Here is a 138,181-nt window from a genome sequence, read left to right as displayed (position 1 = left end):
CAATAATTGTATTCGTATGGAGCTCTGAATATTCCGCGCATTTTCCTGTTAAGTCAAATACTGATTTAACGGTTTTATAAATGAGGATGAAGACTCGACACCCGAGCTGAAAGGGGTGCACTTAAGGTTCGGGGGTATTGTGTGCAGGAGAAGATCAAGATGGGTCTGCTGGGTTCTTCTTCTTCTTCTTCTTTGGTAGCAATTATTTTGGTTTTGAATGTGGTGGTGGTGTGTAATGGAGGGAAGACGAGCACTTTTGTGAGAAAAGTTGAGAAGGCTCAGCATATGCCTCTGGATAGCGATGTCTTTCGAATCCCACCCGGCTATAATGCACCTCAACAGGTACTTAACTCCCCCTTTTAGTTATTTTCCTGTTTTTTCCTTAAAATCGAACCAGTGTTTATAGATTTTTCTTCGTAATTTTTTTAATATCTTGTGAACGTCTTGGGATGGTATTCGGTATGTAAGCGTTTTTGCATTGCTTTCTGTTTTTTTTTTTTTTTGGAGGTGGGGTTGATAGGAATCATAGGATTAATGTGTAATTGGTTTAAGTTTTGAGATTTTTAGTTTTCATATTAATTTCGTTGATCGATACGTGGGTGTTGTGAATTAAGGTCCACATAACACAAGGAGACCATGTGGGGAAGGCAGTGCTAGTGTCATGGGTGACTGTGAATGAACCAGGTTCGAATACCGTGATTTATTGGAATGAAAATAGCAAGGAAAAGAAACAGGCTGAAGGCAAAGTTACTACCTATAAGTTCTACAATTACACCTCTGGTTTCATTCATCACACGACAATCATAAACTTGAAGGTGACTGAAATTTTTCATACAATTCGTTCATTAGATTGCTCTCACATAATTCCCCTGTTTTTGTCCTGTTCCTGTTCTGCCTCTATATAAGAATACACGGGAATTCAAGATGAAACTTGAGAGTGATAATCCGTATATATGTATGTGTACACTGTTTTCTATATATTTTGCTTAATTATTATCTGGGCAGTTCAACACCAAATACTACTACGTGGTTGGGATTGGGCACACTCCACGGCAGTTCTGGTTTATAACTCCCCCTGAAGTTGGCCCTGATGTGCCTTATACATTTGGTCTCATAGGTATGTATTCTGTATGACCAAATGCTTTCTCTCAGATTAGAGTTTTAATCCGCATCGTAGTTCAAGCAGACCCATGCCGGGACTAGCATAGAAGTCACCTGGTAAAAAAGTGAAATTTCAAAAGCAGAGGAGAAAAGAATCTCATTTAGAATATACGAATCTGATATTGTATGTTCAACCGATAATTATCATTTGTTTTTATTTCCCTTTTTTTCTCATTTTCGGCTGGTTATTGACCCTTTTGCATTGGTCTAAGGGATACAGATGTTCTTATATTAGGACTACATGTGTTCATTCTTATATCTGTGTTGAGATATTTATAACATATTTTTTTACTTTGTTCAAACTAATGGGTATGGTTTGCAGGGGATCTTGGTCAGAGTTTTGATTCAAACAAGACTCTTACTCATTACGAGTTAAACCCGCAGAAAGGGAAAACGGTGTTGTTTGTTGGGGATCTTTCTTACGCAGATAATGACAATGTTAGATGGGATACATGGGGAAGGTTCGTTGAGAGAAGTGTTGCTTATCAACCATGGATATGGACTGCAGGGAATCACGAGTTAGATTTTAACCCGAAAATCGTAAGACTCTCAAGGAACATTTCTCTTTATGGTTGAAAGTAATGTCTATAGTAATGTTTGTGAATGTTTGACTCCTTTCTGTCTTGTGGTTTTTAATTTTAGTAATGTTTTTTTCCCTTTTTTTTTCCTTCTCTTTTTAGGTAAAAGTGAACGTAGTTTTCTATTATTGTATTTGTAAATGTGTATTTGTGTTGCAGGGGGAAACCGAACCTTTTAAGCCTTACACTAATCGTTACCATGTGCCTTACAAAGCTTCAAACAGTACTGCTCCCTTTTGGTATTCAATCAAGAGAGCTTCAGCTTACATCATAGTCTTGGCTTCATACTCGGCATATGGTAAGAGCATGTATTTGTCTTTGCATGTGACATTGGTATGAATGATGGTCATGAAGACAATGGCACAATGCTTTTTAACATGGGATGGAATAACCAACTCCCAATTTAAAAGTAGTTAAATTGAACAGAAAGGTTGCTACTACCATTTCATGTTTAGCTACTAGTATGGTGCTGTGATGATGGCACATGTTTATCATCATTTTTCATAACTCAACTCAATTGTATTATCCTAGCAAATGAAAAAAAATCACTTATTGCTAACTAACATATCTTTTTCAGGTAAATACACCCCTCAATACCAATGGCTTGAACAGGAATTGCCAAAAGTTAACAGGACTGAGACACCTTGGTTGATTGTTCTAATGCATTCCCCCTGGTATAATAGCTACAACTATCATTATATGGAGGGGGAAACCATGAGAGTAATGTATGAGGGATGGTTTGTGAAGTACAAAGTTGATGTGGTATTTGCAGGTCATGTTCACGCTTATGAACGATCCGTAAGTTGTCCTTTTTTACCTTCCATTATTTTGTCATTGAAGTATGAGTTTTGAGTGTTTAGTTATGGTAGTTTGTTTTGAATAAGCACACGTTTGAAATCTGCCTGTGACAGATTTAAAATACAGTTAAACCCTGATTCTCAAAGTTCAACAAATTTGGTTGCAATTCTAGAAATTGTTTTGAGGGTAGAAATAAAATATGCATGAATGATTCGATCTGCACATCATTTTTTCTTAATGACTCACCACAAACAGAGACACGTGTCTACACCTATACATATGTAGATTTCCATTTTCTTATGATCTGATATATATCACAGGAGCGTGTATCCAACGTTGCATACAATGTTGTAAATGGTATTTGTACTCCTGTAAAGGATCAATCAGCTCCTGTATACATAACCATTGGCGATGGAGGGAATCTTGAAGGCTTGGCAACCAAGTAAGACAAAAAATTATGGAATACTACTAGAGTTTTGATCTTGACTGATACATTGGTTTACTGCTTGTTAATATAAATGTCTCTGTTCTCTGGTGCAGCATGACAGAACCACAGCCTGCATATTCAGCTTATCGTGAGGCCAGTTTTGGTCATGCCACCTTTGATATCAAGAACCGAACCCATGCTTACTACAGTTGGCACCGTAATCAAGATGGATATGCGGTGGAAGCAGATTCTATGTGGTTTTTCAACAGATACTGGAATTCAGTTGATGATTCCACAAATGCCCAATCATGATATAATAATCATTTGTATGCTCTTTGGAATAAATGATCTCTCATATTCGTAATGTTGTATGAGCTTATTTAGCTTGACACTTCTTACTACGCATATGAGATCTTTTCTGCCTAATTTACGCTTGAAATAAACACGCACTTAAAATTACTTGGGAGTTAAGGGCTTAGCATCGAAATTTATAGTTGTTGGAGATATGTAAGGAGTGATAATTTGTACTTTGTAGAAACAAAGTGTCATTAATTTTCGACTCGAAGATTATAAATAAAAAATATCATTCATTATTTCTGACAATATTCCAAATGTCATGTCCATTGTCCAGAACGATGCACAACAATCTTGCATTGGCAATAGAATCATCAGTTGGATACCAGTATCTATTGGCGAGCCATACAGAATCTGCTGTCACTGCGTATCCATCTTGATTGCGGTGCCAAGCAAAGTAAGCATGGGTTCGGTTCTTGATATCCAAAACAAAATGCCATGACCGTATTTTGATTACAGCTGTAATGAGACATTGAGTTGAATTGAGTTAAGATGATAAAATATTATTTTTTAATATTATTATTATTTTAAGATTTATGATATGTTGAGTTGAGTTGAAATGATAAAATATTATTTTTTAATATTATTATTATTTTAAAATTTAAAAAATTTGAATTGTTTATTATATTTTATATTGAAATTTAAAAAAATTGTAATTATAAATTAAGATGAATTGAAATAAGTTTAAGAAACAAACGAAGCCTAAGAGTAGGCACGTACACCTAGCTAGAAAATTTACGCAACAGTCTTTATATTTGTTGATATTATATACTTGGCTATATAATATATGGACGCTGCGACTGATTTGCCTTCCAAAATGTACAACTCAAATTATTTATTCCTATTGCATTTGTGTGTTTTTTTAATAGGACATAATAGAGATTAATTCTGACGACTAATTCTAACAGAGGATCAACACAGAGAAAACAACTCTAAATAATATTGATTAATAGCAAAATTTGAAATTATTTTATGAAGCTGACAAGCTGGGCTTAAATTGTTAAATATTCTAACATAAATATTAATAATTAGATATTCGATATTCTATAATCTACGATAATAAAATAATAACAGTTAAAAAACATACATTTATCCATCACATATTGATTTCCAGTGCCTTGACTTCTCTCCTCATCCAAGCTAGAGCCAGCCATATTTGGGCAATCAAACACTAAACCAAGCCAATCTTTGCAAAATATTGGACCGCGACGATAAGATCTTTCTGTTAAAAGACGTACATTTATCCTGTGCTTTCGTCGTCTCGAAGAAACGTTGTCCAGACGGTCCAAGATTAATTATGATCCAAATGCTTTTCTATATGCCAGTAATGCAGTATAAGTGTTAAATATTTTAATATGAACATTAATAATTGGATTATCGATTTTCTACGATTCACGATAACAAATAATAACAATTAGAAAACGTACATTCCTGCATCTCAAATTGATAAGGAATCTGACCTAACTATGAGAGAATGATCACCCTAACACCTTTACCTCCGAGTGTCTCCCGATGGCTAGAGGCACGATGATATTGTAGGCGACAACACTTTAACCTCTCAATACTATTTATAGACTTCGGGCCATCATTGTTGGGGAAATCAATACAGCAGAATAAATAAAAGCGGAAATAAAAGAGTACAATCATGCACTCAGTGACACCAAGAATTTAACGTGGTTCGGCAACTACCTACATCCACAGAAAAGAGCTTCACTATTAAATAGTGAAACACAAGAAAATATTACAGAGGAGGAGGATCACACTCCACTCAACTCAACTCTCTTCTTTTCTTTTAGAGCTCTCCGGACTCTCTCTCTTTTTTCTTCTCTTTGGGTGTATCTAAAGCTCTCGCATGAAATTTCAATTTATAGGCGCCTTGCCTCACGTATAAATGCATTTATTTGCATTCAATGGGTAGCTGCTGGGCGCTGAGCGCTGAAGGTTGAGCAAGCAGTCAACAATGACTGCTTGCTTGGGCAGGGATTTCAACAATTCCCCCCCTCCATACCCATTTACTTATATGCTACCCATCCCAGCTATGTTTCTGCATAGCTCAAGCTTTTCACTTGAAACCACCTTCGTCAGCATGTCAGCTGGATTCTCTTTCGTATGGATCTTTACAAGCTTCAACAGTTGTTGTTCCATCGCTTCGCGTATCCAATGATAGCGGATATCAATATGCTTGGTGCAGGAATAGTACATTGAGTTCTTGCTCAAAGCTAGAGCACCTTGACTATCACAATGTACCTTGTAGTCTTCTTGACTAACCCTTAGTTCTTGGAGAAAACACTTCATCCACAACATCTCTTTTTCAACTTCAGCTGCGGTAATGTACTCTACCTCTGTTGTAGATAAAGCAACACACTTCTATAATTTAGACTGCTAAGAGACAACTCCTCCTACAAAAGTGAAGAGAAATCCTGAAGTAGATTTTTTGCTATCCAGATCTCCTGCCATATCTGAATCTGTATAGCCTTCCAAAACTGGTTTAGCTCTCTCAAAACACAAGCACATCTTCGATGTACCTTTTAGGTACCTGAGAATCCACTTGACTGCTTCCCAATGATCATTTCTAAGATTTGAAAGGAATCTGCTCACCATGCCTACAACATGAGCAATATCTGGTCTGGTACAAACAATTGCATACATCAGGCTTCCTACTGCTGAAGAGTAGGAGACTGCTTCCATTTCTTCAATCTCTTTCTTTGAAAAAGGACACGAGGTCTTGCTCAACTTGAAGTGGTTAGCAAGTGGAGTATTGGCTGGCTTAGCATCTCCTATGTTGAAAAGTCTGATGACCCGTTCAACATATTTTTGTTGTGATAGTCACACTCTTTTGGCTTTCCTATCACGAACAATCTTCATGCCCAAGATTTGCTGTGCCGGGCCTAAGTCTTTCATGTCAAAGGACTTGGATAGTTCCTTCTTTAGTTTGTTAATCTTGGACCTATCTCACCAATGATTAACATATCATCAACGTAAAGAAGGAGTATGACAAAGTTGTCATCATGGAACCTTCGAACATAGACACACTGATCTGCAACAAGTCTCTTATAACCATGACTCATCATGAATGAGTCAAACTTCTTGTACCATTGCCTCGACGCTTTCTTAAGGCCATAGAGACTCTTCTTTAACTTGCAGACTAAGTGATCTTTCCCTGGAGCTTCAAACCCTTATGATTGCTCCATATAGATTTCCTCCTCCAATTCTCCATGGAGAAAGGTTGTCTTCACATCCATTTGTTCGAATTCCAAATTTAAGCTGGCTACCAATACGAGTATATAACTCGGATTGACATCATTTTTACCACCGGAAAAAATATCTCGTCAAAGTCGATTCCCTTCTTCTGCTGGAATCCTTTGACAACCAATCTGGCCTTGTGCTTTATCAGCTTTCCTTGACCATCTTTCTTCAGCTTGAACACTCATTTGTTCTTTAGGTCTTTCTTTCCTTCAAGAAGTTTCACCAACTCATAGATCTGATTTTTCTGCAAAGAACTCATCTCTTCTTGCATTGCCTACACCCATAGGCTTCTATCAGCATGAGTTTGAACTTCCTGGAAGCTCTCCGGCTCCCCCTCATTATTAAGCAGAATATAGTCTGATTCCGGATATCTCATCGATGAAATCAGTAGACGGCCTCTTGCCGATTTTCTTGGTTGAGCTTCATCAACCAAATGAGGTTCATCACCATCTAACCCTTGTGGTGGTACACCAGCTACTGGTGGAGAGGGTTCTTGCTCCCCCTACTCGACACCATGAGCTTCTTCTTCTGCTTCTGGATCTCGATCATGCATATCCTCATTATCTGTGGCGAACTGTAATGGTGCAGGATGTGGAGTATATGAACTAAGCTCTACTGTCATTGAGGAAGCTTCAGTTCCTATATGCTGGTTTTCATGGAACACAACGTCCCTACTTCTGACAATTCTCTTTGTCACTGGATCTCATAACTTGTATCAGAATTCTTCATCTCCATATCTAACAAAGATACATGGAGTTGACTTGAAATCGAGCTTCTGTCTCAACTTCTTAGATACGTGTGCAAAGGCTTTGCACCCAAACACTCTCAGGTGAGAGTAAGAGACATCTTTTTCAGACCAAACCTTCTCAGGAATTTCAAATTCCAGTGGTGCAAAAGGTGATCTGTTGATCAGGTAACATGCAGCACAAACAACTTTATCTGTTACCTCCCAATGACTCTTCTTCCATGGGACCACATACATCAGAGTGTACCAGACTCAACAACTTTGATCTTCTCTTCGTAGAGGAATTAAACGAGACTCTGCATTGTTTGCCAAACAAACAGTACTCACAAGGGTTTAACGTTGTTCCTTTGGCAACTTTGATGAGTGCTTTCTTCACAAGCGTATCCAACCATTTCTCACCCATGTGTCCGAGTCTCTTGTACCACAGATTCGATGATGCCTTGTCTTCCATTGCATTGAGGCTATCAGAACCAATTTTTACATGGGTCTTGTACAACGTACCACAAATATGTCATCGGGCGACAACCATGGCACCTTGTGACAGCTTCCAAGTACCATTGCTGAAGTAGCTGTCATAGCCCAGTCGATCAAGGGCTGTTCTCGAAATTAGGTTGAGCTGAAGGTCAGGGTGTCGAACATCTTTCAACACCATGGTGCAACCAACGTTGGTTTTTATCTGCACTTCGCCAACTCCCACGATCTTCGAGGAACTGATGTTCCCCATTCTTATCGTACCAAAGTCTCCTGCTTTATACATAGTGAAAAAATCACTATGGGAAGTGGCGTGGTATGATGTTGTTATGTCTACCACCCACTTAACATCATGGCTTGCAATGTGCAAACACGTCTCGTCACTGGTGGAGAGTATTGCCACATCTCCCGAAAGAGTGACAAGGGTTTCACCATCTTTTTTCTTCAGCTTACTGCTTTGACCTTACTCCCTTAAAAACTTGCGGCAATTTTTCCTCATGTGGCATTCTTTGCCACAATGGTAACACTTCATGTTACCTGTCTCCTAGTTCTTGCTACTGCTGGACCTTCCACGTGGTTGAGATTTTCCTCTGTTTCTGCCTCCACTTCTCCCTCTGTCATTACCTTGAGACCTTTCTCTACTCTTGGTGACAAGCGCATGAGATTGATTCATGCTCGTCTCCTTTCGTCTGACCTCCTCATTAAACAGGGCATCCTTAACCATCGTCATGGTAAGTTTGCTATCTGGAGTAGAGTTATTTAGGGAGACCACCAGTGTCTCCCAACTATCTGGTAATGAACTGAGAAGTAGTAGGGTTTGTTCTTTATTGCCAAGATTCAATTTGACGGACCCGAGCTGGTTAACTAGGTTTTGAAACTCGCTAATGTGCTCAGCAACAGAGGTGTTACTCTTCAACTTTAAGTTAACAAGCCGTCTCATCAAGAGGGCCTTATTTCGAGTAGTCTTAGCCTGATACATATCCTCCAACTTTTTCCAGAGGTTATATGCATCTGTCTCCTAGGCCACGTGGTGAAGGACACTATGGTCAATCCATTGCCTGATCTGACCGATAGTCTTCTTGTGCATCTTTTTCCACACTTGATTTGTAACATCATCTAGCTTCTTTCCTTAATCTTCCAAGGGTTCAGACAGATCTTTACAGTTCAAGAGATCCTCCATTCGAGGTCTCCAAAGACTGTAGTTCGAGGCAGTTAGTTTTATTATGGCGCTTGATGCTGAATCCTCCATAGATTTAGACTGATTCTAAATATAAAATGTAAGTACAGGATCTTTGAGGTTGAATATCGCAAAACGTACAGCACCGTTGTGTCCGGAATGCCTGATTTTTGTTGGAAACGAGTCTTGTTTCGTCAAAATCGAACTCAAATAGCACAAGAAATAGCAAAGAATCACAACAAGAACTCTGTCGCGCGTGCAGCGCGTGGCACGACAAACAACGTGTAAGCGCATGTACCTCACGCCCTCTCTAGAGTTAGGGCGCGTGTAAGTCACGCGCAAGGACTCTCTCTGGAGCGCGTGCGGCTCGTGTAGAGAGTGGGGATCACGCGCTCGAGCCTCTCCGAGGCGTGTGTGGCGCATGTTAAGAGTGGTGATCACGCGCTTGAGCCTCTCCTGGGCGTGTGTGGCGTGTGTTGAGAGTGGGCTCACTCTCCGATCTTTAGAGGGTGCGTGGGGGAGCGTGCAACATACTTCCAATCTCTAGTTTTCACCGCTTTTCTTGTCTCGATGAGACGAACACAGTGGTATGCTCAAATTTGAAAACTGAGCTACGCACTAAAAACGAGTTTTCTTAAAAAAACTCCTCCCAACAATCGCTCTGATACCATTTATTGGAAAAATCAACACAAGGGAAGGAATAAAAGCGGATATAAAAGAGTACAATCATGCACTCAGTGACACCAAGAATTTAACGTGAGTCGGCAACTGCCTACATCTACAGAAAAGAGTTTCACTATTAAATAGTGAAACACAAGAAAATATTACAGAGGAGGAGGATTACACTCTACTCAACTCAACTCTCTTCTTTTCTTTCAGAGCTCTCCGAGCTCTCTCACTTTTCTCTTCTCTTTGGGAGTATTTGAAGTTTTCGCATGAAGCTTTAATTTATAGGCGTCTCGCCTCATGTATGAATGCATTTATTTGCATTCAACGGGTAGCTGCTGGGCGCTGAGCACTGAGCGCTGAAGGTTGAGTAAGCAGTCAACAATGACTGCTTGCTTGGGCATGGATTTCAACAATCATGAAATCTAAGACTTTGTGTTTGACTGTGATTAGAGAAATGAATTTAATCTTATTTCTTAGGAGTTTTCTTATCCCGTTATAACTCATATATTAACTGTTAAGTTTTGAGCTATTTCAAACTTTATCAAAATGGGTGTGTGGGACATAGAGTTTAAATAAAACTCTTACAATAATTAGTTAGACAATATATATTCTGGGTCTTGTTTTTACCTTCCTCATGAATTGGGTCCTTGTGATTCGTAAGTGAGCACTTTTGTATAAGTATTTGGGGAAGAAGATCTAAGGACTATACACATATGTGTATGACAGATTTTGTATTAATTCCAGATTTTCTGGCATTTTTCATTTGTTCACCAAGAACTACTGGAGCTAATATTAATTAAATGCCCAGCTATATATATATATATATATATATATGCATTACTTTTTCTCGGTGCTTGTCTCGTAGCTATAAGATTTAGGCATAATGTATAATACTCTTATATTATATTATAGAACGTTTGTGATACGTCCCAAAACTCATTTATCATGCATCTAAAATACATATATAATAATGTGATATCCGCAGATAAACTGATCATCATTGATCTCATGTAGGAATGCCGGATGTTAATTTGAAGCTGCCGATCGATTGCTTGGAAATAGTTAGCCTGTCCAGGATATAATGCTGTGATCAGTTTAGTGGATATGATGATGCAGGGTTAATTAACCCATGCATGCAATGGCTGGCTTATTATATATAATAATGTTGGTTAATTTGTCTCAAATCATCTGAATGCAGCTGGTTAATTCATTTCCAGTAGTACTCGTACTAGTACTACTACTGTATTTTCCTAATATTATTTATTTTTCTCATTTCTTTGTTTTGTTTGATTCTGTGAGTACTTGGCGTTTCTCATATATAGGAGTACCTAGTACGTACCACTATTCGGTTCCGAACTCAGTTTCCCACCCCGGCCAGAACTCGAGTCTTCACGTAATTCTTCAGATAGAACATCTTAAGATTTAATTTGATTTCAAAACCAATGCATGCTGCATGCGCGCAGTTGATAAAAATAATTGAAGTCTATACGTATATATATTGTACGTGGATGGAGCTGATCTATATTCTATATATACCGTCTATGGACTATATAATATGAAGCCATTCATTATAAAAAGTACTAGTAATCATTTAGACTAATTTATCTCTAATTATTGATAATGTGATCCTATCAAACAATTAGTGACTTCTTGTTTTTCCTCTTTCTTTGAAATATAATTAATGAAGTAGCTGTTTTTCCAATTTAATACACACACACACACATATATATATTAGTTAATATATATATATATATATCGTATTTCATTTTTATTATTTTATGATTTAGAGTATCATAATTCCTCTTATATATTATTTGGTTCCCCCGGCCCGTACGTTAGAGTACTCACAATTCATGATTTTCTCGTTTTACAATGGTTAATAAAAATAATCAATATATGCAATATCTCAATATAGGAACCTAATTAATTTTATTGCATGCAAACAAAATGCATGTGCACCGCTAAGTTTTTCTTTTTGTACAATGGGTGTGCTTGTAACAACCTTAATTAATTTTGTTTGTCATTATATCATTGACATTTGAGCTTTGTTATTCATCATCCTTACATATGACCACATATCACATTTATTTTTATTTTTTTAAAATTTTTAAATTTTATTATTCTTAAACTAATTGAATTTTTTTTACTCATCATCTAAATATCATATATTTATTAAGAGAAAAAATAAAAATAATAAAAAAAATATAATGTGTGAAGATGATCGTGAATAGATTTTTTCTTATAAATATATTTCAATTATAAAGGATGTAGCTAGCCTAAGAAATTAATTAGGAGGATTTTCATAGATCCTACTGCTTTGTATCGTAATTAATTCTTACATAGATTAGATCTCAAATGTTCTCATCAAAGTTTGGCTACTAATTATACTTTAGAATGATCATTCCATGTATAGATATATATAATACGCATGTACAATTTTCCCGACAGATCTTTGATTAAAAGTTAATAGGTCGTTTTTTTTATGGTAAATGTCGTTGAGCAATAACAAAAACACTTTTGTACTATATGCTGATTTCCTTTCGTACCCTTCTTGAAATTGATTAATTATTTATCTGTCCCGTCTTTTTTAGCATCGATGTAAGAATTCACACACCCAACCTACAATCATTTCTTAAAAAAAAAAAAAAAAAAAAAACCTACAATCATTTCTAGATAGGAAATGGACCGTCGCGCGGTCGAATTGTAATTTGCGATGCCATGCTACGTACAATCGTTTCTTTGGTTACAATTCATCATGCCATTAGACATGAATAAATTATAATCCATCTTCCTAAGTGAGATTAATAATGTGGGATAAAAAAATTTCCGCGCCCATAAATCGGTATTTCGTACGGATCCGAGACGTATTAAACTGTCGCCGGTTGGCGGTTAAAAGGCATCAGAGACTGGCTGCCTACGATCTGGCGCTGTCCTTCAGATCCGAGCAGTCTTTAAAATTAAAATTGCGTACCGTAACACCGTTCTTTCTAGCAAAAGTCGTCGCAATTTTTCACTTCAACTCCGCGCGCGTTCTCTCTCTCTCTCTCTCAGGTCCTCACGAAGACAAACTGATGACCCTCCGATTTGCCGAGAAAGAGAAAGAAAAATCCTTGTAGCGAACACTCACCAATGAAGGATCCGCAGGAAGCTTTATAGAATGGCGGAGCAGACGAGCGAGGAGGAGAAGAAGAAGAAGAATGAGCATGTAGATCCAGAGCTCTTCAGCTGCTTGCTTCAGCCTGTAACCGCCGATTCCGATCCCGTATACATAGGCATTCGTCGTCTCCTTCTTTACCGCAAGGCCGAGTCCGGGGTTTTTCGCCGCCGAGTACGCTCTTTCATCTTTGCCATTTTTGAGCTTATCTGGCAAGTATATGTATATGCGTGAGTTAGTATTTGGATATATGTGTAATTAGGGCTTATTAATTGGAGCCATGTTTAAAATTTGGTTGTGTGAAAGTGTAGGGTGTCGTTTGATCTTTTTTTTTTTTTTTTCCAAAGGAATTATTTGTGATTGGATCTGGTAAATAATTCAATGTCTAACGCGTTTGTCTAGTTGCATTCTTATTGATCGCAAAATCCAGGTTACGAGGACGTCGAAAATTTTCCTTTTAGTATAAATTTTGCTTCTTTTTGAGCAGTAGATTTACCTTTTGGATTCGTTCGTTGTCTTTTTCTTTTCTTTTCAAATTTTTGAAAGTTCACATAATGGCATTGGTATTTTGTTCCATGAAGGATTGGAGATACAATGGAAAAGGTTATGTGGCCTACCGTAATTACATCAGCAGGCCAAGAAATTGGGAAAGTTTGCAGTCACCAAGCCTCCAAGGCACTCCAGGAAACAGGTTACTAAAAATTCTTCTTGATCAGTTCAAGCATTGTGACTGGATCAATCAATATATACTGGATTATATTATGCCGTAAAACCTAGTTGTATTTTATTTTACCTTTTTGACCAACTTTTGTGGAAGCTTTACATATATTTATTTTGTAACATAATATTTTATTATAAACCTGAGACTTGTATGTCTAGGAGAATTTTTAGTTTTAAGTGCTATTTTAAAATTATGATTCATACAATTCTGACATCAGGATGATTTACTGGTTGATGCATCAGTGGCCGATGGGTTCTGCCTCCAAGTCCATATTCCCTTTTGTTTGAGGTGGACAGCTGGAGTTCTAGCAGGGTATGCTTGAATCTTTATGGACTCTTGTTTTTTTTTAATCTAAACTTATTTTTTCTCATTAATTCTTTCCTTTTCCTTTGGCTGCACTATGCTGATGGTAAAAACCAGTAACTGTGTCGTAGAATTTAGTTGGTGTGATACATCATGGTATTTGAAGAATTGTGGACTGGCCACAATGGAATGCCTCCTCCACATATTTGAAACTAATAATTCCTGATTTGTCACCTTACTTTTCTACTGAACTGTAGGAGATGCAGCAATACTTTTTTACATGTAGGTTTCTCACACATTCCTTGAAACTGGTATGTTTTCTTCACTAGAAGGTCACAGTGAGTGACCAAAGGAGCTCATTTTTACTTGAGAAAATAATTTCATGCATCTCTGGTTCATGAGAGAATTGTACACATCTTTTACCTTGTTGAAACGGACTGTCACTGTGTAGTCTATGAGACCTCGAGCGTTTGTCGCTTTCATTATCTATGAGACTTATATTGATTTGTAGACTGGTCTTTTGTTAAGTTGAAGGAGCTTCTTTGAGCAGCACTTGAGACAATGCAAGGGCCAATGTTGTTCTTACTAGTCTTATTTCATGTCATTCTAAAAGGTTTTATGCGAATTTTTTTTTACCTATCCAAAAAAAGAAAAAGAAAAAGGTTTTATGCGAATTTTTCCCTTTGCAGGACTTGCAAAGTGGCAATCCAGATTTAAGCCGCAGAACGAGTTTTAGTTCAAATGCAAGTGACAATGATCGCCCACGTAAACGAGGGGCTGAACTTGCATATTCTTTTGTGGGAATGCAGTGCATCTTTGATCAGTGCAAAGCTTCTGGTAATTTCTTTTTCAAGTACCAACGGAGACATGTTATATTGCTGCTTGTCATCATAAATTTGACTTGGGTCGAAGAATACCTTATTAGCTTAATGTGCAGTCACGGTTTTGAAGTTTGGGCACATGAGTTCTGATCTACTTGCATATGGGGCATCAGATGGAACCTTGACGGTATGCACTGTGTCAGGACCACCTTCAGTCATCAAGGAATTGAAAGGCCACTCCAAAGATGTCACAGGTTGGATTGACTGGTACTGTTTCTTTGGTCTTTTCTTAAATCTCATAGTGGCACAGTTGTGATAATGCTCATCTACAGGTTGGTCGAATATAAAATGTAGTTTGTGATAGACAAAGACTTGAGATCTGGCATAATTCTAGTATATTGGTAAAATGAGCTGAAGATAGGAGTGCTAGGCTTGGGCATTTTCCTTTCATCACCAAGTAACACTTGGGGTACGAGGGTACTATATTGCAGGCCCCAAAACTTGCCATGGCAATCTTAAAATAATTGAAGTTGAAATTATGGTCCATGGGCAGTTTCAAAATTTGTTGGACTAAAGGGCACTTTCATCACTAATAAGAATGGGATGGTGGGTGTGTCGGGGGTTCAAGTCCGTAATTATGTGTGAGTTGTGACATGATATTAATTACATCTTACTTATAACAAAAAAAATGATATTAATTACATCTTGGTGACAGTAATATGAAGTATGGAATTTTCAAATCTTTTGTGAACAAAGAGAAAGCTAATAAATTGTGCAGTATCTTTTGGGCGCAAATAAAATCTGCTGCTGATGTAGTATTATTTATGGAGCTTTACATACACTGTTCTAGAATTGGAACCATGCATTGCGTTTATTGTTGGCACCACTTGCTTCTAAAATACTAATATTTTCTCAGACTTTGATTTCTCCTCAAATAATCAGTACATTGCATCATCTTCAATGGATAAAACTGTGAGAGTATGGGAGATATCAAAAGGCCTGTGCATTCGAGTGATATATGGAGTTTCTTCACAAACATGTATTCGTTTTCACCCTGTAAGTATACACTAATTTCTATGTTTTTGGATGTTCAGAATAATGTTTAGCATGTTCTCAGTTGCACAAGCAAGCCTGGGTTATCTAAAGGAAGTGATTAAGTACCTTTGCTAAGATTTGAGTTATTTTGGTTCCATTTCTCTCAAATTTTGCATTAAGTTATTATGAACTTGGATTCCTTTCTGCATTTTTTTTTTTTTTTTTGCTCTTTTTCTTATATCAGCTTTAGAGACTTTTTGTTATCTCATCTTGGTGAGGAGAAGCTTTGGTGCATTTCATAACAAAAAGGCATTGTGTCTTTTTATATTTCTTCTTGTACTTTATTTTTCATTAAATGCCTGTTTTCTATCTCTTTTTCTTTTGATGCAGGTAAACAACAACTTCCTTTCAGTTGGCAATGCAAACAAAGAAATCACTGTAATTACTGGATACCATTTCTTTTGCCTCTTAAGAAAAAAAGGAAAAAAGTCACGTCCTGCTCTAGTATGATAGCTTCTGGATTGAGATCTTGCCTCTTCTTTTCGCCCCCTTTTGCTAGGAGAAAAAAAAAGTGTATTACATCTAAACGTTGGAATATCTTGGATGTTAAGAAATACACATATTGACTAATTTAGAAATTAGGTTTGCTTGTGAGTTTATACTACCGAGTTACATATATCGGATTCTTAACAATATAACATAAGCTTGACGTAAAACTAATAAGTGTTTTTATGTCAATGTTCTCCTATATACCCTGTCATGCTTCATAGATCCAGTCTAATCGCAGCCACTTCTACACTGGTATACCAGGTAATTAATTTCAGCACTGGAAGAATTATTAATAAAACAGTCTTTGACAGTGAGGTTACCTCCATGGACCAGGATCACACTGGTCAGCTCATCTTCTGTGGGGACGCACAGGTGTGATCTTCTGCATGCATCATATATCTTTATGATCTTCTGTACTCACATGTTCTGCCTTTGACATTGTTACGGGAACAATACGTGCAGGGATGTATCTACTCTGTTAGTATGAACTCTCACACAGGAGCATTATCTCGTTCTCATCGCCACCGAAGTTCCAGCAGGCACAAATCCGCAGTCACAACTGTGCAGTACAGAAGTTTCTCCTTGCTTGCACGTGGCCCTGTGCTGCTGTCATGTACTCAAGATGGAAGTTTATCTTTCTTCAGGTCTGATCAGCTGAATATGCCTTATACTTTCAAGGCCATGTTTGGTTGACAGGTGTGGCAATGAAGGAATGGGAATGGGATTCCTAATATCATATCAAGGGGTCGACATGGTATTCTGATTCCGCTACCCCTGGATATAAAAGTTTGATACTCTCTCAAAAATAAATGCACCCCAACTAAGGGATCAGAATACCAAGTCTAAGTGTACCCAAATGAAGCTTTTAGAATGAATTTGTTGGAATAAATGGAGAAATAGGTATCTCATTCCCGGATTTCATTTCCATCAACCAAATGGGCCTTATGTCTTTATCCTGAAATACTGAAAGTGATGTTGGCATGTTGCAGTGTCGCTTTGGAAATACAAGGTTACTTGACTCTTCGTTGCTCGCTTAAGTTAACTCCTCGAATACATAAAATTCAAGCTTCCTTCTGTCCTCTGCTTTCCCTTGAAAAAGGGGAGTATATAGGTTAGTATGTCACAATCAAGATACAATATTCTCCGCACTTACTCAATTTTCTCTAAAAATGTGTGACCACACTAAAGAAGAAACATGTTTAGATATCTGAAATACAATTTCACTTGCCACTCTTCTGTTTGGTGGTTTGTCCACAACGCACACTACCTGATAGCAACTACTCTGGGGTTATTGATAGACAGTATTACTGAATTTTGAGAATAGCTATATTTGATAAGAGCTTCTAATCTTATACCAGAGTCAAATGCGAAATAGTTCTGAACACATTTAGAAATAAAAATCCATGTAAAATTGCATCCTTTTTACTTGCAAACTTGTTTTAATTTGAACTTCTGGTTACATTTTTGTATAGGAAACTATAGGGAGATCCAGAAATGTCAAATGTGATTTTACTGAAGTAAATATGTTGATATCATAATATGAAACTCCAAACCAATGTGAAGATGATATGGAATCAAGAAAAAAAAAAAAAAAAAAATTCCCCAGATTCTTTGCTGATATTATGATTTTGTTGCAACATGCAGTTGCTGGAAGTGAGGATTCAAATGTATACTTCTATGATTTAACTCGACCGAGGCATACATGTGTAAACAAACTACAGGTCCATTTTATATGCCAATTAGGTTATAATGGTTTAACTATAGTTATGAATCAGCTTTCAAGCTGACCCAGGCTATTGTGAGTGCAGGGTCATCGTTTTCCGGTTATGGGTGTTGCTTGGAACCATGGAGAGAACTTGTTGGCTTCATCTGATTTTTATGGCACAGTTATTGTATGGAAGAGATCAAAGACAAGTTAAAATAAACGCACACCCATTTTTATACAAAGATAGGAGTTTCAAACACAAATACCCAAAAAGCCTGTAGCTGAACATTAGCTTTTTTTCACATTCTTTTATGAAATTTTTTGACCATTTGCTGTTGATCACTTACCAAGCATTGTATTGTATTGTAATCTTAATTGTATAAGCCTTATCAGTCAACTGAGTCGACAATGTATTCTTCAATTTGCCCGTTGATTATATAATCTGATAGTAATTTTTTAAGATCAACATACTTCAGCAAATACCTTATACAGTCTCCTCTGATTTGAAGCCAAAATATCTAAGGAAACCCTTTATAATATTTAGTTTTCATTGATATTACATATCATTTACGTGCTTTTCAAAGCTGAAAATTTCACATCAACTGGATGCAATTCGTTATATTGTCGGTTATCATCAGTCATGCTACTGCGCAAAAGAAATCATATACAGTGATTTTACTGTTCATATATCTATTTATGTACACGGGATTCTGTGTATCATTTCTATTATAAAAACTCATGGGCCTCAAACGGTGGATTTAATTTGCTTTGTGGGAACACTAAAATAATTTTATTTATATTTTATTTATCTAGATCAGCAATCCGTTGTAGTCTAGTTGGTTAGGATACTCGGCTCTCACCCGAGAGACCCGGGTTCAAGTCCCGGCAACGGAAGTTCTATCTCTTTTGTTGTTCTTCAAATTCTATATCATAGACCACTTGCTAAGCGGATGTGGTGGCTTAGGCTTCGTTCACTTTTACAAATTTCTTTTGCGCAAAATAAATTATTATAATAAAATAAAATTTCCAAATTCAACTTATATCTAATTATTATAAATTAGATATAGGGTTTATCTAATTAAAATAAATTATTATTTTATCTAATTATTATAATTTTTACAAATTTCCATACAAAATAAAATAAACAATTCAATTTTTTCAAATCTTAAAATAAAAATAATATTAAAAAAATATATCCTAACAATATTTTATATAACTTTTAAATTTTATTTCAACTCATCTCATCTTATTTACGAAAACAAACAAAACCTTAATAGACTTACCCTATTTGACGAATGAAAAAAGAGATTGTGCTGATTGTCTATAACTACCATAAAAGATTGAACATGTTTTTATTAATTCATGAGAAAAGAGTGACAAATGACAGACCACTTGCTAAGGGGATGTGACTTAGGCCTAGTTGACTTTTACAAAATTTCTTATCTCATCTCATTTTATCTAATTATTATAATTTTTTTAAATTTTCATATAAAATAAAATAAATAATTTAACTTTTTTAAATCTCAAAACCTTTTGTTATTCAAATTCTATATTATAGACCACTTCCTAAGCCCTCGTTTACTTTTACAAAAAATTTCATCTCATCTCATTTTATCTAATCATTACAATTTTCTCAAATTTTCACAAAATAAAATAAACAATTCAACTTTTTCAAATCTCAAAACAAAAATAATATTCTAACAATATATTCTAACAATATTTTATTCAACTTTTAATTTTTATTTCAACTCATCTCATCTACGAAAAAAAACAAAGCCTTAGTAAGCTCACCTTATTAACGCCTACTAATTAAAAAGAGATCGTGCTGATTGTCCGTAGCTACCATAAAAAGATTGAACATGTTTTTATGAATTCATAAGAAAAGAGTGACAAATGATCATTACTAGAGATGGAGAGAGAGAGAGAGAGAGAGAGAGAGAGAGATTACGTAGGGTATATAAATGACGATGTCATACATTTGCAGTTGGGAGTAGCAAGGTCCAAGACAGTATATACCACAGTAGATACATTAAAAACCCGTATCTATTGCTCTTAAGTTGAGAACACCCTCGTCTATACACATTTCTATTTTTTGAGGTAATTAGCAGACACATTCCTAATTCATGAACAAGAAACTGAAGGAAGAGAGATTATATTACATGATTACTGACAACCAAACACATCCTTGACCTTGACCTTTAAGGTAAAAGGGTGATTACCCCTTAAAACAACCAGACATGACAGACGTTTTTAAACCATTTCCCCTCTCCCATCAACTCGTGAATACCAGCCTGCGAGTGATAGAGCCTCCGTGTTTGCTTGAAGCCTACCCAACACTAGAAGATAAAGAAGATCCAGTTCCTCCGTGTTATAACTCTACCTTATGTTTATGTACCGAGTCACCTCCGACGTCGTTTTGTCTCCACCTGAAACATCATAATTGCACATGAACATTGATTATAGAGCAACAATTTCCTAAACTGTGTGATAATCCTGTCTTCTGCTACTTGGTTCCAACTATTTGGAAAGAACAGGTGTCAGGATTTAATGCAATTAATATTGGTTTTTCTTTTTCTTTTTGGCTTTGTTTTTTTTGGTGGGGGGGCGTAGATCAATTACAGAAACATCATCCTAGCCGCCATCCACATGCATTTAGGAACTTATATTCAAGTTCGTGACATCGTGTAGCATAACCCAAAGTAAAAAGACAAATAATAACGCCTCAAAGGGAAATAATTACCCTTGATGAGAAACATGACGATGACAATAGAAAGATCAATGCATAAACATATCCAACATCTCAATTTGGAAAGCACATTTTGAGTCTATATATACCTAACACAGGATGGAACGAAATGCTGTCAAACGGAGGGAACTTCAATGGATGCAAATACCTTCATATCCGAGTGTCTGGAAGCATGAGAACTCTGCAACTTCTTCTGACCTTCAGAGGAACAATTTTCACAAAAGAAATGATCTAGTCTTCTAGCTTCCTCCACAGTCATGTTTATACAAGCAGGATGAAACCTGAATTAAAAGTAACATGCTGGAGATTGTATGCATTTAAAATCTCAAACTTCTATTTGCAGAAAGCAACCACCAACCTCTCTTCTCCACCCCTCAGAGGGAGAGAGAGAGAGAGAGAGAGAGAGAGAGAGAGAGAGATAAAAGTAAATTCTATTTTAAGAGGCAGGTGAATTTCATACCTTTCTAGCCTTGCAACCAGGCTCAAGCAAATAACTCAAACCCTCAAACTTAAGAGGCTCTTTAAAGTAAGTGTATAGAAAGAAACAAAAAAAAAACTTATTCTTAAGACATGCCTCTCATACTCAATTCACTGTTATATTTTTTATATTTTTTTTATTTAAGAGGCAAACTTACTGGGGATTAATAGCCCTCCACCTTTTTTCTTTTATTTTTTTCTTTTGAAGAATTTATCAGACACTCCATTCAATGTTAAGAGCTTTACTACTCATCATCCCACACACTACATATATTTTTATTTTTTATTTATTTTTTATTTTTGTTTTATTTCTCTTAAACTAATTGAATTCTTCTACTCATCATCCATAAACCATACATTTGATAAGGAAAAAAAATAAAAAATAAAAAAATCATGTGTGGTGTGGGGATAATGAGTAAAATTTTTCTTATGTTTATAGTCATCGTTGCTGAAGCATAGCAACATGCCAAGTGATTACAAACACTTTGTAATCTTCCTAAAACATCTTTCAGATTTGTGAGCCATTGACTCCATCTGAGATTACATGTAACTCACATATAAACTCTAAATCGGCAACAATTGAGAATTACATGAACGAAGCAAATAGATACCCTTGGCCTTTGCAAGGCTGCATCAGAGACATGCATCTCATTTGAAATTAGCATAATCTTCGAAAGAAATGTACAAAAAGCAGGACAACAGGGTAATTTATATTCAACGATGAATTCCGAGTACTGCTTTTCATCACATTGTCATGGCAAGCTGTCACACTTAAATTGGTTTCATGTTGCTGATTACATGCAAATGAACGATCATGGCCCATAAGCCAAGGATTTTTTAAAAAGTTATATGAAATTTTAAACTGGTATTGAAGAATTCATATTATTAATAAAATATCTTTTCTTAGACAATTCATATTAACGACATACCTTTTACTCAGTTGTACAGTCGATAGATTTCTTCAACATAAATCCATGATATTTTTTAAGGAACTTCCTGAGTAAATAAATTTTCTACATAACTAATAATTTTTTCATTACTCATGAAAAAAAGCTTCAATCATATAGAAATTTAATCACTATATCTCGGAAATTAAGATGTCAATATCTTCAATGGTATACATCGACAGCATTCAACTTACCAGTCACTGCACCCTTCACACTGAACCATTAGATCATCAGGGTTGTAAGGCATCTCACACTTGCAATACCTGCAACAATATAACAAGCAATAGGCCATAAGAGCTCAAGCAAACTGAAATAAAATAAGAAATACTGAATCAGCTCTGAAATCTGATGACCCCATGTTGCAAAAGTGAAGCTTATAGTCCAAAACACATGCAACAAAAGTCTGCCATGGTGAAGATAAAATAAAATCATTAAGTTCACCAAAGAATGACAGCCCAAAGAGTAGAAAAACAATCCAAATTAATGTCTAGACGGTTGCTTATGCTGGAGATAAAATACAGTGCCACACAACTTCGGGTAAGAGCATAGGGACTGCAGGTACAAGTCCAAGTGTCAAGCTCATCATTTTGTTTAAATCCATCTGGTACCCATACCTTTACCATGTCATGTCATGCATGTTATACAAAGAGTGGTTCGCACGAAATCTTGATATATACACTAAAAAGAGTGCAGGTATATGCACTATATCAAACTCAGCCAGCAAGTAGACAGAGACATAAAAAGAGTGCTACAAATTTCAAATAGTGAAAGCAAATGAAATCTTCAAATAGAAGTTTCGTTATTTGATATAGCAGGGAGAAGGAGAAGAAACTTACCTGCGAATCATTAATGAAAGTAAGCAAAATACCAAATTTGGTTCACATTTCTTGCCAAATATTACTAAGAACGCAAATGAAGCAACTAAATGGACAATGAAAATATTCTCATTATCATTCTGAGGCCTTTTCTGAACTACCTAAAAAATGTTCTAACTAATACGCCCGATTCCACATTATGCTTATGTACAATATGAGTTGAATTGGCTATAAACAGAGCGTGAGGGATGAAAAAATAAAATAACAATATTTGTGGTATATACATTGATTAAAAAAATCTATTTCTTTAGCCCGAATGGTAGTATGTAATTCCTTCCATCCATTAAACTAAAAGAAAACTTTCTATAAAAAGCTACCGAGATGGCAATCCCATAAGTTTTCAGCAATAATTCATGTATACGAACAAGAAAATTCTATTCATAAACTGGTGTAGAGTACACACTGCATACCTCTGATGGTGTGACATGATTTAACATGTAAGAAAATTTTCTAAATTTGAACCTTATAAAATAAATCATTTCACATCAACGTTGTGGATGTTCTCCACGCCGGATAGTGAATAGAATGGTTGGCACGAACAAAGATATATATAAATATATATATATATATATATATATGTGTGTGTGTGTGTGTGTGAGATAAAAAAACAACCTGCGTACTCATCATTTTCACAAGCAACACAAATAAGATGTCAATAACTAGAAACTTAAAAAAAGAAACCAAAACAAACCAGACTCAACCGAATGATTCGCTTACATACACGGCGACTCTATCGGGATTGAAAGCTCCAGTAGAGGAATTGTACTCGAAACGGCAGAAGAAGTCTTCGTTCCCGACAGCATCGAGCTTGGTGTAGCTCTTGAATGTGTGGACCGTACACTTGCCCTCGATGGTATCGGCACTCTGGACGTCGAAGTGATCGGAGAGGAAAACCTCCTTGGAGCCGTGGAATTGCCGTCTGCCGCCGATCGACTCCTCGGGCCGGTAGTACCATCTGACGTGGACCTTCACGTTGGCCCCACGGCCGTCCGCTTCAATCCGATCGATCTTCGCCACGTACGACGGCTTCGATGGATCCGACGGCCGCATGAGGACACAGTCCCCGGCTGAGAACATTTGGTGAAGTCAAGTCAGATAGTTTTCTCACTCTTTGTTTTTTTTAGCACGGAGAGAGGGGATTGAGGAGTTGTTAGTTTCTAGGCAAAATTAAAAGGGGAAAGTGGCACAAGTGAGTCAGAGAGACAGAGAGAGTGCTTACCTCGGATGGTTTTGTTGATGTGTTTGACCGTGTAAGAGTCAAGGGTTCGTCTTGGAGCCTTGGGTTTGGCCATGGGAGCGCCGAGAAGAATACAAAGACATGCACAAGGACAAGCGAGACACACAGCAAAACCAGGAAAAAAAAAAATTAATATTCGTTCAACTCTTTTTCCAGGAAGTTTCGATTTGGTGCATCGCGGTTCATAGATTAGGCGGTGGCGTTGCGGCTTTTATCAGCGTCCGTTTTGGGTCAAGTTTGCGCTTCCGATTTAAGAGGAGGGGTAGGTTCGCAAATAACGGGAATATCATGGCCCGTTTTGTGGCACGTTGAGGAGGGAGTAGGGATCGATATGAAGCCACGTCGGCATCGATGTGGATTTGGGTTTATCCAGCGTGTTTCTTTCTAATAGTAGAATGTAGAAGACTTTTGTGTTAGTGTAGAATCTCGGCAATGTACTAAATGCGGAGTGCCGGACTCGAATCCGATGTGGTCGGCTGAAATGTGCTGTTTGAACGTAGACGGTCGACCCTTCTAAATTGTGTGAAATAAATAATTACGAAATTGATTAATCTTTTTAGCTAATATTTTTCATAAAAAAGTAATTGTCTATCAACTTTAATAACTGTATTAACTAATGAGAAATGTTATAAATCCTGATTAGACTCTCGTCTTAATGAGATTAATTGTCTATCAACTTTTTAATTTATTATTTAAAAAAAGGAAGAGCTTGATATATAACATCACTCTTAATTAAATAATTCAACTTATTTATTTTATCCTATAAGATTTTTAACTAAGTTAATTAAAAAATTGTTATTTAAGTTGGAACATTGATTGCATTATTCATCTTAGATTAAAAATAATATTCGTAAATATTTTTTTTTATCATCACCCATCAATCATCTTTCAATAAATAATTTCAAAATCATATAATATCGTAATGATTAAGAATCTTGTAAATAACATTTCTCTTTTGAATGATTAACCTAGGATGCACAGATTTGAAAGGAGATTTTCTTGGAAAATGCTTAAAAAATTAAGAATAATAAGGCCTTGTTTATTTTCATAATTATTCTCAACTCATCCCATTTTATTTTATATAATCATTATAATTTTTTTAAATTTCTATATAAAATAAAATAAATAATTTAATTTTTTTTAATTTTAAAACAAAAATAATATTAAAAAATATATTCTAATAATATTTTATTTTAATTTTAATTTTAATCTTATCTCATCTTATCTCATCTTAAAAATAATTAGTAACAATGGAATAGTGATGTATAAGTTTTGGTTTTTTTAGTGGATGAGCATCTATTATTGCATAGGGACATACCAGAGAATGATTTCCGGATGGGCAGAGTCCAGGACGGGCCTATCCATTTTTATTTGCTATTGCTATTGTGTATTTTCTTAAAGCTGAGCATTTAACCATTATAATTTTTTTAAATTTTTTTACAAAATTTAACAAATTATTTATTTTTTTTAAATTTTAAAAAAATAATCATATTAAAAAATAATATTTTTTTAATTTTTAATTTTTATCTCAATTTATATTATCTTAATTCATTATCTAAATCTCTCCTTATTAATTTATCTTATTATATGAGAATTTCTATATTGGTTAAGGGGGTTTTTGAAAGAACAGAGCTTTCAACCCTATCTAGTATCTAGTGCTGCATTAGTCCTCGTAGTCGTTTCTTACAAGCTTGGCCTAAGTCTAGGGTTTTTTAGCGTAACTTATTAAAATAAATTTAACTTTTTTTTAAATTAAGATAGATTTAATTTTTAAGTTAAAATGTATAAAATAAATTAAAATGAGTCTAATTTTTTAAAAAATAATAGATCATGGGTCCTAAGTGATTGTTTGCTTTGTGCTTGAACTCCAACCTCATCTACATTTATGCATCATTTGATTTTATAATTTTTCTCAATTCATCTCATTTAATTATTATAATTTTTTAAAATTTTTTTACAAAATAAAATAAAAAAATTTAATTTTTTTAAATTATAAAAAAAATTTAAAAATTTAAAATATTTTATTTAATTTAAAATTTTTAATTTTAATATCAATTCAATTTATTTTTATTTCTTCTTATATGTAAAAACAAATCAGAATAAATTAGATAAGAAGTAATGAGAATCCCATTAAAGTCCATTTTTAATTTATTGACATCAAATAAAAGGACAGCCCATCAGGTCTATTATCTGACATTTCAGCCCCATTTGTTGACTTTAGTGCACTGGTAAGGTACCTTCTCAATAGTTTTAAAAAGAGCACTGTGCTACTTTAATGAAGTTCCTTCTTGATCACGAGGGGGAGGAATCAGTGACAACATCATGAAGGGTCGGGTTCTTTAGGCATTATGATTGAGAAGCTTCTTTATTTTGGATTAAAATTGTATGGAAGTACCTCCAGCTTTAGAAACCAAACCTACAACTTACTTGAATTTGCAATACATATAAATGTGACACTTTCACAATCCTAACTAGAACTCAGTTCCCCATACTTGTTCGTTAAGACTCCATTGCCGATACTTCAAATGCTGCCAACGCACTTTGAAATGAATTAAATGGTTCCAATTTAGATATGGAGTTACAATTTATTTTCTTGTTCTCAGAACCTCTAATTGGGTCTGGCAGTTGTAGCATCCACAGGGGCACAAACAGCTTCCACCAATAATGTTTTTGATATGTTTGGACATGGGTCTGCACCAAAGTTACTGTTTGATACAGTCACCAAGCATTCCTGCTGACCTACGCATTTCTGGAAATAAGGACACGATAGATGTGAGTTTCGGATTGAACATAGATCTTGATTGGGTCTGAAATGATGTTAATTTGAAAACTGTATAGGCCCATGTTGAGCTGAATTAAAATAAGTTAAGTTTGTTATGAATAGTAGTGAGTTGAGATGGTAAAGTGAATTTTGTGAGGCCCACTTAAGATGAGTTTAGATATGTTTGAATGTTAATATGAGTTTAGATGTATTTATAAAAAGTTAAAAAAGATTGTTGATCTCGCATATAAAGAGGTGTTGAGTTGAAAAAAGTTGTGAGTCCCAAGTGTAAAAAGGTTTTGAGTTGAAAGTTAGGTGTTTGAATGTTAGACTCAGATTAAAATTAGACTGAACTGAGTTAATTTTGATTCAGTCTAAGTTTCAAACCGGGCCATCTGGTCTGAAGAAATTAAAGAGCAGTCTGAATACCTTCTCAAAGATAGCCAGAGAGCTTGGGGCGTGACAGCTCCCATGCTCAAAACTCCCACAAGTCCCAGATGGAGTTCCAAAACTTGCAAATTTAATTGCAGAAATGGATTGCCCACGTCCACAATGTAGGCTAACCTTTGGAATGTCTAGAACCTCTGATTTTCCATCTCTCTCGGTATGCCAATTCTCAATGTTTGGGTGATAATCAGATACCTCAGCACAGATACTTTTAACCGATCTTTTTACAAGTGCAATTCTGGAAGCATCCCCACCAATTTCCTCAAAAACTACCAAAAGATTTTTAGTTGGCTTCAACCATGACCGAGGAACATGGTACCTAACATCATAATATTAGATGGTGAGCAAGTAATATATATATATATATATATATATATATATATATATATATATATATATACCATCATTTAATCCTCAGTTTTATCTCAATCAGGGAGTTTTTAGAAATTCTGTACCATTTTTGAGTTGGATTGCCACAACCGAATTGGCACTTTATAGGCCGGAATGTGTCAGAATAACTGCATCCATTGCAATTACCATTAGCATAGACATTCCAATATCTCCCAATGCTCTCCCCATTTATCCACACTTGACCCTTCCCCATGCTACTCATGTCCAAAGCCAAGGCCTCCTCTCCTTCCGCTTTGTCAAAATGGGTCTACAGGTTCAAGTAAAATGTCAAACAGAATAAAGAGGAAACAAAAAAGGATTGTGTCAAGGACTCATTTCATTTTCCATACCTTATACCATGTCAGAGGCTTTTGTTTCTCTGCCGCTAAGAACTCTTGCATCCAATCAACTGATGAGATTGAGTTGGGAGAACCTAAATTCATGGCTTCTCCCTTAAGCCCAACCTGTATAAAGATGCACTTGTTAGAAGTTCATCAAACGATTGGAAGTCCTCAAAATATGCAGAAGTGAGATTTTTAGACCTTGTATGACCATTTATGCTGGGACAAGTCCCTTTTTCCCTGGTCTAACCCATGTATGACAACTGGTCCAAGGATTCCCGTTTTCCTCATCTCAAAATGTGGACCATTGTTCTTCAACACCAACAGTACCGAAATAAACTATCAGTTGAATTAATTATGAAGAATATTCCATGTCAAAAAGCAATTTATTTGTTTACAGAATTCAAATAGGTCAGATACCGAGCATTGGAAGTTACAAAAGCTACTGAAATTATAATCTCAAGTTTTTCTTGTAACATGTTTGCTTGACTTATGTTAAGCTGCTAGGACATACTTGGCCAAGCAATATAGTAACCTGTTGAAGTATTATGTGATACTGATAATCAGAGTCATAAAAGAAGTGGGGATTGAAGTATTAACTGGCAGTCCAACAGCTATACTGAGTAGTGAAATTTTGTTACTTCCTGGTCTCAGATCAACATTCCCTGTAAAAGTAAATCTCAAGCTCTCCTGAGTCCCAAAGGCCGAGCCTATCATCACATCACATAAAAATCAGCAACTGTTTAACATGTAATAAAACTTGAACCTCTCTTTTTATTTTTTAAGCCAACTGAATAACAAAGTTCAGTCCAGTTGTATTTGCTGGCTTTCTGTGAAATCAAGAGATTGAATTGAACAAGGTACCTGCAAGATGCCCATTAATGAATACATGCATGGCATGGCCAGTTGACTGCACAGTAAGAGTTGGAAGTTTGCCTTGACGCAGAAACGATTCTGATGAACTGATATCAACACTAGAAACATAATTTTTACTGGTAAGAATCGTAAGATTGTTATCACTGCATGTATGTGCTTAATATTAGAATAAAGAAAAAATATTAGAAGAATTCAATTTCACCTGGTTGTGTACCAGAGATACCAGCACTGCATGTATGTGCTTAATATTAGAATAAAGAAAAAATATTTGAAGAATTCAATTTCACCTGGTTGTGTACCAGAGATAGTCGCTGGTATCTCTGGTGACGTTCAACTGCTCCAAGAGACCAAATACACTGATTGTTGAACCATCATCAGCTGAAGATATGTCTTCATGAAATGTATCCCATGAAAGAAGCTCAACATTAGTGGGCAACATTTGCATTTGGGATGTCTGAACTCTGACCTGAAATTATGATGGCAGAAAGGTTATGCATCTCACCGTGTTATAAGCTTTGATTGCATGGAAATATGCAAACTGATAAAAATATTTCAAGCTATATAGTATTTGAAAGGGCCTGACTTGTTTGCATCAATAATTCATGTCAGCAAGAGTGTGTATTAAGGCTGTTGGACAAGTCACGTTTCATCATGGCGGAACGATCCGCATATTTTAAAGTAACTGTTGACTATTGTATATATAGACACTGGGCGTCACACAGAACATCAATGAAATCTTCTTTTTTTTTTGTTATAAGTAGAACATCAATGAAATCTAGCAACAGACCAAGATGGATTCAGTAGTTCCAACAGGCAATTCACTTACTTTGGCAGTGTTGAAGACAGCATTTTTGCAATCAGGAAGGATGCTTATGGACCAGGGTGGCAGCTTGTAATGCTTGCTATTGAAAGTCACTCTTGCAGCTGACTTTGGATTATAATTTGAGAGAAAAGCTGCACAGTCTCCTGACTCGGAAGAGAATACATGTGCCTGGGTAATGTCAAATGAAGTCAATCCAATTTCGAGAGAAGGAAAGGTGCATCATTTTGACAACTATCCTATAACCAGAAGCACCAAAGGGAATGCTAAGGTGAAGTGAGAGTCGAGAGATACTTTGACCATAGCTTTGGAAGGTCACTGAAAGGGGTTCTACAACCTGTCTCTAATGTTTCTTTATAAAGTGGATAAAAGGTGTAGCAAAGCATGACTTCAACAGAAAGTATGAAGCAGCATTGAATTTGCCGGTCCAAGATTACACTAAAATCTACTATAGAATGGGCATTCATCCTTTAAGTTTCTCTCCACTCCCCCTTAGACAACACACCTTTTCATAATTTCCCAAGGATGTGATGGTAGGATCAGCAGTTAGCAAAGCTCGCTCACATAACTTAATAGCCTTGTGGAGTTCCTTCAGATGGCCATACTTGGGCTGCCTGATCAAGCCTATCACATCAGGATGGTGAAAATATGAGTTACAAGTCTGACAAACTGACTAATTATTTTTTTACTAATAATGATTAATTACTTAATAAATTATGTCTAACACTACGAAAAAATCTGACAGTTTATAAATTGGGTTTCTAGTGATATTAAGGATACGGGCTCAAATTTCTCACCATATTCATCAATTGGAGCATCATAGTCATAGCTGGTAGTAATGAAAGGGCCTCCAGCAGTTCTTCCAAAGTTTGTTCCTCCATGGTACTGCAGAAAACAATAAGAATATTAGGTAAATCTTTTCCATATTGTCATTATTTATTAGAAGTAATGCATAAATGGAATGAATCAAGTCCTAGCAAGCATAAATTTTGAGTCCTAGCAAGCATAAATTTTGCTGCGTACTACTTTCAGAAGGTGCTGAATGCGGGGTGAGTATTACTAGTGACCCACCATGTAATAATTTACAAAGGAGCCCCCCTTCTGAATGAACCGAGCAACAGCAAATGCCAAATCTTGGACTGGTCGATGGTGAATTGGGCCACCAAATTTTGTAAACCTTCAAAAGGAGACAGAAGGAAAGGACATGAATTAATATATCTTCGACCATTGCTTTAAAAAAGATGGAGGATGTGAAGCTTACCAGCCACTCCAGGTCTCAGTCCATAGTGTGGGTTTGTAAGGTTTGTTTGGAGAAAAGTAGTCACAATAGAAACCATTGCACGTGTTTATCTGTTATCAAGGGTTAGAGAGACAGATTATCAATCTTTCACTTCTAGAGCAAAAAATACATTTTCATCAGTTTTTTGTGGCATGCCATATATTTTCATCATCTCTCACTAACTGAGTTACAGGTAAGAACAAATCTTCTTTGCAGGTGCCCAAACTAGTTAGAATATACCAATAGTAGAAGTGGAACAATTAATGGGATTATTGAATCCTTATAGAAAAATACTTTGATAGATTGTAAGAGACAATAGAGACCATTTTAGCTTATAAGAAGACACATAGAGCTAATTTATGAATCATGTTTAAGAAGTATAATTGTCAGTACCACTGGATCCGGGGCATCAGCTTCCTTGCACATTACCCACGGGACCCCAGTATCCATTCCAACAGCCATCTTTGCAGCCCAAGTCACGTATTCATGACCGGCAGCTCCGAATGCTTTGCTTACTCGTTCATATTCATTCTCAATCTGCACACAGAAAATAAGTGCAATGATATATAAATAATCAATAAAGTGGACATAATGAAGTTCCACAATATTTGCAGTTCGTTACTTCCTACTAGAGCTGAATATTTTATTTTGCTTTGTAACACAACCAAAAAAAGTTGCCAAAGCGTAAGAGACCGCAAATATTTGTATGTCAAAAAGACTTATATGCCAGATAATATAGTGCAAACTGCGGATTATAGGAGTCAATTTCCCCAAAACGATACCTGAGAGAGGATGATGGGACCACCTTGAGACTCGAACAGATTTTCATTCTTCATCATTTTAACAATTTTCTGGGTAAATTTTTGCGTTGCCAACTGCAATACTGAAAAATGTAAGGCACTCCGTAACAAAGCTTAGAATTTAGATGATGGATGACTTAGTTATAGACGCCAACATATTCGGAACAGACTTTCGCCTGTGCAGTTTCATCAATCACCTGTTTTTTATTCTAAATTCTAACACACACACACCCACACAGAGAGAGAGAGAGAGAGAGAGAGAGAGAGAGAGACCATGAAAGGCTCGTTATCTGTTCTAAAGCTAATGCCTGGAACATACTTCAACCAAACAGGAAACCCCCTGAGAAAAAAAAAAGTTAAAAGAACTGAATTTGAAGAGCAGAAACCACTAATCACCCGAAAAACGAGATTCTGATTACCCAAAATTCCACTCTGCACAAACATAAGGCCCAATGCGAAGATGCACGTATAGCCCAGCTTTCTGGATCATCTTGATGAACCGAACCAAATCATATCTCCCCTCAAAATTATACTTAACCCCAAAAATAGAAAACAAAAAATCACAACTGATCAGTCAATATTGACAAGAAAGTGTATGAAAATTAACACAAGAGAGTACATGTAAAGAAAATGAGTAAATCGAAGTACCATGCCAGGAGAAGGTTCGTGAACATTCCAAAACACATAGGTATCTATAGCATCCAAGCCACCATCTTTGGCTTTCTGTATTAGACTTCCCCACATCTGCATTATATGCATACTTTTCGTAATTGAGAAGTGCAACCGAAACTTCACATATCAACCTCATTTTCTTCGATAAATGTGGGATGGAATGGAGAAAGTATTGTTTAATAACTTAACCTGAGGGGTGCTTCTTGGGTAGTGTATAGAACCGGAAAAGAGAATTCTCCTCTGCCCATTAATGACAAGCGCCTTTCTATCATAGGTGACACTGCTCTGTGCCAGCTGAAGACTCAGAAACAGAACTATACGGAACAAAAACCACTTGGGAGCTGAGCAAGCTTCCATTTTCTCTCCAGACGCTCACACACACACCCCTAGTAATGAGCAGGATGAAATGTGGGAAGAAGAGGTTGCTATTCGGTCACCACTCTGCAACAAACAAAGCCTCCGAACCATTTTGCATTCTTACGTAAGAAATGTAGCATCCAGAATGTGTGCGTCTGTGTGTGTGTGTGTGTGAGAGAGAGAGAGAGAGAGAGAGATGCAACGTGGGAAGAAGAGATTCTGGTCGATATGCAATGTGGGAAGAAGAGATTATAATCTGATCACCATTCTGCAGCAAAACAGTCTATTTGTGTCGAAATCATTCACAACCACACTCACTATAGCCGGTCTGTTTCGCTACATCAGCATAGTGACAGTGACAATGTGGATGAAGGTAATGCGCGTGACACAACTGCAACGGATACATTAAGGCATCACAGAGTAAACTGGAAGAGTACGGATAGCGCATAAGCAAATATCATACCCAAAAAAGTATTGTTGATAAAGCTACTTTGCGAAAATAAAATAAAATATCTTTTGGTGCATTAACAATAAACGCTAAACTAAATTTAGACAAACTACATATTAATTCTATTTAGAACATCAGTGTAAAAATAATTTGATTTTTATTTCAATTCTATTTAGATAAGAACTGTATCAATTTTAGAGCCTGCCACCATTTCTCTGCAAAAGATCCGGAGAAGAAAACGGTTCCTTATTATTTAATCTTTTTGAAGTTACCGTTACCGGAAACAGATGAGAAATTTAAATATTTTCTTGTGGTATCAATCTCAAAATTACTGTGTTCGATAGTGAGAGGTATCGGTCAGCTCTATACAAACGATGTCAAAATGATTGATTCTGTGGCTATGGAAAATTATGGCACATAGGATGCCCCAATTGGCTGCTTTTCCGAAAAGAAAGTCTCTTTACGAGAACACCGACTTTTTTTATTTGACCCTCGCTATCATGCCATATGGGAAGCCATGCCCACATGCAAGAGTTTCTTTATACTTAATTTGTTTTAGGAAATTACACTATCTTTAAAATGAATTATCACTATCTTTTGAACTCAATGAAGAGATTATTAAAATTATCGTTTGTAACTCAATTTGAAGCCTAAGTTATAAATTACGTGTTTATTAAAATATGTCAGTTAAATATAAAACCAAAGAATTACAAGTTTTGCAACTCTTCTTTATATAGTAATTCGACCTATACACGATAAATAAGTTACTTGACGTATGTGTAACGAATCTTAAACGAAGAGATAAATTATAGAAAAAGTGATAGCGTAGTGTCAGCGTTACTACAGAGCAAAAGGAAGGGGTAGGGTCTTAAAAATCATCGAGAACAGCCAAAACAGTATAGGGCAACGAAAAATGAAGGAAAACCGCGTGGATTGTCTCCCGTCGCCGTATTTCTAAATAAAAAATAGTCCAACTATAAAATAATTTTATAAAATTAAACTCATAAATTATGTAAAATGTAACACCTTAAATTATAAAATTATTTTTATTATAAAACAAATCTAATAGATCACACTTGGTATTGTAGTTCAATTGGTCAAAATACTGTCCTGTCAAGCCAGAAGCGGGTCGAGCCCCTTCAACCCCGACGGATCCAAATCCAATTCTAATAAAATTAAAAAAATAAATCTGCATTTGTTATCCCAACGAATGGAATCATATACTTAAATCAATTAATAAAAGAAATGAAAAATCATATAAACTTATCAATTTATTTTTTTAAAATCTCTTTATACATGTAGTACTTCTATATTAAAAAATACTAAAAAAATGATATTATTAAAAATATATAGTCGTGGCACGATTAAACATGCCATTAGAATTAGATATGGCTCTGGAAGTTGCTAATATCTGCTTGAATACTTGAGCCGTGCGCGCGTATATTAGAATAAAGAGCGGTACTACTATGCCGTTCGAATAATGTTGTTTGGTGTTACGTTAGTTGTAAAATTAAATTTTTTTTTTTATTTTTTAATTAATATTTTTTTAATATATTTAAATAATTTTTTAAAATATATTTAAAATTACTTCTATCATCATTCAATAAAAATAAAAAATAAAATAACCGAGCAGTCAAACTAAATGGTATATTTGAGACGGCAGAGTAGTATTTTTCTATAATAAATTATCGCAAGCATTATTCGATGGAGAAAACTTTTAATGCAAGGAATTGTCATAGATTGTAACTACAGCAGAACCCCAACTTGTGATTTTCTTATTATTTAATATTTTCCATATTCCAACGTCATCGATTGCATAAGATACCCAGATAGAAAAGAAAACGGTCAACATCAAGTCAAGGGAAAGAGAAGAGAGGAGATATTACTTGATCCGACGGGAAAGGATGGCGGTGGCATCAGGCATGTAGCTTATGATTTCAACCAACAAGCTCTGAATGATTGTTTTTTGTGACCTAAGACAGATTCCTCCCTCGATTTCTCTATTCCTTTTAACTTGCAAGCTGTTTGCCATCATAACACAGCTATCTTGCATTTGGATTATCCGAACAACTTCGAAACTATAGCAACTAGCAAGCTATCTTGCATATACTTACCTCCCCACCCAGCTGGCGTGCCCAGACAATTCGCCCCTTATCTCTTTCCGGTGCAACATTGCAACTGAAGCACGTGCTGATGATTTAACACCGGTATAAAGGACAGCTGAAGCATCCATTTTACATCCATCTTGCACAAGACCTGGAGAAATGTAACATGTTTGAAAAATTCTATACATAAACCTCATACTCCTGTACACCACTTAAAAATATAAAAATTTATTATTTTACCCTCATGTTTCATGAAGTATAAAATATGAAACATGAGGATAAAAGAGTAAAATCACATATTTTTTAAGTGGTGTGCAGAGTGTGGAACTTATGCGTAGCACAACTCCACATATTTTGGCCAATTCAACATCCTAATCAGAACTAATTCAATGTCCAATTTTACATGGGTCCTTTTTTCTTTGGAAACTTCAACTGGAAAAGAAATTTGTTTGGCCGTGCAAATATGACCTATGAAGTCATCCAAACACGTATAAACTTAAAATTATTAGAAAAGATTAAGGTGTCGTTTGGATTCGAAGATGAGTTGAGATGAGTTGAAATGAGTTGTAAATAGTAATAAAATTTGTGAGTTAAAGTTGATAAATAGTAATGAATAGTAGTGAGATGAGTTGAAATGAGTTGAGATAAGTTGAAATTAAGTTTCCCACTCCTCCCCCCCCCCAACAAAAAAAAAAAAAAAAAAGCCTGGGAAAAATTTCCCACTCAGTGTCCCCACCTTAACTAGGTGTCCTCCTTTCTATACCTTTGGTATCCTTGGGTTACACCCTTGGTTCTCTTTTTATAAAATTCTTGGTATCTTTACTTATTAGAAACCCCATACATGTCGTTCAAGCTCTTTTTTTGGAAGAGGATAAGTTACAGAAAAAACAGGGCCAATCTCTTTGGCTCATCTATGAATATCTTCTGCCATATATCATCATCAAGAAGACCGCCCAATATGACAGTCCTAGCAACCCTTCACAACACAATAAAAATAGTAAATCATGGAAAAAAACTAGACAAGATATGGGAGAAGGTTTGAATACCTCTGCTTTTCTGAGCTAACCCCTTCAGACAAGATATGGGAGAAGGTTTGAATACCTCTGCTTTTCTGAGCTAACCCCTTAAGCAAACAGAACATTCGAAAGTGCAGTTGCTTTTCTGGCTTCCACATGTTCCTCTGGATTTTGTTCGAGAGAATCAATTACAAATATCAAAATTCAGTGACAAATTGAATAATAAAAAAACTAAAATGATAACTGAAAAGAAAATGCCATAATTACATTCTCCAATATTAAAAAAAAAAATGACAGCAAGGACGTAATCCATCTGTGAGGGGAGTTATCCCTTGGACCGGACCAGGAGAAGGGACCAAGTCGAATCCCAGACTTGGGGTCTAGGCTGGGCCGAGCATACCTCAGAAATCCAATTAGAAGATATGGGAGAAATTTAGGGAAGAAGACATGTCACATTCAATGCAACCCAGGAATATCAAGGCGGAGGGCACCCCCGCGTTAATGAGATAGGGAGACTTAGAGAAGAAGCATGCTGCATTCAATGCGACCCAGGGATCGAAATGCAGGTGGAGGACACCCAGCATTAATGAGACGGGGAGACTTAGAGAAGAAGGCACGCCACATTTAATGCGACCCGGGGCTCGGTACGCTCGACAAAAGATCCAATCGCCATCAGGCCTAAGTGTCCCGTGGCACAACAGGTTGGCAGCATGGATATCCAATCTCATACAGAGCGACACCCCACTACCATGAAGGTCAGACCAACGAGTATAAATAGGCATCACCCGCGATCAATAAAAGGTTAACCTCTACACACATTCCTAGGATAACTCTCTTGAAAATATACTCTCTTCATCTCCTACATTGAACGTTGGAGGTACCACGGACCCCGAGCTCCCCATTCTCCTCCTTACAAGGAAGAGTCCTAGTGCTTCCAGCGTGGAGTTGTCCAGGCCCACGAAACACGACATCAACACCATCAGTAAATAAGAATCGAAAACCTATTTCATCCATGTTTGAAGAAGGCTTTTCTGCCCCAGAGGCACTACCATCCTTTTCATTCTTTGACTTGGCAATCTCATCGGAACAAACCACTCATTTACAATATCAAAATATAGAAGAAAAACTTGAGCAATGATGAGAAGGTTTTGCATTGATTTGAGTTAATCAGATTATGTAACAAGAGCACGATATGTTTAAAATCCATAACTAAAGGGAGGCACATCAACCTTGATCTGCCTTTGATCTTCTCTGTTGAAGGGGAGCTCTACGCATGGCATGCTTGACAGCATTTTTCTGACTTCCAACTGATGAGCCATTCTTCAGCTCATAATACATGCTAAAGGTGCAAGGCTTCAAACAATGCAAGAGTATCTTTTAATTACCAAAAAAGGGACTAAAAATTAACAAAAAATAATGTAGGCAAAATGAAAATATTTTTCAAATTTCCGCATCACAACACAATAGGACACAATAGGCCATCAAGTCCAAATATAAGCTTGCCATAACTAGCTTTTCAGTTGGGGAAAAAAGGAACCGATTAATTACTAATTATTGAGTTTTAAATGTAACACAACTAGTCTAACTAATAAAAAGGTGGTAAAACTTAATTTGGGTGGGGACGATGCAATTGACTTACAATTGAACAAAACTAAAACCACGGTGCTCAGTTAACCCTACAAGCATTTAAAAAAATGTTTGGCATATTAACCAGTGCTTGATTAAAATTTTAAATCCAACCAACAAATTACCAGTGTGCAAATAGTAAACCACAAGCTGAAGCCTATGGCACATAAATCTCAACAATAAGCCACCAAGGCACTTCTCACTTGTTTGGCAATGTTCCGGCAACAAATTGTTGTAGCTAAACTACAAGCTACCAGTATGATCACCGTAGGTGGTGTCAAACTTATTATTCTAGCTGATATCAAAGCTTCTCTGTTGTCTGATACATTATCGATGTTTTGATAATATCTTTGTTTTTTAGTGTTTGATAATATCTATTTAAATGAGAAGAAGCAATCAATCAGATGCCAATGTCTATATCTATTTTTCTAAATAACATCTCTATTTCCAGCAATATATTTCATTCCCCATGCTAATGCCTACCGAGATTTCAATTTCAGGGAGAGAATTCTTTCTTACCCTTCCCCATAACCATGAAACACCGCGCGATAGGTCCAACACCGTTTGGTTGCACCAGTTGTTTAAGGTTACAACAATCTAATGACAGAGCGTTATGCTAAGATCAAGGAGTCTTTGGTTGATGCTACTATGCTGAAAATAGCCCGAATTCTCTCGGTTTAAACTTTCCGTTTTCGTATTCTTTCAATTATTGGCAAATGGCAACCAAACGAAGCGAGAGATATGAGCGAGTCCCTGAGATTGTTGGGAAATATGAGGGAGGCGAGTTCTCTCAGTCGGTTTCAGCTCTGTTTTCGCCTCCCTCTTTCGTTCACTTCCTCTTTCCATCTCCTTGTTTGGCCAACTGTGACTGCGAACTCGGAAAATATTTAGAAACGAATAAATATAGATAAAAGTCACTATTGAGAGCATCATTTTATACATATAATTTGGCATCATCTAGACTACACATCTCTTCAAATGAGTGTTAGAAACAATCAACTAGAAGTAGTCATATAGTGAATATAAAGTGTACACTATTACAATGGCTTCTCTCTAGTATTACTTATATGAAGAAAAAGTTATTATGCTAATTTAACCGTTGGTTAAAATTTTTTTTATTTTTTTATTTAGTGATTAAAAAAATGATTTTAATTATATTAATGTATTTTTTTATTTTTTAAAAATATGTAAATGTATTAAAAAAAAAAAAAAACCACCGGCAGCACGCCCAGCGTAGTAAGAGTGGAGCCGTATAATAACGTACTCTAATATGAAATAATAATTAACTTTTTCCCGCGAAGACGTAGTACATATAGTTTGTCATTTGAGGAGCTCGGTCCTGGCGCTTAGGGAGATTGGGCTATATAATTGGGCCGTAGTTTTTTGGGCCAAACTTAGAAAATGTAGACTGAACCCATGAGACGTCTTCCTTCTAGCTAACCCACAAAAAGTAGTCGAAAACGTCTTTTTAAAGTGTTTTTTTAGGCCTTTTCTATTTTCTGAATCCTAGCTAGCAATTTCATTTTCTAGACAGCCTAGTAACGGTATAGGAAATCCTGCAGGTACAATGACGTTCTAGGTGTTGGCACCGACAATAAAATCTTATAGACAAATTCTCAATCAGGATTCAACCACTGGGCGCTACCTATTAACAGTGACAACCTTGCATCTCTGATGCTATTAGGCTTAGTATATTTTCTAAAATTATTTCAACTTATTATTATAATTTTTTTAAATTTTAATATAAAATATAATAAATAATTTAATTTTTTTAAATCTTAAAATAATAATAATATTAAAAAATTATATTCTAATAATATTTTATCATCTCATCTCAACTCAACTCAACTGAATTCAATTCAATATCTAAACGCAGTTTTATTAGTTGACCACTTCAATATACTTGACCAGTAATACAACTTTGTCTGGTTTTCCTTCGGCCTTTGGTTCTTTGTTCTATTTTTCTCGCAGGTTTTGGTGTGATTTTGTTCTTTGTTTCTGAATTTATGGTTAATTTATATTTTTATTGGAATTCTAGGCTCTGGATTACCTGCTTATTTATACCAAATTGTAACACTCAAGTATTTGCTTGTAATCACAATTTTTCTTCATAAAAAATAGGACTATATCGATAAAATTTTGAGATTTCGTACTCTTCTTAAAAAATAAAAAAACTCTTCTTTGCTTGTTGAATTAATTAGTGCACTATATATATATATATATATATATATATATAGCTTGCTTAGAGCCTAATTCCCTAGTCGAGAATGTCGATGAACTTTCCAAGAAAAAGAACAAAATCATCGGTATTGAAAAATCCATCTACAAAGATGACGATTATATATATATATATATATATATAATATGAGAATTTATATATACACTCGAGAGAGTGCAGAAGAGGAGGAAACCACGAGTGACATTGACATTAAACATAGAAGGCAGGCTAGCTAGCTACGTAATGATGAACAAGATTAAGATGCGCTTATCGGAGAAGAAATGACATGCAAGGACCCCCCAGCTTCTTATCCTTATAATGCCATGGCCTTCCTGTACTTTGGTCCCCCAACCCCCAATATTAGAGTTTGGGGATTAACCACTTGGGTCATGAACATGATTATAATCATGATATTGTTGCATCGAGCGTGAGTGGCTTTCTTATAAATGGGGCCTCAAGTTGTCCCCCCGGATCATCCCTCATATGCATCGATTTCTCCATCCCAGTTAGCTAGCTACGTCCATCCTATCAATAATTTAATTTGGCCTAAGGACCCTAACACTGCCAAAATGTCCTTGGCATTTTGATCATGCATTTAGCTCTTAACTCATGCGTCATTTGAAACGGAAACGTGTTTTGCCCAAACATGAATTATTCCCCATTCCGTGCTGTTTTTCTTTTAACGTATAAATATTAAAGTAGTACTTCTTCCCTATATTCCAAGAATTGACCTAATTTGCATGCTTGCTCTTTATAAGCAGTGAGTTCTTGACCAGGCATTCGTTATGGGGCAGGACTTAAGTGCAAGTTGCATGGTACCTTTGCCGCTTAGGGCCAGGCAGATAACGTTGGGGGGTCCCATACATACCATTAATGCATGCAATCAGGCTCCCCCGCATTAAAACCCATTGACTTCGATCGATCCAAATTATTCAGAAAAGGGACCTGGATCTACATTTCTCAAATGCGGGTTAAGAAACACAAAAACAGCATTAATAGTACGTACGTTGCTGGCAACAAAATATTATTTATGAAACATTCTGGTTCGGTTACTAGTACTCTTAAATTTGTTGGTTTAATTTCAGCATTGATCTGCACGAACAAGAAAGAGAAGAAAAACCATTTTCTGTGTACGATTGTTTAGCAGCGTCGAAAATTATTTTATCTATCAATGGTTTAGATCTTTGCATGATGACCCATTCCTCCTATTTTTGAGCTCACGTGCATTATTCTTGTAACCCCAACTTGTTTGTGGCCACCGTGGATATATACTGAAGAAGAGTTTCAATTTTGTTTTAGCGATCGACTTTCAAAACTAGGTTTCGCCGTGACCTTGAACTATTACCGTACGCCAAGGGTACCATTCAGATCACTCGCTAACAAGTTCGCAGTTATCTTTTTTTTTTTTTTTTTTTGAAAAGAAGTTCGCAGTTATCTTAGATTCGAATACCACCAAACAAACAAAATAATAAGATAGTATTTCACGATACATTTATCATACAATATATATATATATATGGATAAATTAAAGTTATTTGTTAATGTTTCTTAATCTTGATGCCTTAAGAGCATCTTTATTACCTTGGCTAAATACATCTTCAAAATTTAGTCAATATCACGTTTTTTTACATTTATTTATTCTATTTAAATTCAATCCTCATATTGGATTAGCCATTCACATTCTATATAATAATAAAATATTATTAAATTAATAATTTTTTATTTAATTTATGTGCATCACATTTTATAATTCTACCAATTTAATATTAATAATAATTATATTATAATTAAATGAATATTAAAAAAATCATATTTTCAAAAGTAATTTAATGCTAATAACAAAAAATATTTGATTAAGCTCATATAAAATTTTATCTAAATTTCTTAATTACAAACCAAATAGTATTTTTACTTGGAGTGAGAAACTAATATTTTAATGTTTGTTTGGAATGAGAAATTAGTATTTTAATGTTTGTAAATCAATTGTAGTTCTCCATCGTTGGCCAACTACTATAGTAGAAGTCCATCTTATTTTAGATTTGGTCAATCTAATGTAGAGTGTTTTTTACATTAATTATATAAATTTTAGCTAACTTTACTATTTGACCAAGTCAATGTAAATGCTCTTAAAAAGTGGAAATTGTCTATTAGAACCTTAAGAATATAATATAAATATTTATATTTCTTTATCTGTTTAAATTTTTAAAAATAATTCCAGTGAAGGTATTAAAAAACATAGTGCATAGGCCTTGAAGTGGGCATCATTGATGGAACATTTTATAAAGGATCTAATTAACTTAACAACAATGAGAAGCTATATCCTTTTTCGATGACAAACTCTTCCGTACTAATTACTAAAGTTCCCATTGCATTAAGACTTAGAAATTTCTGCATTAATTGATATTGATATGAAAAGTTTTAAATATGTCTATTAATTTTACAAAAATCAATCTGTAAAACTTGTGTAATAAAATTTACAACATTACAATTTACTCCATTGATATCACGACGTCCTCGTTTATTTCTCTGATCAAAAGCAGATTTGAGAGTAGGTGGATGTGAGGGCAAGCGCTATTGGATCTTTATGTACTCATCATTTTTATATTATATATTATATATAATTTTTTATTAAATATATAATATATAGATGATGATTAGAAAATTTTAATTAATTTTAAGAAAATAAACTTTTATATAAAAAATAATAATTTTAACGAACGAAAAGCAAAACCTACGCCCAACAGAGGTGAAAAAAATGGCAGTGCGTCAAAAAGGAAAAAGAAAAAGAAAAAGTAGGGTTAGGTTAGGTTAAAAGACAACGTACCAGTATGTGCGTCCTCATCGTAAAACAAGACCAAAGTGCCAGAGCAAAGACAAAAAAGCCTCCTAGACTTTGCTTCCGGCATGGGACCCACGACGAGTCAATTATTTTAGAGGGTCCCATCCATGTCATAAATGACGTCACAAAGACCCATCCGGGAACGGATCCCCACGCGCGCTAGCTCGTACTCCATTGAGAACAGTTCTAAATTGTTTATTAGTTTGATTCTAAAGCTAAAATGGGGACCCACCTCTCATACCAGAAGTTGATTTACCGAAGACAAATCACTAATCATGTAATCATGACCAACCACGTGTCGAGTAGGTTTAAACCCTGGCCCACCTTCTTGCCCTACTTGTCCCAAAGTTTATGCCTAATCAACTATAAATATATTACTATATTGATTACCGACTAATCCCCGAATATATTAGATTAAAGTTGGCTTAGTTTAATTATTATTAAAAAAAGGAAATATATGATTAAAAAATAATTTGAATAAATGATCTAAATTCCATATGATATCAACTTTTTGGACTGTTGGTAGATTGTAGGTTGGTTTTACGCAGGTGTTGGTGCAGGCGGAGGGTTGCTTTTTTTGGCCCCATCTGATTTTTAATCAAGACTTTTTAGCGTACAAGACTCAACTAAATATCAAGAAGTGGAAGAATTCAAAAATAAATAAATAAATTATACTCTCGCCTCTCACATGATTGATGTGTAGACTTGATTTAGGTACACGGGGATTCATTTTGATTCGTTTTGATTAAGAAAATGATACAATCATTTTTAGAGTTTTTGGTTGTTTTATCGCTAAACAAACTTAAATTGTTAGGACATAATGAAGGGTCGTTAGGGATTTTTGGGAAAAAAAAGTTTTTAGCTGTATCTTAATTGAAAGACCACCACTTATTTTTATTTATAAAAGAATTATGTAAAAATAATTTTTTAAATTTATTTTATAATAAAAATAATTTGATGATTTAATAAATCATATGTAATGATATTAATTTATAAAATTATTTTTATATAATATTAAAATATTTATATTCCCTTCCTTTAACTCACCTATTATACAATTATTAAAGGTTGGAACTCCAAGAACAGAGGTATCTGCCTGGTCCGTGTCCAAGTTGAATCTAATTATGTTGGTTTTAAGCGAAGTACAGTGACAATTACTTGACATGGTTGGATCGGAAGGAGGATTTTATAATGTCAGAAAAGCGAACCCCAACTTCGGAATCATACGTCGGACTGAAAGTAGGTAGGGGGAGGCGAGCGAGCAATTTCTACTTCTCGGTTTTCACAGAGCTTGCGCTTTGGCCAATCGGATCCCTTTGTTGTATATATGACAATAGAATAGATTAGATTAGATTACAGATATGGCTTTTCGCGAATCCCAAGGTGGTCATGTCTGCCCCCTTCCTCACTTTCCCCCGTATTGATTAGGCCCTCTACACGTCACCCCTCCCTCCTCCCTACAAGTTCAGGGTTCTGTTCCATCTGGTCCTATGCAGCTTTTCTGACTTTTTGTTTCGGCATTCGAGTTCTGTGTTTATTACCGAACTGGCTCTTTTCTTCCCTCGAAGTTGTATCAAACGCTGCGAATTACTTGAATTCATTGGCCTTTTTGTCTCTCTCATTTATTTTTAGTTCTGACTGAAAATTAATTTACATTTCTAAGACAATTCGATTAAGAATACATTTGAATATTAAAGTAAATTAAGTCAAGTTGAATTGATATAATAAAATATTTTTAAAATATTTTTTTTAATATTATTATTATTTTAAAATTTAAAAAAATTGAATTATTTTTTATATTTTATGTTAAAATTTAAAAAAATTATAATAATGAATTGAGATGAGTTGAGAATAGTTAAACTGAATTGAGTTGAATTGAGATTATAAAATATTATTTTTTAATATTATTATTATTTTAAAATTTAAAAAAATTAAATTATTTATTATATTTTGTATTAAAATTTAAAAAAATTAAAATAATTTGAGGTGAGTTAAATAATTAAACGAAGCCTAAAAATAAAAAATAAAAAAAGTATATGGGATTGGAAACGCCAATATTAATGCTTGGAAATGTAAATTTATATTGGTAACTATGGTTTATAATCCTAAGGAAAAATAAACATTTCTTATGAAACAAATGAAAAAAACTAGGTGGGATAGAGGACTTTTGGATGCCTTTGTTAAAAACAAAAAAAAAAAAAAAAAAAAACACAAAAATCATGGCATCCATCGTCCATAATGCTTCACAACGCTTTAATGGGGTCCATAGACTATGACTGTTTTGCCATTTTGGACCATGTACGCAAATCGACGCGTTGATTTTAGGACCAGTACTTGTAAGAGATGTGATGTTCTACGATGTCCTAGAAAATTTAAAAACATGGGATCGATATGTGTTGGTCCATTAAATGCACTACAAAAAGCTTTTCTCAATCTTGTAGGTAACATTTATTATATATTATTTTTAGAAGTGAACATACGTAATTATTTATATAATAAAATAAAATGATATGAATTGAAATAAATTATTTAAAATAGTAATAAAATTATTAATTAAAATTAAATGAGATAAGATCTCATCTTTATATCTAAATAGGTTCTAAAATTATAACTATTTTGAGTTAACTAACTACTGGTCAGAAAGATATTATATAAAAATAATTTTATAAATTAATATAAATTTATTTGATCTATTTTATTTATTTTATAATAAAAATAATTTTATAATAAGATGCAATGCATAAATTTAAACCATTTGTGTGATTATTTTTACACTAAATAAAGTATTTCTGTAACTAACATACCCACCTCTCAGTAGGCGTATTTGTCCAACACGTCATGTTCTTCATGATCTTCTCCTCGATTGGATGAAAAAAATATAAAAAAAATAAAACAAAGTACATTTATCATAAAAAACAAATAAATATGCGCACAGACAGCCTTAAAAAAAGTAGTGATAGCTGCGTTATTATTATGTATCTACTTTCTAAATTTATTTTAAAATTTTTTATTATTTTCTTTTAAATATTTTTTTAATATTCTTAATCACTAAAATAAATTAAAAAAAATATAATTTTACTAATAATTAATTCTTTTATCAGTAAGTAAAATAAAAAAATATAAAAAAATAATAAATAGATAGTAAAAAAATAATAACCCTATTATTATTTTTTAAAAATACTGTTAACAGGTAAGTTGTATTTTTTTATTTCTTGCAGCACGCGGCATGCTTCAAGACTTTAATCTGTCTTTCATTCCTTTCTTTTAATTTTTGTCATGAATTATATTTTAGATCGCACGTAAAAGAACATCCTTAAAAAAAAAAAAAAAAAACTTAGAAATGTTGTTTCAAATATCCCGAATAAGAAAGGAAAAAGATGTTATTTCAAAAGCCCAAAAGAAACTTTAAATTATGTAACGCATAAGAGTACTACAGACTACCACTCCTCTTTATCTGCCTTTGCTCATTCCCTGCCCAACATGCCTTTTTCATTAGCAAAATCTATAAGATGCCAAAAGAGAGAAAGAGGGAAGAACATGTAAAAGATGTTAGATGAGTAGTGCCGATGCATTAGTGGGACGATAGGCATTTACAGCAGTTTGTTTTTGATGGAATATCCCGATCATCGCTGGGATGAAAAATTATCGACGTGATATTCCCTTTTTCTATTTCGAGCATGTGATAGTAACGTATCAAAAAGGTGAGCATATTGTTAAAAATTTCACCAACATAGGCTTTCATGTACTTTTAGATCTTTCTATTTATTTGCCAATTTTAAACATGAAAATGGGCTGTTTTGTTTTTAAGATTTCATGATCTTGGCTTAAAAATATTATATACCCAATACTTCATTGGGATTTTAAAAACACGATTTTTATAATTTTTAAAATTCACTACCAAAAAATGTTTATATGTGACTAGTTATTTATTATAAAAATAACTATTTTTTTATTAAAATGAGTCAGTTATATATATTTTTATCATAAACAACTTATCATAAATACTTTTTTTTTTTTTTTCCATATGCCAAGTCCTTTAATCTCTTGTATTTGGAATGTTAAAGTATAATTATAGGAAATGCACGCAAGCAATGGGCATCATGATTCTGAAAGGATGGTGCTGACTATAATTAAGGCTTTTTTTGGGAATATAACTTTTCTTGAATATGTTCAAAAATTATTATTATTATTTATAAATTATTTTACTAGAATTGACAAATATTTTAATATATTTTCAATATTCAAATGTCTTTAAGGGTAAATTTGGATCTCAAATTTATTTTAATTCATCATTATAATTTTTTCAAATCTCAATATAAAATATAATAAATAATTTAATTTTTTCAAATATAAAAATAATAATAATATTAAAAAATAATATTTTAATAATATTTTATCATCTCAACTCAATTTAATATTCAAATGCAGATTACTTGTTTATAATACCAGAACTATAGGGAAACCAAAAGGAATAACATCAAATGAGAGGACCCCACTGCAAATCATAATATTAGTTAGAATAAAAAAAGACGTATACAGTGAGTGATATGGGCACCTCTTTCATTTTGAAGTTCCAAACGAATATAAAAATAATCATATACATCACACAAACTATCAGAAAAACAAATAAAATCGTGTGGAAGCTTAAAAGAAGAGAGAGAGAGAGAAACAACGGAAGAGATTAGAATATGCTGTGTATGGTGGATACTGCAGCAAAGCCAGACCTTCCTGCATGCTCAAGGATGAGAGAGACAGCCCGAGGTTGAGAGAGAGAGGGATGGTGTTTGGGTTTAAGTAAGGGTTTACGTCTACCAACTGGTAGTTAGAGATTGAACTCCTTAACCAAACTCTTATATCACCCGCAAGAACGAGCTCACGAAAAAGAAGCAGCAGCAAATATCAAGTCAAGCACCACACCAAACTCCTCGAACCCGGGCTCAAGCAAAACCCATAAGAGTAGGAAAAAAAAAAAGCCCGAAAAGAGGAACTCTATTATACAAAAGGAGATAGAGATAGAAAGAGAAAGTTATCATTCTTTTGAGTTTCTCACAGAAGCTTTTAAAGAGAGAGAAGTGTTTATGTATGATTCTCACGTGAGGATTGATACGAATCATAGAAGGAGAATATATGATTATAAAAAAGAGCGAAAGTAAGAATTCATAGCTCTTTGTATTATCGCCCTTTTATTTTCCTGCAAAAACAGTAGTTTTTTCAATTCTCTGGGTCTTCTTTTTCCTGTTTTAAGAACGGGGATTGGTAATGATGCATATGTTTGTGCAAAATTTTCATTGACAAGTGAGGCTTTGTGTTGTAATATGTGGGGAGGTCTCGGGATCGGAAAGTATTTAGTTTGGAGAGGATCGTTTTCCTGCAGATCGGTTGGTGTTTCCAAGCTTTGCTGCTCCCCACAACACCACCAACTGCTACGGGTTTCCAGGTATTTTTTGTTCTCTGACATTTTTCTTTCTTCCCCATCCCCCCTTCGTCTTAGCTGGCTGAGCTATAAATTATTTGTAATCTGTCCCTCGCACTCTCTAGTGTTGGCTAGGATGACGATAGTGATGATAAGAAAATGAAGTTCATCCGGTTTTTGGTTTTTCAACATATAGTGGGTGTTTCGTATTGCTTGCTTCTTCTTCCTTTTTTCCAGTTCTTTTCATTTCTGTTTGTTGTTTTCTGTAATTGTTTTTCTTAATTTACGTCTCCCTTCTATCTTCTTCCAAAGCCTTTTTTTTTTTCATAATTTCCTCCTTATATTATTTCTTGTTCTTTGGATCATAGTTTTTGTTTCTGGAAGTTGTAATGCTTAAATTTGCTTTCTAGGTAGAGAGATGAGATTTTTGGAGCATCACTTTCAACGCAGATGGTACTGCTCACGTTGATGCTCGTATAATAATTATATTTAAATGAAAAAAGCCTCTATATATATATATCGTATTATAACCGCATGCAAATGGAGATTGCTCTTTTGATTATTGGTCCTTTTACGTCCGACCCTTAAATTTATCGCTTTTATTTGCTGTCGAGTGTTGTGACTATGACCTCGTTCTTCTGCCCATTATAACTTCGGTTTGTGACAATCGTATTCTATATCTGTGCTTATATGTAGATTGTATGAGATTTAATACGAGAAAAACTATATGAGACATCTGTAATACTGGTATTTTTTTAAGTAGGTAATTAAGCTTATGCCTGTTTGCTGCAAGACTAAAATTGATTACTAGTTATTTAAATCAAACTTGCCAGATCCATTGTTCTATATATAGAGAGAAGAAATTTTTTTAATGACACTAAGCTGCTTTGATTGGCAATTTTCAGTTCTGGGGTGACTTTGTAATCTAAATCGAATACCCAGGTGGGGAAATTTTGAGATTTGAGAAATATGCCAACTTTTTACACTAGTTCAAGTAATCAAAGAGATACTGCGCCAATACTCTACGTAAGGGAACATTTGCCTAGTTCGTTTGCAGAAGCTCCGGTTCAAGCTCCGGTTCTTCATGGTAATATGATGATGTATATGAACTCTGGTCCATACTCAGATTCTTTAGCTGAGAATTCTCAGCAGCAAAACAACTGCATGGACCCATCGTTGGGTGCTTCAAATTCTTCCCCACAGCAACGGGAAATCTTGTCAAATCTCGGTGGATCACGCCTCGTGGAGCATGATTTCAATGCATGGGGGGAAGGTAGAAATGGGATACTAGTTACGCACCCAATGGGTAGCGCTGCCAGCATTCTTCACAGTGGACAAAACTTGCAGGGCCAGGGATTGTCCCTCAGCCTCAGCACACAAATTCCATCAGAGTTCCACATGCCATCTATCCCATATCAAAATCCTAATTCAGGATTTGCTTCATTATTGAGTCCTAATTCGTCAGTTGCAGGTGATTGTGCGGATAGGAATGACTCTTCTAGAGATGAACCGCTGAGAAGTGCTGATTACTTGCCGGCTAGTTTTACTGGAGGCCAAGATTTAAATAAAGGGGATTTATCTCCGTTTGGAATGTCGAGCATTGTGAGAACCATTCCCAATTCCAAATATCTTAAGGCAGCACAACAACTGCTTGATGAAGTGGTTAATGTCCGAAAAGCTCTAAAGCAGCCTGATGTTGCAAAAAATGTTGGCATCCAGGAGCATCCGATAACGAGTCCGATGGAGAGTGATGGAGGAACAAAGAATGAAACTGCAATGCCACCCACGGGTGGAGGGCCTCCATACCCTCAAGAGTCAGCCTGTAATTCTCCGCATGATCTTTCTCATGCCGAAAAACAAGATCTACAAAACAAATTGACAAAGCTATTGTCCATGTCGGATGAGGTAATACCGATAAAAAAATTCTCTCTTTCTGAGATAAGTATGCAATCTGTCTCACTTATGCGGTCATTTGGCCATGAAGTGGACTATTTTTTATGATGCAAAAACTCATTGCGAATTTACTCTATTGGATCACTGTGTACCTCCTACAAATTTATGATTTAAGATCGCATATGCATGCATGGATAAATGTGAAAAACTTAAGATTAAAATTGCTGGGCACGGACTGTATAAGTGGAAGGTAGCTACTGTGCATATATGTAAAAATTAATGAAGATGGATGGTACCATGAAGAATGTTCAATGTTGAAATTTTTGGTATGTTTGGTGACGCTTCTTTTCCGAATTGAGGATATCTGAAGAACTATGGATATTGTAAATCCAGGAAAAAAAATTTATATTTGAGACTTAGCTAAGTGGATGATCTCATTTTCAGTATTACATGATGATTCGGCTAGAAGATGGTTGGTATTCATGTTTATTTTCTACCATTTTTGTCACAAGGTGTATTTAAGCCCAAATGAATATGGGGGATGTGTTGGTGTTGCATGGATAACTGTTTTCCAACTTGCTATCTAGCCTAGTTTTCATTGGTATTCCAACCTGTTTGATTCTAAACTTTCTAGGTAGGTTGGAAATGAAATTGTCCAGGAGGATGTAGAGTTCAGGAACCTTCCACATGGATAATTGGAGGATGAAGTTTTAAGCAAGTAGAAGTTACCAAACTTTTGTTGATATGTAAATGTCCAACTTTTATGTTGTGACAACTTACCTATGTACAGTACATATGTTATTAACTATAACACTGGCAATGTCAACTAACTTAAGGGCATGTTTGGCTAATGAGATGAGATGAGAATTCTGTGAATAGTAGTGCAATGGTTTGTAAATTGCAGTGAAATAGTTTAAGTTATGATATTTTATTGGGTCTTGAAAAATGAGAGAAAAAGTTGAATAAAAATATTATAAAGTTAAAAAATTGTTTGAATATTATTTTTGTTTTGAAATTTAAAAAAGCTGTATTGTTTTTTGTTTTTATTTAGAAATTTGTAAAAGTTGTAATTATTAGGTAATTGATTAAATGAAAATTTGAAATTGAAAAGTGTTTTGTATTTGAGTGATGTTTGGAAAGGAAATTATGAGAAGTTTTAATAAACATCTCATCTCATCTAACTTCCCAAACATCCCCTAGCTCTTCTTTTATGTTATTGCTGTTTGAATTTCATTCAAGAATTACATTCAAGAATTACAAATATGTAAATTGGGTAAGGCGACAATGTCAACCAACCTATAGGAGCCATTGAGTTGCTATACTTGCTCGTCTTTTATGTTATTAATGCTGTTGTTATTACTTCAATTTCTTCCTAGAATTGAAACTATTGAAATGCGTAATTTCTGTAGTTACTTGACAAATGAGAATTATGTGCAGTGTGCCATATTGGGCATTGTTTATGGCATTGATATAAGTTTACCTACTTTAATTCCACTACTTTACCTAATTTACCTATCAAATGTTTCAGGTGTCCTGATCTGTTATAAGTTTATGGGATTGTTTCTTTTTGCTGTTTCTGAAGAAAGCAAGTGATTATTTATCTGCTCAGAAAAGTGATTATTTCTCATTCTAAGCTGATTGAATAAAAGAGCTTAGTTTTCTGTTTCTGTTTTGTAGACCACACTTAATTGCGTATTCCCACTATTTTGGAGGACCATTTCGGTGGCATTAGCCAACCTTCTCATTTTTAAACTGTCCCAATTTACTTTAGCCTTCCACATACACTTCATAAAATAAAGGCACCTCCTGAAAGATGTTGCACTGGATACATGAAAGTTATGCACTGCAGAGTTCTTCAGTCCATTCCCAATAAATACTATGCAGTAAATATTAATTGGCTGCTCTTTGTATTTTGCAGTCTATCAATTATCTATGACATATATAATTTCGAAGTAGGAGTAGGAGTGTACTCCCATTGAGCCACATCATCCAATCCTACATTAAATGATCATCAATTTGATTGAAAGATCGTGTCAATAAATATTAGACAATTTGCATGCATGGGCGATGCTCTTGTATAGGTTCCGAATACTCAGGCTTTTGTTTATTTCATGATCAATACATTTTTTGTTTATCGATCAAAAATAAATAAATATTAGACAATTTGTTATTTTAGAAGCTTGAAACACTTTGTAATTCATTCCTCTATAACACTTCCTATTCTTTCTTCAGTATTTAATTTTCTATAGTTAAATCATTGAAGAACACAAAATTCAGAAAACTCCACAATTTGGTTATAAACAGAGTAGTTAAAAATTAACAATTTTCTCAGACTATAGTATAATGCCTGTGTCAAGTGCTTTTGCAGTATATACAAGTAACGTGTAGGTTAGAATTCCTTATATCTTTAATATTTGAAGGAGGAAAACATCTTTTCCCCCACAAAGTTTAATTTTGATAACTTTATTGCGCAGGTCGATAGAAGGTACAAACAATATTACCATCAGATGCAGATTGTGGTGTCATCATTTGATGTGATTGTGGGATGTGGGGCAGCTAAACCATATACAGCTCTTGCCCTCCAGACTATTTCCCGCCACTTTCGGTGCTTGCGTGATGCAATCACTGGCCAGATTCAAGTAGCTCGAAAAAGTCTTGGGGAGCAAGATTCTTCAGGGAACAGTAAAGGAGTTGGAATAACTCGCCTCCGATATGTGGATCAGCAGCTCAGGCAACAGAGGACTCTTCAGCAGCTCGGTATGATGCAGCAACATGCATGGAGGCCACAACGTGGGCTCCCTGAAAGCTCTGTTTCGATTCTTCGTGCTTGGCTATTTGAGCATTTCCTTCATCCGTAATCCCCCTGAAATTACTCTTTTTACCCAAAAAGTTCCCAACTTTTCTTGCAATTTATCTTTTAAAATAATTTTTCATTTGCAGATATCCAAAGGATTCTGATAAGATCATGCTAGCGAGACAGACAGGCTTGACTAGAAGTCAGGTAAAACCCATTTAATTTTGTGATCTAGCTGTTTGTGGCCGGAATATGAGGTGATTTGTTTTCATAATGAAAATCAGGAGTACTTTTAAAGTCTGGGTTTGTATATCACTTGAAAATTGTGGCCTGTTGACAGGAAATAATTTCAGTCAGTTAAGGATTACTGCAGAAAAAGTTGAGAAGTCAGTGGCAGGGTAATCAAGGACAACAGGAATACTGCAGAAAAATTGAATAAACTCATTCATGATAGAGCTTTGTTTGGGTGGAAAAGTACATTTGTTTTCATTCTTCTGCTTTTTTTGGTAACCAATGCATTAGGTTTTTGTGGTCAAGATGAAAGCGATTCTTTTACCAGGGATATTGCCCTGAATACAGCATAATACGGAAAAGTTTTGTGGTATTTTGTATTGTTTTTTGTTTTAAATACTGTTTGTGCAGATAAGTTTTAAATAATCCATTAGAGTTGTTTCAATAGCACTGGGGATTAAGTAACCGGAGAAATGCCATGTGCTCCTTGGCTTCTTTTGTCTTTGGTCTGGTCCTTAGTTCTGATAAAAAAAATTCGGAACTGTCAGGTCTCAAACTGGTTTATAAATGCACGAGTGCGTCTCTGGAAGCCCATGGTTGAGGAGATGTACAAAGAAGAGATTGGAGATGCTGAGATGGACACTAACTCTTCGTCCGACAATGTGGGCAAGGCAACAAAAGGGAATGATGGGACCTTTGAGGATAGAGGGGAAGATTTCCAACAAAGTATGAGTTCAACAGCCACCGAGAGATGCAGCACTAGTCAACTCATGGACTCCAAACCAGATGGTGTTCCTGATGTACAAATGGCAGGATCTCCCAGATTAGTCAATTATCAAGACAGGATTTGTGGAGAAGCCGAAAACGAATATGGGTTGGTGAAGCGAAGGGAGGAACAAAGGCCTAGTATGGATGGCTGTAATCTCTTCCCTGATGCAGCCAGTGAAAGGTTCATGGCAGCTGCTGCTGCTGCCTATCACATGTCAGAGTTGGAGAGGTTCGGAGTTGGAAGCGGAGTGTCTCTCACATTGGGGTTGCAGCACTGCGAGGGTGGTAGCCTACCCATATCTGGTGTGGCCCATCACAGTTTCATTACCATGGGCGGGGACCAAATTTATAATGCTCCACCATCATCTGTAGGGACCGAGACGGCTGATTTTGAGTGCATGAATCCTGGTAACCAGCAACACAGGTTCAGTTCTTCCCATCTATTACATGATTTCGTAGTGTGAGAATACTTATTTTGGATCCATACGGTGGTGGTTTTTGAGCTGTTAATGCTTGCAAGAGGAACAGTAATTTCCTGGCTATAGACTGTTCTTCCGAGAGCATTGGTCATGCTTGCAACTGGTAATGGAAACATTGCAGTCTGAGTATGGAAAGCATATATAACACGGTTGTAATATATCACCAAATTGGCAGAAGATTAGCATATTGTAAAGATACATATTAGTTGTTTGGCACGTGGAAGGAAAATTGTACAATCTGTGCCTTCTTCAGTGTGAAGAAGAAAAAGATGTTATGATCCGAAATAAAAAGATTAGCAGATTTTGGGTGATTGTTAATTTGTTGCGGATAATGACCTATGAAGATGTTCTTGATTCTGCTGGGGTTTGGCAATAGGCTTTGCTGTGTCTCTTGATGGCAACAGCAGCAGCAAAGAGGAAAGAGAGGCCGGATGTGAGGTTTTACAAGTTTTTTTGTGTGGCTTTGGCTTCTGTGTGGTATAAGTGGAACTTAAAACAGTATACATTTGTGCTACGTGCTAGATGCAAGTGTTTGTGGAAATGATCATTACATTATAAGAAATTATTCTCATCAGTCACTATTTATCATCTTATATTCTATGAAAAATACTCTCATATCCTATAAAAAACACTTCTACATCCTATGAAAAGGTTATAGATGTAGAATGTGATAGTGAATAATGGCTGATGTATAATATTTCTCTTGCTCTCTCTCCCGGGCGTGATGAGGTTGATGCTTAAAACCTTTAAAGCAGAAAAATGTTCTTGTACATGGCCACAAAACTTTAAAGCTGAAAAATGTTCTTGTACATGGCCACAAAACTTTGGACGTGTCAGGACAAGTGACATATGCAACATTGGGAAATAAGTTTCTTAATAAAACCAGAGCATTTAACCTTTTGACTAAAGCTTAATAACTTTTTGCAATGACAATTATTCACATCAACAGGCTTCGTTTCAAAGTCGCCATCCCCACAGTTTTGCATGCCCCATTCAAATTAAACCTTCGATATCAACTCCTTTCTGAAGCATGAGGGGTGATCTTCCGCTTCGGGTGAATCAGCAGCAACCGATCTGTAAGTATACACTTTCTCTTTTGACCTGGTTGGAATGAAGGGCCAATTGCTTGGCGTTACTGATGGAATGAGGTGAATTAGAATGGGAGATGCACCCAGTGACCCACCATATAGAGATTCTTTCCCCCACATGCTATGCTTAAATATTATCCAAACAAGACTTTAGCATCGGCAGAACTCTAATAGCGTTCCATGGACCACTCTCTGTGCTCAGGATTTGAATCACCAATTGTCGTAAAAGTTTTCTTTTTATTTTTTCTTTTTCTTTTCAGGGCTCCAACATTTTTTTTAAGTACTCCCATTGATAATCTCTCCAGGAGTTTCAGGGGTAGCATCTACTGGCTAAAAACCAGCAGCTTCTCCCCGTCCAATTCGCATTTCTCTGTCGACTATCTTCTCATCATCAACAAAAGAGCTTGTCTCCAGTTGCTGGATATTTGTCCATAAAATATGACAATTGTGGATGCATATATACAAGACTCCCCACAAAACCTCTCTTCAACCATCCAACTTCCTCTACTTTTCAACATATCAATAAGTCCAGGAAGCTCAACCAGAAAATTCCGTAGTAGTCTTTAATTTGTAAAGGGGGCCAAAAAAAAAAAGGTTACCTTCACAACAATTTTTATGAAAAGTTGAATACATCAAGACCATTAAAAGGCAAGAGGGAAGACGACTGGCATGGGAAAAAATCACACAAGTTAATCTTCCTACTAAAACTTAGGATAGAGACACGCACCAATTCATCTAATTAATCTCATTGGATAAATATATACAATACTATTTCTTGTACCCATTGATTCAGGGTACTCTCCTCTCAGTGAAAATGATAACAAAGTAGGTATGGTAGTATGATACAGCTGTAGCTTGAAATTTTTTTCCTTGTTATGGAGGCTCTAAATAAAAACAAGTAACATGCTTCAAAAAATTAGGAAAAAAAAAAGAAAGCCCCATTGTTCATGTACAAGAATTAGTATATATATATCAGTCAGTGACCACTACAAACAGAATGGTCTTAATGGTAAGTTAGAAACCAGCCAAGGAACAGGAAATAGTCACACACCATTAAGCATCTGCTCCAATGCGATTCCAGGCTCCAAAATGGATTTCAAAATTGGTGTTGCTTTTCACCAAGCATCTACAAAAATACTAAAGTATGAACAGATGAAGATTCTGACTCAGCCAGATAGAAGTAAGGTATAATTCAGCCTACTCCAGTTCAGACCTAGCACGATACCAGGATCTACCTGAAAAATGTACAGAACAAAACTTAGGAACAATTTAATATTCGTGCATGGTTCATGACAGTGGAAAAGGTTGAAATTGCAAACTAACCTTCTGTACAGAACCTTTACATCTTCCCCTAACAGTGAACTTTCCAAGAAGATATCATCACACTCTTTCACGTCAACTGTCTCCATTTCAAAATCTCGATAACCACAATACTCATTCCATTCAAACCACATCTTCGAAATTAATTCCTTCTTGAAGCAAGTGCTGTGATCTTCCTCTTCGGGTGAATCAGCAGCTACCAATCGATATGCAAAAACTCTCTTCTTTTGACCTGGTCGAAATGCACGACCTATCGCTTGGCGGGTCACCGATGGATTCAGATGAACATCCAGAATTATTATGCGAGATGCCCCAACCAAAGATATACCCTCCCCACATGCCTTGATGGAGCCAAAGAAGACTTTGGCATCAGAAGAATTGTTGAAGCGCTCCATGGACCATTCACGTTGGTCAGAACTTGATTCGCCTGAAATCATAAAGATTTCTCTTCCAGGACTCCAGCCCTTCATCTTCACTGCCAATCGCTCTAGAAATTTCAAGGGTAGGAGGTACTGACTGAAAACCAGCAGCTTCTCTCCAGCTGACTCACATAAGCTAAGCATATTGAGAAAGAATTTTGCCTTCACTCCATCTTTTACATCTATTTTCTCTAACATCTCATCCACCAGATGATCAGCAGTAGCATGATTATCAGAGAAAGAATTCAGCTTTGGGTGAAGATAGACAGCACTCCCAACTGAACTTATCTTGAACTTCATCGCCAACTTTTTTACATAATTTGAAACTTCATGCTTCTGTCTGGAGCTTAAATTCAGTACCACAGTGAAATCAACAAGACCTGGAAGCTCGTCCAAGAAGTCCCCTTTATAATAGTGAAGGACCGTGCTGGTCATCTCGCGCAAATCTCGTATGACGGCCACTTTCCGCCTAAAATCTTTGTCCTTCTGTAAAGTGTGTTCAACCAAGTCATAGAAAGCTGCATCAGCACCTGCTTTGAACGGTCTTCTGATGCCTGGTATATCTACTCTACTCATGATGCGCTTGACAACAGCTCGAGAGGTTTCCAACCGCAAAAACTTTGGTCGGACAAGATTCAAAATATTGAACACCTCTTTGACATGATTTTGGTAGAGGGTTCCTGAAAGTACAACTTTTCTGGGTGTCTGCACCTTCGCAAGGGACTGTAACACATCAGTGTTCTCGTTTCGTGGAGTGTGCCCTTCGTCCAGAACAAGAATTGAAGGAGCCTTAAGAAGTATCTCTTGACATGAGGCAGAGATCTTGCTTGTTACATTGTCACAAACAATTGCCGAGAATTGTTTATAACCCAAGAAAAGGATACTCTTATGCTCTACCCACTGTTTCAACACCTCAAGTTGCTGAGACCGATTATCAGCCTTGACAGTGTAAAAGTCATACAGTGGAATATCCTCTACTTGCCATGTCTGGAACTCCTTTTTCCACGTAGCCAAGATTCCTTTAGGGAGCACAACCAGTGGTCTAGCATGTGGATACTTTCCCAGGAAACTTTGCATAAAACTGATTATCATAAATGTCTTCCCAGATCCAGGAGCATGGGCCAAGATGCAGCCTCGAGGACTATCACCCACCAAGTTGCTGACAAGAAAATTGAAACCCTCTACTTGATGAGGTTTCATTTGCTTCGTATGCCTAGGATGGGCAAATATTTCAGTTACCATCTGATCATCTTCAGAAAGTTTAACTCTGCATATATCAGTTGAGTCTTTGTCTTTGGCATTCCGAGAATCGGGCATGTAAGTTCGGGTACTCCTTTTGACCTGAAATGAAAAGAAAAATACTTACCAAAAGGATCTTGAATTCCCAAAAGAAGACAATTAGCTAACATAACCTCGATATGGGTTCAAGCAAATCCATTTAAGGCTCTAATTTCAGAACAAATACGCACAACTTTACATAACTTAAACTTGATATTATTTAACATCAATGAACTGATCAACTTACGTCAAAACAGAACAGCAATTATGTGATACCCAATAGAACAAGAGGATAAGGTGGGTGGTGCATGAGATCTCACATTGTTTGAAAAGGAGAAGTTCTTTCTCTTTATAATGCTCTAGTGGAGCTCCAATTGTGTCATTGACTAGTCCTTTTGGAGTATAGTCATAGGCCATATGGTTTGGACATTCCATTGGGGAGTTACAAATGGTATCAAAGCCTATCCCAACCAGAAATGTGGGACTTGAGCCACGCCACCTACGACAGATGGGCCCGACGAGGACGTCGGGAATTCAAGGGGTGAAGATTGTGATACCCCATATGATACGAGGATAAGGTGGATGGTGCATGAGATCCCACATTGCTTGGGATAGAGAATTTCTTGCTCTTAATATAATTGATTGAAATTTTTGTCTTCTCTCTCCTCTTAAATTTTTCTCTCCGTACACATTGCGATAATTTTCCTCGTTGAAACTGATGATCCTGCTAGTGCAAGTTTGAGTTTGTTATGATGGGATTCTTTAGAGAGGTGGGAATTGAATCGAAATTATTCACTCTTAGCAATGAAGGTGGGTTATTTCGTATAATAAAGAGGGGGTGGAGCAGGAAGCAGGAACTACTGGTGGAACATAGAACTGTGCAGTGGTTGGTCAAGGCGTTGGAGGTCTGCTTCAGTGGGGAGAAGGAGTTTTACAGCTCCATCAGAGAGGGTTATTGCAGTTATCTAGCAGAGGTTGTTTTGTGAGGGTGGCAGAATATAGGGAGAGGGGAAGGAGAAATTTCATCATCATTCCGGAAGGGGAGGGGGGGAGAGGGTGGAAAAGGTTGAAGGAGGCGTTGGGGGAGATGTTGCAGGGGAGGAGAGCGAAGGGTGCTCCTAATGTTAGTACTCAGGTGAGGCTGAAGGTGGAGATGGCACGATCTTACAAGGAAGCACTTGCTTCATATGGGGAGCGTGAGGGGGACTGGAACTCTGACAGACGCATGCCTCGAGCTCAACTAGGTGTACGTTTTGCAGATGGTGGCAGGGAGATGGAGAGGGATGTGCGCTAGGTGATGGACGACTTGCAAAGCCAAATATGGTATTTGCAAAAGGAACTTGGGGAGTTAAGGGTAATGGTCTAAGGATAAAGGCATTCACAAGGAGATGGAGAATGAGGGGTCGGGCTTGTTATTGAATTCTCATCAGCCCAGTGTGAAGGGTTTGGCCCACCAGAGCAATAAAAATGTGGGTTCTGTTTGGAGAAAGGTTGGGCCAAAAGGGAAGATTACGGGCTCACAGCCTTTAGGCCTTTTTCATGAAGGGTTGGGCAAAACTGAGATTGGGCCTCAGCACAGGGCCCAGTTGGCATGGGAAAGCCCTAGGGCTTTACCCGTTGCTGTGTCTGGTGAGCAACTACCAGAGTCCACAGCGTGTCTGCCGCCGTCGCAGGAGGAGCCATCGGGGGGTCAATAGAAAGTGCCAATGATGACGGTGGCACTCTCCGACGACGATCCTCAGGTCTGGGGTGCTCGGAATGAGGGCTTACGTGCCGCGATAGTTGCTGCGACTCGTGGGGGAGGGTTTTCTCCATCGTTCGAGCAACAGATAGTGCCGATAAAAGAAGGGGAGGGGAGGGGGACATTGGCGAACCACTCTGAGGGTTTTCTTGTGGATTTTGAGGTGGACGTGAGGGATGGGGAGCTATCGGATTCTGAGATGGGTTTGTCCCAATATGATTCTATTGAAGGGGTGATTTCAGATGAAGAAAATACACTGGCTTTGAGTGATCACTTAGGTTTGACAGAAACCTCAGTGGTGGAGACCCAAGATTTTCCAGGGGTTAGTAAGGATCCGACCCCTTTGAATTTTCTGTTCCCATCCCACTCCGAAGTCTCTGAGTGGGTTTTTGATAAGGTTATAGAAATACAGAAAATTGTGGGAGTGGAATGTGAAGGATACAAAGATCAATTTATGGCCTTGCTAACGGCATCAATTTATGGCCTTGCTAACGGCCATCAAAGCAGGGCACAAAAAAATCGGAAGAATGCTTCGAAAAAACAGCGGGAGCTTAAAAGGTTGACATGGTCGTTGAACACTGAGGGTAGCTCCAATAGGGGCAAGTTAAAAGGGAAGGGACTGACCTTTTCTCCATGAAGCCCAAAATTGTGTCGTGAAATGTTTGCGGGCTCAACGAGGCCAATAAACGTCTTCGGATAAGAAACTTGCTTCGTGAGTGGAAGGTGGACATTGTGTGTTTACAGGAGACTAAGTTGAAGTTGATCAATAGGAAAATTGTGAGAAGTTTGTGGAGTGGAGCTCATGTGGACTGGGTTTATTTAGCTTCTGATGGGGCATCAAGAGGAGTGGTTGTGATGTGGGATCGAAGGGTGGTGGAGAAAATGGAGGAGTATATAGGGAGATACATGGTCGCATGCTCTTTTAAGAGTGTGTCAGATAATTTTTTATGGGCCTTTGCAGGCGTTTACGGTCCAAATCTAGACAGTATCAGAGTATGTTTATGGGAAGAACTGGCCGGAATTCACAGTTGGTGGAACCTCCCATATTGTATAGGGGGAGATTTTAATGTCGCTAGATTTCCAAGTGAGTCTTCCGGTAATAGAAGAGGGCGGCCAACTATGATAGAATTCTCTGAGTGCATCTCAGATTCAAGTCTGGTAGATTTGCCATTAGCTGGTGGCTTCGCCTCGTGGGCTAATAATCAAACTTGGTCACAACTGGATCACTTTCTCATTTCTCCTGCGTGGGAGAGCCACTTTCCAGACGTTTGGCAAAAGCATTTGCCGCGTATTAGCTCGGACCATTGGCCTATCTTGCTTGATTGTGGTGGTATCCGAGGCGGTCGAAGGTATTTTAAATTCGAAAATATGTGGTTAAAATCTGAAGGTTTCGTTAAAAGAGTAGGACAGTGGTGGTCTTCGTACCAGTTCTAGGGTTCTCCTAGTTTTGTCCTTGCAAGTAAATTGAAAGTACTAAAAAGAGATTTGAAACTACGGAATGTGCAATCTTTTGGTGATATAGGGGCTAACAAGAAAGATAAATTGAAGGAGATTCAGGAGATTGAGAGGATTCAAGAGGCTAGACCCCTTAACCAAGATGAAGTAGCTCGAAAGTCTTTTTGGGTGAGGAGCTTGAGAGAATTATCCTACTAGAAGATATTTCTTGGCGTCAAAAATCAAGAGCCTTGTGGCTTAGGGAAGGAGACCGAAGCACCAAATTCTTTCATTGTGTTGCAAATTCTCATAGGAGGAACAATAACATTGAGATGCTGAAGATTGATGGTGTGGAGTGTAGAGAAGAACAGGTCATTCAGGATCACATAGTTGGTTTCTATGAACAACTCCTATCTGAACCAATGTGTTGGCGGCCATCCCTTGATGGATTGGTTTTTGACGCCATTGGAACGAGTGATGTATCTTGATTGGAAAGGGCTTCTGAGGAAGAGGAGGTGGTAGAAGTGGTGCAGAAAATGGCCAAGGACAAGGCATCGAGGCCGGATGGCTTCTCCATGGGCTTCTTCCAAGATTGTTGGGATGTTGTTAAGGAAGATATTATGAAGGTGTTCCAAGAGCTCTTTGTGGCTGGGAAATTTGAGAAAAACTTAAATTCTACTTTCCTTGCATTGATCCCTAAGAAGGTGGGGCAAATGAGATAACAAAGTATCGCCCCATTAGTTTAGTGGGAGCGGTGTATAAGATCATTTTCAAAGTGCTAGCGAACCGACTTAGTGAGGTGGTGGGGAAGATTATCACCAAGTCCCAAAATGCTTTTGTTAAGGGTAGGCAAATACTTGATGCGGTCCTTATTGCTAATAAATGTCTGGACAGTAGAATTAAGGCAGGCTCCGCAGGGATCATATGCTAGTTAGATATGGAAAAGGCGTACGATCGTGTTAACTGGGATTTCCCTCTCTATCTGCTTGGGAGATGTGGATTTGGAGAGAGGTGGCGATCATGGATCCGGTGGTGTATCTCAACGGCCAAATTCTCTGTGTTGATTAATGGTAGTCCGACAGGTTTCTTTCATAGTTTGCGAGGCCTAAGACAAGGCGATCCGTTGTCGCCTCTATTGTTTGTCATTGTGATGGAGAGATTGGGCAGGATGATCTCGGCTTTGACCCATCATGGTTTCAAGGAAGGATTTTCGATTGGAACCCCGGATAGGAGTATCATTAACATATCTCATTTATTGTTTGCAGATGACACGCTTGTATTTTGCGATCCAAATCGAAATCAGGTGCGGACTTTAAAGGCGTTGATGCTGTGTTTGAAGCAGTGTCTGGTTTAAAAGTGAATTTTGATAAGTCCGAATTGGTGCCAATCAGGGTGGTGTCTAATGCATGGCAATTAGCTCATGAGTTGAGTTGTAAGGTTGCCTCTCTTCCTTTGAAGTACTTGGGTCTTCCGTTGGGGGTTGGTGCAAGGAGGTCTGCTATATGGGAGCCAGTGATTGAAAAAATAGAGAAGAGATTAGCATGTTGGAAGAGATTGTACCTATCGAAAGGTGGTAGGCTTACTTTGATTAAGAGTACACTCTCTAACTTACCTACTTGCTTTCTATTTCTTTTTCCTATACCTGCAAGTGTGGTAGGCCGGATTGAGAAACTCCAACTTGACTTCTTGTGGGGCAGACTGGGGGAAGAGCTTAAATTCCATATGGTTAAGTGGGAAACAGTATGTCGCCCAATATCCAACGGTGGCTTGGGTATTAGAAATGTGAGGACTTTCAATCGGGCGTTACTTTGCAAATGGTTGTAGAGATACAATAAAGAATCAGAAGCCTTATGGAGAGGGGTGATTGGGTGCAAATATGGCGATATATGGGGGGGATGGTGCACTAAAGAAGTTAGAGGAGCTGATGGAGTGGGGTTGTGGAAACATATTAGAAGAGGATGGATGGTCTTTCTTTGTCACAATCGTCTTCTAATGGACAATAGATCCATGATTAATTCTGGAAAGATATTTGGTGTGGAGATACTGCTCTACAAGATGCATTTCCCTCCTTATTCCAAATTGCTAGTGTCAAAGAAGCTTCAATAGCATAGGTCATGGGAATATCGGGGGAGCAACTTCATTGGAATATCAGTTTTAGTAGGGCTGCGCAAGATTGGGAGATGAACAATTTTGCTGATTTTTAGTCTTATGTACTTCGTGAAACCAAACAATGTACAAGAAGATAGATTGTGGTGGGTACCAGCCGAGAAAGGTGTTTTTTCAGTTCGTTCATTTTATAAGGCTCTTACCCAAAATCCCAACATTCGGTTCCCTTGGAGGAGGATATGGAGACATAAGGCGCCTCCCAAAATAGCTTTTTTTGTGTGCATAGCATCTTTGGGCAAGATTCTCACAACCGATAATTTGAGGAAGCGGAGAATTATTATAGCAGATTGGTGTTGTATGTGTAGGGGAGGGGGCAAGTTGGTGGATCATCTCTTGTTACACTGTAACATAGCACGGGCTTTATGGGATGGGGTGCTAGGTAGAGTAAAGTTGGGTTGGGTTATGCCAGAGATTGGTGGCAGCTTTGGCTAGTTGGCCAAGTATGGGAGGGTACATAAGATTTCAGCAGTCTGGAAAATGATTCCTATGTGTGTCATGTGATGTCTATGGCAGGAACGTAATGCGCGAACGTTTGAGGACAATGAGAGATTGCTAGAGAAACTTATAGCTTTATTTTATACCACTTTACATACTTGGTCCTATGCTGTTGATTTCAATGGCATGGGCCTTCATGATTTTCTTGTTTCCCTTGCACCCTCCTAGACAGGGTTGTTTTTTGTATATACTGGGCTCGGCCTATTCTTGGAGTAATATATACCTTATTTACGTATCAAAAAAGTTCTTGCTTTTTATAATGTTCCGGTGGGGCTCCAATTGTATCATTAACTAGTCCTTTTAGAGTATACGATATGTGGTTTGGGCCTTCTAATAAGGCGTTACAAATTATCACACAATTATTTAAATATAAAAAAGGACCACCAGTTTATACACCCGATTGTGATTTATTTCTGTTGGACAAATTAGCAAATTAAAGGAGTACAGTTATACAAAAATTGAATAAATGCACTGACAGTCCTCACCTTACTGTACTGGAACTCAAATATGGTCTCAATTTCTCTGTCTATAACGCCACAAATGCGGCAAACATAGCCAAGATCATCCTTTAAGACAAAAGAATGATCACAGTATTCCGCTCCTTCCTTCAATTGTTCATCAGATGAAGGATCTAGAGCAACATCCTAGTGAAAGCAGCAAAAAATTAGATCAATATTATAGTAAATAATATGAAGTGGTTCATACCAATTCCACATTTATAAAAAAGGATCCCTAGTTTCTAACAAGGTTGAATGACCATGCAACCATTTTCTAGACTTTTCGTAACACAAAACAAACACCACAAATCAAAAGCTAGATTTTTAGGATTGAGTTACGATTTATATTAACAAAGCTTACACAGCAATTTTGAAGCATAACAATAAGCAGAACATTTTTGCTAACGCTTGTTCTAAAAAGACATAAAAAATCTAGTTTTTTTTATTGGCACCGGGTGTCCGAGAAAATTTCTAGTTTTAAGAACCAGAAGATAAACATACAATATGAAAAACAAGAAAAGAGCCTATGAAATGCAAAGATAACTAAGAAGTACAGGAAGAAAGGTTTCAGCATGGGAAATATTTTGGAATTATATTTAAAATAGCAAAAATAAACATGCAGTTCAGCTACACTAAGGAGATTCCATCCAGCAGAGCCACCTGGCAATGACTTCTTCGCAGAAAGATATTTTGCAAGATATGTTGGGAGAAATCATCTTCTTTAGTCTACAAAGATGGAAGTCGCCACGATCTTTTAACTAAATTCAACGTGAAAAATCTTGTCCTTGATCTCTAATCTACCACTTTCCCTTAAATTTAGTATTGATGCTTGTTTTTTATAAGTAAAAAAAAAAAAAAAACCATCAATAAATGGATTTGCATGTGATTTGCTATTTGGTTTGCAAAACCTTTTTTATCCATAGGTATGTATGACTCAACAATCCTAAAAATAATTAACATTATAAAAAATAACTTAATTTCTAAAATATTAGCAACAATATTAACGAAGGCACTGAACAGAAGAATTATGACAAAATCAAAAGAAAAGGGTGGGAGAAAAAAGATAGGTCTATCTCATTTCAGAGAAAAATAAAATTGAATGAAGAAACTAATAATGAAACAACCATGTATTTTATTGATGATGGCTCAACTTTTAATACCTTTGAACATTCTAGTGCCATCGTCATCTCCTTCCACATATCTTCCAGACCATCATCTTCAGGATCAGTCTGATGACTGTCTTCATCTTCTACACCAACATAAACACCCTTTTCTTTCTTGATTTCAAGTTCAGCAATTGCTTCTTCTCGCTGAGCTCCACCCTTTCTGGCATGACCAAGAGGAACACGGAAATCCTACCAATAATTGGGGGGAAGGATTAAAATGTTATCGAAACAATAACTAACAATATCTAGAAAGTGGAAACATTGTGTCATTTCATAGGAAAAATTTCTCATCTTGTAGTTACAATTCTGACTCACACTTGCAGATGGTAACGACGCCCAAACTGAAAATCAGATAACATGAAAAAACACCCAGCAAATTGGGCATTGGATGAAATGAAATTAATGTAATAAATTAAGAAAGAAACCATACCATTGTTCAAATTATCTACATAAAAATAAAAGGCATAAGGGAAAGGACTGACCAAGAAAAAAACTAGGAAAAACATAAAAGAACAAAATCATTAATACATCAAATTCACATTACAACACTAAATCAAATGTAACTTTTCTTCATGGGGAATAGCCTGTGTAAAAGCTACAATCAGGTTGAAAACCAACAACAGCAGTTGAATTGAATCTGGCTCGAAGTGTCAAAGGTGCTGCTACTGGTCCTGGTGATCAGGCTTGTGCAGATATGTGCGCTAACCCAAGTCAAAACAAACCATAATGAATGCCACACTATCAAAGATGATACTTTTGAAGATTCCAGATGAGCAACTTGTAACCTCAACGGAAAACAAAGGGTAGAAACATGATTGCAGTGCGTACTGTAGGTACACACTTCACTGAAACAACAGACTTCTAAACACCAAAAATGTTACTCACGAGAGGCATATTAACTTACTCGTTTTTCATAGTAAGCATGCATGGTAAAAAAAATAAAATAAAATAAAAGAATGTAATCAATTGATACCACTAATAAAGGTATGTTGCAACTGAAATTTAAATACATCCAACTTTTACACCACAAGACAAAGAAACGTGGTGAACAGGGCATAACTTGCAAAAACGTTGACTTACTTACACATATGGGCCTGTAATTATTTATATTTTGTTTTAGCTTTCTAGAAAATGCATGGAATATAGTAAGCCTAAGACTTGGCAGAAATAGGCTCACTCCAATCAATTTTTTTTAATTTAAAAGTACGTATATATATATATATCAAACTTCAATAAGATCTATTTAAAGAAATTCTAGTAAAAGAATATAAATATATTTCAAAAATTGGATGGGAAAAAGGTTTAAACTCATTTTTATCAAACTGTGATTTGTCCAAATTTAAATCAGTGCTTGTAGTTTGTTTAGTGTCTGTGCGTGTCAAGCATCTTTTGATTATTTCATTCATGTCTGCATCCTAAAACATGCAACTCCAGGATTACAAAGGGCCGGCTTACCAAAAAGTCCTTCATGAGAAATTGTCCAGCTGGTTTTGGCAAGACAATCTCCTGAAAAGGAACAAAAGTCTTCTGATGTACATCGTCTTCCTCGTCTGAGTCAATAACTACAACAGGCGGTGCTACAGCTTTAACATTATTTGCAATGTTGTCATCCTCCAAATCAATGACATTGTTATCTGACAAGTGAGTAGCGTGTTTCAAAGCCCCATTACAAGGTTTCTCTTCTGCTTCCAAGAATGTATTTGAAAGTTTGGGATACTTTGCATAGTAAGGGTGCAGCATCTGCATCTTTCGAGCAATGAGGGCTTCTATATCTTTTGTAACACTTCCATATTTACCAGAGTCTAAGCTTTCCAGCAAGTTAGGGATAGCAAAAGGATCGCGGTAATCAATAACTTCCGGAGAGGTCTTTGGTTTCTTCTGTTCAATATCATTGGGCATGCTTGCAGAGAAGGCCATGTTTCCACACTCATTTACACTATCCGAAAACTTCAGTCTTTTATATCCCGTTTGGTAAAACCCTGATCTCGAAACAGATTGCGATGCATGAACTATCGCATGCACAAGCATAACAAAGCAAAATGAATGATACCATACAATCGCAAAGCTTATTATTGGGAAAACTACAAGCAGAGAGAGTATGATGTGGAAAAGACTATCGACCCGTCTTTTCTAAACAACCACGATATCCAAATAATGAGCAATTATTTAGTTTGATAAATTTTATGGAAAACAGGAGATAATGTGAAAGGTTACAATTTTTTTATTGGCACCGGGTGTCCGGAACAGCGTCCCAACTAATCCGAGGTGTACAGGCCCTCGACACCTCAAATAATTCAAAGAGAAAATCAACCAGTTTGCACCCAGTCGAATTAAAAAAAGGTTTCAATGAAATGGGAAAGCAATGTATCGAATCATTTTGGCACAAAACGTCTGTTATTGGAGATTTTTTTAGGAGAAAAATAATATATGTTCTGTAGTTCACAAAATTAACCTCGTTTTCATTTTAATCCAAAAATGGGTTTCCCCTTATTTCCAAGTATAACAGAAAAGTTACAAGAAATGGTGATACCGGGTCCAAATTATGTAAAATACAAGTGATTTAAGGACATGCAGAGACAGTACCACTCATAGTGGTGTGATTACTCGGAAACACTTCAACCATTGGCTCCATGAAGACCCCCGAGTTCGAGAAAACACTGAGGAGAGCAAAATAGTGCATTGCTTATTTTTGTTAACCATAAACAATTTTTTTAACAAAAGGAAAATAAAATAAGAAAGCCCACAATTCGAAACAGAAACATAACCTGAATTTTGTAATCGAAACCTGAATTTGGAGCGAGAATTTGATTCACATATGCTTCAGTCCGAGAAGGCTCTCTTTCTTCTTCGCAACACAGTCGGACGGAGAGAGGGAGAGAGAGGGAGAGAGAGGGAGAGACAGACAGACAGACAGAGAGGGACGGTAAACGGTAAACGGCTCCGGATGGATAACCTATAACTACTCACTCCTTTGTTGGTGTCATGGCGAGGTTTCAACTTTCAGGAAGAGCGTTTCCTTCATCTTCTTTTTTTCTCACGAGCAGGGAGAGACTGCAAACTCACTGTAGAAGGTAACGAAGGGACGAGAGAGGGATAAAATTGTGTGTATCTCGCTCGGACCTTTTGTGATTTTACAGTCAGTCAGTGACGGAATTTGATTGGTTGTTTGGGGTTTTGGGCTGAGCAAATGGAGATTGACCAAGTGGCGAAGGAAAAGTCGTTGGCGCCATCGAATGGCGAGTACTGCTTAAACAGTAAACACGAGGAATTAGGTGCTCGCTTATTGCGGCCCACGACTCTTCCGTTGTGTTTGGCTGTTCGGAGCAGTGTGCTCCGGTCCGCGGACAAAGCTACCCTTCTGACTGACTTCTTTCACATTTCGTTTGAATACATAAATACTACTAATTTATCTCATTATTATAATTTTTTCAATTTTTTATATAAAATATAATAAATAATTTAACTTTTTCAAATCTTAAAATAATAATAATATTAAAAATTAATATTTTATTCAACTCATCTAAAATAATCTCATTCCATCTCACTATCCAAACAAATTCTAAATGTTTTTTTCACCTCTCGGTATTTATTTATTCTCTCTTTTTTTTTCTAAATTTTTTCCACCTTTCAGTAATTATTTTCCTTTACACATACGACAATAATTTATCTTCCCTTCTTTTTACTTCATCCATGAATATATATATATATATATATATATATACACACACACACTAGATGAAAGTAATGTACAGTTTATATTTTTTGTTTGTTCAACACTAATTTTTTTATTAATAAGGACGTAATGTTTTTGATTAATTAAATAACGATGTAATGTTTATATAATTTATAAATAATTACACGCTGTGATATATTATAAAGAAAAGCATTAATAGAATCTATAACATGATCCTATAAATAAACATCGCTCATAGTTTTATGAAAGTTGTTTGAGATAATTTTAATTCTAGGATGACAATCCAGTATTTTCCTCATCTTGCATTGCCTCAATAGAGAGGATGTTAAAATGCCTATGTTTTATTTGCCTTTCTTCTTTTATTTTATTTTCTTTTCTTTTTTTTTGTCTTTTTATTTTATTGGGCCTGTATTTTTCAGATAGGGCTTGTTTTTAGTGGGTTTTCTCTGCTTTGGGCCCAGCCCATTTGGCTTTGTGAAGCCTAGCTCGTGAGCTTGTTTTCAGCCTAACCTATTCCTCAAATGGCGTCGTTTTGGCCAGCCCTTAGAGTTTTCTTCTTCTTTTCTTCTTCTCCTACGTGCCACTGCATTCATTCTTCTTCCTCTTCTCTGTTTCCTCTGTTTTTCTCTATTGCAGGCCTTATCTGTGAGCCTTCTTGATCGCCTCTCTCTTTCTCTCTCTCTCTCTGCCATTTATCCTCTGTGCCCCGCGCTTCGCGGTGAGATTCATCATCTGCCCTCACCTCCACTTCTCCTACATCCCATGCTCTGTTTTTTTACCCTAACCCGTGCCCTGTTTTAACCCCAAATCGTGAGTATAGATGGGCCTCCATGCTCGCCACTTTCTCTCCGTCGTTCCCTTAGTATTTCGAATTCAAGCTTGTGAAAAACGCTCTTGCATTTCCATTTATTTTTCCCTCTACCCGTGCTCTGAGAAGATTTTTCGGTTTCATCTTTCTTCATCTGCAAATCTAGTTGTGCGGCAACTCTCCTCCTTTTTTTTCTGATAATAGCTTGCATTTTAATCTCCATGGTATTGTTACTGTTTTGCTGCAAATTTGAGTCTTCTCTTATCATCTCTTGCATTATTTTTCATTGGTTTTACTCTTCAGGTTTTGGGCAGGGGGCTTTGGAGCTTAGCATTTATTTCTTTCAACTTTGTAAGTATATGTTTTATTAAGTATTCTGTTTATTTGTTTTGTTCTGGTTTCATGTATTGATTTATTCATTTATAGTTTAATTATGTATAATTTTATTCTCATTCGACTCAAAAGCTCCCTATACCTAAAAAAAAAGTTTACAATAGCATAAAGAACACAACATAATAAGCATATGGTAGTTTATGACATTTTAAACTAAAAAAGCTTATGGGTTTTATATTCTTCATTTCAAAATTATGAAATGTTAGTTATATGCAATAGATATTTACTTAAATTTATTTATTAATTTTTAGTAACTTATTGATAGAAAATTAGTGTGAAATATGCAAATCTTGAAAGTAAAACAAGATCTTTTTTCTCTAATAGTTAACATAAAATAGATTAAAAAAGGTATAGATGATTACCTTAAATCCATGAAAATTTGAATATCTCTCAATAGCATAAATATCAATATAATCTGAAACTAAAATAAAGAGAATTTTGATTTTGGGATTTAGAAGATAAAATAAATATAAACCATATATTTGAAGAACTAAAAAATGCTGATTAATATATATCAATATTTTCAACTAGAGTAAATCCCTAATATAGGGTAGTTTATGATATTTTAAACTAAAAAAGTTTATAGATTTCAGATTCTTCCTTTTAAAATTTCAAATTTAGGATAGTTTAGTTTGATACTTTTAAAATTATGAAATGTTAGTTATATGCACCAGATGTTTACTTACATTTTTTTATTAATTTTTAGTAACTTAATAATAGAAAATTAGTGTGAAATATGCAAATCTTGAAGGTAAAATATGATTTTTTTTTCTCTAATGGTTAACATAAAATAGATTAATACAGATACAGATGATTATCTTAAACCCATCAAAATTTGAATACATCTCAACACCAGAAACAAGATTTGGACGAATGATATTAAGTTTAACGAAAAAACAATAAAAATTGTTAAAACAAAATTTACTATTTTATAGCCACTTTATATATATAAAGATATATATTCTCTTCTTTTATTCGAATAAATTGCTCATCTTAGAGCCCAAAACCATAATATATTGAGCCACACCCCTACAATAAAAGACTAACAAATCAATCCGATAACAAGTGTTCAACGAATCAAGCCATGTGAGAATGTCGCGGTTTAGATAGTGAGTTAGATGAAATGATTGATAGTGAGTATAGATGAAATAAATTTGAATAAAAGTTGAATAAAATATTATATTTTAATATTATTATTTTTTTTAAAATTTAAAAAAGTTAAATTGTTTATTATATTTTGTATATAAATTTAAAAAAATTGTAATGATGAGATGAGATGAGATGAAATACTTATTGTATCCAAACAGAACCTAAGTCTAAGGGTTTATTTGGATAGAGAAATTATCTCATCTCTTTTTAAATTTTTACATAAAATATAATAAATAATTTAATTTATTTAAATATTAAAATAATAATAATATTAAAAAATAATATTATAATAATATTTTATTTAACACATGTAAAACTATTTCACCTCAGTATCTAAACCAACCTTAAATTTGTCAATTTGACCGAAGATAACGGAATAAACGTATGGACAGTATGCGAAATGCCAAAGGACAGTGTTAGGGACGCCCAACCTGGCGCCCCTAGTGTATTTCTAATTCTTTTAAATATATTTAAACATTTAAAAAATTATACACATTCATAAAAAAAAATTACAATTAAAAAACACTAACGGTCAAACTGAGAAAGTTAGTTAGCATTTTCTACACCAAAATATGGGATGACTTCCAAACAAGCCACGTGTCCTTCGTGGGCACACAGATATTACTCTTGCTAGAGATCCACCAACTGAATGGTTAGACGAGGCAAGACAATACATTGTTGCCATAATTCGTTTATTTTATTAATAAGTATTTATTATTTCACGCTAAAATTAATTAAAATTTATGTTTTTAAACAGGTATGTAAAACACATTTAATAAAATCTTTATATACTATATTTTGATTTAAAAAATAAATTTTAAATTTTGAATCATATAAATTAAATATTATCATTTAAATTATATAAATAATATACTCTGTATATCGATTTGAGAATATAATAACTCAAAATCAACAGATATGTCTTATTCAGCGTTTTAGGTACTTTAAATTTCAATCTATCATGTTTTAGATTAATTTATTTATTTTTATGTACTTGTAGACCTTGTTCTAGCATTAATTCGACATGTAGAAAAAAGCCAAATTGACAACTAAAACCAAATGCATGGTTCTTAAAGTCTAAGACAGATATTTACATCAAGACTTGCAAAAGTGATTATATTCGCTCGTACAATTTCAATACAATAATCTTGCAAAAGTAATTCTCTCATTTTAGCCCACAACTTGTCAATATAGAAAGTCTTCAAGGTAATTAGTTGTGGAATATAATAAAAACTATGCGGTTGATACTTTATCTCTCTCTTTTTTTATATAGTTTTTTAGCTGAATATGCAACAAAAGTGTAAAAAAGATAGGTAATATTTTCAATTCTGTGTGCATTAAACTGACTAATTAGGTAAGTGAATAAAATATGATTTAATGTAGAAGGTAGTTTAGGATGGCACTTATTGATGAGCAATCATATTCTAATATGGAATAGGAAATCTTAGTCAACGTGTCGGCTATATGGTTAGGTGGGAATGCTTCCATATTGTCAAATATGATAAGGAAAATGCTTGCCAGGTGGTTTCGATTCAATTTTTTGTTTTTTCAATTTAGTGATTCACAAATTATTTTTTAAAGGTGTTGTATTTTGTTAAAAAATTATGGCCAAATGACTTTATTGAAAAAATGTCTCGTGCTACATCGATGGATAGATGTAGCACGCCCCATATGTTAAAGCCCTGCATTAGGTTATATTTGGATGTCGAGTTAAGTTGAGTTAAGTTTTTTATAAATAGTAGTGGGTTTAAATGGTGGGGTGAGTTTTATGGGGTTCACCTAAAATGAGTTTATATGTATTTATGAGAAGTTGAAAAAGGTTGTGGGTTCTGTGTGTATAAAAGTGTTGAATTGAAAAAGATTGTGAGTCTCATGTATAAAAAGATTTTGAGTTGATATGAGTTTAGTGATTTAAAAATTAGATGTTTGAATGTTAGAATAGATATAAAGCTGAATCGAACTTAGCTCAGCTGAGTTCAATCAATGAATCAAACACAACCTAAAAGTAAAGGAAGGTGTGTGTGCAAAAGAAAGCATCTGTTAAGGAAATCGAGAGTGGATCCAAGAATTCCTACAGAGAAGTGCAATGCATTTTTTTATTTTATATTTTTTTGTTCACGCATTTTAAAATATATTTAAACATTTTAAAAAAGAAAAAAAATCCACAAACTCATTTAAAAATATTTTTTTAATAATTAAGTAAAAAAATAGAAAAATTAAAATTAAAATTGATAAATTTTGTCAAGATGCACCCTACAGCATTTTCTAAAAAAACATGATCCCATCAATCGCTATAAAAACAAGTTACATATTTACATAATATTATCATTTATCAGTATCACGATGGGAGTTCAAACTTAAGTGTTGGAACGTGAGACTTGGTAAGGTGATTGAAAATGTTGAACATATTAAACTAACAATTGAAAAAAATTATTTGCACAAAGAGTAGATAATTGGCATTTTCTCTCTTTTAGAAAAAAAGAGTGGATAATGAAGCTCATTAGGGCCTGTTTAGATTTAGTGGTGAGATGAAACATTTAATCTCATCTTATTTAATTTTAATTAATAATAATTATTATTTATAAATTATCTTAATTCATCTTATTATTCAAACGGTCTGATAATAATAGATAATTTATTAATAAAATATTACTTTTAAAATGTATGAATTTTCATCTCATTGGTCATTTCAACATTAACACAAGTAAAAAGTAACACGCCCATCATCAAGTCCCAATTTTCTCAACTTTGAAAAGTAAATTTAAAGTTTTATCTAATTTATTTATTTTGCGAGAATAATAATAATAAAAATAGAAAAAACAATCTTAAAAAAACACGAAGGCTGCCTCCAAAGTCCAAACTCCACCTTTGGAATAAAACGATTATCCAACCCGAGCGAGAGACTAGAGAGTGGAGACTCGGGAAAATAAAAAATGCCAGCTCCCAAACACCACCTCAGCTCAGACCATCGACAGTGAAATCCACGCCTCCGCGAGAGAGAGAGAGAGAGAGAGAGAGAGAGAGAGAGAGAGGACTACCTCAGAGAAGGAGCGAGATATAGGGAGAGAGCCTTGTTACTTGTATCACTTTTTGCTCCCTGCTACTATTTATCTTTTTTCCTTTTTTATTTGGCGCCTCGGCTTTGCTGCTGCCCCTTTCCACGAAGGCTTCGGTGATGACCTCTTAGATTCTGCCGACCATCACCATCTTTCTCTCACGTCCCGCGTTCGGTTCCCCACAACCCTTCTCTCTCTCCTTCCTTCTCTTTCTTATGCTACATAATATCAACGTTTCGTATTCCAATTTCGCAGTCACTATTCCTCGTCTCTGTCTTCTCCTCCTACCATGGCTTCCCAGCAGCAGTTATCTGCCATAAAGGTACACCAGAAAATACCCCCCCCCCGGGGGGGCAAAACCCTATGCGGTTTGGTTTTAAATTTCTCTCCGAACTCTGATTGAAGTAAGTTTTATGGGTTTTTTTTTTGGGGCTTTGTAGGGCGCGAGAGTGCTTATGGTCGGGGCAGGTGGTATCGGTTGCGAGCTGCTCAAGACTCTTGCTCTCTCTGGCTTCCAAGATATTCATATTGTGAGTATATTTGACTTTTGCTATTGTTATCTTCTTATTTCTTACATTTTTATGGACTCTTATGGATGGGTTTCTTTTTACTTTGCTTTTACTAGGGTTTTGTTATTTGAGTGGGTTCTAGGGTTTACACGGTTTAATTCCTGTGTTCCACGTCTCATTTTCCAGTTGATTGAAGTTGATGTGTTCTTCTTCGGAGGGTTTAGTGGTTGCTTAGGGTTCCTCTGATGGTGGTTATGGGAAATTGTAACTTGAGGTTTGGGAAATTTGATTTTCTACTTTGTACTTACTTTCCTCTTGAAATCAAGGGCAAGGAGGGAAGAAAAGTTCTCATGCTGTCTTTAATCTTTTCCCCATACATGCTATGCCGTATATGATCATGAATTTTGTAAGCTTGAATTTCCCACTTGGTTCAGTACATACAAATTTTTATTTTATTACTAGTTCGCATGTGTTGTAGTTATAGACAAATGAGCCTAAGTCTCGTGGTTATTAACTTCGTTAGCAGTTGAACCGACTCATTTATGTTGATGTTCATATATGGTATTCAACTAGTTAGTTTGAGCCCCGACTTCTCAGTTCAGCACAGGATTGTCAAGCTTGACATGGTGGGAACTCCTTCATCACTTACTGTTATTCTGTCTTCTTTGCCTCCTACATCATTTTTCTTGTGTATTTGTTAATGCTAATTTGCAGATTGACATGGACACCATAGAAGTGAGCAACCTCAACAGACAATTTCTATTCCGGCAATCACATGTCGGGCAATCCAAGGCCAAAGTAAGTACATCATCAAAATCCTGTAGTAATTTTTTCTTGTGCTGGCACTTCCTTTGTACGATCTTCTCATAGAATATTCCACCAGGTTGCTCGGGAAGCTGTCTTAAAATTTAGGCCTCACATAAAAATTACACCATACCATGCAAATGTCAAGGATCCTGACTTTAATGTGGACTTCTTCAAGCAATTTAATGTTGTTCTGAATGGACTTGACAACTTAGATGCGAGGCGACATGTGAATCGCCTATGCTTGGCAGCTGAAGTCCCTTTGGTTGAAAGTGGAACGACTGGCTTCCTTGGACAGGTGATCTACTATCTTATAGATGTCTGAAATATGTTATCTAATGTTATACTAAAACAGCTCTATGATATGGAATTTATTCAATTATGCTTTTTTGTCTGATATCTTTCCTTCTTTCATAATTGTATTGGCCCTATGTTTATACGTGCACACACAAATTTCAAAAAGTGGATTTGTTAGCTCACACAATCCATGCAAATCACAACTCTAATTTATGTTGCCAGAGATGTTTCGATCCAGGAAAATTAGATTCTGGCCACATTTATAGCATCTGTAGTGTTCACATGGATGGTTTGCTTATAACATTTGTATGGTAATTTTTTTGATCGGAACAATTGTATGGTAATTATTCCATGCAGTCAACTTGTAGCATACTAGATTGCTGTTCCTTCACTGACTATGGTTAATTTTCCCTCTTTTTACTACTTTGTGGAAGCAGGTAACTGTACATGTGAAGGGAAGAACAGAGTGCTACGAGTGTCAGCCAAAACCTGCCCCAAAAACATATCCTGTCTGTACCATTACCAGTACTCCATCAAAGGTATTTCGCATGTTTATTGGTTGTCATTGTTTGGTTTTTCAGTAACTGTTTCAGTATGTTTGTATTAGAAAACTCGAGCCTTTAGTTGGCAGTAGTTAGCTGTGAACTAGAACTAATACTTTTTTGCTAGACAGTGTATTAATGCATATTGAGTTCTTATAGAAGTAGTACTTACTGCTGATATATTTTTTTATCTTTGTATTTTTAAGCGAGAATTCCTATAATAATGAGCATATGACATAGGGGGTTGGAGGCAAAGCTGCATTTGAGAGGCATCCAAGGGACCAAGAACAATGTTCAATACTGTGCTATCCGTTAAAAATGAAACTTCCCTTTACAAGAGACATGAAAGCTTTAACTGGCAACTTCTAATTTATTTTGTCCACAGTTTCTTTGGACTTTAAATAGATTGTTGTCTGCAAATGCAATTTCCATTCTAATTGAACAATTAACTCAAAAATGCATAATCTTGTACCATTTCTACAAGCTTAGAGTAATTAAATTTTTTTTTGGACTTTAAATAGATTGTTGTCTGCAAATGCAATTTCCATTCTAATTGAACAATTAACTCAAAAATGCATAATCTTGTACCATTTCTACAAGCTTAGAGTAATTAAATTTTTTATTTGGTAAATGATAATTGTTCAGAAGGGTTAAATGACTCATCATCCTGATGATTCTTCAGATAAGTCCAGGGCTATGACATCTTTCTTTAATTTTTGCAGTTTGTTCACTGTATTGTTTGGGCAAAGGACCTTCTTTTTGCAAAGTTATTTGGAGACAAGAATCAGGAGAACGATTTAAATGTGCATTCTACTGATGCTGCTAGCTCATCAGAACAGGCAGAAGATGCATTTGAACGTAGGAAAGATGAAGACATTGAACAATATGGAAGGAGAATATATGACCATGTGTTTGGTTATAACATTGAAGTAGCTTTATCCAATGAAGAGACATGGAAAAACCGTAATAGGCCAAGACCTGTATATAGTAGGGATGTTTTGCTCAATGGACTGGCTCAACAGAATGGAAATATTTTTGGTGCAACGGATGACCCGTCGTCAGTATCTGCTATGGCATATCTGGGAATGAAGAACCCACAAGATATATGGAGCCTCATGGAAAATTCTAGAATCTTTTTGGAGGCTTTCAAACTATTTTTTGTGAAGAGGGAGAAGGTTTGGCTTGAATGATTGGCTGTATTTGGATGAAGCTCTTAATTATTTTTTATCTTTCCCATGCCAACTACATTCATTGTATTTTTATTTCTTATTCTTCTCTGTGGGCAAGCAGGAATTTGGGAACCTGACTTTTGACAAAGATGATCAGTTAGCTGTGGAATTTGTTACTGCTGCTGCAAATATAAGGGCTTCTTCTTTTGGAATCCCCTTGCATAGCCTTTTTGAAGCTAAAGGTATTGCTGGTAATATTGTCCATGCTGTTGCAACAACAAATGCTATTATTGCTGGGTTGATTGTAATAGAGGCAATCAAGGTGCTGCAAAATGATACAAACAACTATAGGTGTGCACAGTTTTTGTTCTTTTCTATTTGTTTGTTGTTCTATTGAAATATGTTTTTTCCTTTAGATTTTTGTATGAGTTTATTCTCCCTATTGCTGTGATGGTGAAAGCAATGGTCTTACAGTTTTTGTTTCGTGTGGATTCATGTTCATTGAGTTGCAGTTATTTGCATAGGGTGGCTGCCTTGCCTTATTTGTTAATGAGCCTTCAGGATCTGAATTCATTGTCACACACCCACACGCATATGTTTCATTAAAGAAAATGTTACTTTTGCTGACACGCAGCTGGTAAAAAACGAAAAAGAAGATGCTGTATGCATACTGATGTAAGTAAATTCATGGTTGTCCATTCAAGTAATTTGTCTTTGGTTGGCTTGATTTTAGGGGTAAAGGGGAAGGTTCTACTTGCAAAGCCCATTGACATATTTTGTTTTGTTCAAGTGAGTAAAGTAGTTTCAACCCCAGGATAATGTAAATACTACTGTTAATAATTTTTAGATTAAGAACTTGTGAAGGACACCGATCAATATGGAAATTTTGATTGCCTTTTTACCATGTTAAATGCTGATGAGGTACTGTTTCTGGAGATTAATTTATAGTATGAGCTGAGTAGCATTTTTCCCCTCAATTTATTCTTGTGGCTGCTTGTCTCTGATCTGATTGGGATATATAGGATGACATATTGTCTAGAGCATCCAACAAGGAAGATGCTGCTGATGCCAGTGGAACCATTTGAACCTAACAAATCTTGCTATGTTTGTTCAGAGGTATGTTAGATCTCTATTCCTCTCCCCCTCCAGTACCACATTTAACTTTGTTATTTATTTTTAATTGCCGTGTTATTCTCAATTGCAATGTGCTCATATTTGATATGACTTGAAAATAGACACCACTAACGCTAGAGATCAATACTCACCGTGCAAAGTTGCGAGACTTTGCTGAAAAGATTGTTAAGGCCAAGCTTGGGATGTACTTTCCACTTATTATGCATGGGTCGGCACTTCTTTATGAAGTTGGTGACGATCTTGATGAAGACATGGTAGCAAATTATGCAGCCAATCTTGAGAAGGTATCTTTCTTTCTTTCTGATTAATATTCACGTGTCGTTTGTTATCAACGTATCTTTGTTGTCTCTCTCTCTCTCTCTCATTTGAATTCAGGTGCTGGGCTATGCCTACTCTATATCACCAATAAAACTCTTGTTTACTGATTAAAAAAAAATAAAATTACATTCAGGTGCTGTGTGAGCTCCCTTCTCCAATTACTAGTGGGACTACCATCACAGTTGAGGATCTAAAACAGGAACTTACTTGCAATATCAATATCAAGCACAGGTTTTTCTTTACCTCATGTATATGTTCGAGTATAAGCTTCCTATCTAATGTGTGAAGTCCTTGTTCGGATTCACAATTTTCCCAATTATGTGGATGGCTTCAATTGACATTTAAACTTTTGGCATTTGTTTTCAGATGTTATTTGTCAAATATTTATACTTTCTCATGATATCGTTTACTTTTATGTGCATAGCTTTTCTGATTTATTTTTTTATAGATAAAAAACTAAATATGTGCATATAAAATTTGAATTTAGTTTGTGGATACAGGGACTCTGCACCAGAACCTTTTTGAGTAAATTCTGTGAAATGGTATTTTTGTGAGTAAGTTATGTTATGAAAATAGATTTTTGGCTTAAATTAGTCTCATTTTTGAAGTGACAAACGGAATGATTTTACTTTGTTCTAGAAGTCACTTTTTACCAGGCATTGCTTGGAACTTTGCCTTTAACATATAAGATGTGTGGGTGGGTTTTGTAATCAAACTTCAACTTGTAAACTGTGATAAAAAAAAGTTGGAGAAAAGTGGTGCTTTTTTTTTTTTTTTTTTTTTTTGGGGGGGGGGGGGGGGGGGTGGTGGCAAGTTTGTGGTCCATTTACATGATCTACTTACTAAATTCTTTCTGTATACATATTTACTTCAAAAAAAAAATCTGTATACTATTCTGGCAGAGAGGAATTTGATGAAGAAAAGGAACCTGATGGAATGCTCCTCTCTGGATGGACTCAATCTTCTTCGGTGGAGAAGGATGATAACAAGTCTATTGTCAACGGTGGGAGCACATCAAATGCATCACAAACTGTGCCAGGTGATTCTGAAAAGAATGATGAGATGGGAAGTGTTCCTTCTGGGAAGAAAAGGAAACTGTCTGAGGTTCCTGATGCTGCTGCTCAAGATCCTTTAAGTGTTACTGATAGTGATGGAAGTAGAAATCATGGGAAATTAGAATTGGTTGATGACGATGATGACCTTCTCATGCTTGACGCTGACCCAGGCATTAACAAGAAGAAAAGGTTGCAATAGTCCTTGCTTGGGCTTAATTCTCAGGGGTGCATCTTACATCCTAATTTTGTACGATTAGGGAGATATGGTGATTCTTTTGGTGCTCATAATGGTTGTTTTAGGTCTCAATATTTAGTCTTTTGCTCGAGTTAGACACAATTAGTTGGTCTCTCCATTCCCTTGTATGGTTTACATGGTAGCAGCGACGTGTATTTTTCATAGCTAAATTAACTAAAGGTTAGTTGGACTGTAGCATTGATGGAGATTGACCCAAACGAACTCGGTGATTGACTTAATGACCATATTGTTACAACTTTCTCAGGTGCTACTTGAGACTTTTCTTTTTTTGGACAGCAATCTTTGAGTGCATGTAATATTTCTTTTTAAATCATAAGATGCAAGGGCATCAAAGGTAGCATTCAATTCGTCCAGCTAGTAGAGAAGATGCTCATGCATGATATGAAAATGCAAACTTGGGAATTGATTCTTGCTTCATTTGAAAAGGCATAGTTCATTGCATTAAAGAGGGTTTGAAATACAACTACAGAAAATGAAACCTTTTACATGTATTGAAATTTGAATTTATATACGTTGTGGAGAAAAAACTTTCAATTAACGTAAGGAGTGGCACATTGAGTGCTACTGGAAAATCTTCTACATGGCGAAAGATTGATGTCCTTCCTCTCCGAATATTTCTTCCTCTTCTTAGCTTCTGGATGTTCAGGTTTCTTCAAATCCTCAAGGCAACGAACATCAGCCATGCAAGTAAATGTTCTCGATTTTCCCGAGTAATACCTTGACAGTCCTCTCCTGCTGAAAAATGAAAACATCTATTACTTTGAGCCATATGAACCAAATCAGCTTCAGTTGGAAAAGAAAACAACAACAAAGCTTGCTTACTTCTGTGGAAGATTTGTCTTAAGTGCATCCATGTCAAAGGTCCTCATGCTGACAATATCGTTCTCCATGTTGGCTTCAAACAGAGAACAATAGAGAGATGAGGAAGAAGGTGTTGATTGTGAAGGCTTTATATACACAATATTCACACGAGAGAAAGTTGGTGGATGTATCGTTTGAGACGTATTATTGGGGAGGGATAAGAGTAAGACCTCACACGTAATGGGTAGGAATTTTCATTCGGGTTACCGATAAACATGGGCTTGTTTGGAGCCTCTAAAAACTTCACCCACAGCTTTTAGTTTTTGGTTCTCAGACAGAGACGTGACCACATCCTTATCTACACGCCCTCTGGTTCGTTCAACAGACCTACCTTTTTTTCTGAGGCATCTCTGCTTTATGCCCCTAATCGCCCTACATCCCTCGCAACCTTTCACATTCAATCGTGGTGGAGAATTAAAGATAATTTAGACCGTCTACTTTGGGTAAATAAAGTGCAATCACTTGCGTGCACCCCCACTTGGATAGACATGCAGCACACAACTCTAGCACATATGCTGACCATCGCATTCCTTTATTCCAATCCCTATGGTCTATCCTACGTTTAAATTCTCCAATTTGGGTGAGATTTCTGTGTTTGCCTTTTACCAGCCTGATTTATCCTTTTGATGTGCCAGACCAAACCGTGTGTTACTTCGGCCCAAATTTGGTTATTTTGCTGGTGTTTCGTTTGGACAACCTGCACTTGTTTGATCACTGATCGTGCTGAGAATACTTATTTTTTGGTCATTAAAAGTCATCATAATCAAATAAGTACTATATGGGTTTTTTGGTTTTAATAAATTTTCTACTTGTTCCATGTGGTAGTCCAGGGGTTTGGGGTTTAGACCATCCAAAGATTCCAAACTGCTTGTAGGAGGAAACTTTTCGCTTGAATATGACCGTATTTCCACACACATTTATTTATTCGCAGCTGTGATTTCCAGTCACTATTTCTGTTTTCACAACTATATATGAACGCTATAGGTTGAGCAGAATGCAAGTGTTTATATATGTATATTAAGGCGGTTCGGTCATAGGCAGATGCAAATTTCAGGGGTGGGAGGATGAGAGGAACGGTCTTTAGATACTCGTATATAATTTGAGTCTTTTTTTTTTCCCTCCTTCTAAACAGGGTAAAGAAGTGATGATTATTGAAGGATTAAGTGCTTTACCCATGTCCTTGGTCACATAAATAAGACCGATTCGCACGCAGATAAAATCATTATCCTTAACTTGCTGAAAAAATCACTCTTTAAGTTGCATACTCTACCCTGAATACAAGTACAAAACATGATGCTCTAATATAATAGTAATATTGTATAGTATTACTAGTAGTGCAGGGCATACATCCTTTCATATAACAGTACATTAATCATACGATACAGACAATACAGAATATGGCCATGACTATGGGAACCTAATAATCCAGTCCAGAGAGGAGAGCTAGTGCAGATGAACAATCATTTTGATAGAGCATTGCACACCATTATATGAGAAAAGTGGAAGCGCACAAAGCTTGGAATTTTGCTAATATGTCCCACTCATGATAAAGCAGTAAAACCATCACCACCACCATTACCAATGATATATTGAACTTCCAGCAGATGCTTAAACTCGTACTGATATAGACCCCCATTCCACGTGTCAATTACCTGCCATTGAGATTAGCAAACTGGGCAAACATTGCTGTTCCTGAATGCTCATCAATGGCCTGAACTTGAGCTGGAGTACTGTTATTCTGTTCTGGATTAGAGACCGGACGACTGTCAGAGGTGGGAGTAGGTGGGGTATCCACAACAGCAGGAGAGGCTGGAACAGTGGCAGAGGATTTGGTTTCATCCTCTTCCTTTCCTTGTGAGAAAGCCTCTTGAAGCTGAAGAGCATACTCCAAATTCCACAGCACATCTCCCATTGTTGGCCGGTCCACCCCATGTTCGGCCAAGCACTTCTCAGAAGCCTCGGCAAACTTTTTCATTGATTCAGGATTTATGGAGCCAACAAGTAGAGGGTCAATGATTTTATCAAGCAAGCCCTTCCTCTTCCATTGCATTCCCCAATCAGCCAAGTTAACTTGTTCCCGAGGGAGCGCCGGGTTAATGGCAGGCCTTGCACAGAGTGCCTCAAGCAGAACCACCCCAAACGAGTACACGTCCGACTTATCTGTCAATTGCTGCCTCCTGAAATACTCAGGGTCCAAGTACCCGAAGCTTCCCTTCACTGCAGTACTTACATGGCCTTGCCCCATGGGAGCATCCTTTGAGAGCCCGAAATCAGCAACTTTGGCAGTGAAGTTTTCATCAAGCAAGATGTTGGTGGTCTTAACGTCACGATGGATGATACCCTGTGCAGTGCCAGTGTGAAGGTAGTGAAGCCCCCGAGCCGCACCTATGCAGATTTCCAGCCTCTGCTTCCATGACAATGGGGGCAAGTCCTTGCCATACAAATGATCCCTGAAAGGACCATTGGACATGTACTCATAAACTAATATCATCTCCGAGTTTTCGTCGCAGTATCCAATCAGGGACACCAAATGCCTGTGCCGTAGCTTCGACAACATCTGAATCTCGGTCTGGAATTCTGTAATGCCTTGTTCAGATTGCGGGTTCCCGCGCTTGACTGCGACTTGAGTCCCATCATCGATCTCCCCGAGATACACATTTCCAAAGCCACCAACGCCAATCACTGCATTGGAATCGAAATTCTTGGTTGCCTCCTGCAACTCCGCGAATGAGAAGTACCGGCCCAATCCCAAAGTTGAGGAGTAAAAGTTGCTCTTCTGAGATCCCAAAGAGTTCTTGCTTGTCATGAAGCTCGTGTCACCGGCATGAAGAGGAAGCAACCACGAAGAGAAGCTGTTTCTCTTCTGCCAGTCTTGAGGCCGCTTGTGCCACTTGATCACCATTGCACCAAGACCAATAAAGGCTCCAAACATCATCGCAAACCCTACTGCAGCCACGGTATGGCGGGTGCTCCCGTTAGCTACCCTGTCTCCATTGACCCCGAATTCTCCGTCAAGACTATTCACCGAATTGCTTAGTTTCAAGACCTCTAGACCGTTCAAGATGGCGTTCAAATCACCAGAACCCAATTTAGATGGACCAATCTGGACACTTAGTCCATTAGACATCAAGGAAGCGTTAACCACAATATCCTTGTAGTAAGCCATCGCCAAACCATTCAGGGTGTGAGACAAATCCAAATCAGATATCGCCATTTTCCCATTAATGTAGACGTTGAAGTAGAGGTTATTGAGTGCTTTGCTCACAATGTCACAGAAATGAAGCCTAATGAGGTATCCAAAAGCCGAGTCTGCCTCAAAGTTCCATGTCACATTGAAATTAGGCTGGCTAACCTGCGCATCGGCCATTTCAACAGCAGAAGCATACACCGCTTGTGGGGCGATCTGGGGCGTTATCCCCTCGGGGTACTTTACTATCGTGGTCGCAACGGAGACGCTCTTCGCCAAGCTTGTGGACTTGAGGTACGACTCGTCGGGCAGCCAAGTCCTTCCGAGCGTGTCGTTTCCGGAGGTGATGAGGGGTCCTCCCATATTAAGCCGATACGAGGTTTGGTAAGCGTATGTAGAAAGCCCCGAAAAATCTCCTACAGGCGAAAGCTCGTTGGCAACGTCGGTGATCAAGTCGTCGGGAGCCGAAACCACCTCAATGGCATTTATGAAAGCAGCGGAATTCTTCATGGGCACGAACTTGATTGAGAATAGTGGTTCGGTCACGTTAAAAAGATACTCCTTGAGGACGTATTTTGAGCTGTTGTTCATGTTGAAGCTATGTAGAAGCACATACTTATCGGTGTTGACAGAGAAAGTGGCCTTCATGAGGTCGAATTGGTCATTGTTGAGGGGGTAGAAATGGAGGCGAACCCAATGCCAGCCGGGCCGGGTCAAGGGGAAGGAGTACGTGGCTTCCTGGACAAAGATCCTCGCAGACAAGTAAATAGGCGAAGGAACATCCGCTTTTTCGACTGAAACCTTGATGTCATCCTTGGCTAGTAAGAATTGCTTGGATTGCCCTTCTGTTTTGAAAACTCTTCCGTCAGGAAGAGTGGCTAATTTATCGGCGCCAGAGTCAATGAGGAAGTTGTCCTGGGGAACGAAGGGAGCGAAGGCCGAAAAGGCTGTGGTGGAGGAGGAAAAGAAGGCGTAGATAAGGACCAGGAGGACAGCCATCGATGATGAAGAAGGTGATGGCAAGGAGGATAGAAAGAGATTGGCTAAGGGAAACTTTCTTGGTTTCTTTCCTATCTCCATCCCTCCTGGGCGAGGAGGTGGGTCGAATGGAGGAGAGAGACTAACAAATGGTCTCGGAAAAAAAATGAGTCTTTCTTGTTTGTCTATAATGGGTAATTCCTTATCGGTTTGTTGCTGTTTTCCTGGGAATAGCTGGAGAGAAGGCATTGCCAGCCTGAATGGAGTTTGCATTTCCCAATAATAAGGCAATGTTTGTGGAGATAGATTTTTACTGTGGACATTTTCTGTTGGGTTTGGCTCCTTTTCTTGGCAGTACCAACAAATTAACGGTCATAAACGGTTCTAAAGATTTGAAATGGTCAAACACCATTCCTGTACGTTCCCCCTCCCCCCTCTCTGTCTCTCTCTCTCTCTCTGTCTCAGTTTGAAGGACTGATAGCTAAGAACTCAAACGTGTTCTATACAGGACATAGAAATGAGGGAATCAAATGAGATTGCGTTAGAAAGTTACGAGGATGGAAGAAATAAACTCTTGTTGAGGGTCATAAAACAGCTCTGCTACCACAATCCGACCCAGCTCTGGTTCCATACAATGTTGAATCCTCCAACTCTGTCCATCCTCGAAGCCACGGCTGTCTCTACAACATGACCGTGGTTTGCCGCTATATGATCTGCAACCTTTTTACAGTACTCTTTTCCTGTCTTGGCTCTGTATTCTTCCCTGTATTTATACTTCGAACTTGCATTATTGAGTTAATCTAATGCTTGACTAAATTTTAATTTTAGTCGAATGATTCCGTGTCTTAATGGTGCAAGTTAATGCTCTTCATCTTTTGTTTTTCCTATTTTTCTAAGAGAAGTGTTAGATCTACGATTAATCTTATCAAAGTCAATTTATAAATTAAGATAGTTTAATGTGGTATGATGGTTAATATATTTATTATACAGTAAAATGTAATTTATAATCTGAATTATCACATTATATTTTTCTGATATTCATTTATAAATGAAGTATTTCTTTTTTTTAATAGTTTCGTTTAAAGTTTTTTCGATTTGCAATTTTCTATCATCACCTCCTTAGTCTGTCACGTTAATTTTCATAATTTCTATTAATTTATCTCATTTAATCAATATCAATACAATTTTTTAAAATTTTCATCTAAAATAAAATAAACAATTTAATTTTTTAAATTAAAAAAAAAATATTATAACAATAATTTATTTAATTTTTAATTTTAATTCGAACTCCTCTTTTTTATAAATACAATTCGATGAAAAAAGAAATCTCGCTCTAACATACACGTAATTATGTCGTTTAGTTTTTAGTCAGTTTCTGACATTTCTGAATTTTCCACGCAAGTACCCTTGGTAAAATGATGAAAAAAAAAATTCTCATAAAAAAAAAAAACTAATAAAATTATCAAAAACCATATGTGGGGTTGGCAATGGGATGGTCGAAGAACTACTCTTTCATCCGTCTACGTGGCCTCCTCACTCTTCTAATAAATAGCAACGTAAGAGAAATGATATTTGTAATTAAAAAATGTATAAGTATAGTGTAATTTTTTTTTATAAAAAATGAGTAAATAAATAATATACATAAAAAAAATTAAATTTTTAATAATAAACTATATTTTTTTTTAAATAATTGATTGATACTTACGTATTCAACGATTATATATAACACTATTATAAATTTAAAGTGTACAAGGCTTGACATTTTATAAAATAATAAGTATTAATTAAAAATTAAAAAGGGATTCTCCCTTCTCTTGTTTAGAGATAGAAACTCTCAATTCTCTCGAGAAACTCAATTAATTCAAGTGCGTTTGTTGGAGAGGACACCCTTCTCTCATTTTCCTTTCCATTATCGCACTGTGTATACACTTTAATGGTAGTTTTTTTTTTTCCTTTCCCCTCAACCGGTTTGGTTTTGGTCAGATCTATTGTACTTTGGTCGCCAACATTCGACCCATGCCCCACCATGCCATTCTACAACTGCCGATCTACTGGGACGGAGTGGAACCTTGCTAAAAAGCTCTGCATCTGGCCCTCACGTGCAGCTTGTTTTTGCCCGTGGTCTTCACGCTCCGCTGCCATGATGCCTTCATCGATTGCACGCACCATACTAGCAAATTCCTCACATTGAGATCTTTTAGATTTGCCTGGCCTTGCCTCCTTATCACCGGCGCGTGGTTGCCACACGCCACCACAAATGCGCATGAAGACAGATGACTGGCCGCAGATTAGTCCATCTGATATCGTACTTTTAACTATCACTTTTCCTAATTAATGATATTGAAAAATAGACTACGGATCTCTAAAAAAAAAATCTTAAAACAATAAACTGTAGTGCACCCACAACTTTCACCACTTCTAGTAAAGGTTCCACCGCTATTGGCGGTAATTCCATAGTTCACATGACTTTACGAACTATTAAGTAGTTTCTTTTAAGACCGTGCATTCTTTGTAGGGCATGGGTGGGGACAAAAAAATTGGTCCCAAAATCTATTTTTTTTTACCACCTTTGTACTGTGATTATTGTACTAGGTTGTTTGTTGGGTAATCTCACTCCCTCATCATGTATCATCCTTTCCGTTTCTAATAAAATTTGATTGCTTAGAAAAAAAAGTATTAATTAAAAATTAGTTTTTTATTTTTTATGAATATATGATAGAAGTCGTTTTTAAAAAGAAATTGCATAAAATTTATATATTTAGAATTTATACAAATCTTTATTCTAATAAATAATGCCAGAAAATTATAGATCCAGATATTTTTTTTTTGGAGGGTAAACGGTACAAAGTTTATAATTATTCGGTTTTTTTTTTTTAAAAAAAAAATGCTGGTAGAGTTCTTCAAATTTATCTTTCGATCTTATTATTTTAATTTTTTTAAATTGTTACTTAATAATTAAATAAATAATTATTAATAAAATTATATATATTTTATTCTTTTCAATAATTAAAAATATTAAAAAAATTTAAAAACTAAAAAACAAAATTATAACTAGCGGTTCGCCAGCGGTAAACTCTGGCCGGCCCGCTAGCAACATCCTTTTTATTTGCGTTTTGTTCATTTTACTTGCCAAGTTTTCCACAGACTCTCTCCTTCTCTTTATCGGCAAGGCGAAACCCAATTCCTTAGTTTCATTCCTTCTGAGCTCCAACGAAAGCTGCGAATCGCTGACTTTCAGATTGCTAGTGTACGGCCAAGATGTCTAGCGAGTCAGAGGAAACTGTGCGACGTCGTACAGCGCTCACCGAGCACCGCAAAAAACTCCTCTCCCATAAGGAGCTCAAATCCAGAGTCCTCGTAGGTCAGCTTCACCAATCCCTTGCATCAAAACTAAATTTTTATTTTTTTTATTTTTTATTGCTTTTCTCTGTTTTCTTTTGAAAGAAAACTTTCCCAAATTCCGATCCATTTCTAGGGTTTCATTAAGTTTCATTTCCGGTTGATTTTAAATTTTAGTTTTTTAGTTTGATTTACTTTATTTGTTTGGTTGTTGCGTGAGTGTTTTATATTTTTTGCATAAGATATTATTTGTTAGATATGAAATTCGCTTTGGCCTTGGTGTGTAGTGGAGGAACGAAAAAAATGTCGAGTTTTTCTTGGAGCCACGTTAGACATTCTGAATGGCTTTGCCAATTAGGCTGTGTGTTGCTTTAACTTAGTATTTGAGAGAGGGATAACTTTTTTCCCCTTTTTTTGAACTGTGGTGATTTAACTGGAATCAGTTTAGTTAGTTCTACAAGGGAAATAGTTTTGAATTGGGAGCTTGTCGATGCGACTATTGTCAGCGCATACTTTATGTATTGTATATTTGCTAGTTTTATAGGCTATTAAGTGTGAAATTATTCGGTCGTCTATGCAAGGGATGGTGGTTTGTTTAACATTTTTTGCCACCTTGGTAAGTGCATGCTGGGGTTAATTTAGTCAAAAGATCTGAACTTGTTGGAAAGAAACTGATATGAGGTGTTAGGTACCGCCTTAACCCAAAAAGTTTGCAACAAATTTGATATGCTTTGATGAATAGAAATTGCACTGCCTATAAAAATAAAAATGAAATCTTGGGAGTGTCACACTCTTTTGAAGTCTTCTATAATTTTTTTTCCTGGTATTCGAGATAGATCTGTACCAGATTTGATCGTCTTGTATCTATGGCTTACATTTCTGAAGTGTTGGCATTGTCCTGTAATTTTGTTCTTACACTTGGTGTAAGTAACACTTTTTAGATTTGGCTTTATGCAGTGAGAGAGAACTTGAGGGCCGCAAAAAAGGAATTCGGTAAAACTGAAGACGATCTCAAGTCCCTTCAAAGTGTTGGCCAGATCATAGGCGAAGTTCTCAGGCCTCTTGACAATGAACGCTGTAATAGAAACTTTATTTCTCCTCATTTTCAATAGTTGATCTAAAGTTTTATGCTTTAGCATTTCTGTTGTCACTATCGATGCTATCAATAAGCTGTTTGTGCAGTTATTGCGAACTTGTGCAGTCTGTTTCACGCATTTCCTTGTTCTGCTGGTTGGTTTTTGACCTTTGTAGAACTAATGAAATATCATATCTGCTGTTTCAGTGATAGTTAAAGCAAGCAGTGGACCAAGGTATGTTGTTGGCTGTCGTAGCAAGGTTGACAAGGAAAAACTAACTTCAGGAACTCGAGTGGTGCTTGATATGACTACTTTGACAATCATGCGGGCACTTCCTCGTGAAGTAAGTATCCATACCGTGTTCAATTGGATATTTTAGTAGATGACTGTGCTGATTATTATTTAATTGACCCGATTTAGGTCATCAAATCTTCAAATTGTTAAGATGTTTGTCTTTTCTTTTATGATATAATGTTGTTCTACAGGTTGATCCTGTTGTATATAATATGCTTCATGAAGACCCAGGCAATGTTAGCTACTCAGCGGTGGGAGGGCTGTCAGATCAAATTCGAGAACTTAGGGAATCCATAGAACTGCCTCTCATGAATCCTGAGCTATTTGTTAGGGTGGGAATCAAACCTCCCAAGGTAATTGCATTTAAACCAATCTTGTGTTAATTAGTGGTCTTGGTAACAAAGAATGTCAATGGAGAAGTAATGTCAAGTGTTTCAGGGTGTTCTTCTCTATGGACCTCCTGGTACGGGAAAGACATTATTAGCCAGAGCAATTGCAAGCAACATTGATGCCAATTTCTTGAAGGTTTGACTTTGCTTATGATGCATATCCTTGTCTGGATTTATTGATATGGTGTTCCCATTTAATGTTACTTACCAAAATACAAAAAGAATTGTTTAGCTTGTTCGTTACATTGAATCTTGATGTTCACCTTTTGTTGTGGATATAGATAGTATCAAGTGCAATAATTGATAAATACATAGGCGAGAGTGCAAGATTGATACGGGAAATGTTTGGTTATGCACGTGATCACCAAGTAAGTGTTCATATTGCATGAAACAGTTGCCAGTTTTTGAAAATGTCCCTTATAAGAAAAAAATGAACATCAAATATAATATTTTCTGAAAATGATCTAGTTCTTTTTAAATGTCAAATAGAGTTACTTCTTACTGTTGATTTCTGTGGTAAAGCCATGCATCATATTTATGGATGAGATAGATGCCATCGGAGGACGTCGTTTCAGTGAGGGAACAAGTGCTGATCGTGAAATTCAGAGGACACTCATGGAGTTGCTTAACCAGCTGGATGGTTTTGACCAGCTTGGGAAGGTGATTTCGGAACACCTTTTGATTCGGTTGAACTCTGCAATTGTCAATTTTTTTGTGCATAACCTATATACACTACACGACTTCACATTGCTACAATCTACAAGTTTTTGAATGCACTGCTATGTTTGTTATGGAAAGGTGACTATGTGGTCTTGGTTGCCTAGGTTAAAATGATCATGGCCACAAACAGACCAGATGTGCTAGACCCTGCACTTCTTCGTCCCGGACGACTGGACCGGAAAATTGAAATTCCATTGCCTAATGAACAGTCCAGAATGGAAATCCTCAAAATCCATGCTGCTGGAATTGCCAAACATGGTGACATTGACTATGAAGCAGTTGTAAAACTTGCTGAAGTAAGCTAGTGATATTGTTTAGTACGATTTTATTCTGATCCTTTGCCCCCTGATGTTTGATTTCCTGCTTTTGCCTTAGGGTTTCAATGGTGCTGATCTTCGTAATGTTTGCACTGAGGCTGGGATGTCTGCTATCCGGGCAGAACGCGATTATGTCATCCATGAAGATTTCATGAAGGTAAGGTGTTGCTTTTATAAAATCATATTAGATACGTTATTTCTTAACAAGAATCCTTCAGTGATTGTCATATTTTATTTTTTCATGCATTTTATTTTTTCTTATGAAAGAGGACAAAGCCTCAAGTTTATTGATAAACCCTCACTTATGGTAGAGGAATACCATGTTAACAAGCCGACACCAAGACTATACAAAAACCAGAAACCACCTAAATTAAATAAAACTAGAGGAAAAAAAAAAAAACGTGTGGACTGTGTATATTCAACCCCATCATTTACACTGTAGCACAGGCAATGCAGCTCTCTTTATTCTAAGAGTTCCTATGTCTCTTGTGCCTGACTAGATCTATCTTGTAGTCCCTTTTGCACCCTGTTTAGCCAATATATCTGCAACTTAGTTTACTTCTCTGAAAATGTGTTTATTTTTTATTTTTTATTTTATAAGTAAGTAATTTTATTAATACGAATGAAATAGGCATAGCCCGTGTACACAGGAAGTATAAAAAAGAACACTTAAATACATTCTAAGATCAAGAGAATAAAGACAAGAAGTCATGTACATTGTTTCCATTTAGCACAATGGCTGAAAACCAAAGCATTAAAGTGTGTAAGAAAAAATTCTGCAGTTCTGCCATTGTGCGCTTCCTATCTTCAAAACACCGCTCGTTTCTTTCTGACCAAATACACCATAGGATGCACAACAGAATCATTTTCCACACTGCTGCCAGTTGAGGACAGCCCTGAATCTCCCTCCAACAGGCCAATAAATCCAACCCCCTCAAAGGCATAGCCCACTTGAAAATGTGTTTAATTGAAAGAACCAAATCATTTGATAGGCATAAGATTCTGTCCCAATCCTCTCTTACATCCCAGGTAAGAAGGCTATATCCATTCCCCCAATTTACAAGAATCTTTGAATCAGTCTCAACCCCAACTCTGCTTAGGTTTCACCTTATGCAAACTTTAAGACCATCTAGCAGAGCACATACCTCAGCCATTGTGTTTGTTCCCCATCCATAGCAGGCAGAAAAACCTACAATCAAATCCCCTCTTGAACTTTGGATTACCCTGTGCCCACCACAAACACCTGGGTTGCCCAAACTACACCCATCAACATTCAGCTTGACAAAACCTGAGGCTGGAAGGTTCCATTGCAAAACCAAAACTTTTGGTATTTTGATACCTAAGAAGTTAATGCCTAATTGATGCATAATGGCAAGATCAAAATTACTAACTTTCTTGCAAGGAGATAATTTCATCATCTGTTCAGAAAGCAGAAGTTTAATCTTAAAACATATTGTGCTTGTCGACTCTTTTTTATCTTCCATGCAAACTGTACACCTATGAAGCCAAAGACACCAGCTGATAATAGATGGTAGCAAACCCAAAATAATACCTAGTTGGGGAGACAGCATCAGCCTTCCGGAACCTGGTCTCTGTCATCTGTTGCAAGCTCCTTCCTTCTATTTTGATGCCCAGTAAGCTTGCAAAATAGTCCCATATCTCAGAAGCAAATGAACTTGAACACAACACATGGTATAACAAGTCAATAACTGGTTTTTCACAACAGTTACACTTGGAGGCTAATGAAGTATTCAAACTTTTGAATGTTAATGTCAAAGGGCAGGCTGCCCATAAAGCTCTTCCACATAAAAATAGAAATTTTTGATGGCATGGCTTTGCGCCAAACCCACTTGGCCCAAGTGACTTTCCATATGCTCGCTCGGGTGTAAGACCATGCAGATCTAGTTGTGAAAATCCTTTGCTAGAAGCTTTCCATATTGGATAGTCATTCCCTTCTCTGATCCATAATTCCTTTTGTCACTATTTGGTTTATTAAACTCTACCCCAGTAGTTCTTCCATTTTTTGTCTATTCCACCCATCAGTTCACCGTACCTCTTTAACCAGTAGCTGAGGTCGAGAAATCTGCTCCACTTTATCTGCCAGCAAACCTAGTTGAGACCAATTATCAAACCAGAAGGAAAGATTTCCTTGCTTCGCTAGCCAACCAGGGCCACGGATCACATCTGGAAGGACTAATGTAACCTCTTTCCAGAAACTAGAGTCTTGTCGAGCTGCTGTGATGAGAAAAAGGATGTGCCTGTGTAATGCATTATATGTCCACGGCTTGTCTGAGAGATGCTCTATTAGTTTTAACCATAGATGTAAGAGTATAATTTCTTTCCTCAAGAAAACCTTAACGAGTTTCCGTTTCTTTTGTTTTCATTTAGGGTATGCTTGGGTAATGATATGAGAATTTTTTTTTTTTTGATAAGTAGGTAATGATATGAGAATTATGTGAATAGTAGTGAAATGATTTGTTAATAGTAGTGAAGTGGTTTGAAGTTAAAATATTTTATTGAGTTTTGAGAAATGAGGGAGGAAAAAATTGAATAAAAATATTCTAAAGTTAAAAAACTGTTTGAATATAATTTTTGTTTTGAAATTTGAAAAAATTATATTGTTTTTTGTGTTTTGTTTAGAAGTTTGAGAAAGTTGTAATAATTAGATAAAAAATGTGAATATTTGAAATTAAAAAGTGTTTTGTATTTGAGTGATGTTTGTGCAAGAAATTATGAGAAGTTTTGAGATGAGAATCTCACTTCCCAAACGTGGCCTTATTGTTCTTTTTGTTTGGTTTCCGTGCTGGCAATTAGATCACCCGGTTTGTATTCGCAATCCATCTCAACTCATTTCAATTCATCTCAACTCATCTCACTACTATTCATTACTATTCATCAATTTTAATTCACAATCTCACTACTATTTATAATCCATCTCATTACTATTTACAACCCATCTCAACTCATCTTTAAATCCAAACGACACCACACGGAACTGAAGTGCTACTTTCTCTAGACATCAGGGCACGTGCACGGTGCACTTGAGTGATCCCTGTGGATTGGTGTTGTTCAGAACATATGTCACTCAATCTTGTCTGCTTCTGTCCAGTGTTTTGAATAATTGGTCCTGAAGGTTCAAGCTTTGAAATATGTTTTTCTGTACCTATATATATATATATATATATATGAAAATAAAAGAGGTTTTTTTGTAGCTCGTTCTGTGCGTGCTTTTGCTGGATTTCTTTTCTAAGTTATACGGTATTTGTTGTTTCAGGCTGTCCGGAAGCTGAACGAAGCAAAGAAACTCGAATCAAGCGCTCACTACAGTGCTGATTTTGGGAAGGACTGATGATATCCAGCTACTCGGGCCCCCTTTTTTTATTGCAATCGTGTGCTTTGTTTACATCTTTCTTCGAAATTCCCTTGGGCGAAGCTGACGCCATGGGATTGAGAAATACTTGGGGTCATCTGATTGCTTTCCTTACGAGGATTGGAATCTTCTTTTCCCTTCAATTATTTTAGGACTATTATCTATGTTGCCGGACATTCCCTTGATGATACATCAAATCCACTCTTCTTTTTGTTTTTGTTTTTTTATTTTTTATTGCTGTTGCATGATTCCCATACGACGGGAAGTATCTGAATTATGATTTTTCTGCGATCAAAAAGTATTTTTAAACGAAGATAGAGTGCCTTAATGGTGTAAAGATTCGAGGGGGATGTTCCTTGGGTGTTTGGTACAGTTGGTAGGACATTGAAGCACCTAATCTCTATTGATTTGGATGTTTATTCGGCTAGACGTCGGCTTGATTGACACGCCATTTCTCAGACAGCGACACAGCCCAAACTCAAAACCGGAGATGCCACCTCTGAGAACGGACAAAAAAGTCTTCGCCACTCGGACGTCTCTGAGCTTCAATCCAGTCCCGAGTCCCACGTGTCCCCATGAATACTGCCTGTTGACAAGACAGGCACCCAAAATGGGAATAGAAAGGTTTGATCCGACAGACCAACCATCCTTTTTGACGCCCCAATCTTTTTAAGTTCAAATACATTATCACCGACATTGTTTAAGTACTTCATCATTCCATTTACGTAGACAACTTGTTCTCTCTTCCCACCCTCCCAACGCTCGACACCTAACCAAAGAAATTGCTCTCTTTAACTTCACAAGTTACAAAATAAGACGATTAGCGTCGTAAGCTATAAGCAATTTGTGCATTAAATTACAAATAGACTAGAAATTGCTTGATTCACGTTTGTTCCAAATTCAAAACAGAGGTATGAACTTGAAAGTTCCTTAATTATTATTTAATTCTAAAGAAAAAAGTTTTGAGCCTCCCCCCCAAGAAAAGAAAGAAAGAGAGAAAAGCTTGACATGGCTCATTTTTTTTTCTTTTAATTATTTATAATTTTTCGGGTAAATCGCACAACTTTATAGAATAATATTAAAAAAATATATAATATCTGGAGGATAAGTCCATAACACGTTGAGAAAAGTGGTGAATACGAATAAGAGGAGGATCAGCCTCCTATAACAAGTTGAGAAAAGCAGCCAATGCCACATATACATACGCTGCTTATTATTCACAAAAGCAAAAAGAAGAGACTTTTAGGAATAAAATAACCAAAAATAATAAAGCGAGTAAACAGAATCTTAATTTTGGGAGAATATGAAAGGAAAGAAAAGGAAATGAATTAAGTGAGAATAACAGCTTTTGAGCATCTTTCTCTGTTTTTTTTTTTTTTTTGGGGACACTCTCCTCCTGTAAGGTAAGCATGCAATGCGTATTGAGCACTTTGCTTAAAGTTGCGTTTGTACAGTGAAGTCATCTCAGATATTTTATAAATAATAATAAAAAGATAATAAAAAAATAATAATAGAATATTAAAAAATAATAAAAAATAAAAAATAATAGGCATATTATCTCAAACTAGAACTAAAACTAAGTCACCATTACATACGTACATGTGCTTCATGCCTCGTTTGTTTTCACAATCATTTTCATATCATTTTTTCTTATCTAATTATTATAATTTTTTAAAATTTTCACACAAAAAAATTAAACAATTCAAAATTTTCAAATCTCAAAATAAAAATAATATTAAAAAATATATTCTAACAATTTTTATTTAACTTTTAACTCTATCTCAATTCATCTCATTTTATCTACGAAAGAAGCAAGGTAAAAGTTTTAGGCATTTTCACGATCGTTTCATCTCATTTCATTTAAATATTATAATTTTTTTAAATTTTCACACAAAATAAAATAAACAATTCAATTTTTTAAATCTCAAAACAAAAATAATATTAAAAAATATATTCTAATAATTTTTATTCAACTTTTAACTTTATCTTAATTCATCTCATTTTATCTACGAAAAAAACGAAGTAAAAGTTTTAGGCATTTTCACGATCGTTTCATCTCATTTCATTTAAATATTATAATTTTTTTAAATTCTCATATAAAATATAATAAATATTTTAATTTTTACAAATATCAAAATAAAAATAATATTAAAAAAATATTTTAATAATATTTTATTCAACTTTTAATTTTTATTTCATCTCATATTATCTCAACTTATGCAACTTTAACTTGCATAAGATGAGCATTGTCTATATACTTCATAACATGGATTAAGAAAATAAACAAAAAAATAATAAAATTGCAATTATAATAATACATATTATAAATTTATTCATATAAAACAAATTTGCAAGAACCTTCAAGATTTTCATCACGTCCATCTTATTCGAACTAAAATTATATTTTTCAAATTAAATTGATTTTTTCCTCTTTTTCTTGGCGCGGATATTTTTTTGAAAATATAAAAAATAGATTAAAAATATAAAATACAATTTATAAAAATTATTAATCATTGTTATTTAAAACTATATTATTATAATAAAAGATAGTATAGAAATCCACTTTTTTATATTTATTTCTCTTAATCTTAATCCGTATGATTTGTAATAAAGTCAAGCTAAAATGGAATTTTGCGAGTCAATTCTTGTTTTTCTTTCCCGGAGCAGATATTTTGCGGGAAAAAAAAAAAAAAAAAGTGCGGGCATACATTCCCTCACATTTGCCGTTTGCGTTAGAAAATGCCGTCAATACTAACGGCTCCCGACAGATCGCGACCCGCACCACATTCTAACGTCGTTATAAACAGCCGTCTAAAACGACTTCACTCCTCCCACTTCTTCCCCTTTACCTTTCCTTTCTTCTACAGCAACGAACGAAGAGCGGTCCGCCTCTCTCTCTCTCTCTAAGAATTTGTCTCTCTAAGCTGTGACACTAGGGCTCTGAGAATAGAGGTACGGTTCGATTAATTCAGGTTTGGGCTTTGCGTGTTCTTATACGGAGCACTCTTCTCTCCTATGACGATATATATAGTTTTTATATCGATTAGCGAATTCCAGAATATTAGGCTTTTTTTTTAAAAAAAAAAAAAAACAGTTTCTCCTTTTTTTTTTTAAAAAAAAAATTTGCTTTCTATGTTTTTTTTTTTTCAATACGTTTCCAGTTTCGACTGTGTATTCCGCTTTTTAAGCAGTAATTTCGGATCTCTCTGACCTGTGCAATCTTTGGATTTTAATTTCTTTCATTCTATTTCTATTTTTAGGGTTTCTGATTTGGACTCACTCTAAGCTCCCTTAATAATAGCAGGTTGATTCGATTTCAGGGTCCCTTTCTAACCCTGTAGAGATACTGTTTCTTATCGTTTCCGTTGTTTTTCTTTTAGTTCCTGTGGTGCCTGTGATTTTTCTCTCTCACTGGTTGTGTATGGTGGTTGGTGTGGACAGCGAGTGTTTTTAAAGTAGAAAAACTGTCTAATTTCTCAAATCAATAAGTATTGAACAGTAGTTTCTTTTGAAAAGTCAATGCTTTTATTGAGTTAGGAAAGCTATTTTGTTTGCTTTAGATTCAAGTTGAAATGGGGGATGCTCTGAAACCATAGAAGACCCACTCAAACTGAATCGTAGACGGCGATCGATAGTAAATGAAAAGTTTTTATAATTTTAGGGTTTTGGATAACAATTGAATTTATTTGTCAATTTTCAGTATTTTTGTTTTTTCTCTGGATAAAAGAGATCATCGAGGAAGTTTATCCCTTTTGTAATTGTTCATTTCACATACTGCTTATTGCATTATTGATCATTGTGTTCGTGGGTTATTTATTTATTTTGATTTGGATTTCCTGTAGACTAATGCTATCCGAATTATTAGCTGAGTTTGGACTTTGGAGTATGTGAGTGATAGTCTCTGGATTGCTGCTTGAACTTAAAAGTTGTGGTGTCTTTGATTATGGGGTCTGCTTGTTGTGTTGCTGCTAGAGATAAGACTATACCGAATGGATCAAGTGGTGAAATTTTGCATCGAAACATTCGGTATTCACCAACATGGAGCTTTCGATGGGATAACCGAGGGCGAGTAGCTGGTGAAGAGACTTCTATGGGTTGGTCCTCAGATGGGTTAAGCCGAAATGATCAATCGGAAGTTAAATATGAGCCATCATATGCTGAGGATGGAAGTCCATTGGAAAATTTTCGAAGACGTGCATGGCAGAAGTCCCTGACTTCTGAAGGAACTTGTGGTCATGTGAGAACTCCTGCTTCAGGTACCTTCAAACTAGCTGCTCGTTAAGTTTAACTGTAATGTATTTCCTATGATGTGCTATTGAATTTCTTAGATTTGTAAGTCGGTGAATAAAATTGTCTGTTCTTTGCTGTAGATGTGAGGAAGAAAACCAATTGTTTTTTTCCCTACATTGTGCAATGCTTAAAGTAGTGCTTATGTTAGATAATTTAAATAAATCCCTTGCTCAAGTAGAAATTTTAATTTCCTTTAATGTTTGGTTAGATATGTTTTTTAAAAGATTCAGTTGGTTTCTTATCAAAATTTATTTCCTTGTGCATTTTATTACACTGTTGTTTTTGGAGTAACATATTTATGGGTTACTTCAGTGGAAATATAGAGAACAACCTTTCATTCAATTTTTATGTTACGAGGTTAGTGTAGATTTGTGGCAGAAAACTGGATGCTGGAAGGCTTTTAGGCTGTAGTAGGAGTGTAAAAACTTCCCTATTCTTTTAGACGATTAAGGAAAAATGAGAGGATTTTCCTCTAGATAGGAGCCAAGAAGTTGAAAAGGTTTTATAGAAGTTCTTTCTCTTTCTTTATTTTTCCTTTGTCTCCCCTTTCAAGCTACCCTGACTATAGTAGCATGGAAATGTGTCCTTTTCGTTGGTTGTTGATGGCCTTCTGAAGACATAGTTCCATATGTGATGAATAAAGCTTGGGACAGCAGGAAAGTATGGTTAAGTGCTTCATCTCCCCCCCCCCCCCCCCCCCCCCCCCCAAAAAAAAAAAAAAAAAAAGTTCCTCCCAAAATAGTTGCAAGTATTAAACTGGCCAAGGCTCATTCCATCATGAAGTAAGAGAACAGAGTTGGACTGCTTTCCAGTTTGGAATTTTGGAAAACATCCTTGTTGCACTACAAATTGTAGTTGCGAGGAATTAGAGGAATGACTAAATAGTTTGCAGTGAAAGAGCTAAAGAGATAAAACGAGTGTGTTAGGACTAGGAATAGGGTGGTTATACTCTTCAAAAATAACATTTAAGGGGCTAATCCTTCCCGTATTGTATGGAAACAAAGGATGAAGGTCAAAGCCAATTAATGTACTCCTGTGAAAATTTGGAATTACATGAAACGGGGTTTCTTCTTCGTGATGCCGGCTATAATTACTTTTATTTACCTCATGTTGCAGGGTATTAATGATCGAAAAAGAGCCCTAAAAGTTACTTGACTCAGTAGTACTAATATTTTGTGGGATACGCATTGAGGATGATTTGATCAGTTTCGATGGCAATTGCTTTCTTTGGAGTGATAGTCACTCTTTGAGTTACGCCTTTGGATATCTTATTGCCGGATTTGCGTCCATGCCATGATGTAGTAATCTTTGCTTATAAATATGCTAGATGATATGGTCAAGACTAGTGACAGCTGACTGATATATTTTGCACCAAGGAGAAATGATAAGGCAATTTGTTTGAATTTTTCTGCAAGTAGTTAAATGGGATTTGTTTTATTCTCCTCTCTCCAAACCCACCCAGAAAAAGGTCTTGCTGTCTGATGGGTGAGGAGGATGATACAGATGTATCTACCTTGCTGTGTTTTGGTGGTTTTGCCGTATAAGGTTTTGCTGTCTTTTACCCTTAGCATATGGTCTGTCTATATGGTTGTATTTTTAGCAGGGAGTTTCAAATAAGGACTGTATAATTGTGTGTGTGTGTGTTTTTTTTTTTTTGGCACCGGGTGTCCGGGAACAACGTTCTGACTAATCCCGGGGGTGCACAGGCCCTCGGCAAGGAGTTTTCCGCAAGTGCACCTCGGGTAATTCAAGGGAAAAATCCCCGTCCGATGGCCTCTAGGAATTGTTTGCATCCAAGAAGATTCGAACCTTAGACCTGGAGGGAGCATACCACCAAGACCAAGGCCTTTACCACTTGAGCCAACCCTAGGGGTTGTATAATTGTGTCTCTGTTGTGTGGTATGTTAATATGGCTCTAAAACCACAGATTTGTTAAAATATTTTACTCTGTAGTTCTTCAAAATCAGAGTTCACAAAAATTTGGAATCACTTTTTTTAATTGGTTGGAGTTTTCTGTTCCCCCCTCAATTTTTCTTAGATAAACTCAGGGAAGACAGGTTTTTGGCTCTAGGCTTTAATGTAACCAGTGATGAATGACATAGTTGGTTTTTGGTTACTTTTTCTTCAAATTTATCCTATGTCACGTTTTATAGAGACATTAACAGCATATCAAATGTAGAGATGGTATTGAATTCTTTAGCTCTGTAGGGAAAAAAATGGATTTCATTTTTCTTTCGGCCAGCAGCTGGTCATTGTGGAGTTATAAGAGATGGAAATTCCTTTTGGATTTCCACGTAGGCTTTTTCCTAGTACCTCATTAAAACAGTTTATTAAAACTGTGCAGTAAGCAATTAGGATAACAAGATCTGCTACCTGGCAAAATGATTGCTTCTCCAGTACCTCCTCACCTTCTCTCTCTCTCTCTCTCTCTCTCTCTCTCTCTCCAGACACTCATACACACTGGTTTTGGGTTTCAGATATTGGCCTTCAATAATTATGATGTGATGTATCTGATTTTATTTTTGTTTGTTTGTCTGTCATCAGATCAATCTTTTTCAAGGAATATTTCTATGGATGCTAGTTTGGAGCAGGTATAGCTTATCTAGTGAAGCGCGCCATGTTGCCTGCTTTATGATTCTATGATTCCCTTCATTCTCTCCTTGTACCCTTAATATGACTTGTCCCCCAACATTTCTGGATCATAATGCAGGTGAAGGAATCTCCAACTGTTTCATTTCCATCTCCTATGATACCATCGCTTTCAATGCCTTCTACTTCATCCTTGTTGGAGTCCCCTTTGTCATCCCAAGGTCAGCTGCCTCCTAACAGCTCAACCCCATCAAGGTGGCCTCGACGGTCTCCAGGACACCAGCTTTCAAGGCAAGTATCTGATAGCCAAATCCCTGGATTCAAGTCACCAGACAGCTACTCAGTTTCTGAAGAAAGGCCCGACAACCACTCAGTTTCTGAAGAAAGGCGAGTGCTCCCTTCGTGGAGCAATGAATCAGCTAGGGGCTCCCGCGGGGGCTCTTCAGACGGTTGGTCTATGCATGCCTTCAATGGGCTCATGGCCACTTCTCGTAGAGAGAGGTGGTCTTTTGATAGTGAGTCCTTTGGCTTTAATCGTGAAAAGTTAACCAGATCCAACAGCCGACTTTCAACTTCTCCCTCTGTGGATCTGCAAACATGTGGTGTTTGTTTAAAGCTCTTGACTGAGAAGTCCTCATGGAGCAGCCAAAAGATCATTGCCAATGTTGAGCTTTCTGTAGTTGCTGTGCTAACTTGTGGGCATGTTTATCATGCTGAATGTTTGGAGAATTTTACTCCTGAAATTAACAAGTACGACCCATCTTGCCCCGTCTGTACTTTTGGGGAGAAGCAGACCCTGAAGCTGTCTGAAAAAGCACTGAAAGCTGAAATGGATTTGAGGGCTAGAAATAAGAGATTGAGGAATCGGGTTGTGGACAGTGATCTTGATGGTGATTCTTTTGTGCTTGATCGCTCAAAAAATAGTGGACGCCAGGGGAAGGGACCTGTGATGACTCTCAGTTCCAGCATGAAAAGCACCCTGGGGAAGCCTTTCACGAGGCGGCACTTTTCCTTTGGCTCAAAGGGTTCTAAATCCTTGTCAGAGAATCACTCTACCAGAAAGAAGGGGTTCTTCTGGGCGAAATCAAGCAAAGAGTGAGCAAAATCTTAAGCTGTTAGTAGGTGAGCCTCTCCATCTCATATGCGTTGCTCAATACACATCATTGAAAATTGTCTCGTGTCTTGCTTGGGGATAACTAGTAGGTCCTGTATCTTTTGTACTTTATGACAATGTGCGTCTCCAAAAAGGTTAGGGCTTCTGCGTGGAATTGGAATTATCAAATACAAAACCCTTCAAATGCCTGACCTCGTGCGTACGTGAAAACACAGACATATATGCATAAATATATACATACACAATCTCATAATTGAAAATTTACGGTTTTTGGTGGACTCAGTATTTTTTATGCATGCAGATTCCAGTTTTAGATCTCTACGTTCTCAGTTGGAGAAGGAATTATGAAGAATGCAAGATGCCCGACATATCAATATTTTGTTGTGAAACATCTGGCTTCTGCATGCACACTCTGAAATTTCAACAGCATTAGCCTGTGGAGTTAGGCTGTAAAGAAGAGAAAAGGAAATCTATAGAAGGAACAATTCAATATAAAAAGAAAAATATTAGTAGAATGAAACTGCACCATTGGACTGGTGGCCTCATTCTTATTTTGTACAGATAAATTTGTTTTCTTGCATGGATGCATAAATGAATTGATCCAGATGAGCTTCTGTATGGATCTGCCAAAAACAATATCATGCCCACTTACCCGTGTGCACTAGTGGAAGATGGTGTGGTATTTTCTAGGCAATAGGCTTATGATTCGTTTTCCTGTCGATGTACTACACTACTTTTATCATACTTGATGATGATTTATCAAAACCCTACAGAGTTACTTAGGATGGTGTGTGGTATAGAAGCATTATGATAAATTTATTCTTGATGTTAATGACAAAACGTAGAGCTCTGAGTTTAGGTAAGGGTTGTTTGAAGATATTTTTAAACGGGTGAGGAGTTGTGTGGTTGTTCCTACCATTTTCCTCTTCTTTCTTACCACCTTTAGACGAGCTCTCCTATAATGCTATCCATTTTATAAGCATTTCTTTCAATCTTAAAAGGAAGGAAAATATTTTAACTACAAAGAAATTATACAAAAAATAAATTCACAAAAGACATGATTTATTATGATACGTCAAATTGTAAAGTTATTTTTATTGTAAAGTCATGAAATCACGTCATCTTCTCTATGCCTTATTTCTTTCCAATCACACTGTCAATAACTTCTCTATCAGGTCAGCTCACACGCGAAAATTGGAAACAAAAATAAAGCCCTCTCTGTCGCTTTGACTGCATTGAAAAGTTTCCGAACAATAACATGCGTCCATTCATGGTAAAAACCTCTTGAACCTTGGGAGCGCCTGGAGCAGGGTTAGGTGGAAAATAGAGTTTTATACCATCCAATCATAGCTTGACACGTATGAATTTTAGGAAATGTAAAATATAATTGTTGTGGAGAAAAAATGGAATTAGTTGTAGGTTTCTCCCCTCCCCTGTATCATCTCCCCCACCCCCATCGACTCTTTCACCTCTTTCTCTCTCTCCTCCGAACCCGAAGGTCTGATTAACGACCCTGATTCTCGGCCCCCATATCTCTCCTCAGGCCGAAGTGAGGAACCTTAACCTCAATCTCCCTAGCGGCCTTCACTGAATCATAGGTACATGCATTGAGCCTAGCCATGGCTGCCAGATGCTGCAACCTATGCTCATGGAGCACATCTTTGTGCATATATATCAAAAAAATGTGAACTGAAAAAGGGTTAAGAAAAATAAGTTTGAAGTGTTCATTTAGACTGAAATTCACGGGGACCCATGTCGCCTAACAACTAATTATTTATGAACAATGGAGCTTGACTTCATTGAAAAGCACCAACAATTTAAGATTTTACAGGGATGAATTAACGAGTCCAGAATTAATAATTTGTCTCACTTGAGAACCTTTTTTACGGACTTGATAGCCTTGGTTTGATGAGATATATACGTAGATTCATGAACCGATTCCATTGACTGGAGAGAGAACCAAAGATGGGCTGGAGAGAGAGAGAGAGAGAGGAAACCTAGAGAAAGGAATAAAACAACCGAAATGCAGAGAGGATTGTGGAGAATGAGACAGGACAGAGGGTAATAGTCTACAGTCGCACTCACGGTAAACAAAATAAAAAGCTTACGTGTTCTCTTTCCATTGAATGGTGTAAACTTCTTTACACCTTAACCGGTTTGAAGCTTAATTTTTTCTTGAACCTTATGCTTTCTTGCGAATGACTTATCCGAGTTGCATAATCCAGTCATGCAAACGTTATTTGATATTTCTCCTCGCAGAGGATTCATCCTTACCCAAAAGCCAGAGCCGTAAACATTTGTCGCACCAGAGAGGAACGCGTGCCTTTCTCGTGGCTAGCGTGGCAGTGTTTCTTCGTCTCTTTGGCAACCATTAAGGACACTGGTCAAATCCCTGTTACATGCAAAAAGCAAAAAAAAAAAAAAAAAAAAAAAAAAATACGAACTTGATCTTCTCCACCGTTATTCATCTACCATGCATTTAAAAAGAAGCAGCTCAAAGCCTTTGTTCCGTACTCGTTAATACAAAATGGCTGAAATACGGACGATTGTGGCAACCCGATTCAGCTCACTGACGAACATGGAAACCCGGTCGAGTTAACCGATGAACGTGGGCAACCCATGCAACTTAAAGGTGTGGCTGTCATGACTGTCGAGGCCGAAACGCACCCTGCAACTGAAGCTGAACCTACCGCTGGACTGGTGCAGGAGAGCATGGCCAGCAGGGGCAGCAGCATGAGGAGGCCATTTCTCGTTCCAGTAGCTCCAGCTCGGTGAGCTATTTTCTAAATAAAAAATGATTCCTACAAAATTTAGGACATACAATTTTTTTTTAAAAAAAATATATCCATTCATAAAAATTATTTATTTCTTTATGTTAGATCTTTTTTCAAAGAGTTTGTAATTAATATCATAGACTTATATCAAGCATTTACTAATGCAATCAGTAGATTAAAATTACACTTTCATCTCAGTTTAAATCTAGTATTTTTTTCACTTTTAGATGATCTCTTAATTTTTTAAAAATAATTCAAAAACTTAGATAGCAATGCTACCTTATCACAAGATTCTCCATTTATTAATGTATGTATACGCGAATTCATTTTTTAAAATTTGTTGAAATCAGCCTGAGATGAAAAATTGAAATGATACTAATAGCAGGTAATGCAAGTTCAGCTTTTGGCTGTTAAAACGAATCTCATTACTTTTTGCATTTTCACTAGTCGCAATGAAATATATTTAACTGATTAAATAAACATGATATTTTTTTGTCATCTATTCCTGTTTGTTGCAATATTGCAGTCCGGTGATGATCATGGACAAGGTGTCAGGAGGAAGAAGGGAATAAAGGAGAAAATAAAGGAGAAGTTGACTGGTGGAAAGCAGGATGAGCACTCACCCACCACTACCGTTACTAGCACAGCCACAACCACTATATCCAGCAGTCCTGGAACTTATGAACACCAGGAGCACGAGAAGAAAAGTATGATGGAGAAAATCAAGGAAAAATTGCCTGGCCATCATAGCACTACTTAGAAAACTCATGATATATATTATATAATATATATATATATATATATGTAAATGGCCATCTAAATTCTGTCTGTAACTTTGTTTCTTGTCGAGGTGTGCATCGTGTTTTAGATTTCTTTTGTGCAAAAGAGTTTGAGCCGTGGATTTGTGTCACCAATTAATTTATAAGGGGGGGATATAAACTGCGTGCATCGACATGTAATAGATTTTGTTAAAACTCTGTTTTAATGTTCTACTTTTGTGTATCTCAAATACTCAGTCGACTCTGTAATAATAGGAAATAATGATAATTACTTGGCCACTATACATATATCAACCTGCCTATACGTGAGAATATTGAAATCGAACATTAATATCAATTTTGAGCCCCCAAAAACTACATTAATATCCCTGAAAGCTAGATATCTGACATGAGAGAAGGTATTATCAGGTTCTAATGAGGTAACTATTCCACCCTCTGCTCCCTCTGTTTCTGGGTGGATGCATGGTCATGACTTTTTGGAAAAGGTATCGTAAATCTTTTATGAGATACACGGGTGCAAGCAAGCAAAAGGGAAGTGCATCCAATCTGAGAGGGCGAACGTGTGGTCCTGTGATGTAAGAAGCAATTGTCATTGATGTAAATGTCATGGTTTTCACGTTTACAGAAGGTTCCCCACTATCTCTGTTGCGCAGACTCATCGTCTTGAGTCATGGCTTTTGGAAAGGTGACAATAGCCTTTATGTGAGAGTTGGGTATGACACAGAAATGCACCCAAATCGGCATAGAACTTTTCCACGCTGTTGCCAATGTTCTGATGGCGTTGTGGCTGCAGGGTTTGTGTTGGTGTCGATCGGCAGCCCACGATGTAAACGGAAAGACCTAAGTAACGACGACGACTATTGTATTGACATTTTGCAAGGAATGAATAGACGAAAGTAATGTCCCCTAAACATATTCTGATTTGTTGAGGCAATTAGAATCAAATCTCTGTGTCCTAAACGGATTTGTTGGAATCGTTTTAATAATCTTTACCGTACGTTGTTTTGTCCTCGGTCTCCACCGTCTCCCATCTCTCCCCGAGTGTCTGTATTCTCCCTCTGCGTATATAAAAGGCTTGTTTTCCCTCTCCTGGTCTCTGTGGTGATGATCCTACAGTCCGGCCTTGTCTCCCAAACCCTTTATTCCTCTCCTTCTTTCCAACCCTTCCATTACCACTTCCAGTCCCATTCCATTCCCACCACCTCTCTCTCATTCACCGAACCCCCCAATCTTCGTTTTCCTCTATCTCTATCGTGCCACCCGTCGCAATGGCCTCCAACTCCAGCCTCTCCAATGGCGTCGCCAGTGCGGTTCAACAACTAGACTTTCAAGGTTTCGAGATTGATCGCTTTTCCGAGGTCGCGAACAAGGTCGCCGACGCCGCCGGAGAAGTCATTCGGAAGTACTTCCGTAAGAAATTCGAGATTCTCGACAAGGAGGATCTGAGTAAGCACTCTCTCTGAGAGTGGGACATAGGGGGTTTTGACTTTCAGTTGGTATTTGCTCTGTTTGGTTACTGACAAAATTTTAGGAAAGCAAAAGGATAGTGATTTCTCGAGTGTTGCTTTGGCATTGAAAAGTAAAGATAAAACTGAGATAGAAGTGACAAAACTTCAAAGTTTACGTCAATTATTCAACAAACAAGCTCCCTTAATAAAGCTGAGATAAAAGTGACAAAACTGATTTTCTCCACCACTTCTTCAGGAACAAGCTTCCTTAATAAAGCATAATTTGGTCCTGTTTCATCCATCAAGGAAGAAAGGTTTAATGCAGCTGAATCTTGTGACTAAACCTTCACTGGTTCTGCGAAAACTGAGGAGGTTAAAAAAAAAAAAAAAAAAAAATACAAAATCATTTTCATTTCCTTGTACTGGACCTATTCGCATTCTAGTTGGCTTAGTTGAAGAGAGACTACTGCTTAGATTGGTACTTCAGCAGCGTTCTAGATAACGGCAATTTAAATTTTTCTCTCTACTTTTTGAAACGCCCATGCTCAAGTGTAAGTTGTCATATTTTGTCTATATCTGATGGCTTGTCATAATTTACATGTTATGCTGCAGGTCCTGTAACAATTGCCGATCAAGCAGCAGAGGAATCCATGGTTTCAGTTATACTAGAGAGTTTTCCTTCTCATGCAATGTACATGATTGATGTTTCTCCCGATATTTTTTTCAAGGGAGTTGGCCTTTTCATAACCCTTCGGTTTACAGTCATGAATTTTGCTTTGTTTCGTGGATTTTATAATCACTTTTTTTTTTTTTTTGCAATTATTCCTTACCCAAGAAAAAAAAAAGAAAATATGCTAATTCCTTGTTCTGTTTTCTCTTCCTTCTATAAAATGGAAATTTTAATCAAACGATACCAAGTTTTTGTATTAAGCTAGTTGCGTCTAGACTCCAGACTTCATTTTCTCATTTCTCAAATAATGTTTTCATTTCCTATCTTCTCCTTAACTGTCAAAGAGAAGTATTAATCGCAATGGGTGGATGAGGTTGTGGTTCAAGATTCATTTGTGTGTGTGTGTGTAAATTACTGATATGTCAGATTTTTTATATGAGGTGATTATGTTTTATTTCCTATTGCTAACTTGATATATATTCACAGTTATGGAGAGGAGAATGGATGGAGGGGCAAAGAGAAGTTTGCCGAATATGTTTGGGTTTTAGATCCAATAGATGGGACAAAGAGTTTCATCACTGGTATTTTTCTTCCTTTTCTTTATATGTCATCATCATTGGGCTTAAGCTTTCTTCATATACATAGATAATTCCATACTTCTATTTGTTCCAGGAAAACCCTTGTTTGGTACCCTCATTGCACTGCTATACATGGGTACACCAGTAAGTATTCCTCTGCTGCATTTTTAGTGCATTTTGGAAATGCAATCTTGTGGTTAATATAAAAGATGGGTTTTCATATGATGCAATGTATGAAAATCTATAAGCATGCAATTTATAATCTCTAGTGCGTGAGTTATATTATGTAAGAATATCTATAAAAAAAAAAAAAAAAAAAAAAAAAAAAAAAAAAAAAAAAAAAAAAAAAAAAAATCTATAAATCGCATATGATAATTTTATTATATAGGATCATGAGGTCCCTATACTAGATTTCAATCATTTAATTTGTCACTTTTTGTCTCATTGGTGGAAATGTGCCAGTTGAATTCAGACAGTTATGTGGATAGTTGAACTTGTGAAATTAGATGTGAACTTAAAGTTATAAACTTTTTTTTTTTTTTCAGATTCATGGCATAATCGATCAGCCTGTTCTGGGAGAAAGATGGATTGGGAGAAGTGGAAGGAAAACAACACTAAATGGACAAGAAGTGTCTACCCGCTCTTGTGCAAAACTGTCACAAGCCTACTTGTATGATTAAATACATTTCTTGGTCTGAAGCAAAACAGACAAAAAAAAAAAAAAATGTGTGCAGGAAGAAAAACATGTGATATTTTTCCTCGCATTTGCATTTTTTTGGGAGGATGGTGAAACTCTTTGTGCATAATTTCTATGAGTAGTGGATCTATAAGCTGTTTTCTATTTGCTTTTCTGCTCTCCCTCATTTTCTCTGTTTAGGTACACTACAAGTCCACATCTGTTCAGCGGAGATGCAGAAGAAGCATTTGGTCGTGTTAGAAACAAGGTCTATATCTTCTTAAGCGTGACTTTGAAAAGGAGGCTGTGTGTGGTATTAAAATTATTTCCAATTCCTGGGATGTGCTTATGATTTGAGTAAAATCTACAATAAAATCATGATACTGCAGAGCATTTAAATGTTTTTTGGTAATTTTTTGTTTACTCATTTTTTTCCTCTTTCTTTATGCTTATACTTCACCGGCATTTCAGACAATTTTTGGGCCGATTTTAATTTGCATCACCAGATAGTTTCTGTATAAAATTTTCTGACATTTTTAGCAAAAAATGATAAAATTTGATCCTTGGTATACAGTTTGATTCACCATTTCCTATGTTGCAAAACAAATTGGAATGCAAGTTCATTGATACGCTGTGCTCCTTTCATTGTTTGTACGATCCACAGGTTAAAGTGCCATTGTATGGCTGTGACTGCTATGCTTATGCTCTTTTGGCCTCTGGTTTTGTGGATCTAGTTGTAGAGTCTGGTCTAAAGGTAAGCTGCAGTCATTTTTGTTTTATATTGTTGACGGACACCTGGTTTGAATAGTGAAATCATATCAACTCATTTTATCTAATTATTACAACTTTCTCAAACTTTCAAATAAAATACAATCGAGAATTCAACTTTTTTAAATTCCAAAATAAAATAATATTCTAATAATATTTTATATAACTTTCATCTCATCTCATCCTATCTCAAATCAAGCTTGACATCCTGGACATGTTTGGTCACTGGAATGTCTCTGTTCCCAATAAGGGCTAGTAATTGTTCCCAGCTATTCAAGCAAAGACAACTAGTGAACATGGCATAAGTTACACCTTTCATGTCCAGGGTTTTCCTTTTTTTTTTTTTTCTTTCTTTTTTTTTTCCTATTATTTTGAACTTCTTTTGCTTTGCTAATCATCTTATGCAGATAGCTATCATGTTCCTATCTAATCAAACTTTGTAACTCTATTTTCCTAGCCATATGATTTTCTTTCACTGGTACCCGTTATAGAAGGTGCCGGGGGCGTTATAACTGATTGGAAAGGAAACCAGCTTCAGTGGGAGGCTTCTCCAGATTCATGTCCAAAAAGTATGCATATTATCTGCTAAGTTTCTCCTGAAATCTAGTTTCCTGCATGCTTATTGCTTTATTTCCCAGGTTTTAACGTAGTGGCAGCTGGGGACAAACAGATTCACCAAGAAGCCCTAGATTCATTACAATGGCAGTGAAGATTAGCATCGAACTGAAATATGCAAAAGACTGCCATTCCTAGCTCGAGTCCTTTCATTGCATGGGTTCAGATATTGATATTAGGAAAAAGTACTTAGTATATGTAGATGGACGAATAATATTTAAAAAGAAAAAGAAAAAGACCACATAGGAAGAACTGCATTTTTCATTTTCTACTTTCATGTGCACAATGAAAAGCAATATGTTCAGGGTAATTTTCAATGTATCATACATTGAATTTCATAAGCCAGATCCTCCCCCTACCTTAATTTTGTTGGCTTTCAAGAAATCCAATAATTACACCGGAGGTACTTTGTAATTTGAAGGTGTCCATAAAGAACGGTGCAATTAATACAGTTATTTATACTTCAAACACTCCATGTACGATATATGTATGTTTATTTATGCGTTTTCTGAGGACGTTTCAAGCTAATGAAAAGCAGTACTGCCATTGGTATATCTTAAAACATGTACGTGTGTAGTGATGAAAGGTTTGCAATTTGCGCTCATGTGGCAGTATAATGATTAAAATCCAGGTTTTAGTTTAGTCACCGTTTGGAGGCAGAGTTGATCTCTATTCATCTTATTTCATCATTATAATTTTTTTAAATTTCTATACAAAATATAATAAATAATTCAACTTTTTTAAATTTTAAAATAATAATAATATTAAAAAATAATATTATAACAATATTTTATTCAAATATCAATTTTTATTTCAATTTAACTCATTATCTAAATTTTACCTTAATCATTATCTTAATTAAGAGCACATGCTGAACCGCTCGCTTGCTGCAATTAGGATGAAATTTAAGCTTTAAGCTTGCCTTAGGCCTGGTTTTTTACGCATCTCGTATCATCTAATCATTACAACTTTCTCAAACTTTTAAACAAAATATTTTTCAAACAAAGCTCTCGTATGCAAAATAGGCTGGCAGATGATCAATGGTAGTGATGCAACCGGGAAGAAAGTGCTTATTAAAAAAATACTTGAGAAGCTCTTCCTTCTTTGCAACCAGCCCAGAGATCACTAACTCATGGATATGGAAAGGAATTTCAAAACAAAGAGAGTTTCTCAAAAACTATGTGTGCTTTCAGATTAACATTAATGGTCTAGGCAAAAGGGTTTGGTATGATCCTTGGATACTCTCTCTTCCTTCAATTCAACCCATTCCAAAATCTGCCTCCATTTAGAAGGACTTAACCTAACAATCTCTTAACTAACCATGGAAGAGCCCAGAAGATGACATATAATTTTACTACAAGCCCGTTTCCATCAAGATTCAGTGAATGAAATTATAAAAATCTCTCTTGCCCAAACAAACATTCATAACTTGGAGGAGAAACTCATTTGGACCCATCACACATCTGGAAAATTCTCATACAAGTCAGCTTATGCAGCTATTATTATGAATCACAATCACAACATTCCTCTTGATCAGTTTAGTAATTGAAGAAAACTCTGGAAAATCAAGATCTAGAATAGATTGAAATTTTTTTGCTGGAAAATCCTCAACAACATCATTCCCACAAAAAAGATGTTGAAAAGATTTCTTCTTCCGAGTGATGAGGAAACCCAATGCCCAATTTGTAACATTGAGGAAGAAACAAAAATTCATCCTTTCTTATAATACACTTTCATAAGAATTTTATAGAGACGCTCTCCTTGACCATTGAATATCTTCTGCTTTGCTAATAATGATATTAGCCAATTGATAGATTGCATTATTAGCCCTTCAAAGAGCCTTAATATTCTAAGCAGTGATGAGCGCCCTTTCAAAATTTTGCCATCATAGCTATGGACAACATTTGGTCTCTTAGAAATAAGATAGTTCGTGAGGCCTTTACACCCAATATTGATAATTTTGTCTTTGGTGCTCTAAAAATCTAGAAAGAACACTGTGATGCTTGGGGCAATAAACAGGTTAATGAAAGCCATAGTTGGAGAGCTACACCTAGAGATCACTACACTTTAACATTTGATGTGGTGGTAAGAAGCTCAGGCAACACAGCAGCAGCCGTATGCAGATCAGAGGATGGCTTTTCAATATTTGTCCAAACCAGATTCATCCAAAGTCTGAATCAAAACCAGGCAGAAGCTACAACAATGCTCATAGGAGTCATGAAAGCCAAGGAAAAACACATTAAGAAACTTATAATTGCAGGTGATTCACTGGTGATACTACAAGCAGTGAATGATCTAGAAAAGATTTCAGACTGGACTGTTCAACCTATAATCAACGATATCACGAACTCATTGTAGTCTTTTCAAAACTGAAAAATTAGGAAAATTCATCGAGATTTCAATCGATGCGCGCATTCCATTGTGGAATGAGCAGCTTTCGATAGTTTATACGGAAGTATACCCCTCATTTCAATTCCTCCTTGTCTTTTAGATTCTCATTGTGGTAAAGAGCCACCTCTTTTGTTGTAATATATAAATGCATGTGCTTGTATGCTTTGACATCTTGTAATCTCTTTCATATGAATGAAACTTGTTTATTTGGAAAAAAAAAAAATGTAGTTCTACATCACAACTAAATCTTTGATTCTCATGTATGTTTTATTTATGAGAAAATATATTTACAACCGTGAATTGTGAAACCGTTTGTACTTATTTTGAAAAAATGAATAAAACATGGAACTTACATGAAAAAAATTAATTTTTTAATAGTGAACCCTACTTTTTTTCAAAGCGATTATGTGATGTTTATACACTTCACGGTTGTATGTAAATTCCTCTTTATTTATATAAGCCCAAGTGTATCAAAATTATTACATGTCAAATACAGATGTTACGTGTCAACCTTTTTTCTTTATTTTATTTTATTTTATTTTAGTTTATTTTATTTTATTTTTCCGGAGCACTCGAATATTTTACTAGGTACATAGGTATATTATGATCGAAAATGAGAGCTTACATGAAAATTAAGCTATACAATTATTATATCTATATATATATATATATATATATATATAGATATAGATACATGAAAATTAATGAAGCTATAAATTTCGGTCTTCTCCCTTTCAAATCTTTTATTAATATTTTTTATTATCCTTCATACCGGAAAACTTTTATTAGCAGTTACTTTCTCTGGCCTGCCTCTTTCATGATCAGTTTTTTATTGGCTAATTTTTTGCCTCATTTTTTTTTTTTAATTTCTAGTTAATTACTACCAAAACAATGTTGAGATCAAATAAAAAAAAGAAATGTGTTTATGATCTTCACATCTGCAAATGATACTGACCCTGAATTGAGAAAACTACACACACACACACACACAATACAAGCAAATTAACAAATGCATGAGGAGCAGACGCTCTCGGATATATGTCAACCCGATTCAACCTCGTTATATTGCAGATAGATTGGATACATAATGCAGTACTTTATCTAAACAAGCTATACATATAACCGGCCATTATATATGAGGGTTCAAAGCTTAGTATATATGGTTTTTATATGCCATAATATAGTGGATCATCATCTACTTCATTTATTTAGATAATATTGTACGTCACTCCTGCACATGACTGCCAATCTTAATGACTAAAGCATCAGTTGGGTATGAGTTTGAAAGGAGGCTTAACAAGAGTTGGTGCTGGATTGTATCTTCCATAGTCTTTGGTGTTGGCCCTAAGAAGCCTTTCATGGACAGAAATTATGTCTTGATCGTCATGTGGTATTCCCTAGCCAGTAAAAACCAGACATTGAATCAGCAAATCTGAGGTTCTTGTGCATGTTAAACGATATTCATCACAGTAATTTTACAAGAATATTAATGTACCTAGAATGTTAAAAGTAATTAATTACTGCTTCTCAAATTTGATTATTATTACAGTAATTCATCCTCTGGTGCTTTTGATCGTGCATGCATCATATGAAATGGCTACAGAAAGAGACAACATGACCCCCACCCAACACAAACAATGAAAGGAAGTAAGAAAATAGCGATACTCATTTGACTAACCTCATTAAGTAGTGCATCCGCTTCTTTAGCCAACTCACTGACGAGCAGGGTCTGTCGGACTGCAAAGGCAATTCAAACATAGAATTAATGGTGTAAACTTCTCCTCTTATGTTGCATATTTTAGACAATTTATATGCTTACTATAGAGTATATGCGTGCTTCAGATGGAAGTAATGCTCGTAAAAAGGGGGAAAACAGCTTATAGTTTTGTTCACATGCCTTGCACTAATATTAGCATGATCAGGAAAAGAAGATATAGATCAAGCCAATGGAAACTTTCCATGAGCAACGTCTTAATAAAACATTAAGCTCAAAGACCCACCTGCAAGACTAGTTGATAAGAGTACTGATGCCAAAACGAGGAAGAGGAGACTGAATTTCTTGAGAAGAATGATCAGACCCATTTTAGGAGGCAATTTGTGTTCTGTAATTAAGCTCTTTTCTCATGCAAGAGAATGGTCCCAATTAATGATGCTTCCTGGATAATACATTATAAGGAACATGAAATCTATTACTCAGAGTGGGAGCTAGCATGCATAGAGAGAAGCTGATCAAAATTGATAGTCGTTGATTAAAAAAGAATGCAAGTTTCATTCCCTTTTAAATTTAATAATCAAACAATAAAAAGGGGAAGGAGACCACCTTTCTGTTGTTGGGGCACTAAGTCTAAGAATTAGTTAGTGGATTCATTGAGTTGATATGTTAATTTAAGATGTTAATCCTCATGAGATCATGACGCCTAGCTAGTGAAAACTACCAGAATGCCCCCTCAATTTTATATATAAAACAAAACTTAATTGCATGCTAATAATTAAGAGAAATTCTACATGCAGTCGTGGAGTTCGCAAGTATCGTGCAGTCATTTTGAAAAAGAGTGGGGGTCTACTAATAAAAAATTAATGTTTTTTTTCATGTAGATCCCATATTTATTTATTTTTTTCAAAATGATTGTACGGCGCTTGCACATTCATGATTGCAACTATCATGTCTCAATAATTAATAATTTCAACTTCTTGATCATAATTTCTATCAAAAGCCAGCTAGCTAGCATTAATGCAATGTATGGCATCCAGATGAAAGCTGGAGCTAAATCGATATCATATATGCTAATTAAGATCACCAGGAGAAAATTATTACGATTTTCCACCTTAATTGAAAAGTATCTGAGTCGTGCAATATATATATATATATATATAGAATTAATGTACTTGGGGTGGGGTTGCCTCGATCATGCATAGGCTTTCGGCTCATATATATCTTATTTGCCTCAAAATTATGCAAAACATGTATGCTTGTATGGAGCTAGAGCCTAGAATTGTATTTTCAGGTTTCAGCTGCTTAAGCATAAGCTGTTCGAAAGGGGTGGAGTGCAAACTTGGAAAGCATGCATATTGCTCGTGATTAGTGGATTATTTTGCCATGCTATCTTTTTAAAAAGTATATATATTAGCTACATAGGTTGGTATAAAATTATAGCTTTTGCGGATGACAAGTGCTCTCAATTATCGGTAAAGACAAAGACAACGCACCAAATACCACTGATGGTGGAGAATAAAGAGATCGAAGCACTGTACGTGGAGGTTTATATATAATAATCATATCTCTGCTTACTTTTCTAACCAAGTGGTAGTACTGCATGCTAGGGCGGGCAGGTCCCCTTAATTAATCAACTAAATCCTCATTATTATATATATATATATATATATGTATAGCGGTACTCAATTATGATATATGGAAATCCAAGTGTGAGTTCGATCGATCGATCATTGTGATCGATATTTTGTCATTAATTTCAAGCACGCCTGCAGATCAGGCAAAGGATGCATGTACGTAGTAATTTGTTCGATATCCCACTCTTTAGTTGATGATCTCCCAGTGAAAAGATGACATTGGAACGTACCTAATAATTATATACTTGAGCTGATACATGCCATTAACCATTAACCTAATTATTATTTGTGATAACTTTAATTAACAAGTATCTCCAAGCACTACTAACTTTGATCTTGATTTTGTTACATTGCCTTTGGATGCAGTACTAGAGCGAAACTTGCCTTACTGCTTTGGCCTTAATTTATCTTCAATTGTCCATCCCTCATCCGTATTCTTTTTCTCCTCCTTTTTAGTAAAAAAAATAAAAAAAATTCTTTGGTCAATATCTCTAGACCTAAAAGTAAGAGAATGACAGAAAATAATAATAATAATAATAATAATAATAATAATAATAATAATAATAATAATAATAATAATAATAGTGGGATAACATGAGTTGACCTCTAAAACTAATTAATATTTCATAAAAATTAGCAAAGAAAATTAGCATATGTTGGACCAAGTCACGAAGATCGGCACAAGAGAGCTTTTACCTATCTTTATTTTTTCAGAACAAAGAGAAAATGATGATGAGGGTCATGCTCTATGCTTTCCATGATATCAAAATTATGTCATTGTCGAATTCAGAATATATATTAGAAATGCAATTAATTAAGAAGAATTTTACAAAAACTAATTAATTAATTGGTTCATATTATATAGTTTTCCCATATACTTACAGTGGCTTCCAAAAGAGAACAGTTTGAGCTAATATGAAAATCCATCACGACTCTCCAATAAATGTTGCAGAAGATAAGGATCAAGCAATGATTTTAAAATCATGGCCACAAACAAAACGTAATTTCAAATTAAAGTGATCATTTGAAAGTGCTGCATACTTTAAAATATTTAAATCGAAATCAAGCACCACAAGTGGGAACTGGTGTTGAAATTGGTCGCTAAATTAATGGCTTCCAAAAACTGTGTTTTCTCTTGTTGGTAAAAGTAAAAATTATTGTGTACAGGAAAAACGAAAAACAAAAATTACCAATAAAAACGTTGTTAAAAATCCATCCACTAAATGGGTAAGAAGACATGAGTAGACAAAAACCCACCACATCTAATATAAAGAAATTTTATATACTATATTATCATCTCACTCTCATCTTACTATATAAGATGTAGTATATTTATCACTATTAGATGATCGTTTAGAAATATATCACATCTTACATAATAGGATGAGAGTGTGGTGTATAATATTAAGCACCATAATTTTAGGTTTGGTGAAAGTTAAAAACTGACCTGGCGAGCCGGGGGTGGTGGTTTATTAGGCAGTATGGTAATCAAAGTGGCAACGATGAGGACTAAATATGTGATTATGGGGATCCCAAAATTGTACTGTTGTGAAATGTTATGCAAACACATACACAAATGATGACAAATAAAATAAAAGCAACACAATCAAGAATATGACACACAATATACATGATTCGACAAATTGTCTACATCCAGGGAGCTACAGAAATCTTATGAACCAGATGAGATTACAATCACTCAATCTCAACTCACACTCTCTAAGGTTTTTTGCTCTCTCACACAATATACACTCACTAGACAATTTTTCTCTATCAAAATATGTTTGAGGCCGTCCAACAGAAGTCTAATATGACATATATATAGTGAGTGGCACTAGAAACTCTAATTTGTCAAAACTGCGTACTTCGCTCAAGTGGCATGTCGAGCACTCCTCGAGCGAAAAACCAAATGAACATTGGTTCGAGCGGAGTGTCGAGCGAGGGTCGAACGAACACTAGGGTTTGTGTCTTGCTCGAGCGAAGTGTCGAGCGGTACTCTAGAGAGACTCTCGGACTTAAGCTTTGCTCAAGCAGTATGTCGAGCGACGTCAAACGAAATTTGGCTCGAGCCAACTGTTGAGCCAACTTTTAGCAAACACTTTTTCAACTCCAAAACTAGTCTCCACATATACCCAACACTAGTCTCCACATATACCCAACAATCTCCCACTTGGAGATTGGGTCTTCACATGCCAGCTACTGTTTCCAGCCAAGCCCTACCATCTTTGCAGCTCACAGCTCCCGTTTTCAAGCTAGAAGACGCACTGAAGTCAAGCTTGAATTTAGTCTTCCACATACATCACCCTTAGTCAGCACATCCACAGGGCGATTTACAACTCCCATTGCACTAGGAGTATCTGGTCTCGAACCGATCTTGGCAACCTTAGCCAACTTTCCTAGGCTTTCATGAGGAACGACAAAGCTGACTCCTTTGGCTTACTCACATGTTTCGCGCGATCAAGCCTGTCTTTTTGCGCTTTTATATTTCCCTGCACATCACTGGACCCTGATGTTTTATAAAGAGTTAGATCTCTTACAATGTGCTAGGATCAGCGCACCTTTAGTGATCTTCCAAGCTCTTCTAGAGAACGCTGCTACAAAATTGCTGTCATCAAGCTGTCCCGGAGATAAGATTTTTCTTCAGATCTAGAACATGTCTAACTTGTTGTAAAGTCCACACGCTCTTATTTGGAAGTGTGATGTGCACATCACCCACTCCCACTGCGTCCAGTGTCTTTCCATCAGCCGCATACATCTTCCAAAATCACCAGCAACATAATTCTGCATGATTTCTCGATGTGAGGTGCTATGAAACAAAGACCCTGAACCCAACACCCAATCATCAATTGAACTGTGCACTGTAAGAAGTAAGGCATCATGAATTTCTTCTGTCACTACATTCATAGTAGCATCATCAGAACTTTCTTGATTCCTGCAGTTTTTCTTGATGTGGCCTGGCTTGCTACAACTTCAGCACGTGATCTGCTGCCCAGATCTCATCTTGCTCTTTCATCTGCTCTTGGAGTTTGACCTGTCATATCCTCTGCCTCTATTGTCAACAATCAGGGCAGATTCAGAACCCGATGACTCACCCAAGTCTCTCCTACATACTTCTTCAGCGAGCACCATGTCACATATTTCATCGTAGTTTAGTTTTGCCTTGTCGACTGAACTACTCATAGCCATCCTCATGGCCTCCCAACTATTTGGCAACGATGCCAACAAAATCAACGCTCTGATCTCATCATCAAACTCAATCTCTACAGAAGATAATTGATTTGTGATCGTATTGAATTCATTCAAGTGTTGGGCTATAGACATACCTTCAGACATCTTTAGATTGAATAATTTCTTCATCAAATGCACCTTATTGTTCACAGACGACTTTTCATATGTACCTGACAAAGTCACGATGAAATCCACTGTGGTTCTCTCCTTATTAACATTGTGTGCCACTGTTATGGACAAAGTCAGCCGAACAAGACCTAGAACTTGTTGATCTAACAGGATCCACTCAGCATCAGCCATGCTCTCCGACTTCTTTCCTAATAATGGAAGGTGGAGCCTCTTCTCATAGAGATAATCCTAGATCTGCATCTTCTAGTATCCAAAATCAGTGCCGTCGAACTTCTCGATCCCGGGTGCGTTCACTTTATCTCCAGCCACCATTCTTCTTCAAATCCGACCTTAGCTCTTGATACCAGTTGTTGTGAAATGTTATGCAAACACACACACAAATGATGACAAATAAAGTAAAAGCAATACAATCAAGAACACGACGCACAATATACGTAGTTCGGCAAATTGTCTACGTCCACAGAGCTGCAGAAATCTTATTAACCAGAGGAGATTACAATCACTCAATCTCAACTCACACTCTATAGGACTTTTTGTTTTTTCACACAATATGCACTCACTAGACAATTGTTTTCTCTCAAAATATGTTTGAGGCCGTCCAACATAAGTCTAATATGACATATATATAGTGAGTGGCACTGGAAACCCTAATTTGGCAAAACTGCATACTTCACTCAAGCGGTGTGTCGAGCGCTCCTCGAGCGAACATCGAAATGAACATTGGCTCAAGCGGAGTGTCGAGCTAGGGTCGAGCGAATACTAGGGTTTGTGTCTCGCTCGATCAGAGTGTTGAGCGTACTCAAGCCGTATGTCGAGCGACGGATATACGCTTAGCTCGAGCGGTATGTCGAGCGAAGTCGAGCGAACTTTGGCTCGAGCCAATTGTCTATCCGATTTTCAGCAAATACTTTTTCAGCTCTAAAACCAGTCTCTACATATACTCCAACATTATGCCACATGATATTGATCATTTAAAACATATTTTGCTAGTAGACAAAGCGGATCTTAATTCTATGCGTAGTACTCGTGTTGTAAATTATATTTTTTCAACACCTTAATATATATTTTTTGGACTTTATTGAATATTTGTTACTGCCAAGGTAAATTGACTTTATGCTGACTACATCAAAGTCACAATTCCCATTGCATGGTCCTAAGAAGCCAAAAAATAAATGAACTAAATCATATACAACAGTGTAAAAGCCCGACATCTCAAACAAAGACTCAATATAAGCATGAAGTATTCCATCTTTATTGAAGATAAGCGATACTTTGAAATACAAATATTTCATAAAATTGCCCACACTGCGTACGCAATTGATTTGGTAATCACCTATACTTAGAGGGCAACTCAAACAAAGACTCAATATATCCGTCCACGGCTCTGAAATACTTGTGTCTCCAGTTCTTTTTAATGATTAGGATCTCAAAGAAAGCCCAAAACCCGGGTGCATACGACACAACTATAAAAAAGATTGGATATGATGATTAAGAAGTAAGGGCCAAACTTATTAATTTAGTAATTAGCACCTTATTGAGTAATTAAAGTAAATCATTGGCACCTTATTGATGCAAAAAAAAAAAAATGCTGTTAAACATCCATATATCCACTAATTAAATGGGTAAGCACTTTAATTTTCAGTTTGGTTTTAAATTTTAATACCATTTTTTCAGTACGGCTCTCTCTTGCTATGTGCATGTAGTGGTTTGCAGGCACAAGCAAAAGAAAAAGAAAAGGAATAAAAAACTGGTGGAAGTCTGGGCCGGTCAGGCTAGCCACGCCCAGGGCTACCGGTGCTTCACTGGGCAGTACAGTAATGCAAGTGGCAACGACGATGAATAAATATATGATTATGAATTGTACCACATGATGTTGATCATCATTTAAAACGTATCTTGCGAGTACATAAAGCGGGTCTTAACTCTATGCGTAGTACTTATGCTGTAATTAATGATATTTTTATGTTTTTTTTTTAAAATATTAATTTATCTATTTAATTTGTCCTTCTATTTTAACACCTCATATATTTTAATTTTTTTACTTAATAATTAAAAAGTTAACTATTAATGTATTGCTATTTTTTTTATATTTTTTAAAAATATTTTAAAATAATAAAAAAATATAAATAAAAAAATTAAAAAAAATTAAATGATCTAACGGTGTTACTTAGGCGGCGCCGCCCTTTCTTTTTAAAGGTATTTTTCCAACACCTTAATTTTCAGACTTTTTTCAATATTAGTTATTGCCAAGGTAAATTGACTTCCCGGTGACTGCATGAAAGTCGCTATTCCCACTGGAGCACTCCCGACGGATGTTCTATAATGTATTTTTCTTTAAAATATAAATAAATGCTTTTAAAATTGCCTTTCATTAGATCTTTTATTTTAAAAAAAATTTTACATTTTGCTACAGGAAAGCCTCTACATCTGGAGGAAGATGTTCATGCTCGTAAACTTTTTTTTATTAATTTCCCACATATCTAGAGGAACCTGGAGGAAGCCGCAAGTGTTGGAATATGCTTATCTGTTGATAATTTCACATATCGTTATATTGCTCTAGGCAAGTACTGTTGGAATAATGATATTTGTAATAATGTGGATATCAATTATTTGTGGTGATATTTAATAATTTTTTTTGACAAGTGATATTTAAAAAAATTGAGTCTCGCATATCATTTATTTAATAAAATGACAATTATCGAGAATGAATATTCTCATAATATACTTGGAAGATATTTTCATTATATAATCTTATCTTTTTATTTTTTGAAATAATTTATATTTTGATTTAGTTTATAAATTTAGATTAATTTAAAATAATACATAATTATATGACATTGTATATAAAGGGATATTGTAAATATCAAAAGATATGAGGATATCATTAGTAGTTAGATAAAATATTTGAAATGAATAAAAAAGATTAAAAAATAATATTTAAATGATATGAAAAAAATAGATACGTTAATGTATGGTATGTTGTAAAAGTCAGTATGTAAAATAGAAAATTTGGGTCATGGTAATGTATTTTAAAGGATAGGATGAAGAAACTATTGAGAGTGCTAAGAAGCCAAAAAAAAAAAAAAAAAAGAACTAAATCATTTACAAAAGCGTAAAAGGTCGGCATCTCAAACAAATACTCAATATACGCTAGAAGTGCTCCATCTTTATTGAAGATAAGCAATACTTTGAAATACAGATATTTCATAAAATTGCTTACATTGCATACTTAATTGATCTGATAATCACCTGTACTTAGAGAGTAGCTCAAACAAAGACTCAATATATGCATCCACGGCTCTGAAATACTTGTGCCTCCAGTTCTTTTTAATGATTAGGATCCCAACGAAAGTCCAAAACCCGAGTGCATATGACATAGTTACAAATGCGTAGAAGAAGAAAGGGTGATCAATCATTCTATATCCTTCTTTTTCGTCCTTATGTTCAGGTTCCAGTTGGTTTGCGGTTGAGCAGTTTCTTGGCAGGGCATCTCCACAGAGTTCTGGATTACCCTCATAGCATTGGCTTGTGAAAGTTGAGAATTGATACTCAAATGGGATTCTTCCAGACAGATTGTTGTAGGCAACACTACATACAGATAAAGAAGTGAGTCCAACCAATTCAGAAGGGATTCTCCCTCTCAACTTGTTGTGAGAAAGATCCAAACTCTCCATGCTTCTCAAGTTTCGAAAAGAGATTGGAATGGAACCTGTAAGAGAATTATTCGACAAGTTCAAGAACCGAAGCTGTGACAATTCTCCCATTTCAAAAGGAATGTTACCTGTGAACTGGTTAGATGACAGGTCAATTCCGGTCATCATCAAGAGAGGGATACCTTTGAAAGTATATAATCTATTTTTTATGAACAAAGACATTTGAGCTTCCAATGTTAAGAAAGACGGAATATAAGGAAGTCTAACGTACTCGGAATACCATAAATAAGGTATTTTGGCAAAGTAATCCCAGTAAGTAGGGCTTGGAGAACTTTTGTTCCAGAAAGTAATGTTATCAAGGCAGGAGGGAATACCTCCTGAAAGACGATTGTGAGAGACGTCAAAAACTTGCAGTGTTTTCATCCGACACAGTCTTCGGGGTAGGTGACCTTCAAAGCGATTTCCACTTAAAATAAGTGCTACCAAGCTAGAATGATCATACAACCACTCTGGAATATTACCGGACAAATCATTGTCTCGAACATCTAGGATTACTAAACCTGGACTGTTTGAGATGGTGGGAGAGATTACTCCTTCGAAGTAATTGCCACTTAGATGTAAGATATTTAACATTGTCATGTTCGCGTCCTTTGGGAGCATCTGTCCTTGCAATTTGTTGTTTGACAAATCTAGCAATCTGAGTCGCGTGCCATTGCTAGTCAAACTATGCGGTATTGTTCCTGAGAGCATGTTATGAGAAAGGTCTATATATTCGAGAGGCGGATTACCAAAGGACCAAGGAATGTTGCCTTCTAATGCATTTGAGGACTTGTCAACACCAGATAAGTTTGGAAGAAGATATCCAATATTTTCTGGAAGATGGCCTTTGACATGATTATCGGATATGTCCAACCACTCAAGTGGTGAAGTTCCATTAGCAGAGTAGTCAAGGAAAGAACCATCGATTTTGTTGCCACTCAACAACAACTTTGTGATATTCGTGTTGAAAAATAGATGACAAGGTACGCTTCCTTCTAATGAGCTGTCAGACAAGTCTAGCGAAGACAATAAATATTGGGTGGATATGAAGGTTGGGACAACGTGACCATTCTTCTTGTTGAGGCTGCAGTTTGCCAAGTGCAGTTCACGTAGTTGAAAAGTGGGCACCCAGGAGGGAGACTCTGTTTCGATTTCCAACTCGTAATTGTTTGAAAGATCGAGGTAGTAAAGACTAGAAGCATAGGCAAGTATGGAAAATGACAACACTCCTTCTAATCGATTACCAAAGACAAAAAAACTCGTAATCTTGCTCTGATTAGAGAAAATCGATGAAGGTAGATTGCCCTGCAAGCGATTATCCGATAGATCAAGATATTCAAGGTTTTCAAACCTCTCAAGACAAGATGGAATATTTGCCTTCCAATGTATTATTCCTAAGGTCCAACATACTGAGATGTTTTAATCGCTTCAGTTCACAAAAAGCTGCAGCGAAGTTAGTTTGACAAGTGAGTCTAGTAGTGATCTTGGCAATATGCTTCGAAGACACATAAATAAATAAATAAATCTTCCAAGCAATTTAGAAAAATTGATTTTGACAAAGAGGATGAGAAGCAGAAGAATGATTTTGTTATTTGATTGCGTTATGCAATTAACGAAATCAAACCAGACCAAAAAAATTGTAATTTTGGAAAGAACATAATAAGTTAATAACCACTAACTAAGAACAATAGAAGAGAACAAAAATTGAGAGAGAAGAACTAAATCAAAAATCGATCTCACATTTTATCACCTGCAGGCATCTTTATAAAGACATAGCAATCTAAACATACGTCTGGGCCAAGATATTGGTACAATTGTCCAATATGGTTTTTATTTTTCATGTGTTATTTTGGTTGTTTGGAGTGTTTTTAGGGATCTCCCCACGGTTTAGTTAATATTTTAATAAAAACTCATATTTACCTAAATGAAAAAAGAAAAGAAACAACTAAACCCACGTGAAATGAGACCCGAAAAAGGATCATCATCAACTAAGAAAATTGTTATATATATATTGGACAAAATGGGGTTAGGGTTCTCACCTTGAAGCTCTCCTCCAATGGTCATGCTGCTAAGGTCAAGAAACTCCAGTTCATTGAATAAGGTGAACAAAGTCACATTCGGATACCATTTGAATATTGACGGCGGCTTCACGTAGTCGTCTTGCATAAAGATTATGTTTACTTTCCCATCATCGTCACACACGATATTAGATGTCGAACAACAATCACGACTCCCGTCAAAATCGGCGAATGGTAGACCATGTGTAGAGTTTCTGATCTCCAACAGAGCTCTGTTCTGTTCTTCGCTGCATCCAGCTTCAACCCAAGCAGATGGGAAAAAAGTGATCAGAGCTATAAGCCAAATTAGGAAGATCATGGCCTTATTGGCAAAAGAAGCGTCCATTTGTGATCAAGAGATTGTTCGAAGGCAAGTACTAATAATGTTTTTGTTGATAAAATGCAACGACTGGATGAATGGTTTATTGCATCTTTATGATCAACTAGATTGAATTAACGGGGTAATTGCCAGTGATAAAATGGCAAACTTTTCAAGCTTCATTTGGGTGGAATCACGTGACACGTACAGTGTACTGTAGTGATGGCTGCTGGCGGACTGAAGCACCAAGCTGGTTTTCTCACGCCTTTTTTTTTTTTTTTTCCGAATGTGACTCTGTGACTCGTGTGAATAGTAATTAGGCTATCCCATGTGAATAGTAATTTGTGTTTGATGAGTAAAGTGAAATTATCATTTTATCCTTGATTAGGTTGGTGTTTGATGAACAAAATTGCCTCTTTGTCCTTGAGTAACTAATGTGTTTGAGGGGTAAATTTACCTCTTTGGTCGACCAGGAGGTCAAAATTATCAACATTTTCATTTAGATGAAAGTGTAATAAAAATAATTAGAGTCTTCGGCCACAAAATTAGCTTCTAAACAAATAGACCTTAATTTTCAGTTTGGTAATAAATGATGAACCGTATGGAGGTTTTAGAGTGAATAGAAATACCGAGGGTGATCACATTGCAGGGTTATTAATTAGCCTATTCCGACGACCGGAAAGAATTCTGCTGTGCGAGTACTAGTACTACATATATATGCCTTATTAATGGGCGGTTTTAACTTTTAATATTTGTGAGAAACTTACGGAATGTGGAGATAAAAACAGATCATTCTAGTATGATAAAAATTGGTGGAAGTTAAGGCCGGTGAGGCTAGCCAGGGGTACTGGTGGTTCATTGGGCAGTATAGTAATGCAAATGCAACGACGACTTTTTGTTGGTCCTTATGTTCAGGTTCCGATTGGTTTGCGAATGAGCAGTTCCTAACTTTCTTGGAAGGTCTCCATGGAGTTCCAAATTACCCTCGTAGCATTGCATTGTGTTGCTAAATATACCATAATAAAATAAAAATTATAATAAACTTAAAGTTGAAATGAAATCAATTTGAACTGATGTAAGGAAACATCGCTCTCTTTCAGGAGATTCAATTAGCTTTATGCAATAGATAAAGTTTCAAATGAGTCTGTGCAGCATACCTCATTCTCATGACTTGTCTTGACCTTTAAGATATAACAATCAAACTGATCATCGTATAGCTTGAATAAATTCTGAATAAGTAGTTGAGCTCAAAATTTTACTAAAAAGACACCTCTCTCTAGACAATTCTTCCCCCTCCTGTTGTGTAAAATACACACACATCAACGATGACAAATAAAGTAAAAGCAATCACGATCAAGCACACGATACACAATATATGTGGTTCGATAAATTACCTACGTCCACAGAACTGCAAAAATTTTATTTAATTGGAGGAGATTACAATCACTCAATCTCAACTCACACTCTCTAGGGCTTTTTGCTGTCTCACACAATATGTACTCACTTGACAATTGTTCTCTCTCTAAATTTGTTGAAAGTCATACAAAACAAGTCAAATATGACATATATATAGCAAAGGCGCTGGGAATCCTAATTTAGTAAAATTTACGTTATTTGCTCGAGCGGTGTGTCGAGCGCACTTCGAGCAAACGACCAAATTAACATTGGTTCAAGAGGGGTGTCAAATGGGGCTCGAGCAAATACTAGGGTTTGTGTCTCACTCGAGTTCACTGTCATGCTAGACTCAAGCAAGCTCACGAGTTGAGATTCACTCGAACCCATTGTCGAGCGCACGTCGTCGTGCGCTCGAATTCACAGGTTGTGTTTCGCTCGAGCGCACGTCGAGTGCACATCAAGCAAGTTTTAGGACTGCAATCAGATCCAAAAAAAAAAAAAAAAGGCAAGTTTGTTGGTTTCATCTGTATTGTTCTTTGATATTAATTATGTGTATTTTGCTACATAATTTAACGTGATACATTAGTTTTAATATTTTTTAAAAAAATTAGGAAAATCAAATCAAGTTATAAACTTTATTTTACAAAATTAAATGAATGACATATATAGGACCTACCGCTCAATTAATTTAGGACCATTGAAGTTGTGTTTTTTGCTATTTTTTAAATGAAATGTGATTCTTTTCATTTCACTCTAACCTAACCTGTTGGAGAGCTCCAACCCCCCTCTTCCAACCCTCGGTAAAAGGAAGGCCGATCTCCCCAGAACCAGCATCCCTAGCGCCCCATCTTCATGATTTATTCCAACTTTTTCATAGTTTTTAATCTATATTGTTATAAAGAGGATGAGAAGCAGATCTGCGCAAAATCCATCCATTATCACAATGCACACGTCTCAATTAGAAAGACCAATCCATCTAACAAGAATTTAACTCTTTCACCTAGCAAAACAAGTCCGACTAACACATTGTTTGAAATCTCCGAGCATCGCAAGTGATCAAAATCACCGAGCAAATCTAGTTCAATAGACATGCTGCTTAAAAATTCTGAGCAAAGTATCATTGCTCAAGATCACCAAGACCGACCGATTCAACTAGGGGTGTAAAATACGAGTCTTTTTAAGACTAATCTTTTTTAACTATAAAAAAATTACATAAAAATAAATTCACAAAATAACGTGTCTTGATATATGATATTTTAGATTATAAAATTATTTTTATTATAAAATAAATCTAATTGATTACATAAAATTACGTCACTTTATGACTTTATTTTTATATAATTTCTTTGTTTTTGTAGCACTCTTTTTTTATTTTTTTCTAATGTTTTCCGCACCTTTTTTCTGAGTATAGTATTTTTTTTCTTAAGGTTTCTGACAAGGCAATGGACGGTAAAAAAAATTTAGAGGCTCACTAAAGCAAAGTTTACAAACTGACATAGTAATTTGAAAAGAGATTCTTAATTCAATGTACCACAACAAAACACATGATTAATTTTTGTGAATCTAGTTTTGTCATATTTTTTGTGAATCTAACGTCGTTTCTAGAATAAGCAAATCCGGTAAGAAACCCATTACGCATATATCAATTGAAAAAAAAAACTCTACCGGCCTATCCTTATGTTACCTTCCCTTTGCCAGTCTTATACATCTGGATGGTGAAAATGTTTAAAAAAATTTGTGAATAAAAAAAAAAAATTAATAACAAAATATTAAATAGTATTGAAAAGTAATAAATAATTAAAATAAATAAATAAATAATAATAATAAAATAAAAAATAATAATAAAATATTTTGAGTGTAGCCTATACTCTCAGTACCAAAAGTGCCCTTAACATTGCCCAAGTTCCGGTCCAACTCAGGGAGGCAATAAAATTAATTAATTAGTAAGATCCAGTCCTTACGTTCACCTTTTTTACCATCTTGTCGGTCTTGGAATGACCATAAAGTAAAAAACACAATGCTTTCTCTTCTTTTTAAAGAAGTTTTTGAGAAAAACAATCTCACGAGTTACCTTTGTGAGTGTGCTTTCATTCATTTATATATTGATCATGTACAACTGTTTTTAAACTAGGAATCTGTACAATATGGAAAGAATGCTAAATTAAATGAATTACATAATGATTATATAGCTGGATATCTTTCTAAAATCATGCATCTGTTACCATGATACAGCTTAAGGTAAGTTGCTGAAATCAAGTGATTGCTGGACTGTTTTTATTTTGTGCTTGATCTATGGCAGCTTGATTGGCAGCTTGATCTTCATTCCTTATACTCCCCTTCAAACTTGGCTGTGTATGGTAACATAGGCCAAGTTTGTCTCGCAGCTGCTGGAAAGGACCCTTGAGTAATGGCTTGGTAAAAATATCAGCTAGCTGATCTAGTGATTTAACAAACTGAGTTTCTAAAGCCCCAAGTGCTACTCTTTCTCGAATGTAATGATAATCTAATTCTATATGTTTTGTTCGAGCATGAAGAACTGGATTAACAGTGAGATATAGAGCACTCATATTGTCACAATATAAGGTTGGTGCTTTATTTGAGGTACTCCAAGATCTCTGAGTAGTTTTGAAAGCCAAGTCAGCTTAGCTGCAGTTGAGGCCATGGCTCGGTATTCAGCCTCAGCACTTGACCTAGACACTGTAGGTTGCTTCTTAGCACTCCATGAAATGCAGTTGCTGCCAAGGAAGGTACAATACCCTGAAGTAGATCTTCGTGTGGTTGGGCAACCTGCCCAATCTGCATCAGAGAACCCATACAAGTCGAGTGTGCTGCTTGAGGTTATATATAGGCCAAGTTTTGCTGTGCCCTGTAAGTACCTTAGGATTCTCTTAACAAGCTGAAAGTGCTGGACTGTTGGTGTTTGCATAAATTGACAAACAGAGTTAACAGAAAAAGAGAGATCTGGTCTTGTAAATGTCAGGTACTGCAAACCTCCAACTATGCTCCTGTAAGTAGTTGGATCATGGAAAGGCTCCTCGGAGGCTTTGAGCTGTTGACCTTTGGATGGCATAGGTGTAGACAAAGGTTTACAGTCATGCATATTGGCTCGAGTTAGCAACTCTATAATATACCTGTGCTGAGATAAGAGGAGATCTGAACCAACTTTGTGAACTTCTATGCCCAAAAAATGGTGAAGAAAGCCAAGATCCTTGATAGAAAATTGAGAACTGAGTTGAGAAATCAACCACTTAATGCTTTTTGGATTGTCACCTATTACCACCATGTCATCTACATATAGAAGAAGAATTAGTAGCCCATGGTTAGAGTGACAAATAAATAGACTTGGATCAGCTGAGCTGGAATAAAACCCAAGCTGAAGGAGGAAGTCACTAAGTCTGTCAAACCAGGCTCGAGGAGCCTGTTTGAGACCATATAAGGCTCTGTTGAGCTGGCACACATGCTGAGGATAATGTTCATCTGTATAGCCTGGTGGCTGATGCATGTAGACAAGAGTTTTGAGACAACCATGTAAAAAAGCATTCTTAACATCTAGCTGATGAAGTGCCCATTTTTTCACAGTAGCAATTGTGAGGACCATTCTGATAGTAGCAGGCTTCACAACTAGAGAGAATGTTTCTGAGAAATCAACCCCATCTATTTGACTGAAGCCTTTAGCAACTAGTCTTGCTTTGAGCCTTTCAAGTGTACCATCTGCCTTTAGTTTTGCCTTGTAAACCCACTTGGATCCAATGACATTCATGTCAGCAATTCTTGGAACCAATTTCCAGGTTTGATTAACTGCAAGTGCAGCTAGTTCCTCTTCCATCGCAGCAGACCATCCAAGATGATTTTTGGCAGTTTTGACAGATTTTGGCTCAGTAGGAATAGAGACCAAATTATGCAAGTTTGCATATCTAGGATTAGGTTTGTGAATGCCACACCTAGACCTAGTTTGCATATGATGTTGTACTGATGGCTGTACTGCAGTTTCAACAGGAGAGGGAAGAAGTGTATTTTGCAAAGAATTTGTTTCTGTAGGTAAGGAATCTGTATATTGCTGGACAAGATGTGAAGCAATGATGACAGTTTGAATTGGTGAATGAGAAGGAGGAGCAAATGCAGAGGGCAACACAGATGCATTTGAGAGACTATTTTGACATTCAATGAAGCTGGAAAAATCTCCCTCAACAGCAGGAGAATCATATAACAGAGTTGGCTTAGAATATGGAATAACAGACTCATCAAATACAACATGCCTTGAGGTATAAATTCGACCAGTGGGTGGATAGAGACATTTATAGCCTTTGTGTTTGGTACTGTAACCAATAAAGACACATGGCAATGACTTAGGTTCAAGTTTATTGGACCTAAATTCTCCAAGATAAGGAAAGCATCGAGTCCCAAGAGTTCTAAGAATGCTATAATCAGGATATTTGGCATATAGTCTAAAGAAAGGAGAGTCCATATTGAGTAGAGGAGAAGGCAATCTGTTAAGCAAAAACACAGCAGCAGAGAAGCAATCTAACCAGAATCTAGGTGGAAGTTTTGCATGGAACATCATAGTTAAACCTAGATTGGTTATACTTCTGTGCTTTCTTTCAGCTTTGCCATTTTGTTCTGGTGTTTTTGGACAAGCTGATTGATGAAGAATGCCAAATTTTTGGAAATAATCAGTAAGGTTCTTGTTATTAAACTCACCTCCTTCATCAGTTTGGAAAACCCGAATTTTGGCATTAAATTGGCACATGACAAACACATGAAACTGTATAAAAGCAGAATTAAAATCAGACTTGTGTTTGAGGGGAATTAACTAGCTGAAATTAGTAGCTTCATCAACAAAGATAGCATAGAATCTATACTTTTCTCTAGAGGCAGTGGGAGCAGGTCCTCATAGATCACAATGAACTTTTTCAAAAGGAACATTGACTATATTGTCTCTTGAAAGAAATGGCAATTTACAAGCTTTTCCCATTTGACAGCTTGTACAGATTTCAGAAGAAGACTGTTTTGAATCAAGAGTAATAAACTTCTTGTTACAAAGATAGTCTAGGATTCTTGAATTTGGATGTCCAAGCCTGAGATGCCAGTTTTCTTTATTTGTGGATCTAAATCTGGAGGAGAAAAAACTCCTTTTATTCTGAGGGGTCGAATCAGCATCATCAAAAATGTATAGTCCCTTCTGTTTCCTTCCTGTCGCCACTGTCCTCATTGTTGTCCTGTCCTTTATCACAAAACCATGTCCATCAAACTCAAACCTCAGTGGATAATCAGATGTAAGCTTACTAACAGATAATAAATCCTTCTTAATTTCAGGTACCACTAGCACATCATTCAACTGTATTGGAGATTGAGTTGAACCAACCATTGCTTGTCCAACATGAGTGATAGGTAAAACTTTACCTTTACCAACCATAATACCATCATGACCATTATATGGAAGTAGTGAGTGAAGAGTACCTTCATTGGCAGTTATGTGGTCAGTTGCACCTGTGTCAGGATGCCATGAAGCTGTGTTAGGAGCCTCATCCATTTTAATGGCTGCAAAACTCTGTGGAAGGTTATCATTTGTGAAAGAATGATTGAACCTATTGAAACATTTAAGAGCAGTATGATTTCTTTTGTGACATATCTGACACACAACTTCTTCTTTGCCTGCTGTTTTGGAGTTTGAATTTGAAGAGGTACCACGAGACTGATTGTTGGATGAGCTTGATCTTGAGCCAAGGATTGGCCTTGGACAAAGCCACGACCTTTTGAGTTAAAGGAACCAGTGCTAGAGTTTGGTTTCCTTTGTTTGAATGACTTTTGGCCATAAAAAACCATAGGAGGAGTAACATCAACCTTGTATCGATCAGTATAGCTTTCCAATAAAGTAACTAATTCTGAAAAAACTGGAACAGGTGGCCTAAGCATAGTGGCTGTAAAAACTTCAAAATCCTTACCAAGGCCATTGAGAAGCCACCAAGACTTCTTGTGTTCAGAAACAGGTTTGCTAATAGCAGCAAGTTCATCACAAATTGTTTTAAATCTCCTCAAATAATCACTCAAGGAATCAGATCCTTTGGTGATTGAGGTGAGTCTTTGCTTAAGTGCAAGACTCCGATCAGAAGACACCCTTGCAAAAGCATGAACAAGGGCACTCCAAACTTCTGAGGCAGTGTTTAGACCAACCACAAGGCCTAAAACTTCCTCACTCAAGGTGGCTGTAAGCCATCCTTTAACAAGCCAATCAGACCTGCGCCACTTGTGATAAAGTGGATTAGACTGAGAGGTATTAGACTCATCAAGAATAAATTGTGGTGGAGTGTGTATGTCACCTGTGATAAATCCTTGAAGGTCATAGCTTTCAAGGATATTTAGCATCTGAGTTTTCCAGAGCAAGAAATTGCTGGAAGTGAGTTTGAGAGACACATAATTCGACATATTCTGTGAGACAGGATATGGATAGGGATCTGAAAGAATGGATGAAGTCATTGCAGGAGAAGAAAAAAAAAAACACAACTCTCTAGCAACCCGTATTGGCTCTTGATACCATAAAGAAGTTTTTGAGAAAAACAATCTCACGAGTTACCTTTGTGAGTGTGCTTTCATTCATTTATATATTGATCATGTACAATTGTTTCTAAACTAGGAATCTGTACAATATGGAAAGAATGCTAAATTAAATGAATTACATAATGATTATACAGCTGGATATCTTTCTAAAATCATGCATCTGTTACCATGATACAGCTTAAGGTAAGTTGCTGAAATCAAGTGATTGCTGGACTGTTTTTATTTTGTGCTTGATCTATGGCAGCTTGATTGGCAGCTTGATCTTCATTCCTTATACTTTTATCTGCTGAGGACACAATAAATTAGTTGAATCGTTGAGATCGTGGTGATCATCGTCATATTCAACATGATAACCCGTGGTCTTTACGTTCACCTGTTATGGTCCAAGGTCCATCATACACAAATTAAAGATGCAGACAAGTCTTAAGAGAAATTCCCAATAATGCTGGAATTATTCATGAGAAAAAGATTGGATATGATAATTAAAAAGTAATGGGCAAAACTTATTAATTTAGTAATTGGCACCTAATCGAGTAATTAAAGTAAATCATAATTGGCAGCTTATTGATACCAAAAAAAAAAAAGAGTAAAATATGGATGTAAATCATGTGTTTTTTTCTTCTTAATTGGTAATAAAAATAATTAGAATCTTCGTTCACAGGATTGGCTTCTAAACATTCTCCTTTCCGTAAAAATAAAAATTATTGTATACAGAAAACATAAAAAACACAAAGACCAGTGAAAATGCTGTTAAACAACACTTTAATTTTCAGTTTGGTTTTAATACTATTTTTTCAGTACGTCTCTCTCTAGCTATCTATGTGCATGTAGTGGTTTGCAGACACAAGTAAAAACATGTCGTGCCCGAGTAGTTCCACAGCGGCCAAACGCTTAGTACCTGCAGTGAGGGAGAAGAAGAGGCTCTGATGACATCCGGAGTTGCTCCGATGCTAAAGTCAGTAGAGAATATTCGAGTGATAAAGAAAGTTAAGAGATTTGAGTAACAGAAAAGCTCATATAGCCTTCCCTTGTGAGAGATGGTTGTTATTTATATCTGTCTTGGACCCGACTGCCGAGAGAGATCGTAGTATGTCAGGTCGTGCTCGGGTCAAATCTGCTACCACCCTTATGTTGTGGCAGTGTGTTAGGATGCGGTTGAGTCGTCCTACGGTACATTTGGCAACACGTCATTGCGTGCTGGGCTCCCTGACACGCATTGAATGCGGTGTGTCTCTTGTCTTGCGTGCCCACTATCAAACATGCCCAACCACCCATGCCCTCCTGCAGTCATCCGCTACGTACCCTATTGTAGGGCTTGGCAGCCCACCGAGGTCCCAGGCGATCACTACCTTGTGGAGGGCTCCTTTATCAAGTCGAACTCGGTGCCAAGGCCTTTCTGGATAGGCATTCGGGTCGTGGTCTTAGTACACTGCTTCCTGGCTTGGGCTCTTAGCCTGCTTTGAGTCTTCGCCTGAGGGAGGTGGGATCTCTGCGGGTTGATCTCTTTAGACCTAGGCCACTCTCCGGAAGGGCTCCTTCACAGTACCCGTAAATTCAAAAGAGTTTTAAAATCATGGCCACAAACAAAACGTAATTTCAAATTAAAGTAATTTGACAGTGCTGCATACTTTAAAATATTTAAATCGAAATCAAGGACCACAAGTGGGAACTGGTGTTGAAATTGGTAATTGATGATGGTCCAAGGTCCATCATACATAAAGATGCCAAGTCTTAAAAGAGAAAATCCCAATTATGCTGGAATTATTCATGAGCTTATACAACTATAAAAAAAAGACTGGATATGATCATTAAAAAGTAATGGGCAAAATTTATTAATTTAGTAATTGGACCTTATTGATACAAAAAACAGAAGTAATATATGGATGTAAATATATTGTGTTTCCCTTGTTCGTAATAAATATAATTAGAATCTCCGGTCTCTAAATAAATGGCTTCTAAAAACTGTGCTTTTCTTTCTAAAAATGGAGCCTTAACATTGCCCAAGTCTCAATAATCAAATTTGCCTCTAAAATATAATGAAGTTTAGAAGAAGTCTGTTTATCTAAATGCATTATGCACAAAAGAAATTAAATCCGAATACCTCAGATTTACTATTTAACCAAGAAATAGAAATTTGTTTTCTCGAGAATGAACAGATTTTAATAACAAGTTTTGAAGAAATGAAATATTTGGTGAGAGAGAGAATTTCAAAATTAGCTTTTGTGATCCTTCAATTTGTAGGTAATTGGATTTATTTATAGATAGCTAAAGGATGCGAACGAAAAATTAAAACATTTCATTTCACTGACATATGTTATGAATAGGTATATTTATTATAACTGATGCCAAGCAATGCATAGGTTGGACTTGGTCTAAAGGTTACAAGCCTTCTCCTCCAATCAGTTGACACTGGTTTGAAACAGTGGACGCATATTGGGGATTTAATTTTGAGCTTGAATTCAATTAATTTAGGAAAAAAAAAATGTAATATGTGGTGTGTAGGAACGATGAATAGCAAAATTCAAAAAAAAAGTTTAAAAGTTATGTATAACATGAAGATGATAAATAAAAGGTTTTTTTTTAATTTTTGTCATGTGTTAAAGCACTTCACGCTTTTGCTTGCTGGGTCACAAGACCCAGGCCCGTATGGGGGCGTTCCTTCTCATTAAAGGATCAAA

The 138,181-nt window shown here is 36.2% G+C and overlaps 15 protein-coding genes, 3 long non-coding RNA genes and 1 other non-coding gene across 33 annotated transcripts; 10 read left to right on the top strand and 9 right to left on the bottom strand.

The window, feature by feature from the left end:
- The first annotated feature begins 17 nt into the window (after positions 1 to 17).
- LOC121256579 (purple acid phosphatase-like) lies at positions 18 to 3,422 on the top strand. The gene is made up of 8 exons (XM_041157426.1): positions 18 to 342; positions 615 to 815; positions 1,006 to 1,117; positions 1,484 to 1,701; positions 1,899 to 2,037; positions 2,317 to 2,537; positions 2,858 to 2,979; positions 3,078 to 3,422. The coding sequence occupies exons 1-8, from the start codon at positions 160 to 162 to the stop codon at positions 3,274 to 3,276; spliced, it is 1,395 nt and encodes a 464-aa protein (XP_041013360.1). The 5' UTR covers positions 18 to 159; the 3' UTR covers positions 3,277 to 3,422.
- A 6,234-nt stretch (positions 3,423 to 9,656) lies between these two features.
- Positions 9,657 to 11,022, top strand: LOC121256733. Its single transcript, XR_005939056.1, has 3 exons — positions 9,657 to 9,913; positions 10,054 to 10,058; positions 11,013 to 11,022. It is a non-coding gene; the product is annotated as an uncharacterized LOC121256733 (long non-coding RNA).
- A 1,498-nt stretch (positions 11,023 to 12,520) lies between these two features.
- On the top strand, positions 12,521 to 18,380 carry LOC121256527 (WD repeat-containing protein 13-like). The gene is made up of 12 exons (XM_041157368.1): positions 12,521 to 12,954; positions 13,362 to 13,471; positions 13,744 to 13,813; positions 14,494 to 14,641; positions 14,742 to 14,879; positions 15,542 to 15,681; positions 16,051 to 16,098; positions 16,471 to 16,581; positions 16,672 to 16,853; positions 17,199 to 17,320; positions 17,854 to 17,930; positions 18,018 to 18,380. Exons 1-12 carry the CDS (start codon positions 12,784 to 12,786, stop codon positions 18,126 to 18,128), a joined length of 1,428 nt encoding a protein of 475 aa, XP_041013302.1. The 5' UTR covers positions 12,521 to 12,783; the 3' UTR covers positions 18,129 to 18,380.
- Positions 18,381 to 18,735: 355 nt separating this feature from the next.
- TRNAE-CUC lies at positions 18,736 to 18,808 on the top strand. Its single transcript has one exon. It is a non-coding gene; the product is annotated as a tRNA-Glu (tRNA).
- Positions 18,809 to 19,864: 1,056 nt separating this feature from the next.
- Positions 19,865 to 24,388, bottom strand: LOC121255872 (chromatin remodeling protein SHL-like). 3 transcript variants are annotated; one of them, XM_041156413.1, is made up of 5 exons: positions 24,179 to 24,381; positions 23,681 to 24,026; positions 22,279 to 22,347; positions 20,809 to 20,941; positions 19,865 to 20,340 (listed from the first exon to the last, which is right to left on the bottom strand). In XM_041156413.1, exons 1-5 carry the CDS (start codon positions 24,249 to 24,251, stop codon positions 20,314 to 20,316), a joined length of 648 nt encoding a protein of 215 aa, XP_041012347.1. In that variant the 5' UTR covers positions 24,252 to 24,381; the 3' UTR covers positions 19,865 to 20,313. The 3 variants fall into 3 exon arrangements, with proteins under 3 accessions (XP_041012347.1, XP_041012346.1, XP_041012348.1); XM_041156412.1 differs by having other exon boundaries at positions 20,011 to 20,340; positions 20,750 to 20,941; positions 24,179 to 24,388; XM_041156414.1 differs by having other exon boundaries at positions 20,011 to 20,340; positions 20,750 to 20,941; positions 23,681 to 24,068; positions 24,179 to 24,334.
- Positions 24,389 to 26,519: 2,131 nt separating this feature from the next.
- LOC121254308 (beta-galactosidase 3-like) lies at positions 26,520 to 33,309 on the bottom strand. Its single transcript, XM_041154304.1, has 19 exons — positions 32,772 to 33,309; positions 32,559 to 32,654; positions 32,330 to 32,442; positions 32,184 to 32,250; positions 31,893 to 31,985; positions 31,504 to 31,647; positions 31,093 to 31,181; positions 30,903 to 31,008; positions 30,629 to 30,716; positions 30,337 to 30,455; positions 29,838 to 30,002; positions 29,299 to 29,477; positions 29,000 to 29,109; positions 28,736 to 28,845; positions 28,337 to 28,447; positions 28,145 to 28,258; positions 27,860 to 28,062; positions 27,387 to 27,723; positions 26,520 to 26,945 (listed from the first exon to the last, which is right to left on the bottom strand). Exons 1-19 carry the CDS (start codon positions 32,937 to 32,939, stop codon positions 26,805 to 26,807), a joined length of 2,553 nt encoding a protein of 850 aa, XP_041010238.1. The 5' UTR covers positions 32,940 to 33,309; the 3' UTR covers positions 26,520 to 26,804.
- A 1,825-nt stretch (positions 33,310 to 35,134) lies between these two features.
- On the bottom strand, positions 35,135 to 35,640 carry LOC121254311. The gene is made up of 2 exons (XR_005938601.1): positions 35,502 to 35,640; positions 35,135 to 35,408 (listed from the first exon to the last, which is right to left on the bottom strand). It is a non-coding gene; the product is annotated as an uncharacterized LOC121254311 (long non-coding RNA).
- A 948-nt stretch (positions 35,641 to 36,588) lies between these two features.
- LOC121254310 lies at positions 36,589 to 38,889 on the bottom strand. The gene is made up of 4 exons (XR_005938600.1): positions 38,654 to 38,889; positions 38,148 to 38,184; positions 37,738 to 37,882; positions 36,589 to 36,672 (listed from the first exon to the last, which is right to left on the bottom strand). It is a non-coding gene; the product is annotated as an uncharacterized LOC121254310 (long non-coding RNA).
- An 8,906-nt stretch (positions 38,890 to 47,795) lies between these two features.
- On the top strand, positions 47,796 to 55,080 carry LOC121254307 (BEL1-like homeodomain protein 6). The gene is made up of 6 exons (XM_041154303.1): positions 47,796 to 48,340; positions 48,488 to 48,628; positions 49,510 to 50,509; positions 52,972 to 53,351; positions 53,438 to 53,498; positions 54,071 to 55,080. The coding sequence occupies exons 3-6, from the start codon at positions 49,574 to 49,576 to the stop codon at positions 54,752 to 54,754; spliced, it is 2,061 nt and encodes a 686-aa protein (XP_041010237.1). The 5' UTR covers positions 47,796 to 48,340; positions 48,488 to 48,628; positions 49,510 to 49,573; the 3' UTR covers positions 54,755 to 55,080.
- A 1,507-nt stretch (positions 55,081 to 56,587) lies between these two features.
- On the bottom strand, positions 56,588 to 69,476 carry LOC121254306 (protein CHROMATIN REMODELING 35-like). 3 transcript variants are annotated; one of them, XM_041154299.1, is made up of 7 exons: positions 69,139 to 69,476; positions 68,957 to 69,030; positions 67,829 to 68,382; positions 66,368 to 66,562; positions 65,196 to 65,354; positions 57,181 to 58,937; positions 56,588 to 57,092 (listed from the first exon to the last, which is right to left on the bottom strand). In XM_041154299.1, exons 2-7 carry the CDS (start codon positions 69,003 to 69,005, stop codon positions 57,089 to 57,091), a joined length of 2,718 nt encoding a protein of 905 aa, XP_041010233.1. In that variant the 5' UTR covers positions 69,006 to 69,030; positions 69,139 to 69,476; the 3' UTR covers positions 56,588 to 57,088. The 3 variants fall into 3 exon arrangements, with proteins under 3 accessions (XP_041010233.1, XP_041010236.1, XP_041010235.1); XM_041154302.1 differs by having other exon boundaries at positions 67,829 to 68,352; XM_041154301.1 differs by having other exon boundaries at positions 69,159 to 69,476.
- Positions 69,477 to 75,484: 6,008 nt separating this feature from the next.
- LOC121254305 (SUMO-activating enzyme subunit 2-like) lies at positions 75,485 to 81,807 on the top strand. Of its 4 annotated transcripts, XM_041154295.1 has the most exons (12): positions 75,568 to 75,642; positions 75,729 to 75,795; positions 75,914 to 76,003; positions 76,697 to 76,780; positions 76,866 to 77,084; positions 77,521 to 77,622; positions 78,348 to 78,800; positions 78,916 to 79,145; positions 79,817 to 79,910; positions 80,030 to 80,212; positions 80,380 to 80,477; positions 81,149 to 81,807. In XM_041154295.1, exons 2-12 carry the CDS (start codon positions 75,763 to 75,765, stop codon positions 81,498 to 81,500), a joined length of 1,938 nt encoding a protein of 645 aa, XP_041010229.1. In that variant the 5' UTR covers positions 75,568 to 75,642; positions 75,729 to 75,762; the 3' UTR covers positions 81,501 to 81,807. The 4 variants fall into 4 exon arrangements, with proteins under 4 accessions (XP_041010228.1, XP_041010229.1, XP_041010232.1 ...); XM_041154294.1 differs by having other exon boundaries at positions 75,485 to 75,795; XM_041154298.1 differs by lacking the exons at positions 75,568 to 75,642; positions 75,729 to 75,795 and adding an exon at positions 76,556 to 76,608.
- Positions 81,808 to 83,625: 1,818 nt separating this feature from the next.
- On the bottom strand, positions 83,626 to 86,860 carry LOC121254304 (probable receptor-like protein kinase At4g39110). The gene has a single exon (XM_041154293.1). The coding sequence runs from the start codon at positions 86,854 to 86,856 to the stop codon at positions 84,067 to 84,069; it is 2,790 nt and encodes a 929-aa protein (XP_041010227.1). The 5' UTR covers positions 86,857 to 86,860; the 3' UTR covers positions 83,626 to 84,066.
- Positions 86,861 to 89,665: 2,805 nt separating this feature from the next.
- Positions 89,666 to 96,401, top strand: LOC121254302 (26S proteasome regulatory subunit S10B homolog B-like). Its single transcript, XM_041154292.1, has 10 exons — positions 89,666 to 89,944; positions 90,880 to 90,999; positions 91,205 to 91,341; positions 91,484 to 91,645; positions 91,731 to 91,817; positions 91,963 to 92,049; positions 92,204 to 92,341; positions 92,506 to 92,697; positions 92,777 to 92,875; positions 95,993 to 96,401. Exons 1-10 carry the CDS (start codon positions 89,842 to 89,844, stop codon positions 96,065 to 96,067), a joined length of 1,200 nt encoding a protein of 399 aa, XP_041010226.1. The 5' UTR covers positions 89,666 to 89,841; the 3' UTR covers positions 96,068 to 96,401.
- Positions 96,402 to 98,885: 2,484 nt separating this feature from the next.
- LOC121254301 lies at positions 98,886 to 104,863 on the top strand. 4 transcript variants are annotated; one of them, XM_041154290.1, is made up of 6 exons: positions 98,924 to 99,040; positions 99,349 to 99,392; positions 99,931 to 100,344; positions 102,923 to 102,969; positions 103,089 to 104,089; positions 104,383 to 104,863. In XM_041154290.1, exons 3-5 carry the CDS (start codon positions 100,032 to 100,034, stop codon positions 104,064 to 104,066), a joined length of 1,338 nt encoding a protein of 445 aa, XP_041010224.1. In that variant the 5' UTR covers positions 98,924 to 99,040; positions 99,349 to 99,392; positions 99,931 to 100,031; the 3' UTR covers positions 104,067 to 104,089; positions 104,383 to 104,863. The 4 variants fall into 4 exon arrangements, with proteins under 4 accessions (XP_041010222.1, XP_041010223.1, XP_041010224.1 ...); XM_041154288.1 differs by lacking the exon at positions 99,349 to 99,392 and having other exon boundaries at positions 98,886 to 99,040; XM_041154289.1 differs by lacking the exon at positions 99,349 to 99,392 and having other exon boundaries at positions 98,923 to 99,060.
- Positions 104,864 to 106,616: 1,753 nt separating this feature from the next.
- LOC121254313 (embryogenic cell protein 40-like) lies at positions 106,617 to 107,922 on the top strand (the record flags this gene model as incomplete). Its single annotated transcript, XM_041154307.1, is given in 3 exon segments — positions 106,617 to 106,800; positions 106,803 to 106,852; positions 107,382 to 107,922. Coding segments are annotated over 3 exon segments (468 nt in total), but the record flags the coding sequence as incomplete, so codon positions are not given.
- A 150-nt stretch (positions 107,923 to 108,072) lies between these two features.
- Positions 108,073 to 112,851, top strand: LOC121254300 (bifunctional phosphatase IMPL2, chloroplastic-like). Of its 4 annotated transcripts, XM_041154285.1 has the most exons (10): positions 108,073 to 108,347; positions 108,428 to 109,080; positions 109,695 to 109,773; positions 110,239 to 110,333; positions 110,425 to 110,474; positions 110,876 to 111,000; positions 111,208 to 111,274; positions 111,671 to 111,760; positions 112,232 to 112,343; positions 112,445 to 112,851. In XM_041154285.1, exons 2-10 carry the CDS (start codon positions 108,903 to 108,905, stop codon positions 112,525 to 112,527), a joined length of 879 nt encoding a protein of 292 aa, XP_041010219.1. In that variant the 5' UTR covers positions 108,073 to 108,347; positions 108,428 to 108,902; the 3' UTR covers positions 112,528 to 112,851. The 4 variants fall into 4 exon arrangements, with proteins under 4 accessions (XP_041010219.1, XP_041010218.1, XP_041010220.1 ...); XM_041154284.1 differs by having other exon boundaries at positions 108,073 to 109,080; XM_041154286.1 differs by having other exon boundaries at positions 108,073 to 109,080; positions 112,413 to 112,851.
- Positions 112,852 to 115,820: 2,969 nt separating this feature from the next.
- Positions 115,821 to 117,058, bottom strand: LOC121254299 (protein CASPARIAN STRIP INTEGRITY FACTOR 1-like). Its single transcript, XM_041154282.1, has 3 exons — positions 116,781 to 117,058; positions 116,459 to 116,517; positions 115,821 to 116,177 (listed from the first exon to the last, which is right to left on the bottom strand). Exons 1-3 carry the CDS (start codon positions 116,860 to 116,862, stop codon positions 116,046 to 116,048), a joined length of 273 nt encoding a protein of 90 aa, XP_041010216.1. The 5' UTR covers positions 116,863 to 117,058; the 3' UTR covers positions 115,821 to 116,045.
- A 7,578-nt stretch (positions 117,059 to 124,636) lies between these two features.
- LOC121254296 (receptor-like protein 9b) lies at positions 124,637 to 126,593 on the bottom strand. Its single transcript, XM_041154278.1, has one exon. The coding sequence runs from the start codon at positions 125,886 to 125,888 to the stop codon at positions 124,731 to 124,733; it is 1,158 nt and encodes a 385-aa protein (XP_041010212.1). The 5' UTR covers positions 125,889 to 126,593; the 3' UTR covers positions 124,637 to 124,730.
- On the bottom strand, positions 126,484 to 127,683 carry LOC121254298. 2 transcript variants are annotated; one of them, XM_041154280.1, is made up of 3 exons: positions 127,217 to 127,683; positions 126,719 to 126,722; positions 126,489 to 126,619 (listed from the first exon to the last, which is right to left on the bottom strand). In XM_041154280.1, the coding sequence occupies exons 1-3, from the start codon at positions 127,578 to 127,580 to the stop codon at positions 126,532 to 126,534; spliced, it is 456 nt and encodes a 151-aa protein (XP_041010214.1). In that variant the 5' UTR covers positions 127,581 to 127,683; the 3' UTR covers positions 126,489 to 126,531. The 2 variants fall into 2 exon arrangements, with proteins under 2 accessions (XP_041010215.1, XP_041010214.1); XM_041154281.1 differs by lacking the exon at positions 126,719 to 126,722 and having other exon boundaries at positions 126,484 to 126,620.
- Positions 127,684 to 138,181: the final 10,498 nt, after the last annotated feature.

Source organism: Juglans microcarpa x Juglans regia, chromosome 3D (genome assembly GCF_004785595.1).
Source record: "Juglans microcarpa x Juglans regia isolate MS1-56 chromosome 3D, Jm3101_v1.0, whole genome shotgun sequence".
Classification (NCBI taxonomy): domain Eukaryota; kingdom Viridiplantae; phylum Streptophyta; class Magnoliopsida; order Fagales; family Juglandaceae; genus Juglans; species Juglans microcarpa x Juglans regia.
This window is presented reverse-complemented; position numbering and strand designations above follow the sequence as displayed.

What these genes read in the sequence shown, in the direction of transcription:
- LOC121254302 (XM_041154292.1), top strand. Translation starts at nt 89,842, where the DNA reads ATGTCTAGCGAGTCAGAGGAAACTGTGCGACGTCGTACAGCGCTCACC. An exon ending in TTGATGCCAATTTCTTGAAG is followed by an intron (nt 91,818 to 91,962) that starts GTTTGACTTTGC and finishes TTGTGGATATAG; the next exon opens with ATAGTATCAAGTGCAATAAT. An exon ending in GTTTTGACCAGCTTGGGAAG is followed by an intron (nt 92,342 to 92,505) that starts GTGATTTCGGAA and finishes TTGGTTGCCTAG; the next exon opens with GTTAAAATGATCATGGCCAC.
- LOC121254299 (XM_041154282.1), bottom strand. Translation starts at nt 116,862, where the DNA reads ATGGGTCTGATCATTCTTCTCAAGAAATTCAGTCTCCTCTTCCTCGTT. An exon ending in CTTATCAACTAGTCTTGCAG is followed by an intron (nt 116,518 to 116,780) that starts GTGGGTCTTTGA and finishes TTGCCTTTGCAG; the next exon opens with TCCGACAGACCCTGCTCGTC. An exon ending in CGGATGCACTACTTAATGAG is followed by an intron (nt 116,178 to 116,458) that starts GTTAGTCAAATG and finishes TTTACTGGCTAG; the next exon opens with GGAATACCACATGACGATCA.
- LOC121256527 (XM_041157368.1), top strand. Translation starts at nt 12,784, where the DNA reads ATGGCGGAGCAGACGAGCGAGGAGGAGAAGAAGAAGAAGAATGAGCAT. An exon ending in ATGCAAACAAAGAAATCACT is followed by an intron (nt 16,099 to 16,470) that starts GTAATTACTGGA and finishes CTGGTATACCAG; the next exon opens with GTAATTAATTTCAGCACTGG. An exon ending in TGAAAAAGGGGAGTATATAG is followed by an intron (nt 17,321 to 17,853) that starts GTTAGTATGTCA and finishes TGCAACATGCAG; the next exon opens with TTGCTGGAAGTGAGGATTCA.
- LOC121254305 (XM_041154294.1), top strand. Translation starts at nt 75,763, where the DNA reads ATGGCTTCCCAGCAGCAGTTATCTGCCATAAAG. An exon ending in GCTTCCAAGATATTCATATT is followed by an intron (nt 76,004 to 76,696) that starts GTGAGTATATTT and finishes GCTAATTTGCAG; the next exon opens with ATTGACATGGACACCATAGA. An exon ending in AATGATACAAACAACTATAG is followed by an intron (nt 79,146 to 79,816) that starts GTGTGCACAGTT and finishes TGGGATATATAG; the next exon opens with GATGACATATTGTCTAGAGC.
- LOC121254296 (XM_041154278.1), bottom strand. Translation starts at nt 125,888, where the DNA reads ATGCTCTCAGGAACAATACCGCATAGTTTGACTAGCAATGGCACGCGA.
- LOC121254301 (XM_041154288.1), top strand. Translation starts at nt 100,032, where the DNA reads ATGGGGTCTGCTTGTTGTGTTGCTGCTAGAGATAAGACTATACCGAAT. An exon ending in TGTGAGAACTCCTGCTTCAG is followed by an intron (nt 100,345 to 102,922) that starts GTACCTTCAAAC and finishes GTCTGTCATCAG; the next exon opens with ATCAATCTTTTTCAAGGAAT. An exon ending in TGGATGCTAGTTTGGAGCAG is followed by an intron (nt 102,970 to 103,088) that starts GTATAGCTTATC and finishes ATCATAATGCAG; the next exon opens with GTGAAGGAATCTCCAACTGT.
- LOC121254308 (XM_041154304.1), bottom strand. Translation starts at nt 32,939, where the DNA reads ATGGAAGCTTGCTCAGCTCCCAAGTGGTTTTTGTTCCGTATAGTTCTG. An exon ending in ACCCAAGAAGCACCCCTCAG is followed by an intron (nt 32,655 to 32,771) that starts GTTAAGTTATTA and finishes CATATAATGCAG; the next exon opens with ATGTGGGGAAGTCTAATACA. An exon ending in ACTGAGACCTGGAGTGGCTG is followed by an intron (nt 31,009 to 31,092) that starts GTAAGCTTCACA and finishes CTCCTTTTGAAG; the next exon opens with GTTTACAAAATTTGGTGGCC.
- LOC121254298 (XM_041154280.1), bottom strand. Translation starts at nt 127,580, where the DNA reads ATGGACGCTTCTTTTGCCAATAAGGCCATGATCTTCCTAATTTGGCTT.
- LOC121255872 (XM_041156412.1), bottom strand. Translation starts at nt 24,251, where the DNA reads ATGGCCAAACCCAAGGCTCCAAGACGAACCCTTGACTCTTACACGGTC. An exon ending in CATCAACAAAACCATCCGAG is followed by an intron (nt 24,027 to 24,178) that starts GTAAGCACTCTC and finishes AAATGTTCTCAG; the next exon opens with CCGGGGACTGTGTCCTCATG. An exon ending in TGTGAAGGGTGCAGTGACTG is followed by an intron (nt 20,942 to 22,278) that starts GTAAGTTGAATG and finishes CTTTTAATTCAG; the next exon opens with GTTTCATCCTGCTTGTATAA.
- LOC121254300 (XM_041154285.1), top strand. Translation starts at nt 108,903, where the DNA reads ATGGCCTCCAACTCCAGCCTCTCCAATGGCGTCGCCAGTGCGGTTCAA. An exon ending in AGTTTTCCTTCTCATGCAAT is followed by an intron (nt 109,774 to 110,238) that starts GTACATGATTGA and finishes ATATATTCACAG; the next exon opens with TTATGGAGAGGAGAATGGAT. An exon ending in AAACTGTCACAAGCCTACTT is followed by an intron (nt 111,001 to 111,207) that starts GTATGATTAAAT and finishes TTCTCTGTTTAG; the next exon opens with GTACACTACAAGTCCACATC.
- LOC121254304 (XM_041154293.1), bottom strand. Translation starts at nt 86,856, where the DNA reads ATGCAAACTCCATTCAGGCTGGCAATGCCTTCTCTCCAGCTATTCCCA.
- LOC121254306 (XM_041154299.1), bottom strand. Translation starts at nt 69,005, where the DNA reads ATGGAGCCAATGGTTGAAGTGTTTCCGAGTAATCACACCACTATGAGT. An exon ending in TAATCACACCACTATGAGTG is followed by an intron (nt 68,383 to 68,956) that starts GTACTGTCTCTG and finishes TGCATGCGATAG; the next exon opens with TTCATGCATCGCAATCTGTT. An exon ending in TTGAGTTCCAGTACAGTAAG is followed by an intron (nt 58,938 to 65,195) that starts GTGAGGACTGTC and finishes TTTTCATTTCAG; the next exon opens with GTCAAAAGGAGTACCCGAAC.
- LOC121254307 (XM_041154303.1), top strand. Translation starts at nt 49,574, where the DNA reads ATGCCAACTTTTTACACTAGTTCAAGTAATCAAAGAGATACTGCGCCA. An exon ending in TTTGAGCATTTCCTTCATCC is followed by an intron (nt 53,352 to 53,437) that starts GTAATCCCCCTG and finishes TTTCATTTGCAG; the next exon opens with ATATCCAAAGGATTCTGATA. An exon ending in CAGGCTTGACTAGAAGTCAG is followed by an intron (nt 53,499 to 54,070) that starts GTAAAACCCATT and finishes CGGAACTGTCAG; the next exon opens with GTCTCAAACTGGTTTATAAA.
- LOC121256579 (XM_041157426.1), top strand. Translation starts at nt 160, where the DNA reads ATGGGTCTGCTGGGTTCTTCTTCTTCTTCTTCTTTGGTAGCAATTATT. An exon ending in GCTATAATGCACCTCAACAG is followed by an intron (nt 343 to 614) that starts GTACTTAACTCC and finishes TTGTGAATTAAG; the next exon opens with GTCCACATAACACAAGGAGA. An exon ending in TTCACGCTTATGAACGATCC is followed by an intron (nt 2,538 to 2,857) that starts GTAAGTTGTCCT and finishes TATATATCACAG; the next exon opens with GAGCGTGTATCCAACGTTGC.